Raw genomic sequence first — 144,179 nt, forward strand, 5'->3', positions numbered from 1 at the left:
TGTTACAAGTTGTGTCATAGAAAATCTTTATGGTCATCAATCATATGCATATTTTACTACAACTAGTAAAGTAGTTTTGATTCTTTAACTTCCGTGAAGCGATCTGAACACAAGTAAGATATCGTTTCAGGCTTCCACAACGCTCGCTTCGCACTCACAAACATAACCCATTTAGCACGAACTGCGGGGTCCTGTGGAAATCTGTGCATGGGGACACCATCGCCCGACCCTAGGAGCAATTGACGACAAAGCAACGATTCGGCATGTCGTCGTTGATGTCGAGAAATCATCAAAATGATGAGCGTGCTACACATTTTCTATACAACTAACTGAAAATCGTTCCTCATCTGACGTCACTGCAGTGCTCTGGTGACAGAGTTACGTAACCTGTCTGTGGTTTCGTTGGCGGGCGAGAGGGAAGCAGGCGACTTTTGGCCACTTTTAATCGCTCGGTATTAATTAACCACAAGTTTTTTAAAGAATAAATTTGGTGTTCCGCATAAGACTAACCACAAATCTTTCATATGTAATGGTTAAAAGAGTAACAAAAACAAAGTTTAGTGGTTCTTTAAATTCCTGAAAATCAGTCTTGTCAGAGACCATATACCGGAAAATGGTCTCTGGTCTTGTACGTACTTCCACAAAACATTGATGAACAGGAATAAAGTTAAGACATTGTTGCAGAAGTTTTGTTTCTTTGAGTCAGCCAAATAATGTATATTAATGCTGAAGGTACGAATTTGCAATTTTCGGTGAGTACGAATCGTTGTAGTCCTTACAAACATGTCTTCGTTCCACGCCATCGGGTACTATCAGCATACATGTTCATACAAACTAGTTTAGTTATTAAAATTAACTCAGAGAAACTAATTAAGAAACTCAATATTAGACGATATGTATGTATGTATGTATGTATGTATGTATGTATGTATGTATTCTTCAAACTAACTGAACATTCTGCCACGAACACATTAAGAAGAGACCATTATTTTCTGTGAAATTTTTTTCTCTGATATCGTGCTTCATGTACACGTGCCTACACCTTCCCGGACAAATAAAACAATAAAATCGCAATAAAACATGATTATCGTTCCCCATAAGGGCCTTCAGCAAGGCTACATCTGGCTGTGGGCTGGTTCCCGGCTCCCTTTGCGCGCGCTAACGTATATTGCGATATGCGAGACGGGGCCCAGCTTACATCTGGCTGATGCAAGAAAATGTCAACATGGAGAATGTATTGTACTATCGACATGTGTTAGTAAAAGAAAGTCAAAGTGATTAGAATTTAAAAGATCATATGTTAAAAAAATCTCAATGTATGTAATTATTTGTTTCTACGTTCCAATTTATATATGTCTCGTTTTGAATTCTCGTTCACATTCAAAACAAATTCAATAATCAAACCTCCCTCAAGCCGACAACATAAATGCGCATGCGTAGTGGTCCACGTTGGGAATATTGAGAACGCAAACCGGCAAGGAAGGCACACAGGCGGATTGTTGCGTGAAGTCTTATTTAATTTGTCAACATGGTGTTAGATATTGAGCTCTTCCGTGGCGACAAGGGCGGAGACCCTGCTAAAATCAAGGAGAATCAGGCAAAAAGATTTAAGGATGTTACGTTAGTGGACAAGGTAGTCGACCACGACACAGCTTGGCGGAAACGTAAGTTTGGGAGTTGACATCTGCCTGTTGAGGCCAAGTTTAGACTACTAGTATGTGACAGGTGATGTCGTCATTCATATTGTAATCATGTGCAAGATAATGTGTAGTGTCTGTTACTACTCTTATATCATGCTTAACTAATTCCTAAGACATCGGGGCGGTGGGGTAGCGTAGTGGTTAAAGCGTTCATTCGTCACGCCGAAGACCCGGGTTCGATTCCCCACATGGGTACAATATGTGAAGCCCATTTCGCTGGTGTCCCCCGCCGTGATATAGATGGAATATTCCTAAAATCGGCGTAAAACTAAACTCACTCACTCCTAAGACATCTGACTGCCTCCATGGTGTAGTGGTTAGAGCGTCGGCCCAGAGAGAGCGGAAGGTTGCGGGTTCCACAGGGGCTTTATTGCTGAAAATAATAATACGTCCTGGGTCCTACAAGCGTACACTGATATCCATAGTCATATAAAGAAGGAAAAGGGATGTAACGCACACAAACTTGTCAAACACCCCCTCTCGGGGGCGAAATCTGGGTGGGACATTGTGAAAACACAGCCGGGATTCTTACTGAAATAAAGCCAGATGAATTCCCTTTCGATTAAATCCAAAATTGTCAAAATCGGTGCACTATTGACCGAGTAACTTTGCTTGGAACTCGAGGAAAAGACAACTTTTCATTTTTGAGTTACTGATTTTACCTGCCATACGACTTTATTGGAAATTAGCGGTATCAGTGATCGAGGCCACCATGTTTGTCCTTCACCTTCAATAGACTCAAGACTAATCGACAAGCTACTCTATTTAGGAAATAAAGTTCGGCTTCTACCCCCAATGTGTCTTGTAATAAAGTATAGTTTTGCCCTTAACTATTATAATTCAAAGCACGAGGATCTAACTTTATTTCCTAAATATCACATTTACCTGAAATAAAAATAATAGTGGTATTTTATTTTTAACCAATCAGAGAGTAGCTCGTCGCTGGTGCTGAAGTCTATTGAAGGTGAAGGACAAACATGGTGGCCTCGGACACCGACACCGCTTAATTTTCCAATAAAGTCGCGGTATGGCAGGTAAAATCAGTAACTCATTTCATTTGAGATGTTGTAATGCTTTATAAAGCTGAATATCTAGCAATTACGAAAAGGTTATGTCTTCTTTCATCGTATCATGTTGTTTTCCATTGAAATAGGTTCGATCCCCAACCGCGTCATACCAAAAGACGTTAAAATATGGTACTTGTTGGTCCCGGTCTGGCGCTCGGCATTAATGGGTACAACAAGGACTGGTCGGCTTGGAGTGAGTATAATGTGTCTGGAGTGGGGTATTAAAATATGAGTGCGGCATGGTATCAAGGACTGGTGGGCTAGCACTATAAAACTGAGTGGGGTATTCATGCTTCACTCGCGGCAGTCTCCAGTGGGCTAGCACTATAAAACCAGCGCCAGTCTGGGCTAGGAAGCAGCCGCACATACACACGCATGCACGCCGCATATGAGCCAAAATATTCTCAGCACGATGTTAAACTCACCTCACCTCACCTCACCTCACCTAAGACATCTTGCCCCTCCTTAGGTTTGAATGAATATGGTGTGTTCGTACACTGAGGCGAAGTTTGTAATTTGTCCTATGGTTTTTATTACTATTTTAGGATCCTGATATATAATGGTATACAGCTGATCATTCTTTTTTTTATGTATTCTGCAATTACGAATGTTTTATTATATGTTCATTATAATGAATAAATCTTAACTCATCAGTTTACTGTTGCATTTCTGAGTGAGTGAGTGAATTTTACACCGCTTTTAGCAATATTCCAGCAATATCACGGTGGGGAACACACAAAAAATGGGCTTCATCCATCAATACATGTGGGGAATCGAAACCTGGTTCTTCGATGTGGTGAGCAAACACTTTAACCAGTGCCTGTTGCACTTCTGAGAAACATAATACCTGTGAAGATCCAGGTTAGAATTGGTCTTCAGCAGCCCATGTTTGTCATAAAAGGTGACTAACACGATCGGGTGGTCAGGCTCACTGACTTGGTTGACACATACTTGTATCCTAATTGTGTAGATCTATGCTCATGCTTTTGATCACTGGATTGTTTGGTCCAGAATTGATTATTTACAGACCGTGGACGTATAGCTGGAATATTGCTGAGTGCGACGTTAAACAACAAACTGAAAAACATATTGAATGAAAATAAGATCAAACATAAGATTACTTTTGGATTTGCTGTCTGCAATAGTCTAAATCTTATTATTGATTGTATACTTCTTTTCTTTAAGTGAGGTTTCGAGCAGATTTGCTGAACAAGCTCAAGAACATGTGTAGCAAAGTTATTGGAGAAAAAATGAAGGTTGGTATATTGTATGTATGTTATCATGGGTATGTGACAGAATAAGTTAGCAGGTATAGTTAGTGGGCAAACTGCTATAAATATCCAACAGCTGTTTCATCATTCCTAACAACTTTGATATTTATTCATGCTGCCAACCAATGCTTGTTTATTGACACATGATGATAATCATAATATATAGGGATAACTAATTAACTAACAACTAACTCACAGTCCATGATCAGCCTATCATGGCTTACATCATGTTTGAATGACAAGCAAAGGAGGCTTGATTCAGGAGTCAGAGTGGGTTACATCACTTACTTGTGTGCTGGCGATTATGTGGCACATTCTTGAGTGTGTGGTTTGAATCCCAGATGGGACTATACCCCAAAATGTATCAGAATGTGCACTTTCCTGCAGAAGAGTAATTCCATGCATAAAATAGTTTCATGTCTATGTCTCTGGTGTGATTTCCATAGTACTCTTCAAGTCTACTACCCATCACGTTGATATATGTCCTTTTGTGAGTAATGTCTGACATTATCTAAACCATATGATCTTGATAATTATTAGACGTCATGGATATCTGCATTTCTGCATGTCTATACTTTTTTCATTTATTCAGATGATTAGTACTTAGCATTCTTATAGCTTTACCTTTTCAATATGGCAATATGACAAGATATCCAGGAAACACAATGATTACACTGGTGATGTATGTCAATCTTACTTCACAGAAAAAGGAAGCAGTGGGTGATGATTCAGCAGTTCCTTCAGAAGTCCTGGACAACATGGATAGTATTACACAAGATCAGCTAGCAGTAGGCATCCCTCTGCATTCTTTGTCGCAAAGAACTGTCTCAGCAGTCTATGCTGAAAACATTTGATTCTACAACAAGTGCTAACCCAAACTTGTCTAAACCATTTTGAGTAGATTTAAATCATTTGTTTTCTACCTTAATTATTTTAAGTGTGATTAGCTTGACTTTCTACCCATTTAACAGACTCATCATCAGCCTGTCTTCAGGACTCCAAATTGCTTGTGTTGTGCTGAAACCAGAACTAAGTACTTTCCTATGAATAAACAGGATAACTACCTGGTAAAGACCAGGTTCACTGAAAACACTTGGGAATACTGTAATTTTACATTGATCACAGGGTTTGACAGTGAACCAGATCAAGAAAGTACGAGTCGAGATCGATGAAGCCATGAAGAAGAATGATTCTGATCTGGCTACAGAGGAAACCTTGCGGAATGAATGTCTCAAGGATATTGGCAATTTGATTCACGAAAGCTGCATTGTCAGCAATGATGAGGTCAGTTTTTTACGTCATCTTTATTCTGATTATTTCCTTTGTGTTTCAAACTTGATAGTTCTTTTTCATAGAGATCGTCCTTGGGGTACATATTATGCATTTTCCGGGCTGAAAATGTCCTGTGACAGTTGTATCAATGTTTTTTTTAAAAAATATTGTACAATAAATAAAAATCTTTTTATTTATTATACGGCCCCAACCTCGTGGAGTTAACTCCCGTTGAGCATGCGTACCAACTGGGTAAGCACCTAGGCCCGTATCATCATTCCTTCTGCTGTCACTGCCGTGTACGGATGTGTCGTGCAGAGCTGAACTCTTTTGAAGTTAAGAGAATGATGTCTGGGACGCCACCACCTGTATGTATGGTCTTTATTTTGTCCTTGAAAGGAACAGTAAAGCTTTGCGGTCGGTTGTCTCATAATTGTGACTTTGTATTCATTATTTTACGCTAACTTTCCCGTGGTTTACGCACGTGTTGCTATTCCATGGCGGGAAGTTTAGCATGCCACGTGGTTGTCATATTGCGTTTTAACCAACTATTATAGCTACATGCTTGCGTGTTTGCTTCAGGCGTTTTCCGGTTGTACTGTCTGCGGGCAAAGTATTCCCCGTGCAGACCGTCATGATAAGTGTCTAGTGTGCCTTGAAAAAGGCGGCCATAACCCTGACACGTGCGAGATATGTATGGGCTTCTCCCCCCGCACCCAGAAGAGGCGGGCTGCAGACTTTCTCTTCTATCGGGAAATGCGAGAGGCGGGAGGGGAACTGACCCAGGTCCCCCTGTCTAAAGCTAAAAAGCCAAAAAGTAAAGGCAAAAAGGCTAAATCGCGCAGTCAGTCGCCTTCAACTGCTCCTAGCGGTTTCGACATGTCTCTAATCACGCAATTATTCCAGCACCACATGGACTCGGTGAAGTCCCTTGTTCACGAGTCGGTTGGAGGTCTCCGACAGGAGTTCCTCGCCCACTCGGAGCAGGGGACGGAGAGTCTGGGGGTGGGATCGCCGAGCCTGGCTCGATCCCTCGGCCTGGAGGCATCTGTTGATCCGTTGCCTCTGGCTTCGGGTCCGACGCCTCGGCTGCCCCGGAGGGGGAGGCTTCGCTCCCAGTCCCCCTCTCGGAGTTGGCGCAGGGTCCGTTGAGGATTCCTTGGGTTCCGGTCCCTGCGCCGTCCCGCCCCATGAGAGCGGAGGAGCCAGTTTTGCCTGGTCTTCTTCCTGCGTCTCGGGACCGGAGTTCGGGCGTGGTGTCGGGCACTAAAGCAGGGCTGCTCCGGTTCTTCCCTTCCCTCTGTGTCTGGTGCTAGGCCGCCCACCGGGTCGGGTTCGGGTCCTCTTCGTGAGGAGATCCAGCCTCGGGCTCGGGCTGGGGCGACGAGTCCATGGACATTGGGGAGGTCGAGGAGCCGGAGGGTGCCTTCAGTTTCTCGATGGCTCTGAGGGAAGTCCGCAACGCGCATTGCGAGCATTCCCCAGGCCGCTGTGCCCCAGCCGCCGGATTTGACTGAGTTGCTTACCAGGCGAGAGCGTTTGCCCCTAGGGATTCGCTGCTCCACATTCTGCCGCTGGTGCAGGGCCAGTGGATCCCTCTTGGCTGGGTCACGCCCGGCTTTGACTTGCCAGAGCTTGTCAGGAGGTACCAGCTTGGGGAAGATTCCTGTTCATTCGTGCCGTCCAGAATGTGTGTTGCTTGCCCAGGCTTCCTCGGAGCAGCTCCGGCTGCCAGGCAAGGGCGTTTGGCGCCACCTTTGCCCTGGTAGGCCCTCACGCAGCATGCTTGAGGAGGTTTACGGGAACGCTATGCAGCAGGTGCGGGTGGTGGTCCACGAGGCCTACCTCTCCTCGATTCAGAGGTCGGCCCTGGAGGCGGAGGAGCCCGCTGGAGACGTTTCTCAGCATGTTGTTCTCCTCCGTCAACTTTCCAAAGTGCAGGCCCACCTCGCGAGCGACTCCTTGCGGTCGGCCGCGTCGACGGTGATGTGCGCAGTCATGGGGATGCGCAAGCTGTGGCTGTCTATGTCAGCTACACAGCAGACCTTGCTGGCCCTCCCCTACCGTCTGGGAGCGACGTTGTTTCCTGGGGCCCAGCAGGTCATCCGGGAGGTTGCCGCTGCAGCTACCTCCTTCAAGGACTCCAAGGCCTTGTTGGAGCAACCGCGGTCTTCTCACCCCCGCGCTCCCGTTCCGGCTTCCTCCTCTGGGGTGCAGCCTACACCCGAGTCTGCTGGCTGGCTTCGGCCGCTCGGCAGGGGTAGGCGGAGGAGCCATCACGCCAAGGGTAAGGGCAAGGAGCAGTCCTCTTCGACTGGCTCCCAGCCTTTTCGCGGGCGCGGGAGGTCTGCCCCGACCTCCCGTTAACCCATCAGGCTGTAGACGTGTGTCAATCCCAGTCAGCTCCGCTACTCGGGACCACTCACGCACTCTTACCCAACGTCCCAGTGGGAGGCCGCCTCTCTCTATTCCTGCCGGAGTGGGAGAAGGCTACAAGCAACACTTTGGTGCTGTCCACCGTCAGTGTCGGCCATCTACCACTGTGGAAGCGAGGTCCGCCAGACTTCACCGGCATACGCCGCACTCCGGTGCCGTCATGTCAGGTACGGGCGGACATACTGCGCAACCAAGTCCAGGCTTTGCTGGACAAGTCCGCTATAGAGCGCATACCACCGGGCGAGGAACAGGCGGGATTTTACTCCACGTACTTCCTCGTTCCGAAGAAAGACGGCGGGTTCCGTCCCATTCTCAACCTCAAGGGGTTGAATCGCATGCTAGAAGTTCCATCCTTCAAGATGGAGACACTGCGCTCGGTGATCTCCTCTGTTCAGCCCGGCGATTGGCTCACGTCAATCGACCTCAAGGACCTCTGCATGTGCCCATACATCCATCGTTCAAGCAGTACCTTCGGTTCTCTTACGACGGGATGCATTACCAATTCACGGTGCTCCCCTTCGGCATATCCACTGCCCCCCGGGTGTTCACCAAGCTCATGTTAGTGCCGGCTACCCTCGCTCGTTCGCAAGGAAGGCGTTTTTACCCTTACCTCGACGACTGGTTGCTCGGTGCACTAACACAGCCAAGCGAGCCTAGATCCTACTCACAAGGTGATAGACATTCTAGTTCGACTGGGGTGGATCATCAACCTCAAGAAATCTGACCTGGTACCCACCCAGGACTTGGTTTTTCTCGGGGCGTGGTTCCAAACTCACAAGGATCTTGTTTCCTTGTCGCCCGACCGGGTCACAAGAGTACGGGAGATGGTGTCTTCGTTCCTCTCCCAGCCCCAGGCACCAGCACGGACTTGGCTCCGTCTACTGGGCCATATGGCGGCGACTATCTCTGTAGTGTGGCGGGCGCGGTTGAGGATGCGCCCTATACAGCAAGCTTTGGCGAGTCTGTGGGCTCACTCGGAGGACCTGGAGCGGAGTCTCACAGTCCCCGGGTGGTTGTCTCCTCACCTTCAGTGGTGGACCAATGTCGGGAATCTCTCCAAGGGGGTTCCCTTGGAAATCCCGACGCCAGCTCTTACAGTTCAGACCGATGCGTCCCTCACGGGCTGGGGGGGTGTTCTGGGCAGTCTGTCCGGACTCTGGTCCGAAGCCGAAGCCCACCTTCACATCAACGTGTTGGAACTGAGGGCTGTGCGGTTGGTTTTCGGCTTCGAGCATGTCCAGGGCCAGGTGGTTCGTCTTCAGTTGGACAACCAGACGGCCATGTCGTACATCCTGAAGCAAGGCGGCACGGTGTGAGAGCTCCTCCGGGAGACATGGGACTTTCTCCTCTGGTGCGACCAGTGCGATTGTCAGGTACTTCCTGTTTATCTCCCGGGGCTGGAGAACGTGCGAGCAGGCGCTCTCTCGCCGGATCCTGGCCCCGCACGAGTGGATGCTCGACCGGCAGATATTCGGAGTTATCTCCCAGTTGTACGGTCGTTCCAGGTGGATCTGTTTGCATCCAGTGGGATGAATCAGACACCCGTGTTCTGCTCTCGAATACCGGACCCGGCCTTCCTGCTGGATTGGACGGGCAAAGTGCTCTGGGCGTTCCCCGTACCCTCTCCCAGCTGTCCACCCAGCCAGCTCAGCTGCTTGTGCTACTGGCACCGCTTTGGCCGTCACAGAGCTGGTTTCGGTAATTCTCAGGGTTCTGGCTCAGCCTCCTGTTCTATTACCTTTGCGACCGGACATTCTCACTCAGAACGGCGCGCCACACCCCAATCCAAGGATTCAGTGGGTGGCTTGGCCTCTGTCAGGTCTAGCCTCGAAGCACGCGTAATTCCTGCAGCAGTTGCAGACACAATTCTGGGCTTGAGGCGGGTTTTGACAAAGCGTTCGAGTACGAGGATAGGTGGTCCCGCTATGCGCGCTGGTGTTCAGATAGGGGGATTGCAGATCCCTTTTCTGCGGATTTAGTCCGATTATTGGAGTTTTTGCAAGCTCGTTTGGAAGAAGGCCTGGCGGCTTCGACCATTCGTGGCTACTCCACCGCTATTTCCACTTTTCACACCCCTGTCGATGGTGCTCTTCTGGGGCAGCACCCTCGTCATAGCGCTTTTAGCTGGCGGATCGGGTTCGACCTGCTGTCAGGTGAACCAGCCCACCTTGGGATTTGTCAATTGTGCTCGATTGGCTGTCCGGTCCTACGTTCTCACGTCTATCGGCTATTTCCATTCAGTTGTTAACCTGGAAGGCTGTTTTTCTGGTGGCGGTAACATCTGGGCGTAGGGTTGGCGACTTACATGCTATGTCGTCCGACCCGGCGCTGACTGTGTTCCACACTGATCGTGTCAGTATTGGCCTCCCGGATACTTACCGCCCGAAGGTCGATCACGCTTTCCATGTGACACCTCCTATCGAACTTCCTACTCTTACCCAGCCTTCCACATCGGGGACCTCTCCTACGAGCACTCACCCGTTGGATGTCCGTAAGACTCTCAAGGTCTATATCAAACGAACACGAGGGATCCGTACGGGTACCCATCTGTTCTGCTGTTACGGTGGCGGGAAGGCTGGGGTGCCGGCGAGCAAACAGACCCTGTCTCGCTGGCTTGTCTCGGTCATTTGTGCTGCTTATCAGGCTAAGGGCAAGCCTCCCCCTGAGGGGTTGAAGGCTCACTCGGTCAGGGCAGTAGCCACGTCAAAAGCTTTTGCATCGGCACTGCCCATTGAAGAGATATGCTCTGCCGCTATTTGGAGCCGGCCTAGCACTTTTATCCGGCACTATCAGCTCGATACACATTCACGTAATCATGCGAGCTTTGGCCGTTCTGTTCTCTCCAGTGGACAGTGTCCTGCCACCCTGACCGAGTGAGTCTTGGTTCATTGGTTTTGTTGACGCTGCTGTTCAATATTGTGTTTTATTGACATGTCCGCTGTTGGGTGTATAACCTCCTTTCGATCCTCTACGGAGACTATGGTCGGTCGTGAGCGGTTTTTCCCCCCTACGGTGCTCTCTAATTGACACAAGGTGGGTGGGGTTTGTTTACATTCGCACCATGTGCGAATTCTTATGCTAACCTGCGAGGTTGTCTATGAGTACATTTCCTCCCTGTCGGTTACCCTCCCATAATGCCTCTCGCGGAAGCGCAAACCGGGACATGTGACAGGTGAGTGATTATGGCGTCTGTTACATTAATCTTAACGATCGCTATTTGTGTGTGCTTTGACAGAATTCCCTCCTCCCTGGCCTCCGGTCTTTGGGAGTCTGTGTTTATGCATAATATGTACCCCAAGGACGATCTCTATGAAAAAGAATTAACCAAACCTGAAGAGGTTTTCAATTCTTTGAAGAGAGTAGATCCATGGGTAGGGCCTCCGCCTCCCGCAATTCTGTTCACTGATTTATTCAGCAGAAGGAATGATGATCACGGGCCTAGGTGCTTACCCAGTTGGTGCGCATGCGAAACAGGAGGTAACTCCACGAGGTGGGGGCCGTATAATAAATAAAAAGATTTTATTTATTGTACAATATTTTTTTTAAAAGACATTGATACAACTGTCACAGGACATTTTCAGCCGGAAAATGCATAATATGTACCCCAAGGACGACTCTCTTCAAAGAATTGAAAACCTCTTCAGGTTTGGTTAAATTTTTAGAACGATATACATTGTGTTTGACACTTCTACAAAAATGCTTCATGGATTGGAGGGAAAGTTTGCAATGACAGAACGAGATTACTTGATTTGAGTATCGGAAGAATATATACACATTAAGTGGGTACAATTGTGCAAGATCTGTTTTCCTTGACTGAGTTACACAAACGGCCAACGTTACAACTGTTCTTTCAGTTCTTTTACAAAATATTACCTTAATTATGTGCACAGGCTGAGAACGGAATTGAGCGTACATTTGGTGAAACAGAAGTGACGAAGAAGTATTCCCACATTGATCTGGTGGTGATGGTGGACGGTGTCGATACTGAGAGAGGGACTGTCACAGCTGGTGGGCGAGGATACTACCTCAAGGTGAAGGAATCATTTCTAATAAAGATTTTGTATAAACATCACCACGATCATCGTAACACTAGCTTGGGGAAAATACAAATTCCTGTGGACTTGGTGAAATTTCCCAGTGTCACCATTGTTTTAGCATTACAAGAGAATTTTACTTTTACCTTAGTTAGTAAACTTTTGAGTTTAGTTCTAACCCTTTACAATGAAACCAGCCCTGTAAACATAAAGGCATTCTCTTCCCACAGAGGTTATTGTCATATCTTCCTACGAACCTCTGTTCCAATATGGCCATATTTCCCGGTTCTCGTAAAATCCCCTAGCGGCAAAAGATCGCAACGCGAATTATCTCCCTTCTTTCTATCCAATCAGAACACGTGTTACATCGACTTAGATTCAACTTGACTAACACAAGCAAATGTGGGGCCACAAATATCCCCATCTGCCGGGGACTTGTGTTGATGTTACACACAAGACGTTTAATGGCTAGCTTGTCCGTTGTCAACGAGGGCAATGGAGACGCCACTGATCCGCCATAACATGACTGAGTTCTGTCTAGAAGAAACGTTTGCGCATCGCGAAGGGGAAGAAGTTTAGTTTTCTCGAAGCATACGGAAATTACCGAGGCCTTGCGAATGATCACTTTTGAAACAACGTCACTGATTGCACAACTAAATCTGATTGCCTCCAATCACGAGCCTTGAACGCTCACACCATGAAAGGGCCGTATTAGAACAGAGGTTACGTAGGAAGATATGACAGGAGTAACCTCTGTGGGAAGAGAATGACATAAAGGAGGAATCAAGAAATATGAAACCATATCACTTCATGACATCCTGGCATCAAATAACAATACAGCTTTTCTGTTCCGTCATGAGTCAAATTAGATAATATGTAACAGATTAGAGATTATATTACACAATATTTTACTATTATGAACTATGTATTACATATTACATATACATGCAATGTGTACAAGTAGTTGTAGTGATGAATTGTCCATGTTCCAGGGCCCCCTAGTCTTTCTTGAGCAGGCCCTGATCAACCATGCCATGCAGATGTTGCAACTTCAGGGCTACACTCCACTGTACACACCCTTCTTCATGAGGAAGGAGGTGATGCAGGAGGTGGCTCAGCTCTCCCAGTTCGATGAGGAGCTCTACAAGGTCAGTGTCTACCTGGTACATGTAGGTAGGATCACTCAAGCTGGTGGGATAGTAGGAGGTAACGCAAGTACAAATAAACAGACTGTGGGAGAAGTTGTGCAATGCTGTGGCAGTACTTATATCTCCTGGCTAAGTCAGTCTGATATTTGTCTGACTCATCCACCTGGTCATTGACGTAACTGGGGTGGTAGGGTAACCTAGTGGTTAAAGCGTCCACTCGTCACGCCGAAGTCCCGGATTCGATTCCCCGCTTGGGTTCAATGTGTGAAGTCCATTTCTAGTGTCCCCCGGACAGGCATGGCTGTAGTCACATGACCAGATGTAGCCAGTACAATCATGGTTACTGTTTCTTGAGTTCCTCATACAGTTGCCAGTGACACTCTTGCGGTTAAAATATAACATAAATATATGTCAATATTTAACAACGGTTTGAAATATGAAATTCTCTTTTGCTTGAATTTAAATTACCGGTACATCATTGGATTGTGCCAGTAAAACCTAGACATTTTCTTGATGTAGGTTATTGGCAAGAGCAGCGAGAAACAAGATGACAGTGATATTGATGAGAAATATCTAATTGCAACCTCGGAGCAACCTATTGCCGCGTTCCATCGTGATGAGTGGATCCCAACTGAGAATCTGCCCCTGAAGTACTGTGGGTACTCCACATGCTTCCGCCAAGAGGTCGGGTCACATGGCCGAGATTCAAGAGGAATCTTCAGGGTGCATCAGTTTGAAAAGGTGGGATTAACATGCTGCATTTAGTTGCCAAATTAAAACTACACATTGTCATCTGTTTTTTGTTAAAGTCTTAGGGGAATTCTTGATCCATGTATTGTGTTCTTAATGATGTGATAAGAGCAATTTGTAGCACTCCTAACATAACAGTCAGACAAATGGACTTGTCTTGTTTTAAAACAATTACGTAACAGTAAGTCTTAAAAGGTTTTTCTCATATTTTCTGACATCTTTTCATTGCAGGTAGAGCAGTTTGTTGTGACTTCACCAAAAGAGAACTATTCTTGGGAGATGTTTGATGAAATGATTAAGAATGCTGAAAATTTCACACAATCGCTTGGCATTCCCTATCGAGTGGTGAACATTGTCTCAGGTAGGATGTACATCAGAACATACAATTTCATGCAGTATTTTGTGCATTGCTGAAATTAGCCATTTTTCTCAAGCTGAAATTCCTAAAGACATTTTTTATGAAGAGAATATATTTCTTATTCTTAGGTGAACTGAACAATGCTGCCTCCAAAAAGCTGGATCTGGAGGCATGGTTTCCAGGATCTGGTGCCTTTAGAGAGTTGGTGTCGTGTTCAAATTGTACAGACTACCAGTCAAGGAGACTCAAGATCAGATTTGGCCAGACCAAGAAGATGAATCAGGAGGTAAGGAACGAAGGTCATTACTGCAAGTGTGTTTCAGTAACAGATGGGGCGGTGGGGTAGCCTAATGGTTAAAGCGTTGGCTCCTCACGCCGAAGACCCGGGTTCGAATCCCCACATGGGCACAATGTGTGAAGCCCATTTCTGGTGTCCCCGCCGGGATGTTGCTGGAATATTGCTAAAAGCGGCGTAAAACCAAACTCAGTCAGTCAGTCAGTAACAGATGCTGGCCAGTCCTTGTCACAAATGTAAAATAATGTTTACTCTGGCTTTTGTTTTCCAACAATGGAAGCTGTCCAGCTCAGTAACACAACACACAGCAAATTGTGCAGAATTTATGTTCCATATGTGGGGTTGTTTTCCTCATGGACCATGGGAAGGTTTAATGAGATCTGAGGAATTATCTGTCCTGCACAAAGGAATGGTATAGGCCATGAACCAGGGCAAGTGACTGACATCATTTACATCCCTGTATGGATTCCTTGTTAGAATTGGTGACTTAATGCATCAAATAGCCAGGTTTGGTGAACTGACTCTCATAAAAGCATGGAATGCTGCTGTTAGGATATAAGATTTATCACTGGATTGTCTGGGTCAGAGGTGATGTTTTTACAGACTTATGTCATGTAGCTGGGACTTGCTTGGTGATAAAAAATAAACAATGTATATTCCCTGGGAGAAGAGGGGATGTGTAGCAGATAATCTGTAATATCGAGTCTGAAGTGGGTTATTCCAGATATTACTCATTATTTTGAGGGGCATGGTTGGCCCTGTTGTCAAGAGTACCACAATTTGCTATACAGAGTTGTGTCCCTTCATATGCCGGGAACCTTTCCTCCCACAATGGACTGACTTGCTGTGATGTCACAGGAAACTGATAAATGCTTTGTTAAACCTCAGGGGTGGAAATAATTTTAAAATTGCTAGTGTACTCCGGTACAGTGGCACATGTAAAATCACTTGCCCTGATAATTTTTCCACTATACTGGCCGATTTTCTTGTTGATTTTGTAAATAAGCAACATAATTAACATTGGAAAGTCAAGTGGATACCGGTACAGCATGATATAAAAATTTGTTTGCCCAGCATATAAAAAACACTGGACTGGGACGTCGGCAATGGGTTATTTCCACCCCTGAACCTGCTCATTATTTTAAGAAAGAAACTTGAAGAAACATGCATGATAAGTCAACCCTACCAGAAACAATAATGTGTGACGTAATATTGTTCTCAGACATGTCAGAAACGAAGCAGTGTTACATCATATTGCCTTAACTTGCAGTTATCCTTTGGGAATCTCTAAAAATGAACATGTCCAATTATCAAAATGTTATTATGCACATTCTTTCTACACTAATGTGAGTAATATTAAGGAGTATTTGCTGGGTTTTCCAGGTGGAGTATGTACACATGTTGAATGCTACCATGTGTGCCACAACTAGAGTCATTTGTGCCATCCTAGAAAACTTTCAGACAGAAGACGGAATTCTTGTCCCCAAAGTCCTGGCTCGATTTATGCCAGAGGGTAAGGTTACATGGAGAAACAGATTTCATGAAATGATTGCATTAGTCTTTTTTCTATTTTTTCTCAGTATGTTACATTCCATGGCAGGTAAATTTTTGACAACTGCCCAAACTGATTGGAAACTGTAGTGTCATTGTGTTTAAGTAACTGCTATGTAGGTTTTAGAAATGACCTGTCATAAGTTGTTATGGTTACTAACTGTAACTGTTGTATTACTTAATGGAAACAATTCATGTATTAGCATCAGTTTGTGTATGTTGGCAGTTGAAAGTCTGGGCCTAGATTTTCGATGCTCTCTTAGCGCTAAGATAGTCGTAAGGTTAATGTTAATGTATGGCACTTACAACTATCTTAGCGCTAAGAGAGCATAAAAAATCTACGCCCTGGACTTATATACGTGAATCATTCAAAAGTTACATAGTAAGTAAATAATTCCCCTTGTTTACCTGTATGATTGACATTGTCACAGATATTACATTTTCAACATTTATTATTATCACTAATAATCAGAATTCAGAATTCTCTTCTCATGTTATGAAACAATCAGTATATGTAGACTTTGTAATTCTTGTTTCTTATTGTACTGCTTTGTATTTCAGTATATGCAGAGAAAATACCATTTGTTAAACCTGCCCCAATTGATGAACAAGAGAATAAGAAACAGAAAAAAAGCAAAGACAAGAAGAAGAATTTAGAGGAAGGTGTACAAAATATGGACATCAAGAAATAGACCTGTGATAAGCATGACACATGCTCAAGACAATGGGACCTTACACAAATGTGCAGGCTGTTTACTGCAATTTATTTATTTCACACCAAGTGCTGACATGTTTTCATCCCTAAAGTGAACATAATGAACAATTATTAGTGTTATTTTGTTTAGTGCTTTCTCATCATTGAAGCCTTTAGAATCTGAATCTCTACAGGTCTTTAAACCTTGGAAGATGTCATTCTATGAAGCTTGTCTTTTATTTTATTTTATTTTACTTTTCACAAATGATATCCTTTAGTACTGAGAATGAGTAACATTTTTTAATACATTTATGTAGAAATACCAATGTATCAGGCACTAGTTAAGAAACTTACATGGTCTTTTCCCTCAAAATGTACATGAATGGCTAAATTTGTAGAGACAATCTATTCTACAATTTGTATAGAAAAGTGAGTTGTTTACTTTTGGAGAAAGTATCGATCATGACATATTTGAAATTTACATTAGAAATCAATGTTTTATCAAGACTCCTACGGTTATGACAAAAGGTTGTTTTGTTCCTACACATCAAAACCTTTTATGAGTTTCAAATATTGCATATTTAATTCATTTCTTTTTTAAGTTGCGTTCTTACACTGGTGGACATGTTGAACATACTTGGGTATGTTACAGATCATAAGGCAGAGTATGCTCAAACACTTTGAATCTAAGCCTGAGTTGAGAAATATTTCACTAGCAGTATGTGCTGAAATCTACTAAAATGGTAAAAGAGTTTGAATTAGTGAACTGACAAGTAGTTGTAACTGATTATGTTGTCACGATGAATAACTCTCACTGTAACTACATTGACCATGCTGGTTTGTGCAATGTAACCTTCATACATCTGTAACATGAAACAGTGCAGAAATGTGAATTGCAGGTGAAATGTCAATTAAAAAGATGAAACTGAACACATCATATTGTTCTCATTTTAATGGTAAGCTGATAGAACAGGCCGTGGGAGAACAGATGACAGAAAGTGAACATGTGCGATGGGCTACTGGCTACTTATTGTTGCTGTCACTGATTTGGCTTGTCAAGATTCAATAACAGGCTGCCCTGATATAGCTGAAACATTGCTGACTGTGCTGCTATACAACATTCACATCCTAATAAATGGTGAACAGTGGGTGTTACATCCCAAGCATACAAGGATCTGCTGATCGTGGAATCAAATTTGACAAGTATTTAATCATGGTCATTTCAGCACTAAACCTTGTACCTTCTTTGTAACTTGGTTTCAGCAATAAAATATCAATTTGAAAAAAGAAAAAACAATCCAGTTGAACAAAAGAAAATGAAACAAACATGATATGTATTATAATTAAAATAGTTTCAGAGGTCCAATCAGAAAATGTCTGACAGTTACGTATCAATAGTTATCCAATCTAAAAAAGTCTAAGTATAAGTAAAATCCTACTGAAAATATATTTGTTTATTTGATCAACACTGTACTGAAAAAGGCTAAAAGGCTTCAGAGATGTATATGTATCGGAAAGTGGCCTATGCTGAAAAACCCAAAGGAATGTGACTGTCCAGATAATGTACAGGGATACACAGAATGTCTGCAATGGTTCATGGTTGGATATCACAATTTGGGCAAATTGCTGAAGGAAAGCTACACCTATACTTGCAGACATTACTAAAAAAACGAGACAAAATTAAGAGACTGTAATTTAAGGCGCACTTTTGTGTTGTCTTAATTTGAAATATGTTGAATCGAAATGCAATGCATATCTGCAAAAGACGAATTCAGTGGTGTCTGAACTGCTTATATTTTATGCAGGTCTTCAAAATAAATTCAGAACTGAGTGAAATTAGCCTGGATTTGAGAGATTCAGTAACTCTGAAACAGAATATACCATGACCGTATTCATGGTGCACAAGCTGTGAGAATTGTTGACAGCCATTGAGATGAACACAACCAAACAGAGGAAGTAAAATCTGTCAAGACGATAGCGGGGCGGTGGGGTAGCCTAATAGTTAAAGCGTTGGCTCATCACGCCGAAGACCCGGGTTCGAATCCCCACATGGCTACAATGTGTGAAGCCCATTTCTGGTGTCCCCCTGCCGTGATGTTGCTGGAATATTGCTAAAAGCGGCGTAAAACCAAACTCACTCAGTCAGTCAGTCAAGACGATAGCGTCACAATATCGTCAACTGGTTATAGCGTCGGAAATCGAATCGCTATTGATGCCAAATTAGAAAGCTAGTCTCCCTGGAGGTCAGTTTGAGACTTCCGCCCGTCTACCCCCTTAAATTTCATTCTAGTCAAATCAAATCCTGTCACCTGAATATATATTAATCATCTGATAAGGATTGGTTTTAACATGTTTCTTTGTATCTGAACATATTGAAAGACATATCCAACTTCTAAAAATGCCACTCAAAGAATTTTTTCCTCATCGTTAAAATTAAGGGGGATACAGGCGGAAGTCTTACCCAGTTCGATGGCTGGTACTTCAAACCAGGGAGAATACTATCCGCTGATGAGAAGACGAACTGATAAACCTTACACCTAACATGCAAACAGTAAAATTTTAAACTTATCCTATCTCACGGCATGCACTTCTCTCTCTTGATTCGACACTGAGTGGAAAGATGTAAACATTTTTCCCTGGACCTCTCTTGTCCATCCGCCCAAGCACTCCATGCTACCCTCATTATATGACAGCTTCCTAGCTCTCATGCAAAGCATGCAGCATGCACCACTAGCTGCCCACATTACTATCTCCAAATCATTCTCTTTCTTGTCGCACACGAGTGTGGACGTATTTTGCTTTGCTCAACGTTTTCAACTTAGTCTACAACTAAGGTAGGTCTACTTCACCGCCGAGACGCCACTATTCGACTTGTTTGCATTCAACTAAGCAACGCCTCCATCTACTTCGTTGAGATCGGTTCTTCTATCGAAGTCACCACCTCGGACTTCGTCTTCTCGTCAGCATGGGACTTCCTCTTCTATGCACTCGAACCGTCAACCTAGATCTCCTACACGATCGACTGCTGCATATCGTTCAAGATCCAGGGATCATCATTCTCGTTATGATACTTCCCCTCCTTGTTCCTGATCTCGTCATCGGGTCTCCATATGTGCGTCTACTTCCGGTTCGTCCCCGTCCAGACATCAATATGGTTCTACAGATAGGAGATCTACTCAACGGGGCTCCGATTATAGACATCAGCGTGCTACGACTTCTGACGGGGCTCCTGCCTCCTCGTGTGTCTCTAGTCTACTCAGATTGTACCAGATTCCTGGACTCCTGCGCAGGAAACTACTCCTCCCCCAGATCTGGCTGCGATGTTGAGTGCTATTTACTACTGTTTGGAAACAGCAACAGTCTGCTCCGTCGATAGGGACCGAATGCGCATTCAACGAACTAGCATTCGTCAACGAACCATGGCTGCATCTACTTAATTGGCATTCACAGAACCGAAATTCGCCAGACCGGCTGTCCTCGAACCGGAGATCGTTGAACCAGCATTTATCGATTCAGCAGTCACTGAATCGACGTTTTTCGACTTAACTAACCGTCCCATGGTTCATCGAACTCATCCAAGTATCATCGTCGAACCGATTTGGCAGGCCGGTTCGCCGTGACATCGTCGAACTAATTCTTCTGCACAGAATGGCTCATCTCGAAGAACCACATCGCCTAACTGATTCACTACAACATCCCCCTACTAGTTAACCAGATCGATCTGCTCATCAACGAACTAGTTCGTCGGGCCAAACTGAGTCGCCGCACCAGAACCGGATCATAGTACCGTTTCAGATCTTACCTTGCCGAGCCAGATCACTTAACCGATCCTGGTCATCGAACCGTGCCAGATCGCAGATCCAACAGCGTTCGCCGAACCATCAGTATTCACCGAACTGCCAGCATTGCCGAACCATGCCGCCTTTAAGGTACAGCAATAATGTTGGTTCAGTCGACACACATGGTCACTTGGTTACAGCTACAGCTATCAGGCGTAAGATCATACTCACTCACTCATCTACAACTATCTTGAGCAAGATACCAGATGCTCTACTTACTACATTCAGCTTGACGGATTAGAACTTGTCAACACTGTGTTTTTACATGCTTATCTAGGATCATGACCTTGCATCTAGATACGGTCAATTATACCAGCTGTTAATTAAACTCTACCTGCTTTCAACACGATGTTAATATTCAGGGCATTTGTGATACACTGTATTCCTCACCACGGAGTGGCATGCTCTTAGCATGACCATTCGACTTGGCTCTCCGGATTACCCTACGGCATGTGAGGCGCTAGAAGATTTTAGTCACATGATTTATCCCATTTGGTACCCCCTTTCTGCTGATTGAACAGATGAAGTAGCTCTGTCAGTAGCGCAGACATCTAGATTACGCACTTGACGCTCTGACGATCCCCGATCTACTTTCTCAACTCTCAAAAAAGCCCTGAGATTTTAGACAGCAACTTGACCTGGTCAGGACATGTCAGAGATCACTGGCCATTAATGAGTAAATATTTAAAACATTCAGATCCAAAACATTGCGAAACACTTGAACAAAATTTAAGAACACAACTTCAAACCGAACTTAACAATCCAGTTAAATGTAAAACCTTTGAAGGGCATGTAGAAGTGGAATGCATAAGAAAAGCAAGATTTATGGATGTCGACTTCATTCGCAATATAGAAGTTGACATCCATAAATCTTGCTTTTCTCAGTTAAATGTAATTTTCACCACGATCATTCCCACCACCATTACCACAATTGAACCAACCATCAAGATTTCCGAGTGTTACGAAGCTTTCCGAATGCTTGTCAAAATACCGGTTTCCATCAGCGTATCGCAATACGTATCGTTTTCATGTCTGAACCGGTTAAAACCGGTAAACCGGTTATATTGCGCAGCCCTAATCAAGACACTGACTGAATACTTTAACATGAAGACGTCTCATTGCAAGTTATTTCGTCAAAGCATGGAGAATATAATACGATAGTCTATATCATTCGTAAGCGAAATCACCAACTGAATAAAGAAATTATTAAGATAATTTTCTCAGACAGATATCTGAGGCTAATATTGGCTTTGTCGGGATACACCCTTCTTTTCGCGAACACCTTGTGTCATCTCTGTTTGATAGTGATTCCTGAACACCTGGTGTCATCACTGTTGATAGTGATTCCTGAACACCTGGATCACACAAAGCAGTATGGCCCAACTGTATTTGTGGGTATTTAACGTTGGCTGAAACGGCCATTCAAGCATATTCTTTGAACATGGCACGGAGACGATTGTCAATCGACACTAGGAATCAGATTATTAGTATGCATACCGCAGGAATGTCCTTTAAGGCGATTGGACGAAATCTGGGCTACCATTACACCGTCGTTAGCCGTTTAGTCCGGAAACATGCGCAGACCGGAAGTGCAATGGACCGTCCAAGGTGTGAAAGCAAGGCCTCCTGTCACTACACCGCGTGAAGACAGAAGACAACTGATACGACATGCACGCCGAGAACCCTTCAGTACAAGTCCTCAGCTGAAAAGACTGTGGTTACCCAATCGGCCCATCAGCACCAGAACAGTCAGAAATCGTCTCAAAGCGGCAGGATTAAAGGCAAGAAGAGTCATTAAACGTCCCTTGTTGAGAGACCACCATAAACGTGCACGTTTGGCATGGTGCTTGGCCAGACGACACTGGAATCTGAGGACCTGGAGGAAAATCCATTGGTCGGACGAAAGCCGCTTCTTACTTCATGTTACTGATGGATGTGCACACGTGTTTGCGGGCATAAGAACACAGCTTATACCCCCAGGAACATTCTACCAACTGTTGCCTATAGAGGAGGATCTGTCATGGTGTAGGGATGCCTCTCTCACGATTGCCTCTCTCAGCTGCATTTGGTCACCATCAGGGGCCACTTAACGGGAGCTCAATACATCCGGGACGTCCTACAGCCAGTCGTTGTCCCTCATTTCGATAACCATCCACTTGCTACACGACCTCAGTACATGGACGATAACGCCAGGCCTCATCGATCACGTGCCGTAATGGATTACATGAGGACCAATGTAGTGACAACTCTACCCTGGCCAGCGTTAAGCCCAGATCTGAACCCTCTGGAGCATGTATGGGACATTATAGGGCGGTGAATCCAGGCACGGAACCCTCCAGTACAAAATATACATCAGTTGGAGGCAGCTCTGCATGCTGAGTGGTTGTTATTGACCCGAGAACAGATCCGACGTCTGACTGGAGGCATGAGACGTAGGGTGGAATGTGTCATCCGGGTACGTGGCGGGTCCACCCGGTACTGATTAGTCTCACTGAACACGTACACTAGTGTCCTCAAGGAACATTTTCATGTGACAATATCAATGTCAACACCCTTTCATTGACTTGCAGCTCAATACTTTCGGGTTTTTTGTTTCGGGGTAAAAACAGTACCTGTGATAACATGACGTAATCGCCATTACATTCTAACCACAGCTCACCGATGTTGTGCTTCTGTCTTGCCAGATGGTTGTTCTATCAGATGGCATTTGAATGTCCGAGCATTTAGGGCCATTGCGGACCTGACATGTTTTTTGCCATTTGGCATTGTGAAAATTTCAGGGGGTGCTTAACTTTTTCTTCGTGTATAGTGGAGAAACAGTTCTTTGTCCATTGTCACATCATTCGTAGAAAGAAGACGCTGAGGACAAACATGAAATATGGTTTGAAAAATACCTTTTCCTTCCCAAACCCATATCCCAAAGCTCTTCTTCAACAGCGGGATGATGTATATTCCAAGTTATTTCTATGAATGGTCTAGTCTGTTTAAACTTAAACGTCTATTTTCAATAAAGAAAACAAAATATTTGAAAATCCTCACTAAATTTTTAAATGCTATATCACAGTAAAATGTTGAGCCATTCCGTACGGAATTATGAGAGACACTTGTGCCACAATATACAGAGTATAATATATGAATATTTAAAAAAAATGCAATAATAAGGGTACAAGTTACATTAAGAAGATGTATACAAATTTGCAGTACGTTCTTTTAAGAATATTAAGGCAGATTTGGCAGATAAAAACGATACACCTGGACAAGCTAGAAGAAACATTTTTCGACATACCCAGATTTTCAAGAAAAACATCTAAAGACGTGTACATTTAGATAAAAGTTGCAATCGCTCGTCAGCATACAAAGGGCAACGCAATAAAACATGACACTCATCTTCAATAAAATCTTTACAGTTTCGATTCTAAGCGGCGCTACCGCACATCTAAACAAAGCTATTGCTTTTCTCATAGAGCGAGACATTACAATGAACATAAAAATCACTGCAAAAATCCACTTTTAAAGTACAGTACGTATGTAACTTATTACCTCCCCTACCAGTTAAACTACAAATTGTAAAAGGACCTGTTTCCATTTATAAACGAAATCGCTAAAAACAACGTCTGTAACTTTTGAAACTACAAAAGGAATATTGATTAAATTATTAGTCATAACAAGAAGATGCACTAGTGTGATGCTGCGATAAGACATTGGGTCTCTCAGGTTGTCAGCTCCAGACTTAGCGGTAGGGATAATGATCCCTGAATCTTTCAGGGATTACGTGAAATCCCTGGTTTCGCACATTCCCTGTAACATAACTATATTCTCGATGTCCAATGTTTGAAAAGCTTCCATTTTATTTTGAAGGAATCGTTAGCAAAGCCATATGCAAAATTTCACATGTGTGGGTAATGTGGTTAACCAGATATTTGTCATCACAACACATTGGGGTATAATATTTCTAACAAAATTGCAGAAAATGAAAAACGATTTGTCTTTTTGATTCTAATGGGGACATATAAAATATTCAGTATGGAACTTCCTCATGAAACACACATTTGGATTGCCTGAATATTTTCGGGGATATTTTGCATATTTTGTTTCCTGTTTAAGGTATTTTGAGCTGCATTTATTGTATTTAGTTTTTGCATGTATTTTTGAGCTATGGTACCAAGATCCAAAAAAGGTCAGACAAAATGGGGATCGTGAGACTGGAACATAGCATAATTTATTTATTTTTGCTGCATTTATTGTAGATTTTGCGTTTTGAGGGTACCAAGATTGACAGACACATATGTGAGACAAAAATGTAAAACATAAAAATAACTGCATTTGTATCGTTTTCTTGGTGATTCTACATACTTTTTGATCGCCCCTCGTATGTACCTGTCATATTACGAAACGTTGTACATCAGTGCATGGGAATTCAACCAGGCCTTCAGGGTGGCTAGCGAATACGTTTACCACTGTGGGGCATCCCTCACAGAACTTACCTCTAGTCAATGGTTACTACACCCGTTGTTTAAGATCATATCACATTGCAATAAACCAGCAAGCTCGAACAAAGGTGCACAGTACATTTTCACACGTTTTCACGAGAGTTTCAGCGGTCATTTAATAAACTTTCAGGACACAAAGGGCATGTGTGTGTTTGAAAATAACAGGGTACTGCAGACTGTGCAGTACAGTTCAATTTCATACCACTATGATGTCTTGGATGTCAATTCAACACTATACAATGCCGTCCGGTAATTCCGCGCACCTAAGTACATCGATCGCAACACGGCAACTAACGTCTCTTATTTTTGTGGTTTACGTGACTAAACACGCTGGTATGTATCCTATTTACCTACCACTATAAGATTCTAACGTTGCATTATGCCATACAGTTGACCTTTCCGGCGTTCGGACGACATATTTGCTGTCCGGTAATTCTGCGCAGCAACTGATGCGCATAACATCCAGCTGGAGATCCGAAGTATGGAAGCGTATTAGGGCCAGATTATGTTCAAAAATCACTTCATCAATGTAAGGAAGATTGTTTCATATTAAATCCAATTATGAATAATGAAGAACAAGGTTTAAAAGTCTGAAGAAAACGAATTTTCATAACTGTCAATTTATCTGTCAATTACTGTTATTTACATACTTTTAGGGATTAAAAGCCAGTCCTTTGTAGAAATGTCCCGATTTCAAGTGTAAATGTGGTAGCAGACGATGTTTACCTTCGATACGGAAGTACGCTATTGCAACTGCGCAGAAATACCGGACCCGCCGAATTACCGGACTCGCTTGAAGCGAAGTTATACCCGAGTATATTTCTCACAACAAACAATAAATAGACACTGGGAAATGGTGAATATGTTGTCCACATGTTGTGACCCACAAACAACTGGTTTCAAAATGTATTTCTGCATCTACTTACCTTAATGTCATTTTCAACTTGGAAATTCATCGCAGAGAAGCCTTCAAAATATCATTTTTCAAATATGTTTTCTCAACATTAATTGCTGCGCGTAAACAGTAGAGACACCGAGCAACTGTGCTTATGCTCATTGTTTTTCGGCCCCATGTAAAGTCTGACAACCTTGTTTGAAATAAAGGTGGTCGACCCGGTGCAGTTGGTGACTATATTATACGTCTGCTTCCTTTCATGGCGTCTGGAATTAACGCGCACCAACAACTCGTGCAACGGATGTGAGCACTGATTGGCTAACACGTAATCACGACACCACGTGATGATATTGGCGAACACCATTCGTGACCAACTCGTGCTATTCCGAGAAAAGCCGAATACCTTGGAGGTTACGGAAAGGGGCGACTGGTGACATGCGTGAAATGTACAAGGCCTGAAATATAAATTGACATTGGTTATTGTAAATAATCCACAGCTTTAAAGAGGTTTCGATGTTGCAACTGGACACTGAAGGAACCAATATGCGTATAAATAAGCTTAATATTGAACTGTTAGCCGTACATTTCATATGACCCAGCAAAACTATTACGAACTAAATGATGAACAATCTTCTTATGAACTATAACCTACTGTTTATAGTTTAGAACGGAAGTTGATAAATGCCACACCATATACGCTATTCTTTGGGGTTATGTTATAAGCAACCAAATGGTGTCATCGTTTTCATTTTGGCTCGTGCAAGATACAACAATGTTTATATACTGTAAGCCATTAAAAGTGGAACTCAATCACTTTGAGAAAATGCCACACTTGACACAAGACGAAAGGAATCAGCTTATCGGTATAGTCAGCCAAGGTGCTTCAGATGTGATGATTGCCAGGCACTTTAATGTGCATCCATCCACTGTAAGTCGACTCGGACAACGTTTTCGGGCTACCGGAAGTGTTGCTGATCGTCCGCGACCTGGTGCGCCACCTGTGATAACAGCTCGACAAAATCGCAATATCCGAGTTTCACACTTGCGAAATCGGTTCCAAACAGCTGATGATGAGGCAAGGAGGACAATTGGGACAAGTCAACGTCATTTCAGCGCCCAAAAGGTGCAAGGACGCCTTGCTGCCTTCAACATCCGGTGTCGTCACCCGTACCGTGGTCCAACCTTATTGCATCGCCACAGACTTGCCAGACAGCGATGGGCAGCAAATGGGGCCAATCTTGGCAACAGGACATGGCCAGATGTCATTTTTTCAGATGAACCCAGGTTTAACTTATCCTTTGACATTTTTATATCTTGCAATAAAATAAAAATATTTTGTTTTCATGTCAAATGACAGTCCGGCCGTCCCAGTGGGTACGGGACGGAGTTGACTCCCTTTGGCTTATCAGATCCTGTGTTTGGTCTCCCGATAATAATCATTGCTCTGCTCGACGGTACAAGTACTTTTAAAACATAAAGGGAATTTCTCCTACATTCCAAGATTCATTTCTTTGGACAGAAACCACATGTTCTCTCAGATGTGCATTTGGAAATCTTTTTGTCAATGGATTTGTCTAATTTCCACACATGAACTATCTATCTAACATTTATTATTGTGAAACAACAAAATATTATTGGCACTATGTGTGTTCAATAGTGTAAGTTCAATAGTGTTTACATTTCAAACGGCCATTAGGGCTATTTTCTTTGGCCCGTTTGTCTTTGCCGTTCGAGGTAATTCTGACATGAGACCGCCAACTTGCTCAACATCATGCATGCATATCCATTTAAAAAATTCGTCTTTTTGAACTACGCGCCATCTAAACTGTTAACTCGACTTCCAGGAAAACTGGGTTTCTAATTGGGCGCAAATTATAGATTCGATTTCCTACGAGATAACCAGTCCATGTTGACATCACGCGATACTATGACGCTCTCGTGTGACTTGTGACGTCGTCTTGACTACAAAACTTACTCCCGATGCAAATCGCAGCCATTGTTGTTTCATCTGTTCATCTCGTATATTTGCGCTGATCTGCTTCAATATTATCGATTCTCACGTCTGGTGCACCATGAATCGTTACGTTCAAGGTATGTTCTGTATTTCAGAGTAACTGAATCTTTCCAGATCTTTAATTCAGGTATATTTACTTCAATACTGACAAGCTGAATCAAATAGACCAAATTTTCAAAGCTCTTCTCATACAATTGCATTTCGATTAAACAAAGAACATATTTTACAAGCAGCATAAAGGGCGGATGGGCCACTCAAATGCCTATTACATAGTACCATGAAATCAGTCATGTTTATATTTTTTCGTTTAAAGGAGAATACTAACGAAATTTCTTTTTTTGATATATGGAAGAAAGCACCCTAAAAGTCACTTTCACCCAGCAAATTATTACAATTCACTCGTATTCTCCTTTAACTATTCTTAAAAAACAAAGAGTCGCCAATATTTCGCTATTGGAAATCAGTTGGTATATTTAACCATTTCTCATGTCCTTTGTTACAGATTTGGACCTTGTGGTTCGGTTTCCTCTGAATTTTGCCATCTGGGCTCCAGCTGCTTCACGCAAAGTAGGTGGCAGTGAAGTGAGGTGTCATTCTTGCATATTGGTAGCTTATAACTGTCACCATCGGGCCCGTTAATGTCCTCCCTTTATAATGACATCTTCACGGTCTACGTGAATCTTGAGTCTTCGTCTTTCCAATTTCTTTCACGAATCTTTCCTTCCATTATTTCTTCCTAATATTCCTTACTACCTTAGCAACCCACCCCTTTTCTATCCCCTATCACTGTCTACTTATCTATACCTTCCTATCAGCGTCCTTGTGTCCAGACCCAACCCTGCCCCATCTCAGACCTGCCCACCCCCAACACACCCATTTCCTCTCCTGACCCTGCCTCTTGGTCTGTCTCTGTCCCCATCAACAACATCATCTACTTGGATGACAGTCACTTTGTGGAAATCCCTCTGGGTGATGACAAAGAGCCCCAGTCCCGAGTGAGAGAGTTGTTATCCCGTGTGACCAAGTTTCTGAGAAGAGTGTTCAGTGCTGGCAAGATGGACTGTCATCTGGTACTCCTGTACATAATCTGGACAGTCACATTCGTTGGGAGTTTTTACTGAGACATTTTCAGATACACATACACATTTAGGGACCTTTTGGACTTTTTCAGTATCATGTTGATCAAATAAATAATGTTTACTTTCAGTTGGATTTTACTTCTTTTTATAGGCCCTTTTAGTTTGGAATACCTATGTTATTTCACAACTGGATATTTTCAAATACAGAGATACATTTAGAACATTTTGGACAATCTACAATTTGACAGTCAATAAACAGTAATATTTTCACTTGGGTTTGACTTTTGTTTTAAGCCCCTTTCGGTTGGATAAGCTTTGATGCCTCTACTGACTTTAAAGGGATAGAGCTTAAGGGGGAACTCTGCTGCTTTTATTAATAGTTTGTGAAACATTTAGAGTTTATTATTGTCTGAACAGCAATTGCATATAAGGCAAACAGGAAAGGTTTGTCCTCTTCTGGCCTTCTTGATACCACTGGGCAAAATTGTTAGGGGTATTTTCCCCTGTACTTAAAGCTTAGATGTTCCATTTGTCCGAACCACAACATACGGGAACAGAACACTTAGCAGAGCGGGTGCTGTACTCTGGAATGGATTACCTGAAAATGTCCGAAAATCAAAAAAATCAACCGTTTCCGATCTTGTCTCAAATCGATCCTCTTCAAATGAGCATTCCACTAAAGGCACATGAGCAGGACTCTGGATATCTAGCGCTATACAATTGTCTAATTTGATTTGATTTGATATGTGAGTGAGTTTAGGTTTTTATTGTTTTTTATGCCAATTTTGTTGGAGAAGACAGGACACATGGGCCAAGATGACAGAAGTCATTGGACATTCACATATGTGGACATTGTAGAACAGTGTTGTATTTGTACTAGGTTGTTTCTGTTAGATTCAGTAGAGCACAGTAAGTGTGCTGGTTACTGTATTTAGACTGGGAGGCACAACAGTATTGGTGTTGAAATTTCTAGGCCTTATTAATCATTCCAAAGTAATTTAATGTGGAGAGTTAGGAAACCATTGTTTATATATACTAGGCACATAAAGAAACTGTGCATACAAAAATGTAAAATCTAAATTTATCAAACCTGTGTAGACATAAGGATTCAAACTCAGAGATTAGTGACATGTATCCAACATGCATGCACGTGCCACGTTCCGTGACGTCAGTGGGTTCGTCCTTGAGACGTGCAATACGTTGTTGCACGTGCATTCCGGGAAAGAGAAACAGAGCAAATGAATGCCACACAATACTGTCACTTTGGAAAGCTCAACCCCTGCCCTTGCGATCGTTCAAAAAAAATTAAACGGCTATTGAAACGCATAGCATGCCAAGGCTCACGTCTGCACAACGTCATGAGGCCATTGGGATGGTCCGTGGGGGAATGTCTCAACGACAAGTGGCTGCACATTTCCACTGCCACCGGAAGACCATTTCTGCATAGCACTGGTGAGACGCTACCAGAACACAAATGACGTCTTCGATCGGCCACGTTCTGGACGTCCACGTGTAACAAAGCCAAGACAGGACAGATGGATAAGGGTGACCCATCTTCGCCACAGGTTTCCGACTGCAGTGATGACTGCCCGAACCATCCCAGGACTTCGCCGTATCCACCCCAACACAGTTCGACAACGTTTACGTCATCACGAGATCAGACCACGACGTCCGGCCATACGGCCTATCCTGACACAACGTCATCGACAAGCTCGCCGAATGTGATGCCGAAATCATGTCCGCAGACCCTTGTTTTGGTGTAGATATGTTATTTTACAGATGAGTCCAGGTTTAACATTTCCCATAGTGATGGACGTCAACGTGCCTATAGACGCGTGGGAGAATGTTATGCACAGGCCTGTGTCTTGGAGAGGAATCGCTTTGGTGGTGGTGGTTCCGTGATGATTTTGGGTGGAATAACAGCACGCCAAAGAACTCCTTTGGTGATTATTCTGGGCAACTTAACTGGTGTGGGCTACAGGGACCAGATTCTTCGACCTGTGGCAATTCCTTTTTTGCAACGTCATGGCCCGGGGTTAACATTCCAACAGGACAATGCCCGCCCTCATACGGCAAGGGTTGCTATGGATTTCTTGCAACACCACAACGTTGACTTACTGCCTTGGCCTGCAAATTCACCGGATCTCTCCCCGATAGAGCATGTTTGGGACGAGATGGATCGACGTCTACGCCGTCTTCCTCATCCGCCAGATAACGTCCTTGACCTTGCAACAGAACTTGAGAGAATCTGGCGTGACATCCCACAAGCCTTCCTTGCACGTTTGATAGGCTCTATGCGTCGTCGATGCACTGCTGTTTTCAATGCCGATGGTGGACATACCCGTTATTGAGCTTGTGACATGGTCGTTTGACCCCAGTCCCGCTTGTGGACTCGTGACGTCATTGTGATTGACTTTTTTCAATTGAAATTCTCCCGACTTGTTATGGTCTCATGATCCCTCCATTAAAGTGTATACGTACCTTTGACATTGTTATCGTACTTATCAACTGGGATAATATTTTGACAATGCAGTTTCTTTATGTGGCTAGTATATAATGGTATTGCATCGAGCATCTCACATTACAATATGACAAAGGCGGTAGGGTAGCCTAGTGGTTAAAGCAATCGTCATACCAAAGGGCGGGTTCGATTCCCCACATAGGTACAATGTGTGAAGCCCATTTCTGGTGTTCCCCCGCCATGACATTGCTGGAATATTGCTAAAAGCGGCGTAAAACCCAACTCACTCACTCAGTACAGTAAGACCAGCAGTTGTGTGAACATCACTTCTCATGCTGGATACTCTGCCTAGGCCTATTTGAATTTGTACTGCCATTGTATTCCTCTGTAGTTTGTTTGTACTGATTTAAGTGTTGGGAATCGGAAACCAAATCCACTATCGATTATTGGAGGATTGCGGTGAACGGTTATCGATTATAATCGAAATATATACATTTTTAATGTAATCACCAATTTTAAGTTTTTTCCCCCAGTTTTTTTCTAATTAATGTTGTTTTTTATAACTAATGCTGTCATGCAATGAAATGCATGCATGCAAGAAAGACACTGGAATTGTAATTAAACAATAAAAGTGGTTAAAATTTTACAATGTGCGTAGCTTTAGGCTGTTGAGCGCTTGTTTCTTCGTGAATATTCGTCAGATTTGATGGTTAGTTTACTTCATTCAAGGGTGTTATACAAAAACAACAAAATTCTGATTAATCGAAAATGTTTTTTACAATAGATAATCAATTTTAATCCTTCTTTCGATCGATTTTCGATCATCGGAACATCACTTAATTGATTTGTAAACTAAAATTTTAGAATACATTTGTAAATTATATCACATTTCTTTGTTGTTTGTTTCACATTATATTCTTTTACTGATTTCCAGTTAACATTTTGTTTCAACTTGGGAATCAACATGTAACAAAATATACACACACTTTTATAAAACATATTCAAATATTTGTCACAATTGTCAAAAACACGCTAAAGAGCCCAAAATAAATCCATTAGATTGTACTATGTATATTAGAAATGATGCTTGAGTTGACCAGAAATGGGTACATTTGCCCATGTGGGAATCGAACCTCGGTTATGTGAGAGCCAATGTATACTAGGCTACCTCACCGCCCTATTCTAAAGGAATAGTTGACAAGTACTTGTGTATGAATTTATGTGAGAGAATGTATACTGGTAGAATTCTAAGGAATATTAAAGAAAAAAATGAAAAATCTGTTTCCATTTACACAATTATATCTGATCTACACTAAAACAATAATTGTGTTGACAAACCTTATGCATTGTATATCAATCACATTTTATCAATCCAGCCAAAGGAACTTTTTAAATTAGGTCCAGAATACAGATTCAAACAATAAGAAGTCTCAGTGAAGTTCTGTATTGACAGAATTGAAAAAAACCACTTCATTTTATATATCAGTGTCATTTATTTTTAGATTTACAAAATCTCAATATTTGTACAAATTATACATGCATGTAGAAATGTGAGATTACTTGCAGCTGAAAGGACGGATTATGCACACAAACAAAGGCAAGCATTAAATTATTTATATAAATGCATGGACACATGAGGTATTTGTACACTAAGAGTTAGAATCACATATCACTGATTAATTAGTTTCTGGCAATGATTCACTTGTTTCTTGATATCAAATCATTATTCCTTTGGTTCATTTTATCCACTTCAAATAACTTCATAAATATTTTGGGGGCATTTAATAATAATAATGTCCATTTGTATGGTGCCGTATCCACACACTAGTGTATGCTCATGGCGCCAAGTGTGTACAGCTAAAAACTGCAGCAGTTGTACAAGTCTCTTGTAATATTTCCTGAAGAGATGGGTCTTCAATGAAGATTTGAATAAGTCAAGAGAGGTTGCTGTTTTTATGGTTATGGGAAGACTGTTCCACAGTGAAGAGAAGCAAAGCTGAATGATCTGTGACCATAGTTCTTGAGATGGACAGGGGGTGTTGTTAGGAGGAACTGTTGGTGTGATCTCAGCTGTTGTGGTCAGAGAGGAACTGAGGTGCTAGGTCATGTTGACATTGGAACACAATGGTCAGGGTCTTGAATTCAATTCTGGCTTGGATGGGCAACCAGTGAAGAGACTTTAGGACATATTTAGAATACTGAAAGACCTGATAAACCAATCTATAACACCAAAACTGAAAATATCCACAGGGTTTCCTAGTAAAATGTCTATGCTAATATTATACTTGTAAATGCTCCTGTCAGTGCTATACCAGTTTACCACAGGGACCAACCATTAAATATCCTTTGTTTATCATGAAAGAAGAACAGGACAATCTCTTTGCCATTTCACATGTCCCCAAAACAATCTTTTGTATTCTTTTTCACAACTGATTTTTTCCAGTTATGTTTCAAAAACAGCTCTGGACCCCTTCTATTGGAATACCAAATGGTTAGTCCCTTTATAATATACTGTATATCACCATCAAACTTTGAAACTAACTTGAATAATGTTACAAGAACTTACTGAGGTGTAAATGAGAAAACCATCCATCCCAGCACTAGTGGTTATGTTGTACATGTGTTGCTTCAACTTTTAAACCTTGATCATGGTGTGATATTTAAGAACTATTTATGGACCAGGGCCTAGATTTTCGAAGCTCTCTTAGTGTTATGATGGTCGTAAGTACCATACATTAACATTAACTTACGACTATCTTAGCTCTAAGAGAGCCTCGAAAATCTAGGCAGAGTTAATAGTAATTCAGGTCATGATAGATCATGTCACTTTATCATAGATTCCACAATGAATTGTTACTTATGACATAAAGTGGGATATGTCACTTGTGACCAGTTTTGTATAGCATATGACACTAACTGAAAAAGCTGTCATAGACACTACTTCATCATTAACCAAGCACTATACTGCATGACAAACACAAAACATAGCATTTGATCTGGAAGGCTCTGGAAATGCTGTCATGGCAACGGTGCCAAGACTCTTACAGTACACCACAGTGATGGAGATGGTCTAGCTCTTGTCGTAGTGGTTGTTGAAGTTAAATCTCAGCAGCAGCTCCTGGAGATGAGGCTGGTAGCCCCGGAGAGCCAGTTTCTTCACAACTGCAATGAAAGTAAAAGTGGAACCATGATGTTTACAGTGACAGAAAACAAAAAATAAATCAGTGAAGAACCCTCAAAATGAGGTCATTCCTATATTTCAAAATACAGAAAAATCTCAGTATTTCATGCCAAACATTTTTCTACATTCCATATCAGCCCGTAAAATCTCTCATGGTTGTTTTAGTCTACACAAATAGTTGCTATGAACAGATTATGTATAGCAGATTCTGCAGTTCATTGCAGGTTTCAGCTGTAATGTTTCCTGTATTTCTTGGTTTGGAGAATGTTTGTAAGTGCTGATCAGGTTTTTGTTGAGCTTGTTCTGTTCGTAGACTAATCTATTGTTTGCACAATTATATAATATAAAAACATCAGTGCTTCAGAAGAATTTTCCTGTTCCCACCTTATTTTGCTGTCGGCAGAATCCATAAACATTTAAGTTTCCATATTTCATTATATATTCTTACATTTTAATGTGGTATGAAGGTCCAATATGCCTTCACATTCAAACTAGTTTGATTTAAAGTTACAGATCATATAATCGATGTAGTGATACTAGTTATCTAACTTACCTTTGAAAAGGAAGAGAGTATATGCTTTAAATGCATCATAAGATGCCACCATGTTGTTGAAGTTAGGGTGAGTCATCTCCCCTGTGTTGTCATCTCTTATCCAGGGGGCGCTGACAAGCTGAGAGCGGAACTTCAGGATGAGACAGAAAGTGTCCTGAATGATTTTCATCACAAAAGCAGCTTTCTTGTTCTGTAGAGATCTGGAGAAAAAAATTCTCAGATTAAAATGAAGAAACTTGAAACAAAATATACTTGAAAACTGGAGATGGTGAAAACAAGTGAGGATTTTGTAACATGCAACAAACCTGAAGATGGCATTCTCAAGGTACCGGGCATGTATGTGGTGCAGGTCATCCAGATCATGGACATCAGTCTGGACAGCGTCCATGAACTCTGACCAGGTCAGCAGTAGAATCTGGTTAGCGATGTACTCCTGTATGACCTTCACAAAGTGCATCATCTCCCACCTGCAATATCATCAACATCTTCACACTGTCTTCGGTACATTTCCATCTTTATTAAAACTCCAATAATATTTCGGATACTGACTTCATGTCAATACAGAATTTGAAGATGTACCAGTGTCCCTCCGACCTTAAGCTCATTAATCAATATCATGACACTGCAATCTTTGAGTCTTTAATAATGGGATTTGTTTTGGGGGCCAACAAAAAATCTCAGTAAACAGGGGTCCCAGGCTGTCACCTTGTGTCATGTTTCACTTTTCCACAACATTACTACGATGTTTCTAATATCAAATCATTGCATATGCTGAGAAGCTACAGAACTACCATTACTTTGGACTTCAAAGTTCCATTAGGGAAATTCAACCACAGACACCCTGAAATTTGTATTTCTTACCAGGACCCAGTTGTACAGAGTGATCTTAGAGCTACAACTATCGAAAGTCTATGTTAGAGAATGGGAGTTATGATTGTCGTAGCAAGAATATGTGCAAGTGGAAACAGAGATAAGTAATAGACAAGGAAACTACCAACCTGTGCAACTGAAGACGTCTAAACTGTGGAGAGTTCCCTGCCTTGTTGATAATTGCTGCAATAGAGAGCAGTCAAACGTGAACTGTTTTAAACATGTATGAGACAAGGACATTCCCCTTCTTATACTAAACACAACTAGTTAATATCCTTGAGATACTCCTGAGATTGAATAAGTCCCGAGTATCCAATGACAGAAGAGACAACTAAATAGACGAAGAGGTCAAACTTTGTTGATTTCATATCACTAATAATACATTGATCAACTCAAGCGTGAACATCTCAAGATCGTATGTCTTTTAACGAATCTGAAAAAAACCCACAATATCACTGTTACAAGTAAGGCTACATATCTCCCAAGAGTGAGTGAGTGATTTTAGTTTTAGACAGCTTTTAGCAAAATTCCAGCAATATCACAAATTGTGCACATGTGGGGAATCAAACCCGGGTCTTCAGCGTAATGAGCGAACACCTTAACCACTAGGCTACCAAGCCGCCCCTATTGCGAAAGAATTTATGACCAAGCGGGTGAAACCAATATCACTTACAGGAGTGCATGATGCAGCTGGAACATAACAGCGTAAAATAACATTCATTCACTAACTCTCCCTCAGAAACAGAGCAACTCACAATCTCTCTTGAGCCTGTGTAAGATGTCCTTGAGTGCCCACACCAGCCGTTTCAGCTGCAGCATGAACGAGAAGATGCGGCCATACTTGGTCATGCAGCTGTCTGTCAGCACAATGTTCAGTGGCCAGTCAACCTGGAATTACCAAACAAAACTGATGCAGAAGACTGTTTGGTTGAAAAGTATGTCTGAAAATGGATTTACTGCAATACAGATACGATTTGATGCTGTGTACTTGATGCCTGGCATTATAACATCTCATACAATTGGTGCTGCATAATGTGCACTGAGTGTTGTCAGGGGTATTACTGCAGACAAAACAGCCTGCATCGGCGGATCCAGGAATTTTTGAAAGGGGTTGGGGTTCAGTGAGTTTGAACCCCCTGAAGCCCCCCTTGTCTCCACCAACACCCAAAAAAAATCTTCAATGTGGTCTTAAGTCATTTTCAAAAGGGGGGATGGGGTGGGGTGGGGTTGGGTCCCGAACCCCCTGGATCCGCCCATGGCCTGTATGTGAAGACTTCTCATTCAGTAATTGTTTGATCGGCATTCTAGAAGTTGGTGAGTCAGCAAATGAATTCTCATTCAGTGCTGTTAAACCTGACACCATGGATTTGGATGTGCGCACGCACACATGCACACATAAGCACACACGCACCCACCCACACACACTACCTATCCTTTTCCTTACCTTGTATCTCAGCTCCAAACAGTCCAGTGTGTCGTGAGCTGAGGAAAGAATGGAATCAAGAATTACAATGTAATCTATATAACTATTATACAAATATATTGATTACATTCTCCTGTCACCACAGTATTGGCAGTACATTATGTTGAACACAGTATTGTATGCGTCACTCGGTGAATGTGATTCTTACACAATTTTGAGCTTAGCACAGAAATTAGCGTGACCTCCCGACCTCACTTCCATGACAAACTACATAGTTTGAGGTTAGCTCTGATGATTTTAAGGGGGGTCACCCATTTTGTTCTGGGGAGGTAGGGGGTGTCATCAATTACTGGTGGGGTTGGGGTGGGGGTTTCCAGGAATTTTGTACAAAAAAACATTAAATAATTATGCTAATTCAGTTCATTCTCTACTCACCAAATTCTGGCAATTACTTTCATGTTTCAGCACAGGAATCACCTCATGACATAAGGCAATTCTTTACGAGTGCATTATCGTGTATAATTTTTCAAGCTTCATGTAAGTGTGGCATATATATATATATATATATATATATATGTACATAGTTTTCAATTAAAGTTAGGAAGATTATATTGAGAAGTAAGGTGGATTTTATATGGTAGAATGATAGAATCTTAGTTATGGTTTATACTTTATTTTATTCTTATTCCTTAGCTCTGCACAGTAAGCCTTGTAACTCTCAGTCAAACCTCCACTAATGGTCACACTGCATGCTTACAACACTCCTTGCCCCAGCTCTTAGTCAGTTCTATTGTTTCACTGATAGGCCAAGCTGGCCACAGCATAGCTACAATGTACAGACTTTAAACTCACATGCTGTCTTGTACTTCGGAAGGAAGGTTGTATTTAAAACCAGGGGATTTTTATGACGATTTAAGGTAGGTTCACATTGTATTAAATGTTGTACATATGGATAGTTTCTTGTTTATTATAATTAGAAATATGACTCACCGTAGCATGTAAGACTTGATTTACTTGAAACATAATATATCCAATAGATAGTTATAGTAGAAGATGAACTATCAGATCAATGTGTTATTGTGAGTATATGTAATGTTTAAGTATTGAATGAGTGAGTGAGTTTAGTTTAAGCTGGTTTTAGCAATATTCCAGCAATATCACGGCAGGGGACACCAGGAATGAGCTTCACACATTGTACCCATGTGGGGAATCAAACCCAGGTCTTCAGCGGGACAAGCGAACGCTATAACCACTGGGCTACCCCATCGCCCCTGTTTAAGTATTGAATGTGAGCCTAAACATATATCAACAAAATATCTGACAACTAATAAATAATGTCTAGTCAGTTTAAATGCATGCCTGCATGTTTGGTATGTGTGATGGATTGCCACATATATATAATATTATATGTCATTTTGATTTGTGTGGCTAATGCAATTGTACTTTTAAACCTTATTTTATATCATGTCGTGTGTGTGTGTGTGTGTGTGTGTGTGTGTGTACACATACATACATATATACATGTACATACATATATATACATACATACATACATGAAAAATATATATATATATTTTCTCTTTGCATACATACTTCTTTGATGGGCATTTTAGAAGTTGAGTTGATGAAGAATGATGACAGTTTTTATGGATATACAACTTCTTTTATACTTGCTTGACAAGGACATTAGAATCTATGTCGAAACGTCACCCTTCACAGAATAAAAGAAATTGTATATCCATAAAAATTGTCATTCTTCTTCTGCATACATACTTAATTGTTATGCAGATCTGTGATTGTTCGGGCGAGGTACAACCAACCTTGTATGTAACACCTTACCAGATTTATGTACACTATAAATGTATTTACTATAACATTTTTTTGCTCATTCTATAATTGTATTCACATTGTGTAACACAATAACATGTGATATAGTTCAGAGGTATTTTATAGACTTAATGAGTAATTTAAACATGTAATTTTCTGAATAAAATTTATATTTTATACTTATCCTGACTCATGCTTATTGCTTGTCTCCCTTTCCTTCTGAATGCTAGTGGAACACTTGAATCCCCTTTTGAAGCTCCCTTCAAAAAAGCGGACGTAAAATCACTTATCAGGAGTCATCTCCCTTCTCAGGTTTTGGCGGGAAACGGCACCACCTGTCTCCCATGCTCCTCACTCTCTCCGTATTTTACAGCCCGACACACTGATTTACTGGGAAATCCAGAGTGCCTTGAGGGGAGGTTGGGAGGGCTTGCCTCATGAGTCAGGATAAGTATAAAATATCAATTTTATTCAGAAAATTACATATTTTTCCTTATCCTGACTCATGCTTATTGCTTGTAGAATCCGACGGGATAGGTGGTGGGTCAAGCCACTTCTGGATTCCTTAGTGATGAATTTACGTCCTATTTACCCCCCATGGGAACATTTAATGGCACTGCTGCTGCTGTTGATCCATATGTCGAATTTTATCTGGTAATTTGGGGGGACCACAATATATCAAACTCTTCTGTAACCGTATATGTGGATTTCAATAACTCCAACTCTTGATGTTCGTATCAAGTGGAGCAGTGACCCTATCCGTGTACAAGTAATTCCTTACAAGTACAGGGTCCAATATTCATGCTAGTCTGTTCTAGACGTGTACATGGACTATAAGCTCTATTCCTTGGAGTACGAGCTTTGCATGACATGCGGTAAAAGGGCGAGATACATCTCAGCACCTTTGCGGGACCGTCAGCTGTTGAGCTACAACCAGAGGCCCAAACTGGTGGATACCGGTAGCGATGTCTCTGAGGTAGTGGTTAGCAAACACTGTCTCCGAATTCCAAAAACACCCTTCCATGATCGTGGATATTGAGCAGTTTCCATGTAGAGCGAGTGTAGATGCCAATGCTCTAACTTCGTGCGGATTGGAGGCTCGTGGAGGCTAAAGTCCTGCTGCCTTGTAGGCTCGTAGTATGATTGCTCTCATCCAAACTGATATCGTAGTACGTGAGATCTCTGTGGGTGTCTCCGACGATATGGGGATGAGAAGGCGTTTGAATTTTCGTCTCCTGGTTTTAGACTTTTGTAGATATATTTTCAGTGCTCTGACTGGACATAAGGATAAGTCTTGTATATCCTGTAGACCAAGGATTGCAGATAATGCTGGGATGTGGAATTGCCTGTCCGATTGACCTGGCAGTTGATTCTTAGCTATGAAATCCCATCTCAATCCTAGATGAACTATGTTGTGATGTGTGTCAAAACGTATTCGTTTGAAGTCCAGGGCATGTATTTCTGACATCCGCGCCGCTGTTGCCAAGGCGATCAGAAATAGCGTTTTCTGTGTAAGAAATTCGTAAGAAGTTCTTTCTAGTGGTTCGTACGCATCACTGGTGAGATGTCATAACACCACGTTGAGATCCCAAGCTGGCGCTTTAAATTTCCTTTGTTGGTCTTCCAGTTTAAAAGAGAGTAGCAAGGCCAGTAACTCTGGCACTTTCGTCAGTTTCACGCCTGTCTTCATAGTGATAACTGAGCTGAGAGCCGCTAGGTATGTAGATAATGTCGAACCTTTTAATCCCTTTATGAATTAGGAGGTTCGACCAAACTGGAAGTTGTATTGTTGGTTTTCCGAGTTCTTGTAAGAGAACGGGAAGCCACGTTCTTGCCGGCCAGTAAGGTGCGACCAAAATCAGTTGTAGATTGTGGTATTAACGCTGGCGGAGGGAACGCATACGCGTTTAGTCCTTCCCATGGGATGCTTAGAGCGTCTGTCGCCCATGCTTGCGGATCAGGAATTGGAGAGACGAATGTTGCCAGTTGATTGTTGAATCTTGTGGCGAATAGGTCTACAAGTGGAGATCCTATAGTCTGTATGATGCATCTAAATGCTTGTGGATGTAACATCCATTCTGTTGGGGATGGTTGATGTGGTCGAGATAGAGCATCTGCTATTACATTCCTGGCTCCCGGAATGTGACATGCTTTCACATAAATGTTCAGATTGTCTATTATGTTGAATAGTTGAAAGCTGAGGTCTAGAAGATTCCAAGATCTTGTTGATCCTTGTTTGCTTATGTGGAACGCCACTGTTGAGTTGTCCGTATGGATCATCAATTTTGCGTTTCTTAGTATGTTGGACCAATGTAGTAGGGCATTTATTACTGCTTTCATCTCAGACATGTTGATATGCAGATTCATTTCTTGTTTCGACCATTTCCCGGCAGCCACTTCGTTGTTGTGGTGTGCTCCCCAACCTTGCAGTGATGAATCTACGTAGAGGTTGACGTTGCCCTCTGGCTCTATTAAGTACTTTCTGCCGCAAACATTCGACTTCTGAGTCCACCATAGTAGGTATGGTTTTAGTCTGTCTGGTATTTCGAAGGGATCCAGACTGTGTAAGTGGGCGTTCGCAAATCTCTCTAGTGGACGCAGTTGTAGTCTCCCTCTGTGCGTCATGTCTTGAGCTGACGTGAGGAGACCTAATAGGCTCTGCCATTCTCGTAGTAGTAACGGAGAGAGTAGAACTTGAGAGATCATTTGTTGAATCTTGATCCAACGATCCTCTGGAACGAGAATGCGATTCTTCGTTGTTATAAGCCGTATTCCTAGGAATTGTAATTCCTGAGTAGGCTCTAGTTCGACTTCGAGGAGATTTACTAGCCATCCTAGTTGAGTGAGAAGTCTGATGGTGAAGTTCAATTGCAGTCTGAGTTGACTGGGATCTTGCTGAGCTTGAATCCGCCCGTCTAGGTAGAGCGCACTCGCGTGAGACCTCGGCGATGTAGATATATATTGATGGGCTTTGTCACTCGAGTAAACAACCAGGGGGCCGACGATATTCCAAATGGCAGGACCTTCCATTGGAAATGACGTCCGTTGAACAGGAATCGCAGATATTTCCTTGACTCCGGATGGATCGGGATGTGTAAGTATGCATCCTGTAAATCTATGCTGGCGAGATAGTCTAGCGGACGTATGAGATGTCGTAGTTGTGGTAGATGTATCATCTTGAACTTTGCGGATGTTAGGAGGTAATCTTTGTTGAATTTCCTCATGTTGTAAATGAGTCGGAACTTTTCTTTTGAGTTTTTCTTTGGTACCAGAAAAATTGGAGAGTAAAACCTGGTGTGACGCAGTCTTGTTTTATCTCTTCTATTGCCTCTTTCTCTAGTAGAGATGTGATGGCTTCTAGTAGATTTCCCTTCTGGTCTGCAGCGTAGTTGTGAACCAGTGGGTTGATTGTTACTGGTGGTACTGCTTGTAGCTGTATCCTGTAACCTATGCGTAGAATCTGAGATACGAAGTCGTCTTGAAGAATTCCCCAATTCTTCCAGTAGAGTTGCAGACGTCCACCCACTTGTGAGGGTTGTACTGGAACGGCTGGGGGTGGAAGACTCCAGGTGTTCCGAACCTGTATTTCATCGTCTGGAACTTCTGGCGCCGAAAGGGCCGACCTCTTCGTGAAGTTACCTCTTGGAGCTGCGGATGGGCTTACCTAAAAGAATCCTTATTCCCTTTAGCGTTGCCTAATTTCTTATCCCTTGCTCTCAGGATGCCTGCAAACTTTGATTTGCCGGAATAACGTTGGGAGGTCTGACGTATCACACTGGCCAGTGTATCGATAGACTTGATCATCATCACTTCTCGGGAATGTTTAGCGACTTCTTTGGCGACTTCATCAATTTCTTCTGCAAAAATGGATGGTGCTGACCAAGGGGCTCTGTAGAGTGTCTTGGTAAATTTCTCGCTCCAAGTACAGGAAGATAACAGTCCTTGCCTTCTTGATAATGTTAAGCCTGCAGAAATGGATGATAGGTGTTCAGACATGAACTGATGATCCTTTTTCTGTGTAAGTAGAACTGAATAAAGCATTCGATCTTCCTCTGAAGTTGAATTCTTAAACTTCGAGATGAGGGTCTCGTTGCTAGCTCTTGACCTGGCTAGGCCGAAGAAGGTTCGTCTGGTTACTGTGTCTAACTGTGCCAGCTTTTTATCTTCTATCTTGTAAGATTTCGTCCGAGTGTCGTTGATGACCTTATAATTCTCATCTATCTCTGGAGTCTTCATGAAGGGTTCCATGTGGTGTAGAGAGAACTTCTTAGCGTTGAACGACGGAATACTGGTATTTAGTTGCCTTCTTGAAGGCTGTGTTGAGGTTGTCTGGAACGTCTAAGACAGGGTCGATAGGTGGCATCGTGAGTGTGTCTATATCATCATTCACCATCAAGGACGATAGTGCTTCATTGGTCTCCTTAGAGGGTGATGCGAGTTCCAAACCGTTGGCCATCCATGACTTGATTTCCAAGTCGGAAAATATAATTCCGCCGTCATCTTCCTGCTCTGAGGATGGATGTCTGCTATTGTCGTCTGAACGAGGAGATCTGTAAGGTGATCTGTAAGACGATCTGTGTGGTGACCTGTGTGGCGATTTGTAAGGCGACCTGCGTGGTGACCTTCGTGGGGAACCATACGTTCGTGACTTGTGACGAATCTCTATGCCTTCGTACGGGTGTTGATTCTCTTCTCCTTGGTAACGAACCGTTACGTGCAGGTTCGTGACGAACGTCCGTATCTGACGTCGATGATGATCTACGTGGGTTCGGCGAATGTCTAGTCCTTCCGCTGAACGTAGTTGGTGCAGGTTCCACGTTGGTATGGCTGCCAGGTATTCGTGCGGACGCTGTAGTCGAGCTGGAATCTTCCTGTATGCTCTGCAGGACGTTGGTTCCCAACGGACGTGGTGTGCAGCTCAGTTGACCTTCACTCGGGTTCGTCGCAGGCGTCGTCTTCGTTGCAGCTCTCGGCGTCGCGAACCGTTTGTTCCATCAGATCCGACATCTGTTGGGTAAATTGCTGCATAAAGCCGGGTTGAAGGTCTGCGTTGTCTGTTGTACTGACGACGCATCTGAGACGGATGAGGCTTCTTCCGAAGGGCGTTGACCCTTTCTGCCAAACGTCTGCGTTGAAAGGTTGTCCTGCGTGGTCACTGTAGAAGACGTCTTCGTCTTCTTCTTAGATGTGATCTCAGGGATGAGGATGGGCGGCTCATCGTAGACATCTATTTCTTCCAGAGGGACGATCTCAGCTGAAAAAGACCTCGTTTTCTGCGTTGCCCCATGTGGAGACTTCGACGAAGTCTTAGTTGTAGCTGACTTCTTTCCTCTGGGAAGATGATGCCCTAGTCTTCTTAGACTGCGAAGAGGAATTATCTGATGTAGATGACCTCTTCCTCGAGCCAGCGTTGTCTATGGCGGCAACCTCCTCCGTAGACGACCCCGGTAGACCACTGGAATGGTGAATCTGCGCAGACACCAACTGCCGGTCCTCTGCAAGCTTAGCCGGTTTAGACATGTCGTGTAAATCTCGTCTGGACCTGTCCTTTGCACGTCTAGACAGATAAGTCCCGTGAAGATGCCGGGGTAGAATAGGTCTTCAGCAACCCATGTGCTTGCCATAAAAGGTGATTATGCTTGTCGTAAGAGGCGACTAACGGGATCGGGTGGTCAGGCTCGCTGACTTGGTTGACACATGTCATCGGTTCCCAATTGCACAGATCGATGCTCATGCTGTTGATCACTGGATTGTCTGGTCCAGACTCGATTATTTACAGACCGCTGCCATATAGCTGGAATATTGCTGAGTGTGGCGTTAAACTAAACTCACTCACTCACTCTAGACAGATAATATGAATATTTGTAAAATGAAATATCAGACAGGTGAAAACACAACTGACAACGAGTGTCAGATAAACATACGGGCTTGCAATTAGGACATAGGTTATGTGGATCAACAGCAGACAATCGATACCTACAACCAGAACAAGATTTCATCAATTGTAAACAATGTGAATAGTCACGTAAAAACGTGATAAAACAGAGAAATTTGAGAATAAATTCCGTAGAATATTGTAGGTAAACGTTAACTAAAGCCTTAAACAGCTAATTTAGAAGAAAGGCCTAAATAATAAAAGGATATACTGCCGTATAGGGGACCAGGTGCTCTCACAACCGCCCACTCGGGCGAATCAGGAGAGAGAGAGGAGCATGGGAGACAGGTGGCGCCGTTTCCCGCCAAAACCTGAGAAGGGAGATGACTCCTGGTAAGTGATTTTACGTCCGCTTTTTTGAAGGGAGCTTCAAAAGGGGATTCAAGTGTTCCACTAGCATTCAGAAGGAAAGGGAGACAAGCAATAAGCATGAGTCAGGATAAGGAAAAATATGTACATATTCATTTGATTCCATTTTATATATTTCCTTATGTTCTTTCAGGCTGTAATTAAACGTAAACACAAAATAAATGCTTCGGTCTCACAACCCACAGCCGTTTGTATTCTTTCAGTGTATACAAACAAAGCGCTGTTATATAAGTTCACTAAAAGGCAGCTGTTACTGTATAGAATCAAAACATCAAGGAATGCATGCGAATACATTATTAGAAATATCCTGTAGAAGTGTAATGATATGGTGAGGCTGCGATATGATACGAGTATGTATCCCAATAACATGGGGGCAATACAGTTTGTAATTCAATGCAGCACTTTCATTTCTTAACTTCATATTCTCTCCCTTTCTGCAGGTGAATCATAACCCTACAATATTTGTTTCAAACTTTTAGACAGCGAATATGTGATATTGTAGGCGAGAATTATATAACCTTGGAGACACTGTGCAGATTCTGGTATTTATAGCCAACCAGGAAATACTACAGAATCTGCATCAGTTGGTTCTAGAAGTTTATGTTAAAATTCACATATTTTAACATCAATAATGTATGAATTGTATGTATTGTGACACAGGAGTTGTAAATTGATAAGCTGTATCGTGAACCGCATACTGAGACACAATAATGTATCATTACACCATTATTTCACTTGTATTCTCTATCTCTAGGTGTCAACCTGCAATGTATTGATAACCTGGTGACTCAAGAGTCTCTACCCTACAGGATCACTGACACTCACATGCACTCCTGGTCATTGTTTGAGCCTTTGTACAGTGAGTGTGTATATGTATGTAGTGTTACAGACACTCATGCTTCTATTCCCTTGTGTTAATGACTGCTGAACCCATGCTTGGCGACTAACGGGATCAGGTGGTCAGACTCGCTGTCTTGTTTGAAACATGTTATCTGTTCCCAGTTGCGTAGAGGAGTGCTCATGCTGTTCATCACTGGATTGTCTGGTCCAGATTCAATTATACACAGTCTGACACCATATATTCTGAATATTGCTGAGTGTGGCGTTAAACATCAAACAATCAACTATAAAGACTCCTGAAAGGTTACTGCATAAGCCATGGACCACATTCAGGTTTGGTCCACCGACACTTACCATTAGGTTGGAAGACTGCAGGAGTGTACTTGACAGCGAAGCTGAGATTGTCAGCAAACTTGTCTGCCGAGTGCATGGACAACTGCAGTGATTTCGTCAGGGCTCCATTCAGGAAGAAAGGGTTGAGCATCTCCTGAGGCAGTGGGTTCTGGGCAAGCTGGAGTCATAACACAACATGTCACAAAACATGCGACAGAACAAACAATTTGCCCCCGAAATAGAGGGAACAGAAATTCTCACAAGTTCCAAGTACCACAATTTGAACGAAAAGCCCAATGGCTTTCATGACGTTAAATTATTTCAAATATTTTATGACTGACTAATATCTCACCTTGTCTAGTAGGACATCACTCAGAATCTGAGCGAAGTCTCCATCTCCCATGAACAGGAAGCTTCTGAGGGCCTCAAAATGACTTTGTATCTTCAGTTCAGAGAAGAAGTAGTCGATGATGCACTTGTTCACAAGGCTGATTCTACAAAGGTGGAAAATCAGAACACACACATTACAACCATGGTTTTGTTTCTTATTTTATACTGCAGAAAGCAGAATTCCGGCTACAGTAGCCTGTAAATAATCAAGTCTGGACCAGCGGTTGATGGTATGAGCAAGCTGTGTAATTTTTATAAGTATATATGTAATTGAAAAAGGATGACAGGGTAGTTGCATGTGAGCAATACATCAGCAGCCTGTACAGTGTGGCTACAATAGTAGCAGGGAGACAGTGGGCAGTGACACATCCACACTTCATGTGTTGCTGCTTTGTGTTGATAACATTTGTCAACTGAACAGTTTGTTTCAAAATAGAATAGAACAAAAAATAACATGACCCTGAAATTGAAAGAATACAGTTGTACAGAATGGGCGAATCAGGCATGATCTGTGTTTAAGTTAGAACTTACTGGGCTTTGAGTGAGGCCGTGATTGTCCTGTGTAGTAAGGCTGGCAGAGGCATGTATCGGAAAGCCTCGACCTCTCCCTCTAAGCTGATGCCATAGTCCCCCCAGCTACCATATGCCATGGGGGTCGAAGCCATCAGGTCAGTGACTGGAGGCTCATCTGCAGTAACACAGGCAATGTGAGGATCAACATGCTAACATTCCCAACATATGCGGCTATTATCCAGACCACCTCTGTGAATCTGAAAACCTGACCACTTCTGTTCTCAATAATGTTTTCAAACATTTATTTCACAGGAATGATATGAATGTATTAATCCACATTTGCCTCCAAAACATATTTTCTCCACTGTTACATTTCTTTATGAATAAGGGGAATAGTTTTATGGAATTACAACTACTTCATTACAATATATGCTATATATTTTGGGGTAGATGCTAATCAAAAAAATGTTATCAAAACATTGCATATATTGTAATTAGGATGTTGTATATCCATAGAACTATGCCCCTTGTTCATCACAACAACTTCTAAATTCCACTCAAAGAAGTTACATCTCTATTTGTTTGCTAGAGCAATATGGTCATACATTAGAAACATTAACTCATGACACTAAGTTGATTCAACAGAATCTCTAGCTGAAGTGTAAGCTGAACTCACTGAGGCAGTCGAAGTTGTCCTGGTACTGCTCTATCTCGTTATCCATCCACATGGAGTCAGACGCTGCAGCAGCCATGATGTCTGTGCTGGTGTCTAACAGAAAATCAGCATCATTATTACCAAGCAAACACACACAAACTTAACCAAACCTGCAGAGGTTTTCAATTCTTTGAAGAGAGTCGTCCTTGGGGTACATATTATGCATTTTCCGGCTGAAAAATGTCCTGTGACAGTTGTATCAATGTTTTTTGAATAAAAAGATTGTACAATAAATAAACTCTTTTATTTATTATACGGACCCTACCTCACGGAGTTACCTCCCTTAGAGCATGCGCACCAACTGGGTAGGCTCCTAGACCCGTATCATCATTCCTTCTGCTGAATTCTTATCAGTGAACAGAATTGCGGGGAGGTGGGAGGCCCTACCCAAGGGCGACTCTCTTCAAAGAATTGAAAACCTCTGCAGGTTTGGTTAATTCTTTTCAGAGATCGTCCTTGGGGTACATATTATGCATAAACACAGACTCCCAAAGACCGGAGGCCAGGGAGAGGGAATTCTGTCCAAGCACACTCAAAATATAGCGATCGTATCATGGAAAAAAATTGAACAGGCGCCATAACACTCACCTGTCACTCGACCCAGTTTAAGCTTCGCTGAGAGGCATTATGGGAGGGAACTGACAGGGAGGATTTGTGCTCAAAGGCGACCTCTAGCATAATGAGACATTGCACGTAGTGCGAATATCAACGAATCCGACCCACTAAGTGGCTTCTGTCATGAGAGCACCGAGGGGGAAAACAAAATACCACTCACTAACGATACAGTAACTCCGTGAGAATCGAAGGGGTACAGGTTCTCTGAGTGAGCTCACATTAGCAGACATGTCAATAATGGAATCTTATTGTACAGTAGCGTCAAAACAAACCAATAAACCAAGACTCACTTTCGGTCAGGGTGGCAGGACACTGTCCACTGGAGAGAACAGTACTGACCAAAGTTTTTGCGATTGCGGAATGTGTATCGAGCTGATAATGGCGTGCTCGCGTGCTTGGCGGCTCCAAATAGCGGCAGAGCAGATCTCTTCAATGGGGAGTGCCGATGCAAAAGCTTTTGATCGCGGCTACTGCCCTGACCGAGTGAGCCTTCAACCCTCAGGGGAGGCTTGCCCTTAGCCTGATAAGCGGCACAAATACACGATACTAGCCAGCGAGACAAAGTCTGCTTGCTTTCGCTGGCAGACCAGCCTTCCGCCACCGTAACAACAGAACAGCTGGGTACCCGTCACGGATCCCCTGCGTTCGTTTGAGATAGACTTTGGCGTCTTCACGGACATCCAGCGGGTGAGTGCTCGTAGGAGTGGTCCCCGATGTGGAAGGCTGGGTAAGAGTAGGAAGTTCGATAGGAGCTGTCACATGAAAGCGTGATCGACCTTCGGTCGGTAAGTATCTGGGAGGCGAATACTGACACGATCCGTGTGAAACACAGTCAGCGCCGGGTCGGACGACATAGCATGTAAGTCGCCGACTCTTCGACCAGATGTTACCGCCACCAGAAAAACAGCTTTCCAGGTCAACAACTGAATGGAAATAGCCGATAGGTGTGAGAAAGTGGGACGGACAGCCAATCGAAAACACGATCGACAAATCCCAAAGGTGGACTGGTTAAGCCTGAGAGCAGGTCGAATCCGTTCAGCGCCAGCGAAAGCGCTATGCGAGAGGGTGCTGCCCCAGAAGAGCACCATCGACAGGGGTGTGAAAAGTGGAAATAGCGGTGGAGTAGCCGCGAATGGTCGAAGCCGCCAGGCCTTCTTCCAAACGAGCTTGCAAAAACTCCAAAACTCGGACTAAATCCGCAGAAAAGGGATCCCCTGATCTGAACACCAGCGCGCATAGCGGGACCACCTATCCTCGTACTGAACGTTTGTCGAATCCCGCCTCGAAGCCAGAATTGTGTCTGCAACTGCTGCAGGAATTCCAGCGTGCCTCGAGGTTAGACCTGACAGAGGCCAAGCCACCCACTGAATCCGTGGATTTGGGTGGAAGCTCCGTTCTGAGTGAGAATGTCGATTCGCCAAAGGTAATAGAACAGGAGGCTGAGCCAGAAACCTGAGAATTACCGGAAACCAGCTCTGTGACGGCCAAAGCGGTGCCAGTAGCACAAGTAGCCGAGCTGGCTGGGTGGACAGCTGTGAAAGGACACGGGGAATGAGTGGTAACGGCGGGAACGCCCAGAGCACTTTGCCCGTCCAATCCAGCAGGAAGGCGTCGGCAGCCAACGCCCTCTGGTCCGGTATTCGAGAGCAGAACACGGGTGTCTGATGCGTCCCCGCCGGCATAAACAGATCCACCTCGAGCGACCGGTACAACTGGGAGATTACTGTGAATATCTGCCTGTCGAGCATCCACTTTCGTCGCGGGGCCAGGATCCGGCGAGAGGCGCATCTGCTCGCCGCCGTTCTCCAGCCCCGGAGATAAACAGGGAGTACCTGACAATGCGTACTGGTGGCTCCAGAGGAGAAAGTCCCACGCTTCCCCGAGGCGCTGGGGACACCGTGCCTCCCTGCTTCAGGATATGCGACATGGCCGTCTGGTTGTCTAACTGAAGACGGACTACCTGGCCACGGACATGCTCTCTGAAGCTTCGAATACCAACCGCACAGCTCTCAGCTCCAACACGTTGATGTGAAGGTGAGCCGACTTCGGACCAGAGTCCGGAAGCCGACAGACTGCTCCAGAACGCCCCCAGCCCGTGAGGGACGCATCTGTCTGAACTGTGAGAGCTGGCGTCGGGATTTCAAAGGGAACCCCTGGTGAGATTCCGACATTTGTCCACCACTGAAGGTGAGGTGTCAACCACTTTCGGGGACTGTGAGACTGCGCTCCAGATCCTCCGTGTGAGTCCACAGCCGAGCCAAAGCTTGCTGTATGGGGCGCATCCTCAACAGCGCCGCCACACTACAGAGATCGCCGCCGCCATATGGCCCAGTAGGCGGAGCCAAGTCCGTGCTGGTGCCTGGGGCTGGGAGAGGAATGAAGATACCATCTCCCGATCTCTGGTGACCCGGTCGGGCGACAAGGAAGCGAGATCCTTGTTTCGTTTGGAATCGCGCTCAAGAAAAACCAAGTCCTGGGTGGGTACCAGGTCGGATTTCTTGAGGTTGATGATCCACCCCAGTCGAGTTAGAATGTCTATCACTGTGTGAGTAGCATCTTGACTTCGCTGGCTGTGTTAGTGCTCCGAGCAACCAGTCGTCTAGGTAAGGGTAACAAGCGCCTTCCTTTGCGGCGAGCTAGGGTAGCTGGGACTAACATGAGCTTGGTGAACACCCTTGGGGCAGTCGATATGCCGAAGGAGCACCCTGAATTGGTAATACATCCCGTCGCCGTAAGAGAACCGGAGGTACTGCTTGAGCGAGGGATGTATGGGTACATCTGAATCGCATCCTTTAGGTCGATTGGCGTGAGCCAATCGCCGGGCTGAACAGATGAGATCACCCGGCGCAGTGTCTCCATCTTGAAGGATGGTACTTGAAAGCATCGCGATTCAACCCCTTGAGGTTGAGAATCGGACGGAACCCGCCGTCTTTCTTCGGACGAGGGAGTGCGTGGAGTAAAATCCCGCCTGTTCCTCTCCCGGTGGAATCGCTTCGATTGCGGACTTGTCCAGCAGAGCCTGAACTTCGTCGCGCAATATGTCCGCCCTGGCAGGCATGGCGGCACCGAGTCGCGCGTATGCCGGTGAAGTCGGCGGACCTCGCTTCCACAGTGGGAGATGGCCTATGCTGACCGTGGCCAGCACCCAAAGCGTTGTTGGTAGCCTTCTCCCATTCCGGCAGGAATAGAGAGAGCTGACCTCCCCACTGGGATATGGGGTAGGAAGCGTGCGTGGACCCTAGTAGCGGAGCTGACTGGGTGTGACACACGGCTTGAGCGGCAGCCTGTTGGGTTAACGGGAGGTCGGGGCAGACCTCCCGAGCCCGCGAAAAGGCTGGGAGCTAGTCGAGGACTGCTCCTTGCCCCTACCCTTGGCGGACCTGTTCCTCCGCCTACCCCTACCAAGCGGCGAAGCCAGCCCGGCAGACTTCGGTGTAGGCTGCACCCGGGCGGAGGAAGGTGGCGCGGGGCTTGAGGCGAGACACCAGCGGGTGCTCCAACAAGGCTTTAGAGTCCTTGAAGGAGGTAGCTGCAGCGGCAGCCTCCCGTATGACCTGCTGGGCCCCTGGAAAGAGGGTCGCTCCCAGACGGAAAGGGAGGGCCAGCAAGGTCTGCTGTGTTGCTGCCGAGTACCTAGGCGTCGACAGCCACAGCCGGCGCATCCCCATGACTGCGCACATCACCGTCGGCGCAGCAGACCGCCAAAGAGTCGTGGCGAGGTGAGCCTGCACTTCGAAAGCTGGCGGAGCAGCCACGACATGCGGCGACACGTCGCCGCCAGCATGCCCCTCCGCCTCCAGGGCCGACCTCTGAACCGAGGTGAGGTAGGCCTCATGGACCACCACCGCACCTGCTGCATCGGCGTTCCGGTAGACCTCCTCGTAGGTCCGGTATGCGTGCGCGTGCCGCCAGAGGCGCCAGCGAGGCAAAAGGTGGAGTTAGAAGCCCTTGCCGAGCAGCGGAGCTGCTCGGAGGAAGCCGAGCCTCCCCAGAGGCGGCGGAAGTGAAAACACATTCGTCAACAATCGGTACAGCGAACAGGGAATCCTCCCCAAGCTGGTAGCGCCCGCCGACGAGTTCAGGTAAGTCAAACCTTACTCGGGCACCAGACAAGAGGGATCGACCACGTCCGAGACCAGCGATGGCAGAATGCGGAGCTGCGTCTGTGAGGGTTGCCTAGGGGCAAGCGCCTGCGCCAGGCAAAGCGGAACTCAGTCGAGTCCACGCTACCAGCAGGCACCAGCGGCCTGGGGTAGGCCCTCGGCAATTCTCTGCGGACCTCCCGCAAGGCGAAGCAAAGCGGAAGCCGCCGTCATGCTCCTCGACCTCCCCAAGCTCCATTGCCTCGGCGTCCCGAGCCCGAGTCAGAGGCTGGGTCTCCTCCGTAAGAGGACCCTAACCCGACCGGTGGACTGCCTAGCGCTAGGAACCACAGGAAGGGAAGAACAGACAGACTGCTCCCCGTCAGCGCCAGCCCGGCGTGCGTGGACCCCGGTCCAGGCGCTGGAGGCAGGCCAGGCAGAACTGGTGCCTCGGCTCTCATGGGGCGGGGTGTCGCGCAGAGACGGAATACCAGGAATACTCAGCGGCCCCGCGCGAGCTCCGAGAGAGGGACTGGGAGCCCCTCCCTCTCGGAGCAGCCGAGGCGTCCGGATCGAAGCCAGAGGCAGCGGATCTACAGGCGCCTCAAGGCCGAGGGATCGAGCGAGCCCGGCGATCCCACCCGGACTCTCCGCCCCGTCCGGAGTGGGTGAGGAACTCCTGCGGAGACCTCCAACCGACTCCGCGAGCGAAGGACTTCATCGAGTCCATCTGCTGCTGAAACATAGACTCCATCAGTGACATGTCAAAACCACTTTCGAAGTGGCAGGAGAGGGGAAGGGCCACGGGATTTTTTCCCCTTTTTGACCACGTTTGGACTTAGGCGGGGAACCTGCGTCAGGTCCCCTCCCGCCTCCCGCATTCAGCGATAGAACAAGGTGTCGGCAGCCCGCCTCTTCTGGGCCGGGGAAAAGGCCAGACAAATAGGACAGGAGTCAGCCTCATGGCCTGTCTTCTCCAGACAGGCCACGCATAGCTCGTCGTATGACTGTCGGCCCGGGGATACTCTCCCTCACAGACCGAACAGCATGAAAAGGCCTGAAACAAACCGCAAAGCGTGTTAGTGAGCAGCGGCCAGCAGCATATAAACGCGTAGAAAACATTGAAAAACTTCGTGAAGGTTACCCGCGGAAAGTAATAGTTGGTTTTAATCACGCAATATTACGACCACATGGCGCGCACGCTAAACTTCCCGCCATGGCAGAGCAACGCGTGCGTAACCGCGGGGAAAGTTAAGCGTATTTAGTATTAATACAAAGTCACAATTATGAAACAACCAACTGTAAAGCTTTACTGTTCTTGTTTTAGACAAATAAAGACCATACATACAGGTGGTGTCTCAGACATATCTTTTTAACAGCGCCGTCCGGCTCATGAATGGGTTATCAAACACGTCTGTTCACGGCCGTGACAGCAGAAGGAATGATGATACGGGTCTAGGAGCCTACCCAGTTGGTGCGCATGCGCTAAGGGAGGTAACTCCGTGAGGTAGGGTCCGTATAATAAATAAAAGAGTTTATTTATTGTACAATCTTTTTATTCAAAAAACATTGATACAACTGTCACAGGACATTTTTCAGCCGGAAAATGCATAATATGTACCCCAAGGACGATCTCTCTGAAAAAGAATACAAGACCCAAAACTTCACCAATGGTCCAACAGTTACCTATCACTTCTGGTACAAAGTATACAGTGAACATTACTACATTCTGCTCTCACCTGTTGCATGTTCCAACGCCTTCCCCCCTCGTTCACTGCTAGGACTGCCATACTTTTCTCCATACAACAATTTCTGCACTGTTGAGTCAGACGAATGGCCGTGGATGTTTCTGATCCTAAACTTCTTCAACCTCTGTTCATCCAGATCCACAAACTCAGACTCCTTGAGGATGTGCCCGGTGTTTGTCCACTCGGATCATTGGTGTAACTTCTGCCGGCTCACTCTCCATATTCACCATCATGGCTTTGTTAATCTTTATGCTCGGACGGATGGAAAAGTCTTTTGTGTCAGACTGCAAATTGGCATAGATCTCAGCATGTTTTTTCAACTTGGGAGCTGTGATATCATATTCCAAACCAGAAAGTTTCGAAACATGCCCAAAGAAACTCTGCTTTTTCACTTTCCATTCTTTTGAGGATGTTTCAACATTTGCATGCTGTTCGTTTTGTCTCTTCAGCTTGGGTGCAGATAACTCCTGGCTTGACGTAGACTCCATGTTTGCATGGACATCAGGGACGACCTTGATGTGTGGCTTCTGTTCTGAACTCTCGGTTTCCTTCGTAGCATGCATTTCCTCGGATACCTTCACATTGGGTTTGTATTCTTCATCTGGAACAGTCTCAGTTGTTGCATGTCGGTCCTGCATCAGCTTTACCTGCGGCTTGGCAGCATCTGCTACATCTGATTCCGTTGTACAATGCATCTCTTCAAACACACGAACGGTCTTCTTCTCTGGGCTTTCTTCCGACTCCTTGGAAGCATTAAAGGATTCATTCATTCGGAGCCCAGTTTTCTTCCTTGGGGACACAAACACCCCATCATGGAGTCCGTCTCCATCACCCCCCTCCACTACAATAGGCTCTTCCTCAACACTGTATGTCTCAAGCCCTTTCTTAGCCCACCCAGGCAGTTTCTGTTTAGCCGATGTATCGAGACCATACACAGCAGCTGGGGGTGCAGTCAGTCCGCGCTCTGCCCAGCTTGGTAGAGCTGCAACATCAGGCTCTGTGTTGTCTGCTATCACAGGTTTCCCATCTGGGCTGTCACTGACATTCTCTGCCCACACAGGCAAGCTGGAGTCTTGGTCACGTTCCAGGACAGCCTTAGAGAGAGACAAAATACCAAAAAGGTAATACAGTATTCAGTCACGATTAACTGTGTCAGAAAACATGAGTTGTCAGTTTTCTTTGGTGCAGTATTATCATCAATTACTGGTGATAATTGGTTTGTTCAGGTGACAACCTAAATAATACCATTTGAATAAAATAGAGCCAAATACTTGTAGCTATCCTTGATATGTCAACAATAACAAATGCAACAAAGATAGATATCATAACGTTTTCTACATAAATACTGAGGATTTTATATCAACACATTCTTAATGATTTCAACAAAACATGACATCCAGTTATGAATACACATATTCCAAATTGCATCACATTGGCTGCCATTGCCATATGAGAACAAATGTGACTTAGTTCAAAATTGGTACCTTAAAATAGTTTTCCACACAAGGTATTTATTATATTATAAGTCTGCAATCATTACAATAACCTAAACTTACCATCAAGACCTATTTGTCTATACTGGTCCTATCAGTGAAATGAAAAGTCACCTTCACAAAGATTGGTCATAACTATATAAACATGAACTTGAAAGTTCTTAATTCCATGCTGCAGACTGGAGGATCCATATTGACCAGATAGCTCCCTCCCTGGCAGGGTTACATATAAACACCATTGCTGTCAGCATCTGTAAAAAGATTTGAATCTGAGAAGTGTCCCTACCTTGGCTTCAGTAGCTTCCTCCATCTCTCTTCTCCACTTCTCCTGGTCGGCTGAGAGGAAGTCCATCCTGGCCAGCTCTAGTCGTGCGCGCCGCACCTTCCACAGGGCCTTCTGTTCTCTCTGGGCTGCCTCCTCACTGAGGTCGGCGTAGTACTTGATTAGCTCCTCCCTGTAGCAGTCATTCAGCCTCACTATAACTTCCACATGACACTTACATGAACACAATACAGGTCTTTTAATGATGGTAATATCATCCTTGACACTGACCAAAATGTCTACCACGTTAGAAACATGTAATCTCACAAAACCCTTCCTCAAATCTGGCGTGTCAATTTTCCAGCTGACTTCTACCATAGCTGCTCAGTTTGCACCTGGCCTCTTCCCTAGCTAGCTACTCAGCTCGCACCTGGCCTCTTCCCTAGCTAGCTGCTCAGCTCGCACCTGGCCTCTTCCCTAGCTAGCTGCTCAGCTCGCACCTGGCCTCTTCCCTAGCTAGCTGCTCAGCTCGCACCTGGCCTCTTCCTAGCTCGCACCTTGCCTCTTCCCTAGCTAGCTACTCAGCTCGCACCTGGTCTCTTCCCTAGCTAGCTGCTCAGCTCGCACCTGGCCTCTTCCCTAGCTGGCTGCTCAGCTCGCATCTGGCCTCTTCCCTAGCTAGCTGCTCAGCTCGCACCTGGCCTCTTCCCTAGCTAGCTACTCAGCTCGCACCTGGCCTCTTCCCTAGCTAGCTGCTCAGCTCGCACCTGGCCTCTTCCCTAGCTAGCTACTCAGCTCGCCTCTTCCCTAGCTAGCTACTCAGCTCGCCTCTTCCCTAGCTAGCTACTCAGCTCGCACCTGGCCTCTTCCCTAGCTAGCCCCTCCCAAATACCAAAAGCTCTAGGTGCCCCGCCTGACCTGGCCTTCTCCTCTGGTCCTACCTGACCTCCTGATTACCCTTTCTCCCCAGGTCCTACCTGGCTATCCCCTTCTTCCCAGGTCTCCTGGCTAACCCTTCCCCCCAGGTCCTACCTGGCCTCCTGATAACCCTTTCTCCCCAGGTCCTACCTGGCCTCCTGATTACCCTTTCTCCCCAGGTCCTACCTGGCTATCCCCTTCTTCCCAGGTCTCCTGGCTAACCCTTCCCCCCAGGTCCTACCTGGCCTCCTGATTACCCTTCCCCCCAGGTCCTACCTGGCCTCCTGATTACCCTTTCTCCCCAGGTCCTACCTGGCTATCCCCTTCTTCCCAGGTCTCCTGGCTAACCCTTCCCCCCAGGTCCTACCTGGCCTCCTGATTACCCTTCCCCCCAGGTCCTACCTGGCCTCCTGATTACCCTTTCTCCCCAGGTCCTACCTGGCTATCCCCTTCTTCCCAGGTCTCCTGGCTAACCCCTTCCCCAGGTCCTACCTGGCCTCCCCTGATTACCCCTTCCCCCAGGTCCTACCTGGCCTCCTGATTACCCTTTCTCCCCAGGTCCTACCCTGGGTCCCTTCTTCCCTGGCCTCCTGGTCCTACCCCCCTTTCTCCCCAGGTCCTACCTGGCTATCCCCCTTCCAGGTCTCCTGGCTAACCCCTTTCCCCAGGTCCCCAGGTCCTACCTGGTCCTACCTGGCCTCCTGATTACCCTTTCTCCCCAGGTCCTACCTGGCTATCCCCTTCTTCCCTGGTCTCCTGGCTGGCCCCTTACCCCCCCAGGTCCTACCTGGCCTCCTGATTACCCTTTCTCCCCAGGTCCTACCTGGCTATCCCCTTCTTCCCAGGTCTCCTGGCTAACCCTTCCCCCCAGGTCCTACCTGGCCTCCTGATTACCCTTCCCCCCAGGTCCTACCTGGCCTCCTGATTACCCTTTCTCCCCAGGTCCTACCTGGCTAACCCTTCTCCCCTACCTGGCCTCCCCTTTTCCCCAGGTCCTGCCTGGCTATCCCCTTCTTCCCAGGTCCTCCTGGCCTCCTGGCTAACCCTTCCCCCCAGGTCCTACCTGGCCTCCTGATTACCCTTTCTCCCCAGGTCCTACCTGGCTATCCCCTTCTTCCCAGGTCTCCTGGCTAACCCTTCCCCCCAGGTCCTACCTGGCCTCCTGTTCCAGCTTCAACTCCTGAGCCTCCATAGCAGCCTCCGACCGGGTCAGTCGGGCCATGTGCTCCTTGTCCTCCTCCGCGCTCTGCTCCTTCTCCCCTGCACGCCTCTACAACACAAGATGGACCAGCGTCACAACACATCTGTAACTAGCTCCTGGAACTTCACACTGGTTCCTTGTTCAGGTAGGCTCTCTTCCATCTGTGTAAAGACTCTCTCCACCCACCTGCAGGTCTGTGACCATCTGACTCTTCAGCCGCTGGAACTCCTGCCTCTTCTTAATGTCAGCAGCCTTCTTCCTCTCGTCGATTTTAGCTGTCAACATGGACATCATGAACTATCATGAATGTTTATATGCACACAAAAAGGGCACGGTATAGGAAAGAGTTAAAGTACTTCATTCAGTTTGTCACAGCATGATGACATAAATCGGCTGGCCCGGCCCCATTGTGGCCTCCTAATCCCCACTTCAGTCACACCCCAAAACCAACATTGAGAAAGGGATACGTTAGGTGTGGGTCTACCAAGAACATGGTCATCACCAACACAGAATTACATATATTCCATAGTCCTAACTGCTATACATGCACAAGTAACAAATTCTTTAATAAGATATTTAAGTTATACAGTATATCCTATTCAGTCTTCATCTCCAAGTGACCTAACTTCACTATTTACTCAAAACACATGTGATGCATCATGCCAGTTGCCATCAGAGGTTGAAACAAAATTGTCCTAGGACACTTCTTTTCACAGAATAAGCTAACCTTGTAGTCTAGCAATCTCCTGTGCAGCTACTGTGTGAGCCTTCTCCATCAAGTCCCGCTTCGCCTGCTCTGCCTGCTCCATCATCTGCTCCCTGAAGTCATTAACATGCTTCAGTAATCAACATTGATCCTGGTATCATAGTCTGGAGCAGGGTGGCTTGACTCCAGCTACACACAAATAACCAGGGCCCCATTTCACAAAGCTCTCGTAAGCCTAAGATCTCGTAATTTTCGTACCTCCTATACTGTAACATAGGAGGTACGAATGCTACCAGAAAAGTTACAAGATCTTAGGCTTACATGAGCTTTGTGAAACGGGGCCCAGGATTTCTGATGTGTGGGCGGACTATTGACAATGTGTGTTGTTAGACTGAATATTGTATGTTAATCATCCAAATATGACTGGAAACCTCCACAGCATGTATATATCTGGATATGACTGGCAACCCATAGATTGGTTACTTAGCTGCATATGACTGGCATGCATGGATCTTTTACTTACCTGGATATGACTGGCAACGCATAGATTGGTTACTTACCTGGATATGACTGGCATGCATGGATCTATTACTTAGCTGGATATGACTGGCATGCATGGATCTATTACTTAGCTGGATATGACTGGCATGCATGGATCTATTACTTACCTGGATATGACTGGCATGCATGGATCTATTACTTACCTGGATATGACTGGCATGCATGGATCTATTACTTACCTGGATATGACTGGCATGCATGGATCTATTACTTACCTGGATATGACTGGCATGCATCATATGGATACTTAGCTGGATATGACTGGCATGCATGGATCTATTACTTACCTGGATATGACTGGCATGCATGGATCTATTACTTACCTGGATATGACTGGCATGCATGGATCTATTACTTACCTGGATATGACTGGCATGCATGGATCTATTACTTAGCTGGATATGACTGGAATGCATGGATCTATTACTTACCTGGATATGACTGGCATGCATGGATCTATTACTTACCTGGATATGACTGGCATGCATGGATCTATTACTTACCTGGATATGACTGGCATGCATGGATCTTTTACTTACCTGGATATGACTGGCATGCATGGATCTATTACTTAGCTGGATATGACTGGCATGCATGGATCTATTACTTACCTGGATATGACTGGCATGCATGGATCTATTACTTAGCTGGATATGACTGGCATGCATGGATCTATTACTTAGCTGGATATGACTGGCATGCATGGATCTATTACTTAGCTGGATATGACTGGCATGCATGCATGGATCTATTACTTAGCTGGATATGACTGGCATGCATGGATCTATTACTTAGCTGGATATGACTGGCATGCATGGATCTATTACTTAGCTGGATATGACTGGCATGCATGGATCTATTACTTAGCTGGATATGACTGGCATGCATGGATCTATTACTTAGCTGGATATGACTGGCATGCATGGCAGCTGGATATGACTGGCATGCATGGATCTATTACTTAGCTGGATATGACTGGCATGCATGGACTGGATATTATGGATCTATTACTTACCTGGATATGACTGGAATGCATGGATCTATTACTTACCTGGATATGACTGGCATGCATGGATCTATTACTTACCTGGATATGACTGGCATGCATGGATCTATTACTTAGCTGGATATGACTGGCATGCATGGATCTATTACTTAGCTGGATATGACTGGTATGCATGGATCTTTTACTTAGCTGGATATGACTGGCATGCATGGATCTATTACTTAGCTGGATATGACTGGCATGCATGGATCTATTACTTACCTGGATATGACCGGCAACCCATAGACTGGCTCTTTACATGGATATGACTGGCAACCCATAGATTTGGTTATTTACCTGGATATGGTGAGGTTCCTGGCAATCTGCTGCATCTTGCTGACATATATCTGACAACGTGTGTCAAGCGTTGACAGCTGCCGCTCGGAAAACGTCACTGTCATGTGTGGGATGTCATTGTCATCAACCTGACACACAAAGTGCTGAAAAAAACATATTGTATCAGCACACATATTAATAAGGACAAGGTCACTTATCAGAGATAGAATATCCAGAGACCTGTAAAGCCATGCTGTGAGACCTACCTCTGGACAGCAGATTTTGAGAAGGTTGATGGTCTTCCCGCAGATGAAGATATCATTGGCCATGTCACGAAGAAAGAGAGGAGCACTGTCCTCTATCTGTTCTGCAGCTAGGGTATAGCCATTGGTCCAGTAGTGCTTATCTGCAGGAAAAACATTCTATCTCATCACAGAGTTTTGGAAAATACCTTAGTCAGCAATATCCTAGAAATGATCCATGCCTTCAGGTAAAAGAAATGTACCATCAGTCAATGGTAATTGTCTGTTATAAGCACACATTTCCTACAGAACCAAGTTCTACATCTCATTTACACTAAACTGAACACAAAAAGCAGTGATCATAAGGACGGCAATGCTGACTCTCCATTGAGACCAGTTAGTGAGAATTCTCCCTGACCACTTCTAATATACAGTGTCAAGGCTATACAGGGTATTTAGGCATCCTAACTTGAGTGAATCTTTGTACGTGTTTGCAAAGACCTGTGAGACAGCGTTACTCTGGTTGTACATCAGGTAACTAACCCCGGTACTCCAAAGATGGGCACCTGACCTCATCACAGTGTGACTCAGTGTGTAGTCTGTCAACTCACCTCGGTACTCCAGATAATGGTGGTTGACCTGGATGGTGAACTCTTCATACACATCTCTGTAGGAGCCATGGAACACCCACTCCTGTACGAACCTGTACCGACAATGACAGTGTTAGATCAAACATACCGCAGCTAGGTGATGTACACGAATATGTACATCTGCTCATGTAGACAGTTCATACTTAAGTAACAGCCATGTGGTCCTATGTTGGTGCAGTGATATAAAGTGGCACTAAAGTACTGTCGGAAATGCTAGAAAAATGCTTTTTGACTTATATTTAAAATTCAGAGGTATTACAGTTACTTAAATAACAAATATCACTTCAAGAAACATCTACCTAATGTAGACCGAGGGAATAAATTTTGAGACATGCTCTAAAATGTGTTTTTACTGATGAAAATACCAAAAACTTAGAAAAATAAGGGGTAGTGGGACGTTATTTGAAACAAACATTAACTGCCTGTGTTACGTCATCAGCATGCACGCTATCGACAGGTGAAATTGACACGTGAGCACACGCTCCGGTGAGGGGTCATCTCAATAGATGTTTTCTGCAAAATGTTGAATATGTGTATGCATTATAGTATCACATTATCAGTTATGTAAGGGATCATTTGTGCATGTGTGTTTGTTTTGAAATAAACATCACGAATTACTGTACATTGGAAAGAATCCTATCACTTGTGTTATCTTATCGATTGATTGTAGAAATGTGCAGCGTTTTAATAAATGTTTTGCATGTCAACAGTTTATTTCAATGAAAAATATGGATGTAATTCGGTCAGTTTACTCTAGTTGTGAACATTGGCCAAAGATTTAACGAAGTCACTGGTGTAGCTTCTTTAGAATATATATATTTTTCTTCTCATAAAGTTTGTAGACCTCCCGTCTAAGCACTCCCTTGTCAAAGTTGTCAAGGATGGTTTTACGTCCCGGTTTTGCATTTGAGACGGTCCCTGTCTTGTCTGATTTGTTTACAATATTGTAAACTTGTTGGTAAGACATGCCAACAGCTCTACACGTTCTGTAATTAACCCTTTCTAAACTAATGAAAGGTTTACCTCTGTCGTTTTTAAGCAGAAAAAAACTATAAACCTTTGCAACAATCGACTGCAAATCGTTGGCCATAGTGGACGCTGTGATAAAGATGTGCATGCATGACGGGAAACTTATTTATCAAGCCTTAACATTTATATTAATATTTCTTCAATAAAGAAAACGATAATTAAGTAAAGTAACACAAACATTCAACATTTATTTGTTTAGGAAAAACGTTATTTCATATTTTTACACCACCTGTATTATTAGCATAAATGTAAAGACTATTTCAGATTTCTGTTGTTGTTGCTGTTTTGGTACCAAATTCTCTCCTGTAAACTGCCCTTTAAATGCATCGGAATGTTAAATCGATTGAAATAAAAATGAGGTAGACAATAGGCGACTTGATATATTGACAACATAGTATATTTATCACCTTTATAAAGATATTAAGGCTAAAAAGCATTTTTCTAGCATTTCCGACAGTACTTTAGTCCTGTGGTCCTTGCCAAAGTGATAAATATATAAAGCATCATGAGGACTATTTTAGAACGGATTTGCTATATTGTAGAAAAATGAACATGCCATTTCCATTATTGATTTACAAGAAAGACAAAACAATGGTATCTACATTTGTGGAATGGACTGCCAGCTTTTAGTATTCTTCTTTTCCCTTCTTTCCAATATGTTGCAACTTGAAACCAGCAAATGGAACATAGATTCCTATCAGATATTGTGTGAAAATGTCAGAGGCCACTCTTACACTGTGTAGGGTCCACATGCTGTCTGTAGGATGGATAGCATCATGGGGTAGTTGTCTGTGTTCACTGCCTCCAGGGTCTCCTGGTACAGGTATGTCAGCAGCTGGATACCCTGACAACATACCACAGATGTCATCATGATCACTGACATACCCTGACAACATACCACAGATGGCATCATGATCACTGACATACTGTAAACGTAGTATATTTCGCGCAGGTTTTATTTTCGGCGGCTTTTTAGTAGCCAAACATTTTAAGCGAAAATTTATACCCATGAATAAACCTGTCATTCATTCAGTCTAGCCACTTTCGCCCTGAGTTGTTACCATAACACATCAAGTTTGAAGACAGAAATCTCACGGAATCTTAAAATGGCGACTGATAGTAGCATAAAGAATCAAACTTAACTGTCGCTGTAATGGATTTCCCAAAACATAATTAAATAATGAGCCAAATCCCATCGGCCGAATTAGCGAAAACAGCAATGTGTGTTGTGGCCGCCATGGAAATTGGTCACATGACAGATGGTTTGATACAAAACAGATTACCGCGAAGCGACTTCGGAAAGAAATAATACAGCAGTATTTTATTTATTCATTTAGATACAAGCGTATCATCATGAAGCGAATAGTCACTAACACTCAATCATCTCATTCACAACAACCCGGCTTGTTTGAAATCACAAAGAGCTTCATATACAGCATAAGTTAATTAGTCAGATCGTCAGAATTGAACATAATACTGATGTGTTTTTCATCTCTTCCGGGAGTAAACGGGTTACTGTGTACTAGTATATCGCACAGATACGGATTTCCTGTGAGTAAGTAATAAATGCCGCCTGACAGGTTCGGCCACTCTGTTTGTTTTCACTGCTATTAGTGGCGGCCAAAGAGACGGCTGGCAGTTCCGGCAATTACTGATTGCGCGAATAATTGACCGCGCGATGTAGTCTAAACTGTCAATTCCGCGAAAATTGCACCACGCGAAAATAAGTACGTTTACAGTACCCTGACAACATACAACAGATGTCGTCATGATCACTGACATACCCTGACAACATACCACAGATGGCATCATGATCACTGACATACCCTGACAACATACCACAGACATCATCATGATCACTGACATACCCTGACAACATACCACAGATGTCGTCATGATCACTGACATACCCTGACAACATACCACAGAAATCATCATGATCACTGGACATACCCTGACAACATACCACAGATGGCATCATGATCACTGACATACCCTGACAACATACCACAGATGGCATCATGATCACTGGACATACCCTGACAACATACCACAGATGTCATCATGATCACTGACATACCCTGACAACATACCACAGATGGCATCATGATCACTGACATACCCTGACAAGATACCACAGATGTCATCATGATCACTGACATACCCTGACAACATACCACAGATGGCATCATGATCACTGACATACCCTGACAACATACCACAGATGGCATCATGATCACTGACATACCCTGACAACATACCACAGATGGCATCATGATCACTGACATACCCTGACAACATACCACAGATGGCATCATGATCACTGACATACCCTGACAACATACCACAGATGGCATCATGATCACTGACATACCCTGACAACATACCACAGACATCATCATGATCACTGACATACCCTGACAACATACCACAGATGTCATCATGATCACTGACATACCCTGACAACATACCACAGACATCATCATGATCACTGACATACCCTGACAACATACCACAGATGGCATCATGATCACTGACATACCCTGACAACAAACAACAGATGTCGTCATGATCACTGACATACCCTGACAACATACCACAGATGGCATCATGATCACTGACATACCCTGACAACATACCACAGACATCATCATGATCACTGACATACCCTGACAACATACCACAGATGTCGTCATGATCACTGACATACCCTGACAGCATACCACAGAAATCATCATGATCACTGGACATACCCTGACAACATACCACAGATGGCATCATGATCACTGACATACCCTGACAACCCTGACAACATACCACTGACATCATCATGATCACTGACATACCCTGACAACATACCACAGATGGCGTCATGATCACTGACATACCCTGACAGCATACCACAGAAATCATCATGATCACTGGACATACCCTGACAACATACCACAGATGGCATCATGATCACTGACATACCCTGACAACATACCACAGATGTCATCATGATCACTGACATACCCTGACAACATACCACAGATGTCATCATGATCACTGACATACCCTGACAACATACCACAGATGGCATCATGATCACTGACATACCCTGAGAACATACCACAGATGTCATCATGGATCACTGACATACTCTGACAACATACCACAGGTGTCATCATGGATCACTAAACATTATCTGACAACATCCCACAGATGTCACCATGGATCACTGGATATACCCTGACAACATACCACAGATGTCATCATCATCACTGACATACTCTGACAACATAAAACAGATGTCATCATGATCACTGGACATACCATGACAACATACCATACATGCTATAACAAAATGCTTGAGTCATGTCTACAAACAGCTTTTCCAACATAGCCATCCCTGCCAGATTACACAAACATACATAGTTCAAAGATGAAAACACCAGACAAATGACCAGGCCATAAACAAGCAGGCCATGACATTAGCTAGCTTCACTTTCATTGAGGTGAGCTAAGAGTTCATGTGATATTTTCAAGTTCACACCCCTCTGAAGCTGGAGATGGGAAACAGACACAATAAGGACGACTCACTGTGGGGAAGTTGCTGCTGTCTCGTCCACACCAACACAGCTGTGACAGGAATCTGCACACGGAACACAGGGTCAGTTTCCAGACAATCCATATTCACATTACACAATCCCCCAATTTAACAAGTATGATACATATTGTCTTTGTAAGCTACAACATGGGTTGCTGAAGACCAATTGTTCCTTCAGTAGCTTGCATATCTTTAAATCACAGGAACAAAAATCGTCCGACTTGTGGAAAATTTTGCAAAGCTGAGTACTGCTTCAGAAAATACACACTAAAAATGCATTCAACTGCCTTCTTATTTTTGGACTCTTATTGGCCAATATTACATATGATCAACCATGTGAGTTTACCTAATTTGCTGGAATGTTCTTTCACATGCAAACTTGAGCTGCAGGAGTGTAGTTCTGTGCGGGACAGAGAGTATGACGGCTCGGTAGTGTTGAAGGACTTTACGCACGGCCCCAGTGTAGGCCTGGAACACCATCCCCTTCTCATAGAAGGAGTCGACCACAGGAGCCTTGGAGCACAGGTTGAGGCGGTAGTAGTTGGAGCCACAAGCAATAAAATCCCTCAGACAGCTGCTAAGGGCATCGGGAGTTATCCCTGTGACATACACTCCTTCAGCTGTCTTGAAACTCTGAGTCTCCTGGAAATAAGGAACAGTGATTAAATAGGTCAGGCCCCAGTTGAGCAGATTGCAGCCATGTCAAGGACAAAAAAGATCCATTTGAATCAAGCTGACGCCGACACAGACAATAACCCTCTCTGTCAGCCAGAGCATGGATCTAAACATTGGCAACATAGACAAAAGAAACTACCCCCCTAAACCACAACAAAAGTTTACCTCATCCAATTTGAAGGTATGTGACTCTACACCAATCAGAAGGTAGATGACATCTTTGATAAGCTGTGATTGGCTGATTCCTCTACTAGGTGGCAGCACTGCTTCAGGAGCCATGACCTTCAGCTGCAGCAGCATCTGTGTGTACCACTTGTCCACAGCTAGCGGACCTGCCTCAGAGAAGTAGGGTCGCTCAATGGACCCTTCACTGGAATAGGATAGGACAATATGTCATCTATTGAACACAAAACATACTTCTGTCAAACTCAAAAAAGGAGTCTTTTTAGCCTTGAGTAAACTTCTATTTATGTTGCTGTACAAAAGCAAACATAGAAACCCATGAAATCAGAGAGACAATTGAGTACCTTTTCACCATATTTCATACGACCTTCTCCATTTCACAATAAGTCGCTGACCCAGGAATGTGTAAGGGATTTAACTTATAGCTTAACTGAAGTCCAAGAATTCCAGTATAGAGCTGGGTAAAAAGTAATGACTGAACATGTTTGGAGGCCTACATTCCTCTCCTCTCCCATGTGTAGTATCTGCCACGCTTGCACTTCAGAGCTAGATCCCAGATGTTCTCCTCAATGGCCGAGTCATTGAAAGTCGTCATCGATGTCGACATGAAGGTGTCAGTTGTGTCTTGTGACAGCTGAAAATATCAAACACTTGTCAGCAGAATATATTTCTTCCTAGACTTGCTGAAAAATCTGACTTAGAAAGAAGGAAGATAGACCACTCAATATCTAGCTACACTTAAATTTTTAGTTTCATCTGATAAACGACCAAATGTGTGGACATTTCAGAATGCAGAAGGAAGTGGTTTCCACATACCTGACTGATAGACATGACCTTTGGAATTCTGATTTCAGGACATCTGAAATATGTAACAGGGCCTTAATGAACATGTAAACATGGTACAAACCACTCATGGTTTATCTTGTTAAATAATGTTAACATTTAATCATGTTGTAATCATGGTAACATGCACTAACCACAAATGTTGAATCTTTGTAAATCATGGTGACAGGTTTAACCACAAATGTTTAATCCTGGTAAAATAATGGTGACAAGGTTTAACCATAAGCATTCAGATTCCTTGTAAATCATGATAACATGGTTTAACCACAAGTGTATAATCCAGGAAATCATGGTAGCATGATGTACCACACATGTTTATGTTGGTAAATCATGGTAGCATGTTTTAACCAAAACAAAGTCTCCTTGTAAGTCATTTTTCTTGTCATGCTTGTGACAATCTTGGGGCAATACCCTGGAATCCCTTAATCAGGATTAAACTGTATGTCCACTTTACAACACAGGCAATAGTTTTAATACTTATTTCTAATGATGTGAAAATTCAATTCATAACAAGAAATAGAGATTACTTCATATCAGATTCATCTGGCAGTTCTGGGAGGTCAAGTTTTGCATCAAGGGAGGTAATTCTTCCTTGAACAAGACCTCCAAACATGGTCATTCTTGCCTCCTTTTCGTGGGCATCATTCAGGAGAGGCTGAAATGGGACAATGATAATAATGATGTGTGTGCTAGCTTCCATAGACAAGGTATATGTCCAAAGCACTATCATCATTACCCAGCTCAAGGATCAATGTGCATTAGATATTTATTCTCAGCTACCTTGGGAGTATACAACCCAAGATGTCTGTGAAGTACTAGAAGGTTAATAGTCACATTACCATCTCATCCCACCAGGTACCCAGTCACTGCTGTGTGAACAGAGCCAAATTACAAACAAAGTCACTAGCCTTAGCGAACACCACATGTGTTACCCATGCTTCATTATAGCACTTGTCTCCATCACCTGATGGGTAGAAATCAAATAAAGAGCAACTGATTATTTGAACTACCTGGAACACTGTTAACTCTTGTGGAATAATTCCTCACAAAAACATTCACATGAACTGATACAGTTTTATAATTCCTAGCACCAAAGCCAAATCATGAAAGCAGGTAACTCACAAGAATTACAACATCTACACAAAACACTGTAATGTTTTACCCTGTAATTGAACCATCCATTTCCTGACAGCTCTGTTCCAGGGGTCAGCTCAAAAAGCTGAAAGAGGTAGTAGAAATTATTAGATTCTCTGTCAGTGGTGATGTATGACTTAAATTTTAGGTTAAAAGCAGAGTTCATATGCATTATTTTTAGAAACGTGTGAGCGAATGAACCGAGTTTCACACTTCATTCAGCAATACTCACTGATTGGCTCAATGACAAAAACTTGGAGCAAAAGCTGATCTGCTACACTACTCTCTAATTTCAAAAATACACAAGAATATTTCTGAATGTGTTTACATGCTTCTGCACTTGATTGTCCCCTTTAGACCATATGATTATCACACTACAGTGGAAGCTGTCTATACCGGCACTTGTCGGGACTAAAGAAAAAATCCCGGATTGTAGAGCCGACAAGGTCACCTACAAGTAGAACTGGACCAGCTTTGTCACTCTCATATACATTGTTGTATCACATAATAAATGTTCAAATCACTAATTACATGTACAGGTATACCCATACTGAACTAAGATTAAATTATCTTTGTCGGCAACCATGCAGTTTTAATGCAGGACAATACACACTCCTCGCCACGCGCCGGATTAGACAGTGCTGATTACTGTATAAACACATATTCGGGCGGCTCATTTCATGCTGAGATCCGGAATTGACAGCTGCCGGACTGCAGAGCTTTTAAATGATGCACTATAGTCCGTTTGGCTCAAAAGCGGACCGATGAATTGCAATCTAACTCGAAAACTAAAAAACTCAAAATACTCAATGAAGCACTGATCATAATCAAAACGTCAGACCAACTCTGTGAGGTTTTTGCAGAATTTATGTCCTAAAAATTAAAAAGTTGTTTAACAAACTATTATTAAAATATTGACACTGTTCACTATTTGTTACGAGAGAGGAGTGCAGAGAAAGGGACATATAAGTACATATAAGCATTAAAATGTCCATTTTAAATCCTACGACAGTTGTAACTATATTTTTAATAAAATATTTACAAAACAAAAATCTCGTTTTGTCTTGTGAGACCACCCCTACAGGGCCCCACCGGACCAACACAGCCAAGAGCAGGTAACTCTCGCCGTCTACCTCGTACCTCACTTTTCATGCTGAACGTGTCAGACAGAATGAGGGGAGGCGGGTGGCTGTACCCCAAGGAGGACTTTCTTCAAAGAATTCATAACCTCTACAGGTTTGTATAATTCTTTTCAGAAGAAGTCCTCCTTGGGGTACATATAAGCATATGACAGACTCCCAAAGATATTTGAGACGGAGTGGCATTCTGTCTGGCAACAACTAAACCCGTGGTGGAGTGAAATCTACAACCCGATACGAAATAGAAAACACCGAGCCACCTGACCGCTGATGTCAATCAGGACGGGCGGAACTAGAGAGCCCAAGCTTATATGTCAATTGGCTCAATATCAATGACATAAAACCCCGCCCCCAACCATTACAATGGAAGGAATGTATGGGGACATGCCGAAACAACTCCCAACCCTAATATAGCCCCAGCCAGACAATCGTGGCGAGAGGTATAAGGGTAGGGAAAGCGTAAAAAATTTAAACGCTACAAAGCCAATAACCCAGGAGTCGAGCTAATAAGTACTGCAAACTAATGCTCGAATGCAGCCCCTGTTTGGAAGAGGGCTTGCCGGGACCTCGATAAAACCCAGAGAAATTATTAGCCTCGCTAAAACTTTCTGAGGAATCGAACGAGTACAAACGCCATGCATTGTATGAAAGTGAAAACACCCCACCAAACACTCTCGGCGTGAGGAGGGTAAGTGTAGGCCACCATCCCACAAAGCTGATTAACACAGACTCCCAAATACCGAAGGCTCGGGAAGAGGGAAAAACTGTAAGCGTACAAAAATCCCCTGAATAGCGAAAAGCGTAGCCGAACATATGTTGGCTCACCATTACACTAACCTGGTCACGTGACATGCGGCTCGAAGAGAGGCATACCAAACAGTGCCCCGTGGGGGGTTCGCACCCAATTCCGTCGCAAGACGGGTTAATAGCATATGACTGGTTAAAGCGTTCAAAACGGACCCCGCCCTCTTGACGTAAGGGACATAAGGGACGTATGTACACCCAAACCCGACCCAACCCGAAAGGATGGTAAGGCTAATACGATGTAGTGATATGAAATATATCGACATTGAACACAGAACCGATACCAATGACCAGTTACTAACTTGGTCAGGGTGGCAGGTCACTCTCCACTGGAGAGAACCGAAAGACCGAACCGAGCACGATCCTTAGAATGCGTGTCAAGTTGGTAATGCCGAATGAAGGCGCTCTGCTGGCTCCAAAGAGCGACAGAACCGATCTCTTCATTGAGCAGTGCCGCTGTGTATTGTCAACAAAGCGGCATCTGCCCTACCCAGTCTGCCTTCAACCCTCGGGGAGGTAAACCGTATCATTGTAACCATACAATTACGGAAACAAGCCAACGAGATAAAGTGCGCTTGCTAGCAGACTCCCCAGTCTTCCCGCCACCAAACAGCACACATGGGTACCCGTCACGGATCCCTTTTGTTCGTTCGTTGCGTGACAGGCACGGGTGAGCAATCGAAGATTGGTCCCCGGCGCGGAAGGCTGGGTGGAAGGTGGAAGTCGCGATATGAGCAGTCACGGAAAGCAATATCGCGACTGAGAGTGGTAGGTATCCGAGTCGAATCACGGACATGATCAGTATAAAATACTGTCAGTGTCGGGTCAGTGGGAATCGCATGGATGTACCCGACCCTTCTACCAGAGTTCACCACAACAAGTAAAGTCGTCTTCCACGTCAACAAGTGAAGTGAGAGGCGATATATTTGAAAAAAATTAAGGCCAGACAGCCAATTGTGAATAAGTGGCAATTTTAAGGTGGGCTGGGTCGCCGACGAAGGCGGTCAACCCTGTTCATGCCAGCTACGTACGCCGATGTACGAGAGGATGCTGCCTAGGCAGAGCACCATCGAGCGAGGTGTGAAACGTGGAAATAGCCATGGAGTACCCGGCAATGGTGGAGGTCATAAGGCTCTCAACCAAAACGAGGTTATAGTAACTCCAATATCCGAACTAAGTCCGCAGAATAGGGATTATGAAATCCCCTATCTGCACACCAGCGCCCCACCTATCAACACACTGAACGGGTGTCGAATCCCAGGCAGAATTGTGTCTGCAACGGTTGCAGGAATTCCGTGTGTTATACCCGACAGAGGCCAAGCCACCCAGTGAATCCGAGGATTCGGGTGTGGCGCGCATGCAAGTGAGAATGTCTGGTCGAAGAGGTAATTCGAATCCGGCGATGCGGGATCGAACACCAACCTGACTGCTGTCAATTCCAGCACATTGATGTGCAGGTTGTGACTTCGTCTCAAGAGGCTGCAGGTAACCCAGAACATCGCCCTAACCGGTAGGGATGTATCTGGCTGGACTGAGAGCGACGGTGTCTCCAGGGGTGGGGACCCTCGGAGAGACGCCTGACGTCTGTCCATCTGACTGCGTGAGGTTGACAATTCCGCCCAGTTTCGTAACTGATCGTGAGGTCCCGAGACTCAACAGTTATCTGAAACCACGATGAGTCAGTCGCCTATGTACGGGTGACAACACCGGCACTGCGATCTGGCTATCTGAGCTGTAATAAACCTCAATTTGGTGAACACCCTTGGCACCGTAATGTAGCCTAAGGAGAGAGCACACGAAACTGGTAGCACGTCCCGTCAAACAAGAAACCGAAGGTAAATCTTGAAATCAGGGTGCAAGGGAACAAGGAGGTACGCGACCTCGAGGTCGATTGACGTGCGCCAATCCCCTGTCTCGGCAGATGAGATCACCGAGCGCGGTGTCTCCATCTTGAAGGACAGTACCTCTATAAACTTGTTCAGCTCTCAGATGAGAATGGGTCTGAACATTCCGTTCGTAATGGCAACTATGAAATAAGTGGAGTCAAACCCCACATATTCCTGACCATTGGAAACCACCACACTGGTTGCCTAGCCCAGCAAAGACTGGATCTGGGCACGGAGTATTGTCGCCGTCTCCCGGGAAGCCGACACAGGAGTGTGTCGCTCCGCCGGTGTTTGCGGCAGAATATAGTAACCCCAGCAGTCGGCAACTTAACGTTTGCCGATGCCTGGGCACCTGAGGAAGTAACGAAGCTCAACAGACTTCCGTGATTCCTCAAAACTGTCCCGGTATATGCCCATAACCGCCCTCATCATTTGACTGGCACAGCTACAATGCAGTCCCTAGCCAGATGAGAGTTGCCCCGCCAGATGCCGCCCAGAGTCGCCGGACGAAAAAGAAAATTCCACCGGCGCTCTCCCCTTTCCACCAGCTCCCTCAGCAGCTGAGAGATGCGCGAAGTGGAGCATACAGCGTTGAGCTGTGAAGGGGAAAGAACGGCAGACTTAAGGGAGAGTGTGAGGCCTTGTCCGGATGCCGTGCTGGAAGCAGGCTTCCCTCCGAGGCGAACTCCAGCGGTTCGGTAGTCGACATGGACAACACCTGAGGCAACACAGCCAGCGATTCTATCTCGCGACTTGCCCTCAGGGACGAACCTACTTAGTGGTAAGTTCAAAGTAGCGAAATGAGCCGAAGCTCAAATCGACTTGTCCACTGTAATGAGCCTGAACCCGATTCCGAGGCACATGTGAGAAGCCTGACAATCAAGGTTTCACAAGCACTCAGACAGACCTCGGAGCGGGCGAGGTGACAGTCACCCCCGCACACTCGATGGCATCTAGGTCAATACGCCGATAGACATCAGGCCGAGACCTGAACTATCGCGCCTAGACCTGAACTACCGAGTCAGGAATCTGCGCCCTACCAGTGCCGAAGCCTGGGTCGGCGCTACCCACGGGTTCAGAGAATCCGCGAGAGCCGAAGCTCAGCTGTTCTAGACCGAACCCGATCCCGGTGACACGAGGGAGTAGCCTGATAAATCAGGTTTCCCATCGAAGTACTCTCAAAAGCGCACTGAGCATATAGTCAAACATAGCCTATAGCTATATAAATACCCATACATACACATGTATGTATACGTAAGTGCTCGGATGGTTACAGGAGTATTCCTTAGAAACCTTTTATCAAATATAATCCCCGCCTGAAGCAGATTAGTGAAAAACATAAAATCTGGCGTGTCGGAAAAGAATGCGGCGCGGAGGCGCAGAATCCAGACAAAACCACAACCTCGCCTATGAGCCACGCGTTGTTGTGTAAACGCATGAAATATGTATCATAATACAACATAATGTAACAGGAATATTGACGCAAGGGCGTTTATTATGAGCATCCTTGATCGTCGCGTGAGCGCCCTCGGCTAAACACCGGAGGCACACTTTATAACCATCCTGTGGCGGTAGTGTGCATGGCACAACGCGACAGGGCTTAAACTGCAACAAACAGAACCACGCCAGTGTTACTAGCAGGAACTGTGAAGCAGCAAACACATAAACACAAGTAATAGCAAGAATAATCCGCGACGGGATATATATAAATGCTACAAGCTACAGCCATTTAAATACTAAACATGCAATGCAAAGCAGAAAAAGGCTAGCCACCTCTGCGTGTACTAGTGATAGAGTAAAGTTGAGTGATCTGTAAACTAACACTATCAAAATTAATCAACAACGACTTACCACAAATTCGCTGAAAAGAAAGAGAATTTAGGCAAGCCTACCATATAATATGCAAACATAATATATGAACTCCTACTACAAGCTACCAATAACATATAGCAAGGAAGCCATTTTGCCTGCCACATGGCTGGAAAACAGAGAACCCACGGCAAAGTTACAACAAAAGATGAATGAAAATATCCACATATGACGTCCATCTAGCGCCCGTCGCGAGAGAAAGGAACCATACATACAGATTGAGACTCTTTTACACTCATCGTATCGGTAGGAGAGCAAACTCGAAACGAACACCACGCACGTCTATTCAACAGAACGACAGCATGAAAAGTGAGGTACGAGGTAGACGGCGAGAGTTACCTGCTCTTGGCTGTGTTGGTCCGGTGGGGCCCTGTAGGGGTGGTCTCACAAGACAAAACGAGTTTTTTGTTTTGTAAATATTTTATTAAAAATATAGTTACAACTGTCGTAGGATTTAAAATGGACATTTTAATGCTTATATGTATCCCAAGGAGGACTTCTTCTGAAAAAGAATTGCCGGATTGGACAGCTGCCAGTTTTGACAGCCTCCACTGTATACACTAGGTATGTCATTACACTCTCAACATGCTCACTCACGTTTGGACGTTTGACATCCATCTTTGTCCTGATGTCAGTTTGCTGATACGTTGCCTCAAACAGCTCCCTGAAAAATACAAACCAACTGTTAGAGTGATTAGCATGTGAAAGGGTGATCGGGAAACAAGTCATTGAAACCCAACACATACAGTGTGCAGACACAGCAGTAGTTGATAGCATGAGAAACACACTCAGCAACCATTGTGATCTCACAATTCCCACTTCCTTCTCCTCTTACAACATGCCTTGGATATTAGTTATTCATTTGTGTGGGATGATTGTACAAAGATGGTTGTGACCTGATGATGAGAGTGAGCTAACTCACCGAGGGTAATGCATGTAGAAGGAGTCTGGACAGAACACCTGGCTATCCCCATACACAGGCGGTCCTTCAGGTAACACCACATGCTGGGTCTGGACAACATGGAACAAACACACAACAAAATGGAGTCAGGTGTACTTATGTTTAAACAAAAATGTAATGACTCTCATGCTCATATACTCAAAATACTAATACACACATTCATAATCAGCCAATTGACATCATAAAGCATGTTTACCGAGGGTTTCAATTTCTTTCTTAGGTAAATCAATCTCATAAAAAAGAGTTCAGTCAGAAGTTGACTACAAATGACAGGTAATATTCCAATCAGAGGTTTTCTGAAGCATTGTACATGGTGTTTAACTATTCATGAAAGCCCTTTTGTTTATACTGATATTGACTGCTGTCACTGAAATACAAGTCACTTCACAAAGCCATAACATTAGATATACATAGAGCAACATGAATTATCTTGTTCCAGTTTATCAATATTTACTAACATTTGCCGACTCAGGGTTGAAGATCAGCCTCTAATAAGGTCCACATAAATCCCTGCACACTATCTGGCAGTTAACAAACTGTTATCATTTGATCTTTGTAAAATTTAGCTCTTGTGACAAGAATCCTGCCACTTATCCATCAATTCTGACCTGTAATCCACAAAGGAGGAGGTCAACATGAAACAACAATATGTATCTGTTTCCCGGACATCCTCCAATGATTATCACCATGAGGGGAATATTGACAGCAGGTCCTTACCCTTTTAGATGGCACCAGAGGCAGCTTTTGTGATGCATGGCCAATGATTTCTTTACTAGTCGGATTCCTCCTCTCTGATAGTAACACCAGTAACAGCAACACTGACATCACATCACTCTTATCACCTGCAATCAAAAACACTTCTCTGGAACCACTGGAAAAATCACTGACTACTCAAGAAAAGGGCATCTCGAAATGTCCTTTGATTTACCAGTACTGTTACAATTAGACAAGGTAAAATGTTATACGATCTACAAACATATGCTTTATGGTCCTTAAAGATTAAAATCAGTGGGTAGTGCCCATTCAATATCCTTTTAAGTCACTACCTCTTCAATTTCAATAATGATGTAATATGTATAAACTAAGGTTGGTAGACAGGCACATGGTTCTGAGTGCCATGATTACCACTAATATAATTTCATCTCATAGTGAGTGAGTGAGTGAGTAATGGGCTTCACACATTGTACCCATGTGGGGAATCGAACCCGGGTCTTCGGCGTGACTAGCGAACGCTTTAACCACTAGGCCCCATTTTATCTCTTAACTCTTTGAAGTATGCATATATGGTGTTTGTTGTTCAACACCGCACTCAGCAATTTTCCATCTATGTGACAGCGGTCTGTAAATAATCTCAAGTCTGGACCACACAATCCAGTGATTGATGCTATGAGCATCGATCTGTCCAATTGGGGTGACATGCATCAACCAAGTCACCAACCCTAACCACCCAATACCATCAGTCGCCTCTTACAATAAGCATCAGTTGCTGAAGACCAATTTTAACCCAGATCTTGAGCATGTTCAAAGGTGGCGTCAAAGTGGATGTGCTGACTGCAGTACCTGACATCATGACTGACACAAGTTGCTCGATTTCAATAAATAGAACTCTAAGCCTCGACAACAATCATGCTGATACACATACCATCTTTTGATAACAAAGTATCCAGGAGAGCTTCCAGACGATTGGCCTCATCAAAAAATCGATTGCATCGTAAGTGGTAGGCATAGACCAAAATGCCATCTATTTCTTTCTTCACGGGGTCAGATGGGGATAAGCAAGAATATCTGGAAAATACAGAAGGCTGCTATGATTGTTAGTTTGTTGTTTAATGCTTCACTCAGCAATTTTCCAGCTATATGACGGCAGTCTAAAAATAATCGAGTCTGTACCAGACAGTCCAGTGATCAACAGCATGAGCACCAATCTCCGCAATTACAACAAGCATGGGTTGCTGAAGACCAATTCTAACCCAGATCTTCACGGGTAAGTTATGCTTATTGTACTTACAATAATAGATAAAAAACTACACATGGTACCAGGTTTAGAGTGATTTACTTGATCTATTCTTACCTTGCCACCATCTGATCATGCTTAATACATGCGCTGATTAAGTTTGCTTGTTGATAAATGCACTCAACAATATTCCAGCACTATGTTGGCAGTTTGTAAATAATCAAGTCAGGACCACACAATTCAGTGATTGAGTGAGTTTGGTTTTACAACGCTTTTAGCAATATTCCAGCAATGTCACGGCAGAGGACACCAAAAATGGGCTTCACACATTGTACCAATGTGGGGTATCGAACCCGGGTCTTCAGTGTGACAAGCAAACGCTTTAACCACTAGGCTACCCCATCGCCCCTGTTCAGTGATTGACATAACATCATGAACATCTAAGGAATCAGGATACGATGACAACCAAATCAGTGAACCTGACCATCCAATCACATTCGTAGCCTCTTACTACAACTACAAGCATGGAAATAAAAAAAAATGTAATCCATAAAAATATCTTGGACATCGTCAAAAGTGTTTTTGTCTCTGAGTTCCTGATGCTGATGTGGTCACAGACTCACAAACACTTCTGACGATGTCCACGATATTTCTATGGATTAAACTTCTTTTTTATTTCCCTCACAACGTTTCGGGACCATTCCAGGTCCCTTCATCAGGTGAACTCAGGACCTGGAATTGTCCCGAAACTTTGTGAGGGAAATAAAAAGAAGTTCAATCCATAAAAATATCTTGGACAAACAAACAGTTACATACCTTCCTCGTCCTTTGAGAAATTCAAATAATGTATTGTAGGCCTTTCTTTTGAGTCGTTTACACTGTTCATCCCGTGATGTTCGAGGCTGAACAATGTAGGCTCGCTTCTGAGTGTCCTGGAGGTGATGTTTGCAGAGCTGTGTCAGCAGCACATCAACACTGTCACAGAACACACCTCCTTCCATGCTGGCAGGTTCTAGAATGAAATACTGAGGTGTGAGTGAGTATGGTTTTTCACTAAGGCTGTAACGATTCACTCGCATATTCGGTGAATCGAACCATAGCCCTTCATGAATTCAATTCGTTATTCGTGGTCACCAGAACCGAATATTAATGAATATTTACGATTTTTTTAAGGGAGCATGTTTTACTTGAACCCTTGTGTACTTTTGGAAAGTGAGATATGCAAGGATTGAATATGTACTAGCCTTGCAGTAGCGCAAGTCATGTTAGTTTGCCAAGGCCGCACATGGTACTGTCGACTATAACTATTACATACCAAATTTGGGTGTCATGAGATCACTGGCTATTGCTGTGACAAATCAAAACTGTCAACATGGGTGTACCATATTGTACATCAATCACTTAACTACAATACTGTATTCGTGAATAACTATTCGTATATGTTACCCAATATTTATGATATGCATCATATTCGCCACATAGTGTATTCGTTGCAGCCCTATTTTACACCCCTTTTAGCATTATTCCAGCAATACCACAGCAGGGGACACCGAAAAAGGGCTGATGAGCCCATGTAACTAATAATCAAACCCAGGTCTTCGGCATGATAGGCAAGTGCTTTAACCACTAGGCTGCCCCTTACCTAAAATACTAAAGTACAACAGTTACAATAGTGTCCATGTTGAAGAAATACAGAGACTGTCATAAACAGGAGGAGTACATGAGGAGTCTCAGTGTGCATGATGTGTGACCTATTTGCTTTTGAAGGTTGTTGCTCATGCTCATATTATAATCACAGTATGAATAAGACCTGTGTATCCACTATAGGCCTCACGAGTTGCATACAAAATATCCAGATTCGCATTGTTTACTATGTTTACCAGGAAAGATTTCCACCCATAACCCCAAGGGTTTTTTTTATCCTTCTATGCCCTAAGAAAAGATGTGTTTTATATAAAAAAAATTAACCCTAACCCTAAACCCTCAAAATAATCCTAATAAATAGAATACATTTAAAACTGGGATTACAGGCGGAACTCTTACCGTTTACCAGAGTTCTTACAGAAACTAATCATGAAAAAAACAAATAACATGATCATGCATTCACTGAACATGCTGATGTTGACTCAAGCTCTATCTTTATTCAAACATAAATGTCGGAGACAATACACACAAAATATGAAAGATATTGAAGGATAGATTTTGGCAGATTTGTGACTTGTAGTGTAACCACTGAATTACAGTGGATGTTTGTCACTAAACAGTATATATATCATATAACTAGTCACATGTCTAATTCAGTACAGACCGGTGAAGGTCCGGGTTAGAATGAACCTTCAGTAACCCATGCTTGTCGTAAGAGGCGACTAACGGGATCAGGTGGTCAGGCTTGCTGGCTTGGTTGACACATGTCATCGGTTCCCAATTGCGCAGATCGATGCTCATGATGTTGATCACTGGATTGTCAGGTCCGACTCGATTATTTACAGACCACCACCATATAGCTGGAATATTGCTGAGTGCGGCGTAAAACTAAACTCACTCACTCACTAATTCAGTTCCCGACCTGGGCTCCAGCCCTACTGTCTAGATCATTGTTTCAATCATCTTTAACATTGTTAATCGCAAATCAATCACCCACATTTCAACTGTCCAGTTTGCTGAAATAACAATGGGAGCTAAAAAACCTACATCACTTTTAAATTATGCAGGGATTCAGCTTTGTGTAAATACTTACGATCAAAGACTGTCTTAACATGTCTTATCAGTTGTAAACATGATGACAAAATTGTGATCCTAACCGTAACTTCTCTAGTCTTGCGTTTCTTTGAGCCTATAACTGTAAATTACTTTGATTGTTTATCATTATTATTTGCGTCACAAACGCTTCTCTAGGAAAACGACAACATGACACTCATAATCCCACAGGTAATTTACTTACTCAGCTCACGCGTGTTTCTGCTTTACTTTGGCGAGGCGTGTCATATTCAATTTATGCTTACGAACTGTCAACACATTTCCAAACATTCATGTTTTCCGCCATACAAGTTTCGGAGTAACTATAAAGAACGCTAAATTTACAAATGATCAAACATAATTATATTTGATTATAACTACATATTTATTGTTTGCCCAACTGACAATGATGTTACACATAAATTGTTATTTTTCAATTACATTTGCATTTCATAAAAATATATAAATTACCCACACCAATGATCCCAAATTTTAACTGCTGAGCTATGATTTCAAAATGTCGCTCTCTTGAGACGAAAATCCGCCCTTGACGTTTAGTAATCGTGATAATTAAGTATTTACTCTGAGTGTTCATCGGTTTGCTAAATAGCTACAAATGTATCGAGCTTTGTACGATTACAAGAGCCAGTTGCCACAATATTTGTCATTTTTGGGCGGCGACAAGTTTACAGTTCTCGATGGATCCAGAAGCGACTGGTTGTACGCTCAGAATGGAATCGGACAGATTGGCTACATCCCCAATAATTATGTTATCAAAATTGATGTAAGTAAATAGTCAACATTTTTATTATCATCATTGCGCGTGATTGCCAGTGTAATGTCATTTAGATGCTGCTGTTTTTTTGTAATGGTTTATAAATTCATTAATGGCTTTGACATATTGGATGAGCGTACTGATGATGCATGATGAAAAATCAGATTCCTTTCAACTGTGCAAAGATGCTTGGGTCCGTTTAACTTTTTAAGCCATAGAAGTGCCGCGAGTAGTCCACTTTACCGGATGCACTTTTTGGATTTCAATTTGCACATTGTTGATGATTGAACTCATGTTTCCAGCTTCAAGCAAAGCTAACCTTAATGAGTTAATATAATTAACGGGCCCTAATTAACCACTTTACCATGTTTACCACAGGAGTTATGACAAATAGAGAGTGTTTCTTTATAAGTGTAATGCATAAGTAATGTAATTTATTCCCATCACATCATTACTGACGAAAATGATGACATATATTTCCTGACTACATGTGTATTTCCTTTGCTATATAACATATGACAAGATAAGGTAAGACTTAATTATCCCAATGAATATTCCTATTTGTTTATTAAACATGAAAGAGTAAAATAAGCATGATCAAAAAGTTAATAATGATATTAGTTTCTATAATGTTCATCCTGTTGATGTATTTACCATTCACCTCATGTTAGTCACCCTGTCAGACAGCATAGGATACTGACCATGGATCCCTATGATGTTCACTCATGCTGGTAAAGGCTCACTGATTACATATTTCAGAAATATTACTGTTACAAATCTAAACATTTAACATGTTCCTAGTGGTGTTCCGATGATCGATTATAATCGAAAATTGATTGGTTACCCTTTTCCGACGCGACAATCGATTGCAAAATTTCATAATCGATTGTCGCTAATAATTTTTACGAAAACAGTAATGAATACCCAACTCAGACCACAAGACAACTGGCAGTTACAGATGATTATAACTCCGGTCCGCATTATTCACAAAATTCACAATCATATTGCGTCTACTTACGCCTTGAAATGAAGTGAAGTTGACTGAAAATGGATACACAGTGTATATATTTTGTTTCGCTTAATGTCATATTTATTGTAGCTGTCGATCACAACAAAGTGGCATGCACACTCCGGCGCAGCGATGACTTGCATGTTTACCTCATTCCATGAGCGTACAACTGCTGCTTACCTTGTTCATGACAGACGTATCTAAATACATAATAACCCAGCTGCAGAATATAAAAAATAAACAAAAGGAACAAAAAGTCTAAATAAATAATGATCTGCCAGTAATGTGTTAAGATAAATAAGCGAAGTTTTGGTGAAATCATAATTGTTGTTAGCTTTCGCGCCAAACAAAATGGCAGCTGCCGACCGGGTTGATGTCGATGAAATATTCAACTACCCTTGCGGGAAAGGCAGATCCAACGTTTGGAAGTGTTTCGGATTTTGGAAGAGATGTCAGGGGTCCCCAACGAAGGAAAAACTTGACATGTCAAAGGCGATTTGTCGTATTTGTCGAAAGGAATACGCAAACAAAGGTATCTACTCATAATTTCGTAATACTATCAAGTGAATGGTCTAATAGAGAATTATTTGAAAATAAAAGGTAAAGATGACTTTAAGATGTTATGAATGTGTTGTTTACTGTATCATCATGTTATACGTGCATGATATGAATCCGTCCATACTCATAAGTCTATTACTATCAGTACAAAATTTGCAACTACAGAATACATACAAACAAATTGCAACGTTATTGAAAACGAATGACATGTAGGCCTTGTGACATAAATTATCGTAAATCAGGTTAAAACTTGAGTACCCTTTTACTTTGCTATGTCAGAGTCACTTTTGGATATATATCTACTTGCAAACATAAAATATATGAAATAAATCCTGAAAGTTGATTTCATAAATGATAAGAGATTATTTATTTGTCGAAATCAAGTACATAATTGATATTTGTCTTGTACTTAGTCGACGAAAATATATGTTTGTGTCTATATATTTCGAATTTGAATGAATTTTCTTCCAATTTCGTAGAATTTCTAGTGAAATGTATTGGCGTAGTTTAGGCTAAAATTTGTAGCCACTAGTATGATAAAATTGTTGAGGTTGGCATCTCTGGCATTGATGGTAAATAAATAATAAACCATAAAAAGAACAAATTCTTTTTCTTTTCTTTTGTTCAAATTCAACCATCTGTCTCTGAGCTGAACTTACTTACCTTTAGGGGCCTGAGACAATACCAAACACATGGTCTTGTGTAAAATATGTTTTATTCAGAGGTTATTCTTGTCATTTCATTTAACCGATTATTAACCGATGATTGATCGGTTGAGCCAATCCGATTGTAACCGATGATCGATTATGAAATTACAACCGATTCCCAACACTAGGGCTAGCACTATAAAACCAGCTTAAGTCTGGGCTAGTACAAGCAGCCGCACATGCACATACACACGCATGCACGTCGTCATATGAACGAAATATTCTCAAGCACGACGTTAAACCCAATTTCACCTCACCTCACCTTTTTCAAATAGTATTTGTTAGACTACATTATATTGGTATTTGAAACCAGCTCATTTTTCTTGGTTCAGTGCACGTTTTCAAGGTAAAGAACTTAAATATTTTGAATTTGAAAGTAAGACATTTCATCAGGAAATATGGTTCAGTTCATTCAAGAGAGTTGTTTTTTTAGCACTGGCAAGTTCACATTCTCTGAAGAGTGTCAGTACTTGCACTAACCAAGAATTCTTTTATAATTTGCAGGCACCATATTCTCAAGTTATGAAATTCATCGATGGATCAATTGAAGCAATTCATCTTCAAGCTGCAAGTAATGGGGGAAATTACTCTCACAAGGAAAGGGAAATTCTCAGGTTAACTGATTTTCTTATAAGAAAATTTGTGAAGGACAAGCCAATGATATTGAGATGTGTTTTAAAGTTTTATTTTTTGCAGATTTGAATCCCTTTGGCATGCAGGAATTTATGGATTCAAATCATATTCACCTTGATTGTGAATCTTGGTTTGTCAGCATGCTTGTTGACTCGGTCAATGTGGTGCATATCTAAGATACCTTTGGGTTTTCCTCCCACTTTATGCAGACATGACAATAAGGTTCAAAGCGACAACCGTGAAGGTCCGGGGTTAGAATGAACCTTCCGTAACCCATGCTTGTCATAAGAGGCGATTAACGGGATCGGGCGGTCAGGCTCACTGGCTTGGTTGACCCATGTCATAGGTTCCCACTTGTGCAGATCGATGCTCATGCTGTTGATCACTGAATTGTCTGGTCCAGACAAAATTATTTACAGACTGCCATCATATAGCTGGAATATTGCTGAGTGCGGCATAAAACTAAACTCACTCACACAAAGCGACGTGTTAAAACCAAATCACTATTTCACATAAACATGCAAACTGGTCTGCATGTATTTAACCATTTGAATTTAGTCTTGTTTAATATTCATTTTGGCATTTGATATTTGACATATGTACACTTAAAATATAAATAGTCATGATAGCAGTATTGAAAATTGTAGAATTTATCACTGGAAAGTATTTCCATTAAAATTTAAATAAGCAGTATCCTATGAAGTAAGGACATGCTAACATTTGATAATCCATAAGACTTAATGTTGTTGAAGTACAAGTCTAGGTTAGTGTATTCAAGCTTTTGTTGGAGACTGTCAAAGCTACATGTACAGACAAACAGGGGTGGAAATAACCTTAAAACTGCTAGTGTACTCCAGAACAGTGGCACATGTAAAATCACTTGCCCTGATAATTTTTCCACTATACCAGACGTTTTCTTGTTGATTTTTTAAAATAAACAACATAATTAACATTGCAAAGTCAACTGGACACCGGTACAGTGTGATATACAAATTTGCTTGCCCGACAGAAAAAAACACTGGACTCGGATGTCGGGCAATGAGGTATTTCCACCCCTGACAAAGAACATTCTGTACTGTTTTGTTGTGATACTCTACTCAAGTATCTGATGCTATTTCCTTTGTTGCCAGGAAGCTGATACATCATCGGAGCGTGGTGTCTGATGGCAACAGGCTGTCAAGAGTGAAGAAGTCTTCCTCTACCCCTGATGCCCGGGCTTCCTCGGCTAGACGGAAGGCTCCACCCCCCACCACAGGAATATAGTGTTGATGTTGCAGGAAGTAAGTTTCTAGAGTGACATGTGAAAAGCTTTCATTGTAATCAATGACATTCAATATATTCAACTTCAGGCCAGAATAGTCACGATAAATTAATTATCAGATTTTTATTTAAACACTGGCATCATATGCATGTCCGTTAGCAACTTGAATCTGCTCATACATCAAAAGGGTTGCTGCGTTAAACATACCATATTTGTGTTACTTGTTAAGATAGTTTGACCCGTGAAGATCGGGTAGAATAGGTCTTCAGCAACCCAGGCTTGCCACAAAAGGTGACTATGCTTGTCATAAGAGGCGACTAACGGGATCAGGTGGTCAGGCTCGCTGACTTGGTTGACACATGTCATCGGTTCCCAATTGCGCAGATCGATGCTCATGCTGTTGATCACTGGATTGTCTGGTCCAGACTCGATTATTTACAGACCGCCACCATATAGCTGGAATATTGCTGAGTACGGCGTAAAACTCAACTCTCTCACTCACTTACTGTTAACATAGTGTCAATATACAGTCAAACTCAGACTCTGTCTGATTGCTGTATAAACAAGACTGAACTTACGGTCCCGACATAATCCCTCTTTGTTGTCATAATGAAAAAGCTCTGTATCTCGGACTCTCATTATTTCGGATTTCGGACCATAGTGTCAGCCCGAAAAGGTAGTTACACGTAAAAACATTTCTTTATAATCCGGACTGAGCAGGTAGTCCGCTTGGCCAATAAATTTTGAATAAACAATCCGTTTATTGGTTTGTGTATTTTGTCTTATTTACTGAGCAGGAAGTCCGCTTGGCCAAGACTGCTTGGTCTAGCGGTGAACGCTTATTTACCTTTGATGCGATTAACACTAATTTGTAAACTATAATTGAGATGATCATGTAAACTCAGTGTCAATGTCACTATGCATTTAAGAGGCCTTCACACACAGTGTGATATCAAATCAGGTCAAAATGTCTGAGCGACCACGAAAACGCCCGCGTAGTGAATTGTGACTTGTAACCAAGATAAATCTAATCAATGATTCTGAAGCTATTCCAAAGATTTTACAGAAAGACTTGGCCGACAAATACCAGATACTTAGGACATCAAGTGTTTCGTCTTTATACGCATTCATGTAATATGTGTTTCATGCACAATCATATGCTCATCGAAGGGAGATAACTCCAATAAAATCTGTGTACCTCAGACTGCTGACTTTTTAGTCAGTCCCAAGCCGGTCCGAATTAAACAGTGCACTGTAGTATTACAACATGTGCAATGTAACATGTATAAAGTTGCACTTTCTTATACATGTTTTGGAATAGTTTCTGCCACAGCCCAAGAAAAGAATGACAAGCCAGCATCCAGCAAGCAAAACCATGCACCAGCTCCCCCTAGAGAAAACTCGGTTTTGTTGGTGAGTAACACTTAAAACAGCCTAATCTGTCACTGATATGATTTATATGTACAATATGGCATATACAGTACAATAGATTCTGGTTTTCTCAAAGTCAATACCTTGTCTCCAGTATCTACTTGATGGTCGTGACCATTCGACTGAGCAAAATGAAGCTAACAGATGTGATCCCACAGTCGCCCAGTTCACTTGAGATTATCACATATTAATCAGTTCTTGGGAAATATATGTTTAATATGAAATATATGGAATTATCCAACCCATGTGGGACACTCAAACTTACTTCTGTTGACTGACTCTGTGAAGGTCAGGGTAAGAATTGGTCTTCAGCAACCCATGCTTTGTTCATTAATATAACTACTCTATATGAACCGTACGAGCTTGTATGCTACTGTATGAACATGCAACCATTTACAATATTTTGCTTTATATACTACTGTTGTTCGTCGACTAAATCAAGAGTTGTGATTGTTAATGTTCTGATAATCACGCAGAACTTTTCTCCCGCATTTTAACAGACTTGAATCTCAATTCAAGGACCATGGGAGATCTGTAACAGAATAGGTTGCCTGTATGTGTAAATGTTGTTAGTGATAGTGGGGAATTAGGTGGCTACAATACTTCCTGAGTATGAATAACAAGGGTAGATACAGCTTTTCGGAAAGAGAGAGGGTGTATTTAAAACACAGAAATTTAGCACATTTGGGAAACCAAATGTGTTTGGTAGCCAACAATTTGTGAATTAATTGTTCTATTTGTTTACATGTCACCATTGGCAAGCATATTGAAAAAGCTATTATGGCCATTACTTGAGCATTATTTTTACAAAAATACAATAAAACTTGGTATAGTTTTGGTTTCTTGTGGGAGTCAAAACATCTGTTTGAATTGTTTTAATAGCAATATTGACAGCAACATTTCATAACTTGATATTTGACGCCTCTTGACCTCAGACTGTTGCCAACATATTTAGGAGAGTTACACTGATGTGTGACTATCTCTTTAGTCTGTTCCAAAGATGTGTGGTAACTGTCAGCAGCAGGTGTGCATCATTATGTCAGCTGGATGGTCATGTGTGTAGATGTTCAGCTGATGTATGTCACCCATCTACAGGCAGATCAGGTTCAGGAGGTGGGCAGTAGGGATGCATCATTATGTCAGTTAGATGGTCATGTGTGTAGATGTTCAGCTGATGTATGTCACCCATCTACAGGCAGATCAGGTTCAGGAGGTGGGCAGTAGGGATGCATCATTATGTCAGTTAGATGGTCATGTGTGTAGATGTTCAGCTGATGTATGTCTACAGGCAGATCAGGTTCAGGAGGTGGGCAGTAGGGATGCATCATTATGTCAGTTAGATGGTCATGTGTGTAGATGTTCAGCTGATGTATGTCAGTTAGATGGTCATGTGTCTACAGGCAGATCAGGTTCAGGTTCAGCTGGTGTCACCCATCTACAGGCAGCAGGTCAGGAGGTGGGCAGTAGGGATGCATCATTATGTCAGTTAGATGGTCATGTGTGTAGATGTTCAGCTGATGTATGTCACCCATCTACAGGCAGATCAGGTTCAGGAGGTGTGTAGGCAGTAGGGATGCATCATTATGTCAGTTAGATGGTCATGTGTGTAGATGTTCAGCTGATGTATATGTCTACAGGCAGATCAGGTTCAGGAGGTGGGCAGTAGGGATGCATGTCAGGGATGCATCATTAGATGTTCAGCTGATGTAGATGGTCAGGTTCAGGAGGTGTGTAGATGTTCAGCTGATGGTCATGTGTAGATGTTCAGATCAGGTCTACAGGGATCAGGTTCAGGAGGTGGGCAGTAGGGATGCATCATTATGTCAGCTGGATGGTCATGTGTGTAGATGTTCAGCTGATGATGTCTACATGTCTACAGGCAGATCAGGTTCAGGAGGTGGATCAGGGCAGTAGGGATGCATCATTATGTCAGCTAGATGGTCATGTGTGTAGATGTTCAGCTGATGTATGTCTACAGGCAGATCAGGTTCAGGAGGTGGGCAGTAGGGATGCCTCATTATGTAGCTGCTAGATGGTCATGTGTGTAGATGTTCAGCTGATGTATGTCACCCATCTACAGATGGTTCAGGTGTGCAGGGGAGATGTTCAGTCGCGTGTGGATCAGCATGTCACCCATCTACAGGCAAGATCAGGTCTTTCAGGATGGGCAGTAGGATGCATCATTATGTCAGCAGTAGATGCATCATTAGTCAGGTGGTCATGTGTGTAGATGTTCGCAGTAGGGATGCATCATTATGTCAGTTAGATGGTCATGTGTGTAGATGTTCAGCTGATGTATGTCACCCATCTACAGGCAGATCAGGTTCAGGAGGTGTGCAGTAGGGATGCATCATTATGTCAGTTAGATGGTCATGTGTGTAGATGTTCAGCTGATGTATGTCTACAGGCAGATCAGGTTCAGGAGGTGGGCAGTAGGGATGCATCATTATGTCAGTTAGATGGTCATGTGTGTAGATGTTCAGCTGATGTATGTCTACAGGCAGATCAGGTTCAGGAGGTGTGCAGTAGGGATGCATCATTATGTCAGTTAGATGGTCATGTGTGTAGATGTTCAGCTGATGTATGTCTACAGGCAGATCAGGTTCAGGAGGTGGGCAGTAGGGATGCATCATTATGTCAGCTGGATGGTCATGTGTGTAGATGTTCAGCTGATGTATGTCACCCATCTACAGGCAGATCAGGTTCAGGAGGTGGGCAGTAGGGATGCATCATTATGTCAGTTAGATGGTCATGTGTGTAGATGTTCAGCTGATGTATGTCTACAGGCAGATCAGGTTCAGGAGGTGGGCAGTAGGGATGCATCATTATGTCAGTTAGATGGTCATGTGTGTAGATGTTCAGCTGATGTATGTCTACAGGCAGATCAGGTTCAGGAGGTGGGCAGTAGGGATGCATCAAGACTGGAGGTGATATTCTCAGAACTCACATCATGTAAGGACGACTCTCAACAACGAAGCTGGGCTCTCCACGAGGATGAGTCAATCATCAAGGAGTACCTCCAGGAACTACTTTCCATATTGGTAAGATCCAAATATCTCTACTGGCTTCTGTAGGCATGCTCAATATACACCATGCACAATCGTCCAGGACTGGGAATAATGAGACAAAACCTTTACTGTGGAGAACTTTCCAGTTATGATCATAGTCCTGGAACAGTGACTAAAACAGTCAAACTATAGTGGACATCAACTAGCAGAGTTAACAAAGTCCGTCACACAATTTATTAATATCATATTTGATGATGTTTTTTACTTTTTGCTGAAATTTTGTTCCTGAGATCTTAGTAAGTGGGGAGATTTTTCAGCATTGTAGTTGAATACAGATTAGGACTGACATATCTTGAGGCTGTTTTTCTCACATAGAACTATTTGTTTTCTGCAGGAAAATGCCAAGCCTTCAATATGCAGGAAAGCTATTGCTCAAGATAACTATGAATATGTACATAACCTGGTGCAATATTACCAAATGGTAAGTTATATATAGTTTCCATAAATTAAACATGCTGTATGTAAATTTATGTATGAATTTTAATTCCAGTTTTGTTTTCAAATTACAACATTAGGTCATGAAGAATTTCATCAGGTCAATATTGTTTCAATTCAGTTTCACTTACAGTATTTTGTTTTCAAAAATTACAGTCAAAGGGTACATAGATTAAGATACTATAGGAGAACACTCTTTATGGGGAACACTGGTATGCTGTTGTTGAAAAATGAGGTATTGTTTTGAGGTTCATTTAGAAGCAGCCATCATGTCAAGCCTGTTCTTGTTGCCAGGAGACCCGACTGAGTATTCGGTTGCTGCTGCTGAAGGTGTTTGGGGCTATGAGCGGCCTGGACAAGGTGGCGATCACCATGCTTCTGTTCTCGGTCCTGCCTCTCGAGCTGGGGGAGGACATTCAGAGCAAGTCCGATGGTAAGCTTCACAACATTATGATGTTTTCATGATCAACACTGTTGTTATCAGACCAATTCATAAGTTTGTTCTGCTATGTTTTCATATAAGCCAGCCATATAAGGAAATAAATTAAACATGATGTGTTTTATTGAAAATATTTAAAATGACTTTTTGTGTTATATTTGTTGGGAAATTAACCTTATGAAACAAATTTATGCTTTATGATAACATTACACATTATACATAAGTGTTTCCTGATTTGTGTTTGAAGGTCCCACAAGAAGCCTCACTATTGCTTTATGATAACATTACACATTATACATAAGTGTTTCCTGATTTGTGTTTGAAGGTCCCACAAGAAGCCTCACTATTGCTTTATGATAACATTACACATTATACATAAGTGTTTCCTGATTTGTGTTTGAAGGTCCCACAAGAAGCCTCACTATTGCTTTATGATAACATTACACATTATACATAAGTGTTTCCTGATTTGTGTTTGAAGGTCCCACAAGAAGCCTCACTATTGCTTTATGATAACATTACACATTATACATAAGTGTTTCCTGATTTGTGTTTGAAGGTCCCACAAGAAGCCTCACTATTGCTTTATGATAACATTACACATTATACATAAGTGTTTCCTGATTTGTGTTTGAAGGTCCCACAAGAAGCCTCACTATTGCTTTATGATAACATTACACATTATACATAAGTGTTTCCTGATTTGTGTTTGAAGGTCCCACAAGAAGCCTCACTATTGCTTTATGATAACATTACACATTATACATAAGTGTTTCCTGATTTGTGTTTGAAGGTCCCACAAGAAGCCTCACTATTGCTTTATGATAACATTACACATTATACATAAGTGTTTCCTGATTTGTGTTTGAAGGTCCCACAAGAAGCCTCACTATTGCTTTATGATAACATTACACATTATACATAAGTGTTTCCTGATTTGTGTTTGAAGGTCCCACAAGAAGCCTCACTATTGCTTTATGATAACATTACACATTATACATAAGTGTTTCCTGATTTGTGTTTGAAGGTCCCACAAGAAGCCTCACTATTGCTTTATGATAACATTACACATTATACATAAGTGTTTCCTGATTTGTGTTTGAAGGTCCCACAAGAAGCCTCACTATTGCTTTTATGATAACATTACACATTATACATAAGTGTTTCCTGATTTGTGTTTGAAGGTCCCACAAGAAGCCTCACTATTGCTTTATGATAACATTACACATTATACATAAGTGTTTCCTGATTTGTGTTTGAAGGTCCCACAAGAAGCCTCACTATTGCTTTATGATAACATTACACATTATACATAAGTGTTTCCTGATTTGTGTTGGAAGGTCCCACAAGAAGCCTCACTATTGCTTTATGATAACATTACACATTATACATAAGTGTTTCCTGATTTGTGTTGGAAGGTCCCACAAGAAGCCTCACTATTGCTTTATGATAACATTACACATTATACATAAGTGTTTCCCTGATTTGTGTTGGAAGGTCCCACAAGAAGCCTCACTATTGCTTTATGATAACATTACACATTATACATAAGTGTTTCCTGATTTGTGTTGGAAGGTCCCACAAGAAGCCTCACTATTGCTTTATGATAACATTACACATTATACATAAGTGTTTCCTGATTTGTGTTGGAAGGTCCCACAAGAAGCCTCACTATTGCTTTTATGATAACATTACACATTATACATAAGTGTTTCCCTGATTTGTGTTGGAAGGTCCCACAAGAAGCCTCACTATTGCTTTTATGATAACATTACACATTATACATAAGTGTTTCCTGATTTGTGTTGGAAGGTCCCACAAGAAGCCTCACTATTGCTTTTATGATAACATTACACATTATACATAAGTGTTTCCTGATTTGTGTTGGAAGGTCCCACAAGAAGCCTCACTATTGCTTTTTATGATAACATTACACATTATACATAAGTGTTTCCTGATTTGTGTTGGAAGGTCCCACAAGAAGCCTCACTATTGCTTTTATGATAACATTACACATTATACATAAGTGTTTCCTGATTTGTGTTGGAAGGTCCCACAAGAAGCCTCACTATTGCTTTATGATAACATTACACATTATACATAAGTGTTTCCTGATTTGTGTTGGAAGGTCCCACAAGAAGCCTCACTATTGCTTTATGATAACATTACACATTATACATAAGTGTTTCCTGATTTGTGTTGGAAGGTCCCACAAGAAGCCTCACTATTGCTTTATGATAACATTACACATTATACATAAGTGTTTCCTGATTTGTGTTGGAAGGTCCCACAAGAAGCCTCACTATTGCTTTATGATAACATTACACATTATACATAAGTGTTTCCTGATTTGTGTTGGAAGGTCCCACAAGAAGCCTCACTATTGCTTTATGATAACATTACATTATTATACATAAGTGTTTCCTTGTGTTGGAAGGTCCCACAAGAAGCCTCACTATTGCTTTATGATAACATTACACATTATACATAAGTGTTTCCTTGTGTTGGAAGGTCCCACAAGAAGCCTCACTATTGCTTTATGATAACATTACACATTATACATAAGTGTTTCCTGATTTGTGTTGGAAGGTCCCACAAGAAGCCTCACTATTGCTTTATGATAACATTACACATTATACATAAGTGTTTCCTGATTTGTGTTGGAAGGTCCCACAAGAAGCCTCACTATTGCTTTTATGATAACATTACACATTATACATAAGTGTTTCCTGATTTGTGTTGGAAGGTCCCACAAGAAGCCTCACTATTGCTTTATGATAACATTACACATTATACATAAGTGTTTCCTGATTTGTGTTGGAAGGTCCCACAAGAAGCCTCACTATTGCTTTATGATAACATTACACATTATACATAAGTGTTTCCTGATTTGTGTTGGAAGGTCCCACAAGAAGCCTCACTATTGCTTTATGATAACATTACACATTATACATAAGTGTTTCCCTGATTTGTGTTGGAAGGTCCCACAAGAAGCCTCACTATTGCTTTTATGATAACATTACACATTATACATAAGTGTTTCCTGATTTGTGTTGGAAGGTCCCACAAGAAGCCTCACTATTGCTTTATGATAACATTACACATTATACATAAGTGTTTCCTTGTGTTGGAAGGTCCCACAAGAAGCCTCACTATTGCTTTATGATAACATTACACATTATACATAAGTGTTTCCTGATTTGTGTTGGAAGGTCCCACAAGAAGCCTCACTATTGCTTTATGATAACATTACACATTATACATAAGTGTTTCCTTGTGTTGGAAGGTCCCACAAGAAGCCTCACTATTGCTTTATGATAACATTACACATTATACATAAGTGTTTCCTGATTTGTGTTGGAAGGTCCCACAAGAAGCCTCACTATTGCTTTATGATAACATTACACATTATACATAAGTGTTTCCTGATTTGTGTTGGAAGGTCCCACAAGAAGCCTCACTATTGCTTTATGATAACATTACACATTATACATAAGTGTTTCCTGATTTGTGTTGGAAGGTCCCACAAGAAGCCTCACTATTGCTTTATGATAACATTACACATTATACATAAGTGTTTCCTTGTGTTGGAAGGTCCCACAAGAAGCCTCACTATTGCTTTATGATAACATTACACATTATATATAAGTGTTTCCTTGTGTTGGAAGGTCCCACAAGAAGCCTCACTATTGCTTTATGATAACATTACACATTATACATGTGTTTCCTTGTGTTGGAAGGTCCCACAAGAAGCCTCACTATTGCTTTATGATAACATTACACATTATACATAAGTGTTTCCTTGTGTTGGAAGGTCCCACAAGAAGCGTCACTATTGCTTTATGATAACATTACACATTATACATAAGTGTTTCCTTTGTGTTGGAAGGTCCCACAAGAAGCCTCACTATTGCTTTATGATAACATTACACATTATACATAAGTGTTTCCTTTGTGTTGGAAGGTCCCACAAGAAGCCTCACTATTGCTTTATGATAACATTACACATTATACATAAGTGTTTCCTTGTCTTGGAAGGTCCCACAAGAAGCCTCACTATTGCTTTTATGATAACATTACACATTATACATAAGTGTTTCCTTCTCTTGGAAGGTCCCACAAGAAAACCTCACTATTGCTTTTATGATAACATTACACATTATACATAAGTGTTTCCTGATTTGTGTTGGAAGGTCCCACAAGAAGCCTCACTATTGCTTTATATGATAACATTACACATTATACATAAGTGTTTCCTTGTGTTGGAAGGTCCCACAAGAAGCCTCACTATTGCTTTATGATAACATTACACATTATACATAAGTGTTTCCTTGTGTTGGAAGGTCCCACAAGAAGCCTCACTATTGCTTTATGATAACATTACACATTATACATAAGTGTTTCCTTGTCTTGGAAGGTCCCACAAGAAGCCTCACTATTGCTTTATGATAACATTACACATTATACATAAGTGTTTCCTTGTGTTGGAAGGTCCCACAAGAAGCCTCACTATTGCTTTATGATAACATTACACATTATACATAAGTGTTTCCTTGTGTTGGAAGGTCCCACAAGAAGCCTCACTATTGCTTTATGATAACATTACACATTATACATAAGTGTTTCCTGATTTGTGTTGGAAGGTCCCACAAGAAGCCTCACTATTGCTTTATGATAACATTACACATTATACATAAGTGTTTCCTTGTGTTGGAAGGTCCCACAAGAAGCCTCACTATTGTTTTTATGATAACATTACACATTATACATAAGTGTTTCCTTGTGTTGGAAGGTCCCACAAGAAGCCTCACTATTGTTTTATGATAACATTACACATTATACATAAGTGTTTCCTGATTTGTGTTGGAAGGTCCCACAAGAAGCCTCACTATTGCTTTATGATAACATTACACATTATACATAAGTGTTTCCTGATTTGTGTTGGAAGGTCCACAAGAAGCCTCACTATTGCTTTATGATAACATTACACATTATACATAAGTGTTTCCTGATGTGTGTTGGAAGGTCCCACAAGAAGCCTCACTATTGCTTTATGATAACATTACACATTATACATAAGTGTTTCCTGATTTGTGTTGGAAGGTCCCACAAGAAGCCTCACTATTGCTTTATGATAACATTACACATTATACATAAGTGTTTCCTGATTTGTGTTGGAAGGTCCCACAAGAAGCCTCACTATTGCTTTATGATAACATTACACATTATATATATAAGTGTTTCCTGATTTGTGTTGGAAGGTCCCACAAGAAGCCTCACTATTGCTTTATGATAACATTACACATTATACATAAGTGTTTCCTGATTTGTGTTGGAAGGTCCCACAAGAAGCCTCACTATTGCTTTTATGATAACATTACACATTATACATAAGTGTTTCCTGATTTGTGTTGGAAGGTCCCACAAGAAGCCTCACTATTGCTTTTATGATAACATTACACATTATACATAAGTGTTTCCTGATTTGTGTTGGAAGGTCCCACAAGAAGCCTCACTATTGCTTTATGATAACATTACACATTATACATAAGTGTTTCCTGATTTGTGTTGGAAGGTCCCACAAGAAGCCTCACTATTGCTTTATGATAACATTACACATTATACATAAGTGTTTCCTGATTTGTGTTGGAAGGTCCCACAAGAAGCCTCACTATTGCTTTATGATAACATTACACATTATACATAAGTGTTTCCTGATTTGTGTTGGAAGGTCCCACAAGAAGCCTCTACTATTGCTTTATGATAACATTACACATTATACATAAGTGTTTCCTGATTTGTGTTGGAAGGTCCCACAAGAAGCCTCACTATTGCTTTATGATAACATTACACATTACACATAAGTGTTTCCTGATTTGTGTTGGAAGGTCCCACAAGAAGCCTCACTATTGCTTTATGATAACATTACACATTATACATAAGTGTTTCCCTGATTTGTGTTGGAAGGTCCCACAAGAAGCCTCACTATTGCTTTTATGATAACATTACACATTATACATAAGTGTTTCCTGATTTGTGTTGGAAGGTCCCACAAGAAGCCTCACTATTGCTTTTATGATAACATTACACATTATACATAAGTGTTTCCTTTGTGTTGGAAGGTCCCACAAGAAGCCTCACTATTGCTTTATGATAACATTACACATTATACATAAGTGTTTCCTGATTTGTGTTGGAAGGTCCCACAAGAAGCCTCACTATTGCTTTATGATAACATTACACATTATACATAAGTGTTTCCTGATTTGTGTTGGAAGGTCCCACAAGAAGCCTCACTATTGCTTTATGATAACATTACACATTATACATAAGTGTTTCCCTGATTTGTGTTGGAAGGTCCCACAAGAAGCCTCACTATTGCTTTATGATAACATTACACATTATACATAAGTGTTTCCTTGTGTTGGAAGGTCCCACAAGAAGCCTCACTATTGCTTTATGATAACATTACACATTATACATAAGTGTTTCCTGATTTGTGTTGGAAGGTCCCACAAGAAGCCTCACTATTGCTTTATGATAACATTACACATTATACATAAGTGTTTCCTTGTGTTGGAAGGTCCCACAAGAAGCCTCACTATTGCTTTATGATAACATTACACATTATACATAAGTGTTTCCTTGTGTTGGAAGGTCCCACAAGAAGCCTCACTATTGCTTTATGATAACATTACACATTATACATAAGTGTTTCCTTGTCTTGGAAGGTCCCACAAGAAACCTCACTATTAAGAAGCCTCACTATTGCTTTTATGATAACATTACACATTATACTTAAGTGTTTCCTGATTTGTGTTGGAAGGTCCCACAAGAAGCCTCACTATTGCTTTATGATAACATTACACATTATACATAAGTGTTTCCTTGTGTTGGAAGGTCCCACAAGAAGCCTCACTATTGCTTTATGATAACATTACACATTATACATAAGTGTTTCCTTTGTGTTGAAGGTCCCACAAGAAGCCTCACTATTGCTTTATGATAACATTACACATTATACATAAGTGTTTCCTTGTGTTGGAAGGTCCCACAAGAAGCCTCACTATTGCTTTATGATAACATTACACATTATACATAAGTGTTTCCTTGTGTTGGAAGGTCCCACAAGAAGCCTCACTATTGCTTTATGATAACATTACACATTATACATAAGTGTTTCCTGATTTGTGTTGGAAGGTCCCACAAGAAGCCTCACTATTGCTTTATGATAACATTGCACATTATACATAAGTGTTTCCTTGTGTTGGAAGGTCCCACAAGAAGCCTCACTATTGCTTTATGATAACATTACACATTATACATAAGTGTTTCCTGATTTGTGTTGGAAGGTCCCACAAGAAGCCTCACTATTGCTTTATGATAACATTACACATTATACATAAGTGTTTCCTGATTTGTGTTGGAAGGTCCCACAAGAAGCCTCACTATTGCTTTATGATAACATTACATTTATACATAAGTGTTTCCTGATTTGTGTTGGAAGGTCCCACAAGAAGCCTCACCATTGCTTTTATGATAACATTACACATTATACATAAGTGTTTCCTTGTGTTGGAAGGTCCCACAAGAAGCCTCACTATTGCTTTTATGATAACATTACACATTATACTTAAGTGTTTCCTGATTTGTGTTGGAAGGTCCCACAAGAAGCCTCACTATTGCTTTTTATGATAACATTACACATTATACATAAGTGTTTCCCTTGTGTTGGAAGGTCCCACAAGAAGCCTCACTATTGCTTTTATGATAACATTACACATTATACATAAGTGTTTCCTGATTTGTGTTGGAAGGTCCCACAAGAAGCCTCACTATTGTTTTATGATAACATTACACATTATACATAAAGTGTTTCCTGATTGATTTGTGTGGGTCCCACAAGAAGCCTCACTATTGCTTTTATGATAACATTACACATTATACATAAGTGTTTCCTTGTGTTGGAAGGTCCCACAAGAAGCCTCACTATTGCTTTTTATGATAACATTACACATTATACATAAGTGTTTCCTGATTTGTGTTGGAAGGTCCCACAAGAAGCCTCACTATTGCTTTATGATAACATTACACATTATACATAAGTGTTTCCCTTGTGTTGGAAGGTCCCACAAGAAGCCTCACTATTGCTTTATGATAACATTACACATTATACATAAGTGTTTCCTGATTTGTGTTGGAAGGTCCCACAAGAAGCCTCACTATTGCTTTATGATAACATTACACATTATACATAAGTGTTTCCTGATTTGTGTTGGAAGGTCCCACAAGAAGCCTCACTATTGCTTTATGATAACATTACACATTATACATAAGTGTTTCCTGATTTGTGTTGGAAGGTCCCACAAGAAGCCCTCACTATTGCTTTTATGATAACATTACACATTATACATAAGTGTTTCCTGATTTGTGTTGGAAGGTCCCACAAGAAGCCTCACTATTGCTTTATGATAACATTACACATTATACATAAGTGTTTCCTGATTTGTGTTGGAAGGTCCCACAAGAAGCCTCACTATTGCTTTATGATAACATTACACATTATACATAAGTGTTTCCTGATTTGTGTGTTGAAGGTCCCACAAGAAGCCTCACTATTGCTTTATGATAACATTACACATTATACATAAGTGTTTCCTGATTTGTGTTTGGAAGGTCCCACAAGAAGCCTCACTATTGCTTTATGATAACATTACACATTATACATAAGTGTTTCCTGATTTGTGTTGGAAGGTCCCACAAGAAGCCTCACTATTGCTTTTATGATAACATTACACATTATACATAAGTGTTTCCTGATTTGTGTTGGAAGGTCCCACAAGAAGCCTCACTATTGCTTTATGATAACATTACACATTATACATAAGTGTTTCCCTGATTTGTGTTGGAAGGTCCCACAAGAAGCCTCACTATTGCTTTATGATAACATTACACATTATACATAAGTGTTTCCTGATTTGTGTTGGAAGGTCCCACAAGAAGCCTCACTATTGCTTTTATGATAACATTACACATTATACATAAGTGTTTCCTGATTTGTGTTGGAAGGTCCCACAAGAAGCCTCACTATTGCTTTATGATAACATTACACATTATACATAAGTGTTTCCTGATTTGTGTTGGAAGGTCCCACAAGAAGCCTCACTATTGCTTTATGATAACATTACACATTATACATAAGTGTTTCCTGATTTGTGTTGGAAGGTCCCACAAGAAGCCTCACTATTGCTTTATGATAACATTACACATTATACATAAGTGTTTCCTGATTTGTGTTTGAAGGTCCCACAAGAAGCCTCACTATTGCTTTATGATAACATTACACATTATACATAAGTGTTTCCTGATTTGTGTTTGAAGGTCCCACAAGAAGCCTCACTATTGCTTTATGATAACATTACACATTATACATAAGTGTTTCCTGATTTGTGTTTGGAAGGTCCCACAAGAAGCCTCACTATTGCTTTATGATAACATTACACATTATACATAAGTGTTTCCTGATTTGTGTTTGAAGGTCCCACAAGAAGCCTCACTATTGCTTTATGATAACATTACACATTATACATAAGTGTTTCCTGATTTGTGTTGGAAGGTCCCACAAGAAGCCTCACTATTGCTTTATGATAACATTACACATTATACATAAGTGTTTCCTGATTTGTGTTTGAAGGTCCCACAAGAAGCCTCACTATTGCTTTATGATAACATTACACATTATACATAAGTGTTTCCTGATTTGTGTTTGAAGGTCCCACAAGAAGCCTCACTATTGCTTTATGATAACATTACACATTATACATAAGTGTTTCCTGATTTGTGTTTGAAGGTCCCACAAGAAGCCTCACTATTGCTTTATGATAACATTACACATTATACATAAGTGTTTCCTGATTTGTGTTTGAAGGTCCCACAAGAAGCCTCACTATTGCTTTAGGATGTTGATTCATCTCCATTCTGTCTTTCAGATGTCACAAGATTGTGCTATGTGTCTCTAGTCATGGCAATGTTGTTTTCTACAGGGGAGCATGTACCTGCTAATATTCATGGTAAGTATTTTGTCATCACTTATTTTATGTGTTGGTCACTTGTACCAGATCATTACTTTTCCCTGAGCATCACTTGTACCTGAGCATCACTTGTACCAGATCATTACTTTTACCTGAACATCACTTGTACCTGACCATCACTTGTACCTGAACATCACTTGTACCAGATCATTACTTTACCTGATCATCACTTGTACCTGATCATCACTTGTACCTGATCATCACTTGTACCTGATCATCACTTGTACCTGATCATCACTTGTACCTGATCATCACTTGTACCAGATCATTACTTTTACCTGAACATCACTTGTACCTGAACATCACTTGTACCAGATCATTACTTTACCTGAGCATCACTTGTACCTGATCATCACTTGTACCTGATCACTTGTACCTGATCATCACTTGTACCTGATCATCACTTGTACCTGAACATCATTTGTACCAGATCATTACTTTTACCTGATCATCACTTGTACCTGAACATCACTTGCACCTGATCATCACTCGTACCTTAACATCACTTGTACCTAAACATCAGTTGTACCTGGTCATCACATAGAACTGAACATTCATTATGCACTTTTTATTGCTTACCTGTGAATCTAATATTCAACTTCCCTCTATCTCAGATCACCTGAACCAGTCTTTCATTTCTCACGTCCTTGACCTGATCGAGACCCCTCCATCCGTGGAGCATGATGAACAGGCCACGGACATGCTCATCACCTTGATCCTTGCATTTAATCTGCACTTCGAGGATGTCAGCCACAACATCGTCATTCAGTCCCTGTGTGAACAGCAGAACGCCAAGACACTCACTGAGAAGCTGATGCTGCTCTTTAACAGAGGAGGTAGGTGATGGCAGGAAATACAGGTAGTACAGGTACAAATGAATGGAGGGTTGGATACGTGGTTGACTACAGGATCAACTGATCAGTAACATTTCTTCTACCAAGACCCAGGAAAATTCTTGACCCTGTTCTGTCAGATGTTTCACATTGCGATAACCTGCCCCTGATTTAAACTCCACTGAAGGACATGTTTATGATTGGTTTTAGATACTGGTACTGCTATCGTTTTGGATTACAAATTTAGGACAATCAAAGTATGGATGGAGATTATTTTGGCCCAGACACATTGAGAAACAACTGAGACGACTATTTCAGGAACACCCCAAAATGGATGTTGTGGTTGATTATTGCAGATGACCCTGTCCGCATGTTTGAGCACCTGCCTGAACCTCCCCACTCTGTGATAAAGTTTATGCAAGACCTGTATAGTTGCCCTGGCACCGCCAACCTGCTCTACACCAACGACGCGATGGTCCTCATCGACATCATCATCAGACAGCTAGCCAACCTGTCTGCAGGAGATCTGGTAAACTTTACATGCTGTCTTTCGCACTGGATGATAGGACTGATGTATTCATCAGTGGAGATGTGCTGGTGCAATAGCCTAGTGGTGAAAACAGTTGACTTCTTGTTTTGATGGCCTTGGTTTGATTCCAAACAGTGACAATGGTAGCCTACATCTGAATATGGTGTAGGCTTGACATTTGTGGTCTAGATTTGCGACAGTGGAGGCTTGTGACATTTGTAGTGGAGGCTTGTGACATTTGTAGTGGAGGCTTGTGACATTTGAAGTCAAGGCTTGTGACATTTGTAGTCAAGGCTTGTGACATTTGTAGTGTAAGGTTTGTGACATTTTAGTGTAAGTTTGTGACTCATTAATGTCCTTGTGTAGGGATATGACAGTTATGGTGTACATTTGGGGCAGTCCTGAACTGAGAATGTGATATTGCAACAACAGAAATACCTACCCATGTTTTATGAAAATACTGAAATACTAAAAAATACATGAATAAATTTGGATCTAGATTTAGTGACTTAATTATGGAACTTAAAATAACAAATATAAACAGTATTTCCTTATGATATAACACCTAAATGTATGATTTGCCAATGGTTGTCAATGAGACGTTGTTTAATACGCAGCTGTTGGGGAGGGGAGGGTAAAATCCTAAATATAACCTAGAATAAAAATACAATAAAACAATGGCTACAGAAGTGTTGTAAAGAATGCTTGGCAGGGAAATACGTGCATTAAATAATATTTCAAGAGAGTAGTTATTAAATACGATTCACAGTATATTAATTATTTAACCCTATTAGTTGATTAATATTTTTCTTAAAGTGAAATTCTTTTGAAACAGAAAATTTTAATACCCCATCATGTGTATATCCCTATTTGATGACTACTTGTATATATTTAAATTGCATAATCAAATTTAGATTTATGGATGAGAAAGAAACTTGATTTTGCACGCTAACTTGTATCTAATTGTAGATTACTTTAATGATAAACTAAGACAAAATCACTCCATGACCCGAAAAGAGATATCAGTATGTTGAGCTCTGCAATTGGGCATGAGAGACTGTACGGCAACGGCATATGCCAAGGAAACCACTCCCATCTTGCGTATAAAGTTAAATTATCTGCTCTTGAGTTAATGAAAAGGTCAGGGCCATTGTTAATCGCACGCTGACACCATTCGCTATTATCCTTTCCTTGATTATCAAAAGGTATGTTGTTTCACACTTATTCCAACATTGAATCGGTGGAATAGTACTATGTGATATCGACTCGATAGTTATGTGTTTCACTACAGTAAATAAAAATGTATCCGGACGTTTTAATCAGTTGTGCATTCTCCGTGTTGTTGAAATGTCGAGGTGAACCACACAGTTTCATGCAATATAAATGCAATCTCCAAACGTAAAGCTCCTGGTGTAAGTTCATGACAGTCAGAATGTGGACATGGGACAATACTAGTGGTGTTCCGATTAATTGAAATAATCAAAGATTGGTCACAGTGACCAAACGACCAAGCAATCAATCACATTTTCTCATAATCGAACATAAACGATTTTGGAACTACTGTTTTAGTCTTTGAAAAACTTGGCAATGGAACATATCTTAGAAGTTGTCAGGGCCTGAAAACGTGTTTAATTCTTAGAAAACTCACTTCACTAACTGAAAAGCCATGGCTGAATATTTCTCTAAGACTCAAGGAAGTTTATGTTCATGATATATTAGTCATCACTTTAAAGTAGCAAGTTGCATCATGTTATACATATCTGCAATAACAACCTGGATAGGAAAATCTGAAAAATGACGCTAACCAATTTTTTTGGATGATTGTTCGTTGGTAATGAAGCAATCATCAATTGTGAGATTTCAACCAATTCCCAACACTAGACAATACTGGAGTGGACATGGGACAATACTGGGGAGAACATAGGACAATACTGGGGAGGACATGGGACAATATTGGGGAGGACATGGGACAGTACTGGGGTGGACATGGGAAAGTACTGGGTCGGACATGGGACAGTACTGGGTCGGACATGGAACAGTACTGGGGTGGACATGAGACAATACTGGGGTGGACATGGGACAATACTGGGGTGGACATGGGACAGTACTGGGGAGGACATGGGACAATACTGGGGAGGACATGGGACAGTACTGGGGTGGACATGAGACAATACTGGGGTGGACATGGGACAGTACTGGGTCAACATGGGACAGTACCGGGTCGGACATGGGACAATACTGGGGAGGACATGGGACAGTACTGGGTCGGACATGAGACAATACTGGGGAGGACATGGGACAATACTGGGGAGGACATGGGACAATACTGGGGAGGACATGGGACAATACTGGGGAGGACATGGGACAATACTGGGAGGACATGGGACAATACTGGGTCGGACATGGGACAGTAGACACATACTGGGGAGGACATGGGACAGTACTTGGATGGACATGGGACAGTACTGGGGTGGACATGGGAATACTGGGGGGATGGGACATGGGACAATACTGGGAGGACATGGGACAGACATGGGACAATACTGGGGAGGACATGGGGTACTGGGTTGGACATGGGACTGGGGAGGTGGGACAGTCCTGGGACAGACTGGGGTGGACATGGGACAGTACTGACATGGTTGGGAGGACATGGGACAGTACTGGGTTGGACGTGGGACAGTACAATACTGGGGAGGACATGGGACAGTACTGGACAGTACTGGGGTGGACATGGGACACTACTGGGGAGGATATTGGACAATACTGCGGAGGACATGGGACAATACTTTGTGGACATGGGACAGTACTGGGGAGGACATGGGACAGTCCTGGGATGGATGTGGGACAGTACTGGGGAGGACATGGGACAGTACTTGGATGGACATGGGACAGTACTGGGGAGGACATGGAACAATACTGGGGAGGACATGGGACAATACTGGGGTGGACATGGGACAATACTGGGGTGGACATGGGACAATACTGGGGTGGACATGGGACAGTACTAATGTAGGCTTGTAACAGTAGTGGTGGTGGCTTTTACTGACCTTGTCTATTTTTCTGTATATTTGTACACTCATGACACTCCTAATATACAACTGTGACAGTCCTAGTGTAGGCTTCTGACTGTCTTCATACATCCACATGATCAGACAGGATCGCTGGGTACATTCTCACACCTCTACCTTACTTCACAGACCCGAACATCCTACCTGGTCCTGACCAAGCTAGTGCTGAAGAATTCCAACTACAAGGAGTTCTACCACCGCCAGGAGGAACTCTTCTACATCCTAAGGTCCATCGCTGACGAGGAGGCGGATGTCCCCGAGGACAAGGAGCTGTGTACCCTGATCCTGCTGGAGAACGACCAGACTCTCAACCCTACCTGAGTCCCCATCAGGCCCTCGGGGTGGAGGAGAGCTGGCTGCGGGGGTGGGACTTGGCCACTCAGGGACGAGGTCTGAGCAATAGTGATGACAGTGACGGATGGCCATTCTCACCTGTATTTGCTGTCAAGACTTCAAACCTTCATCTGACATTAGCCTGCTGGATGATCCAATATGGATGTTATCTCTCACAATTTGTAACATTTTGTTCAGCAAGCTCAGCTCTGTTACTGCCTTATTCTGCTGTGAGGCTGGGAAGTATTTTTTCCTAAGATAGTTTGCTCAATGCTTGCACTGTGGATACAGGGGTTGCAAGATACAAACTATATTTGAAGTCAATGTGTTGGCAAAAACTACCAGCTTCATATACTCATGGAAACGAATAAGGGAACACATGAAAGTACAAGTGTTCCTTTATTCTTTTCCAGGTTCCTTCACAAGGTATGCATTGCACTGTGAGTGAAATTCTGGAAATAAATAAAGGAACTCTTGTACTTTCATGTGTTCCTTTACTTGTTTCTATGAGTATATTAACAAAATGTGAAATCCTGAATCTTATTGCATAAAAATGGAATATGGAGGCAAAAACAATACAGAGTACATCCACTAGGAGAGAATACAGCTGTTTCATAAATTAGTACCATGATTTTCAGTATCATGTAATATATGCTATTGACTTATTGATAAAATATGAAAACTAGCAAAGAACAATGCTGTGCCACAGGTCACTCGGTGACAGAAGCATGTTCTTTGAACAGACAATATAAATATTCCTTATTCTAAACAGGCCAGGTATTGTCCCTGCTGGCTGGTTAGTGTTGCGGCGACCGGATCATCTGTACACGGTCAACTAGGGCTGGGTATCTGCTAATGACTGTTAGGTCATGGTGAACAGGGATGGAATTATGGAAATGTCAGGGAACTTTCCAGGTTCCATACGAGCCTTGTTGATGTTTATATATGCTCTACCTGCCATATTGTCATAATGTGCAATCTTAGTGTATAGAATGTCTTCGTTCTGATGTGTGTCTACAGTCTGCTCATCAGGCTTCTCAGACTTGAATGTTATATGGGCTTTCACCTTCTTTTTCTCAGGAGGATCTTTGTTTACCCCTATCTCGTAAGGTCAGATCTTTTACTTTGATGGGATACCTCTCCTTGCGAAGATATAAGGTCATGTTATAAATAGGACAACAAGGATTCCTGATTCTCAGTATGAGCGAGTGAAACACTAAGACTTACCTTTCTTGTTTCTGTATTTTGTAAACAAACTTAATGACCTTTCGAAAATGTTTATAATGAAGATTGTGCAAGTATATTTTGTAGATAATACTACTTGTTATTTCTGAGCTCTGTGGCTTGTACACCCGGAACTAAGCACCGTTGAAGGAATGTTTGTCATCAGTTTCCACATTGAGGTGATAAAGAAATTAAGCCAAAACTGACATCTGATTTGCTCGAGAATCCATGCATGCTTCATTTTGATAGAAGGTCAAGGTTCAGCTGACCTGACCTTCTGTTGAGGTGTTCTGAGAACTTTACACTGAGAGGTGTCGTATCTGAGTGGAGAGTCTGAGTTTAGCAAAGTTGTTTCTTGACCCAACAGACTGTGTGAGACTTGTATGACCAATGATGACCACATTCTCCCACAGTGTGTATTGATAAGATGAAGTATGAATTTGTGTAGGGCATAGATACATGGAAACAGACGCTGAAACACTATTGATACTATTGTGTGCCAGTATCAGAAGAAACTATTTTTGGACACAACATTTTCTGACATATCATAAAATTTCTATTTATGATCATGGTAAATCATCTTTCTGAATAAATGGATTTTGATCCAGAAATTTGGAGAACATGTAAGAAATTTCATTAATCACTGACCTATTCAATAAGGATCATGTAACATGGCTGTATGTTTGAATGCTAATAAATCTTTAAATATGTGCAATAGCATACTAAAAAGCATTTATGTGTTTAAATTTATACATATCTAAATCCACAAATTGTTTCTCTGCCTGACTCAGGCTTAATCTACCAGTATCTTCATCAGGAACCCAAGCTGTATGTGGCTTTGTTTTCAATGTTTTGATATCAAGCACATAGCACAAGAATGACAATTAAGAAAGATTCACAAAACAAAAAAACCCCAGAAGGATGTATTTCTATTTTTACTTTGTTCAACCACCAATCCAAAAGTTATGAGAAACATAAAAGAAAGTCATCTTGAACTATTTTGCTGATGGGAGTTTTTGTTACTGTTGAAGCCGAAGTTGATTGTAAGGTTTGTTTGGCTTGTATTATTTGTCTTTCCACATTGCTACTTACAATGCATAAGTAATGTCCAGAGTTAATATTCAGGAGACATATGAATCTCATACAATCATAGTGATGGATTTTGGCCATTGTGAAAAACATCGCCTGTCAACAAGAGTTTAGAAATTCTATGACAAACATGTGAATGGTTGTGCTTGGAGTGAAATCCATGAAATACTGACCATTTTCAACATTGTTGTTTTATTATCTAAGTCAGTAAGACAACTTCTTGCTGTTGCGATGTTTTTACTATTCTGATTATTTCGTTCTGACTTGCCTATGTCATAATTGCTTTGGTACTGTCGTTACAATTATCATGTATGTGTGTGTTGCGAACCTCTGGGGCCTGGCCAAGGTAGGCATTTCTGCTAGACCCATTCCATGATGCCATCTTACAGACAACCAGTTGGTGTGAAGGTATTGTTATGGTATAACTGATGGGGCCCCTCTCCTATATATCTTGGGAGGCAGTGGGGTAGGATAGTGGTTAAAGTGTTCGCTCGTCATGCTGAAGACCCGGGGTCGATTCCCCACATGGGTTACATTGTGTGAAGCCCATTTCTGGTGTACCCTGCTGTGATATGGCTGGAATATTGCTAAAAGCAGCGTGAAACTCACTCACTCACTCACTCACTCACTATTAATCTTGGGAAATACTGGGACATAGCTTATGTGATTTCTGTGCCCTGGACTCAAATAATGCTTGGTGCCTTAGATTTATTATATTGAGGCAATCAAGGAAACGATAAGTACATTTTGTGGCTACCTGTTTGCAAACCGTTTCAACTCCAAGGGCCTGATAGACCCTCTTGAATCTGATAGATCACTCCACCGGGGAACTGTATGGTGAAAACCAAAGCAGCAAAATTACAGTGACAGTGAGCTCCAGGGTAGGTCGATGTGGTCATGTGAAGTGGTGTACTCGGGGAATCACCTGTGTCTTGGCCAGACCCCTGTAGGGAGTTTCCGTTATCAATTTCAGGGATGATTTGAAGCAATATTTATTCTTAATGACAGACAGGATGCTTGACAAGATGTGTATTTATTTGAAGTGACAAGCATTGTACGATGGCAGTGCTGTTGTTTGGTGTGTTTATGTGTTGTGTTGACAGTATGATTTAAGGAGTATTGTTTAACATTGCATGTTTTATATGTTGTTTGTGTCGTGGTATGCATCTTACCCTCTGTCACTACAGTCAACATGGTGCACTTGTGATGACACACAAAGTATTATGTTTTAATTGAATAATGATTAGAATAGATAAAAAAGTTACTTTACTCTTTTTATCCCCCGCAACTCGTTTTACGGGGGGTATTAAAATGGACTCCATCCGTGCATCCGTGCGTCCGTGCACATTTGTCTTTTCCGGAGCACAACTCTAAAACCGTTCACTATTTCTTCACCAAACTTGGCACATAGATAGATCTGGTGGTCTACTGGTGCCTTTTGGTAGTTTGGGATTTCTGAATAAAATATTTTTGGCATTTCCATGGCAACAAGTTTGACTTAGACTGAAATGGTGGTAGTACTCTTTTCCGGAGCAGAACTCTAAAAAACCGTTCAATGTTTCTTCATCAAACTTGGCATATAGATAGATCTGGTGGTCTACTGGTGCCTTTTGGTAGTTTAGGATTTCTGAATAAAATATTTTTATCCCCCCGGCATCCGTCCGTCTGTCCGTCTGTCCGTAATCATTTTGTTTCCAGAGCATAGCTCAAAAAACGTTCAATTTTTTTCAACAAAAATTGGTAGATATATCAAACAGAACCTTAAGTGGTGCCTTTTGCTATTTTCAGATTTTGGGCATTTTTATTTTTCCTGGTTTTTATGGAAACAATTTGGACTTATAGCCAAAAAGGGAGGGATGGGCTTCGTTTCCGGAGCATAACTCAAGAACCGTTCAATATTTTCAACAACACATGGTTGATATATCAAACAGAACCTTAAGTGGTGCCTTTTGCTATTGCAGATTTTTGGCATTTTTATTTTTTCCCGGTTTCCATGGAAACGATTCATACTTAGTCCCAAAAGGGACGGGTGGGCTTCGTTTCCGGAGCACAACTTGAAAACTTCTTAATATCTTTCATCAAAACTTGGCAGATATGTGAGGCAGATCCCAAAGTGGTGCCTTTTGCTATTTTGGCATATTTATTTTTCCCGGTTTCCATAGAAATGATTTGGACTTAGTCCCAAAAGGGAGGGGTGGGCTTCATTTCAGCCTTACAACAGAGCTTGGCAGATATATTAGGCAAATTTGAAATGGTGCCTTTTTATCCCCCGCAAAGAGTTTTGTGGGGGGTATTAAAATGGACTCCGTCCGTGCGTCCGTCAGTCCGTCCGTCCGTCTGTGCACATTTGTCTTTTCCGGAGCATAACTCTAGAACCCTTCAATGTTTCTTCACCAAACTTTGCACATAGATAGATCTGGTGGTGTACTGGTGCCTTTTGATAGTTTTGGAATTCTGATTAAAATATTTTTGGCGTTTCCATGGCAACAAGTTCGACTTAGACTGAAATTGTGGTAGTGCTCTTTTCCGGAGCTGAACTCTAAAACTGTTCTCTATTTCTTCACCAAAATTGGCACATACATAGATCTGGTAGTGTACTGGTGCCCTTTGGTAGTTTTGGAATTCTAAATAAAATATTTTTGGCATATCCATGGCAACAAGTTTGACTTAGACTGAAATTGGTGATAGTGCTCTTTTCTGGAGCAGAACTCTAAAACCGTTCACTATTTCTTCACCAAACTTGGCACATAGATAGATCTGGTGGTGTACTGGTGCCTTTTGGTAGTTTTGGAATTCTGAATAAAATATTTTTGGCTTTTCCATGGCAACAAGTTTGACTAAGACTGAAATTGTGGTAGTGCTCTTTTCTGGAGCTGAACTCTAAAACTGTTCACTATTTCTTCACCAAACTTGGCACATAGATAGACCTGGTAGTGTACTGGTGCCTTTTGGTAGTTTTGGAATTCTGAATAAAATATTTTTGGCGTTTCCATGGCAACAAGTTTGACTTAGACTGAAATTGGTGGTAGTGCTCTTTTCCGGAGCAGAACTCTAAAACCGTTCACTATTTCTTCACCAAACTTGGCACATAGATAGATTTTTGGCCTGGCAAACAAGTGTACTGGTGCCTTTTGGTAGTTTTGGAATTCTGAATAAAATATTTTTGGCATTTCCATGGAAACAAGTTTGACTTAGACTGAAATTGTGGTAGTGCTCTTTTCTGGAGCTGAACTCTAAAACTGTTCACTATTTCTTCACCAAACATGGCACATAGATAGATCTGTTAGTGTACTTGTGCCTTTTGGTAGATTTTGGAATTCTTAATAAAATATTTTTGGTGTTTCCATGGCAACAAGTTTGACTGAGACTGAAATTGATGATAGTGCTCCTTTCAATGCTCTCCTTCCACTTTTCTATGTACACACCTAAATATTTGACATAATCATAACTCATAGACATAATCATGAAGAGTATTTTGCCATTGAGGGGGATATTGATGACTTTGTCTTCTTGTTCTATTTACAAATTTTTGGCATTTATATTTCTCATGATTTCCATGGAAACGATTTGGACTTTTTTTTGTCAGATGATTTGTTCTTTCAAATATGTTGGGGCCGGGGGGGGATATGACCCTTGTTTGCATTTCCATGGCAACAAGTTTGACTTAGACTGAAATTGGCGGTAGTACTCTTTTCCGGAGCAGAACTCTAAACCGTTCAATGTTTCTTCACCAAACTTGGCACATAGATAGATCTGGTGGTCTACTGGTGCCTTTTGGTAGTTTAGGATTTCTGAATAAAATAAAAAAATTTACATTTCCATGGCAACAAGTTTGACTTAGACTGAAATTGGTGTTAGTACTCTTTTCCGGAGCAGAACTCTAAACCGTTCAATGTTTCTTCACCAAACTTGGCACATAGATAGATCTGGTGGTCTACTGGTGCCTTTTGGTAGTTTAGGATTTCTGAATAAAATATTGTTTGCATCCATGGCAACAAGTTTGACTTAGACTGAAATTGGTGGTAGTGCTCGTTTCCGAGCAGAACTTAAAAAGTTTCATCACTGTTTCATCACCAAAATTCATACATAGGTAGGTCTAGTGGTGAACTAGTGCCTTTTGGTAGTTTAGGATTTCTGAATAAAATATTAAAAATTGCGTTTCCATGGCAACAATTTTGGCTTCGACTGAATTTGGTGGTAGTGCTCCCTTCTGGAGCAGAACTTTGAAACCTTTCAGTACTCTCCTTCCACTTAGTTATAGACATGCCAACACATTTGACATAGTAACTCGTAGACATATTCATGAAGAGTCTTTTGCCATTGCGGGGGTATTGATGACTTTGTCTTCTTGTTTTACTGTAATGATGAATAATTATGATCTTTAAAAAAATTGATTTTTTGCACAAATAAGTTGTCCTCAAAGCTGATTGGACAGTGAAAACAATATGATGTCATACTGCTGTGTTGTTCAGAACAAAACATGATGTCATATTGCTGTGTTGTTCAGAACAAAATAACATGTCATACTGCTGTATTGTTTAGAACAAAACAACATGATGTCATACTGCTGTATTGTTTAGAACAAAACAACATGATGTCATATTGCTGTATTGTTTAGAACAAAACAACATGATGTCATACTGCTGTATTGTTCAGAACAAAACAACATGATGTCATATTGCTGTATTGTTCAGAACAAAACAACATGTCATACTGCTGTATTGTTTAGAACAAAACAACATGATGTCATATTGCTGTGCTGTATTGTAGAACAAAAGAACAAAACAACATGATGTCATACTGCTGTATTGTTTAGAACAAAACAACATGATGTCATACTGCTGTATTGTTTAGAACAAAACAACATGATGTCATATTGCTGTATTGTTCAGAACAAAACAACATGATGTCATACTGCTGTATTGTTTAGAACAAAACAACATGATGTCATCAGTATCACAGGTGACTTTACCATGTTTAGTGAAGATGTTTGTAGGCTGAATATGTATGCTTTCTTTATCGATATCTTCAGTGAGAATGAGTATTGAGTGGACTTGAAACCAGAAATTACTGATGATCTGTTTAGCAGTGGTTTTATTATATTCCACTTGGGGTTTGATAATCCATAATTCCTGGCTATTCCTGATTCTACTTTAAACATTTCTAATTTTAAAGTTTTCAATAAATATTCTAGTCTTTAAATGCAATATTCATCTTGTGCAAAAAGCTTTGAATCAAATTATGCTGTTTATTTGGCATATGAGGGTTATCTAGTATAAACTGTTGTTCATTTCTTTGTAAGTGAAATTTACATGACATGTCTCAGCCGTTGTGAGTGCTGCTGCTGTCACAGGTTGCTATGGACATGATTATGTTGCTAGAGTGTATGATCTCTGTTCTGCCCTGTAGTCTTTCAGTCCTCACATTCCCAGTGTTTACAGGCAGTGGGCTGGTTCAGTAGTAGGAAATAACATGAGACTAATACCTGTTGATTCATGTCAGATTCTGCAGAGTGCTGACGTATAAGCTGCTTGTGTGCATCTCCTACTGAGTTTACAAACCGAGTCTACACAATAATCAAACAAAATTGTTTCATTTTTCATATCTTAACATAGAGTGGTAGTATCTGTCAGTTTCAACTTATGTCATCATAAAGCAGTGCTTTGAATTAGGGTTAAGACAGCTTTTAAAATTCCCACCTGTCGGACCGCCTGGAACGGTCTTTTTTCATCTCGACAGTCAAATTTCAAAAGTAGCCTGTCCGGTGGTCTGGTAGATATTTTTACCCCTAACAGTAAATATATCATAATATCAGACAGGTTCGATTCTCGTCAGTTTGGTGTGTTTAAGGTATTTATGATAATTGTGTTAAACTAATTACGATTGGACAGTTTGTTTTACAATAACCATACAAAACACATGTACTTTCAATTTACCTAAACTCGGTGCATTGCCTGTTAGTGCTATGTAGTTCATTGCGGTGCCTACACACAGTAAAGTATTCAGAAACCTGATTTTATTTTATTTATTTTTTAAATTTTCCATTGTTGAAAACCGGACAGGCAAGTTTGAATCGAAGCTGGTAATTCTTTAAAGTTACCAGTCCGGCTGTTTAATTAAAAACCGGTTTAGACTTGTTTAGGGTTAGGGATCAGACACGGGCCCTTTGATTTTCATGCTATATTTTGAACAATGATAAGGATATGTATGACATGGAAAACCTTGTTTTGCCCTTGGATCCACCTACTTTGACTGTGTATAAGAGTATGTCTAAGTTTGGGAATTAACGTAGTTGTTGCTCAGCAATGTTTAACAAAGCAATAGTAGCTCCATGTTGTTTAACTCCCTTAGATCAACATCAGCTTGTGACAGTCTTGGTGCCAAAATTACTGGTAGCCCAAGTCCAGGATATAAAGTGACAGTTTCTCAAGGACAACAAAGATTTGATATGCTTATTCATGAGAGTTAAAATGTTTAATTATCTTATTACCAAATGATTAAATCCTTCAACTCTTAAGTACCTTTAATAAACTGTTATATATTTGCTGTAGTGGTATTATAATCAACCAACCAACCTTATTAGGAATGTGAGGCAGTGGGGTAGCCTAGTGGTTAAAACCTTCAGAAAGAAAAGTACTTTGTACTTTAGGAAAATCATAATGCTCAGATAAACTTTCCAATTAAACCATTGCCAATTCCATGCATAATAAATGTAAGAGTTCTGTCCTTTGTCCTTAATCTTTATAATTTGCCTGAATTGCCTGTACATTATTGTAGTTTTCTGTGAAAAGCAACACAAACACACTTAATTTGTTTGTTTAAAGTCGTAGTTTCTTGATCAAGCAGTCATGTAGATTGAGACTTGGCATATTTTGACCCCATATCTGCTGTCTTTCTTCTCCTTCTCCTCTTCTCTCTCCCCTCCCACATGATATTGCTGGAATATTGCTTAAAGTGGTTGTACTTTGACAGAACATATTGGTGATACAAGAATTTGATAATGGCTTCAGTTGGTGTATGTTGATAACTTCATATGTGAGTCAAACTTTGTTGATTTTGACCCTTTTTTATCGCTGCTGATATTCTACCTTAAAAGAGACAAAATAATTCACCACTTTTCACAGACATAGTTTGTTAATTAATATGCACGAACATCAAAGATACATTTTTTGTCAGTGTAACATGACATCTGTGGGTTTGTACAGCTTGCTCTTCCAAGGTATTATTTGTGGTTATTCAGCATGGTTGATATATGCTTTGGAATGAACTTCAGTTCATATTTTGACCTATCTGAGATGAATGTTTCCAGCTTATATACATGTGTTTTGTCGTTCTTCATTAAGTGTGAGGATAGAGATAATGTTTTATACGAGTCTGTATGCTGTGGATATTATTCCTAAGAATTTTGCTATTTCTTGGTATAAAATAGTCAATACCTAAATTTTATATTGCATGTTTTTTTGTTTATGTAGGGTTTTTTTCTGATTAATTCAGTTTTGTGTTATTTTGGTTTTTTTTTTTGTCAATATCAACATCATCATTAACCCAGATCTCCTGCTGATGCAGCACTTTTTGAGGATTTAATGTATGTTGTAACATTTAAGATAATTTCTATTTTATCATGTATCTCCAGGTCAGACCTTGCTAATGTGATTTTTGTTTCTTTGATATTTAGGTCTTGCAACCTTTGTGAGCAGACATTTATAGTGTTAACAAACTGAAAGTTAAATTGTTCCAGTAGACATGTGAAGTGAACACTGCTTTGATGACCATGAGAGATCACAGATGTACCATGTTAGCCCTGATATGGCAATATTCAACCCATAAACGAGGCTTGACATGCAGTGGTTTAACAAGAAGTCCTTACACAATAACAAATATGCTGCTACGGCGGAAATTAAATCAAACTCACTCACTCATAACAGTAATATAAAACATGAGATATAACATACTTTATTTGATGAAATATTATGGCTGCTAGGGCAAGTGGCTTTCAGTAAGTGTGTATTGCTAAAGGCTGCATCAGCAATTTTGCAACTATTCGTGGTGAGGAAGTGACTTTGATATTAAGCATCTATATGATACCAGAAGACCTGTCACCAGGTTTTAAAACTATATTCTCCTCATGTATAAAAATATATATACCTGGGTATTTAACTATATTGTCCTAGTGGATAACTATTTTATATTGCTATATATACTCTTTGTAACTGATAAAATATGTGACATTTAATGGCAATGCCCTAAACTTACAACCTTCATTTACTGACATATTGCTTACTACAGTTACATCTAACAGGTCACTCCTCATTCATGGAAAGCATGCACAGTACAGGCTACAGTTGCACTGACAAGTGCTTCAGTTTAAGCCTTTGTTGGGTTTTGTAGGTAATGATCTTCTGTAGACCTTCACGTGCAAATTAATAGGCAGAAGATCAACTCACCATTTTACGGGTGTGGAAGGACATGCTATTATGTGTTGGGGGTAGATGTATGTAAAATGTCATGTTTGGTGTAATTTGGCAAGTTTTGGTTCTTTCTCAAGTTGGTAATATGGTAAGCAGTCTGTGTAAGGAGCACTTTGAGTCTACAAGCTTTAATATCATTTAAGGTTATATGATGATTTCATAAACTGATATAAATTTTACTAGACTACATTAAGTCGTCGACAAGTAAGAATATTATCTTGGGGATTAAAATGTTCATGTCATCCTTGAATATTATGGAAAGTGGTTAGTATATTTTCATTGTCAGGTTCCTGTTTAGAAGAAAACTTGCTGTTAGGGTTAGATACATTTACTAAGGAGTGCATTCTATTCAATGTATGGTTGAAGAAACAGTGCTGGATGAGATTTGCAATTTGCCACCAAAGCATCTGTCATTAACTTCCAGGAAATATTTAAATTGTATTTAAATGAGCTCATCACATTGTGCAGGTCTTCCAAAAAACCCTTCAACAGTTATATCATTACATAAATGATTATTGATTTAATGCATGAATTATTATTATTATTGAATATTGTGTTAATTATGGGATATATTTTGTTCCTGCAAGTCCTAACATGTTTGTGTTTGTCAAAAGGTACACATGCACTAAACATATTTTGAAGTTTTCATTCTTTATTATATTCCAGATATTGGTAATATTTCATATTCAGCGCATGTTTATTATATGTGTTCATGTCAGTCATGCTGCTCTCTCACCTTAGCAAGATGCCCATTTTTGGAGAGATCGGATATAATGATCACACATATTTGAGTACAGGCTTGGGATTAGCTGTATGGACAACTGCAGCATACCCGGTACCTTTCTTCAGTTTGTTACGAAGTAGGTGTTTATGGAAATGAGCAAGAAAGTGTACTCATTGAAAACTAAGAATAACAAGAATTGTCAAGAGATGATGCATTCCGCCCATCTTGTGTAATTTGCAATGAGAGGTTGGTTACATTTATCCCAAGAAATAATAATGCTTTCAGTATTGTTGAATTGCCAGAATCATCAAAAGGTGCAAGTACACCACTAACTTGATCTATGTAGTGAGTTTCAACAAGATATATTCAATGGTTTAGGAGTTGTGTTTTATGAGAAAACAGACTGTAGACAGACATGCTGATCACTATATGTCTTGTCTTTCAACCAAGGGAATAATTTTCCAGATGACTTAACCTTTCTGTATCAATAGTATCTGCTTGTCGGTGAGAGCAGACTGACTGACGTGGATACAGTCCGAGTTGGTTGCTGCTTGATCTTGTTACAGTGTTTTCACTGATGTATGTTTGTTAACAATTACAATAAATAACAAATCACAACATCACAACTTGTCTCTGTCTTATCACAGGTTCTCTGCTGAGTTTGGATATTTTACAAGGCTACATTAATAATGAATTGTGTGCTGATGTAGATGGGTTTGAAACTGTCAGTGGGGCGGTGAGGTAGTCTAGTGGTTAATGCGTTCGGTGTCACGCCAAAGACTTGGGTTCGATTCCCCACATCTGTACATTGTGTACAGCCCTTTGACGGTGACCCCACCGCTTTCTTGAAACTCATGAGTGGAAATGGTGCTCGTATACCAAGAAGCACAAACAATGCGGTTCTGAGATTCAAGTCTACAATCTGGGTTCTGGCATGCTTTAATGGAGGCACCTTTGTAAAGTGACTGGCAACATGTCAGCCATGCTTTACCTTATAATGCATATTATGTTGTGAAGAAAACTTTGAAATCCAGAAAACAAGATCAGGTAACTTTAAGGTAGAGGAGACTGTGGACATCCTGGTGGAGACTGTGGACATCCTGGTGGAGCCTGGAGGAAACTCAATATCTTGGGTTTGGTGTTCTCAAATAAAACTTAATAATTGGTCAAATCTGGGATTCAAACCCATGATCACAGGATCCTGCCACAACTGAGGGGCACAACTCAGCAAATAAGAGTGTCTTAGATGCTAACAGATAACACAGAGACAAAATGATATTATGCATTCTTTATTAGGAAATCAAATCCATTTCGATGCACTTGGGTTTTAAGTATCATCATGCGTAACAAGATGTCAACAATCTCAATGACAAACTTTGATTAGATCTTAATGGTGTTACACCATCTCTCTTTTCTCACAAATCTGTGTGAAGTTAAAGTATAAGTTCAACAACATGCTTAAAAAATTACCAATGGCTGATGCTCAGTTCTGTTACATTAAATCAAATAACAAGCTTGGAAAATAATCTGAGCAAAAGTCTGAGATTCCATCTCATGATTGGCCAGTGTCCCTGCCTGAGTATGAATGTGTTTTCAGTCTATAATTAAGATGAACTGGAGACGATTCAATAGTTGGTGGTTTCAGTATTCTTGTCATACATATAGAAATATATTATGGAAGCCATAAATACAAAATCAAATTCAAGACTTCACTTTATTCTAGACTTACTGAATAAACTTGGAAATTCAGCATTTAAGTTGTCCACTAATATACCTGAGTTATCTCAGTGCTACTCAGATTGTTGGGTATTGTAGAGTACTGGCATTGTTTCAATTCAATCTGTTTTTGATATGTGAAAATGTTGGACCAAAACATATTATCAAGTAACAGCTCTTATATTCTGCAAAAAATAATTAATATCTATTTTACAACAATTTGAAAGAGTTGTGTCACATGCTCTTGAGCTATGACATCATACCTTTATTACATCACCAGTGACATCATAAAATGGTGATGTCATCAGTGGAATGTCGCTGGATGTTGGATACTAAGGTAAGTAGGTAGGTCGGTAGGTGGGTAGATAGGTATGATAAACATTTACACCAGAGTGTGGAACACAATTTAAATGGATAACTGCTATGTTAGACATAACTGCACAGTTAAGGTCTCAATAATAAAAATAGGATTTGGGGATGGTAGTTAACATGTGTATATCATAGTTGAAGACAAAGGAACACCTTTTGTTTTCACCTGGACATTTACATTAATTTATTTACATTTGTGAAGTATCAATTTTAGAAAAGTTGAAATACTCTTAAACATGCCAGCAGACATTCTTAATGAATAACATCCCCATCAATCTAATAAAAAAATCAGGTCACAGATGTACCATGGATGGTTTATATTTAACTGCTAAACAAAACGCGTCTCGCCTTCCTGGGTCAGTAGCAATTTGAGATAACAAAGACATATAAGCTGACATCCAATAATCTTTTACACTGGCAGTGCAGAATTAAACAGGTAATTAGAATGCTGTATAGCCATAAAGTTATGTCTAGTATTGTTGGCAAAACATATAATTCACGAACACTTAACATGATGGAATTGTACAGTGATACTGATTATGGGAAATTGTCTCCCTGACAGAATCAGTATTTTCCTGCAGCAAATAACAAGTTCAATATTTATCTTCATAATAACATCACACATGTCTTTCTTTTCCCCACACGAGTGCTAATATACAGTTTCCTTTTTGACAGGGATATTTTTATGTTTCAATGATATACAAAACTGATTCTCATAGCCCAGGTGCATATCTAAATAGAGTGATATTATCCTTATTGAAAGTTGAGCAGTCTAGGCAATAGCATTTGGTTCGCGGCTGTTCTTGAAAGCTGGGGCAGTGAGATAAAATTTAACACTATACTTTTTTTCAGCCTTCATGTTACAGTCAGCGAGATTACATCAAATCCCACTGACCGTAACATTCTCCGATTCAGATTACTGTTGTACATGCACTCGGGCCATCATATGTAAGGCAATAATCACACCTTTATGTGCTAGAAGTAAGCCCCAAGTGTGCATTCAAACACAGATTTTGTAATATATTTACATAATTTTTTGTCAGTTATGATGGTTCATCTGTATATCGATTCCGCTCAAAATATGTCTGTGATTCAATATCTTTATATGATTTATGATCCACTTCATAAATAATCTTTGTAAACATGATCACAACATTATTACACTGTAACTGGAAAACCAATAACTTTGATGTATTTATTTATTTAACCAAACTTTAAACAGTGTTTAGCATGGTTGTCCAATTTGAAGATTTTCAAGCCAATAACTATGATGTATTTATTTATTTTACCAAACTTTAAACAGGGTTTAGCATGGTTGTCCAATTTGAAGATTTTCAAGCCAATAACTATGATGTATTTATTTATTTTACCAAACTTTAAACAGGGTTTAGCATGGTTGTCCAATCTGAAGACTTTTCAAGACTTTTTTTATAATTTTATCTTTTCAAGGCCCTTGAAAGTCTTGAGAGCCTTGATCAAAACAATAAATGTTTGCCAGATTATACTACAGTGTCTCAAAGTCACTGACAGCACAGAGTGTTGTGAACATATTGATTCAAACTTGGATAGTTAAGTGCCCTAAGCCTAGTACTCGATTAATATGACACGTCGGTGGAACAAACACACACAGAGTCCACAATTCATGGCAAATCTAACAAATTATATCTCGTTCTTATTCTGAACATGCTGACTAAACCAATTTATCACAGTAATTTGATAACTATTTTTTGTAATTATGACTTTTGTTTAACATAACCATACATTGTACTGAAAGACATTGTCCTATATATTTACATAAGTACTTAATAGATATAAACCATACAAGAAAGCAATGTCCTACAAAAACATTAACCTATATTTCCTCATTACAAGTATACTAGTAACTGAACTTACAGAAAATATTTTTCATGCATTTAAAATCTAGTATTGGAACATAGGAAGCAAACTGAGATACTGCGAGGACTCAAAAATATTTAATACAAACATGATTTAAATAAATTTACTCATATCTAAATGCAACATAATTAACTACTTGAATATGTAAATAAATTAAAATCTAATAATGTTATTCATTGATACTAGACTAGCTCCAAAATCACTCAAACTTTCCAAAAAGCTGAGTTTGTATATAATTATCAATTATAGATAATATCTTGACTGAAGGAAACAAATGTTGAATATTAATTAATAATGTTGATGTTCAGCAAAGCAGACCAAGTAGAAATTGTTCCGATGCAGCTACTATGAACAAATAGTGTTAAAGCCTTGATTCATGACTGTTATATGTGCTACAAGAGTAGAGTAAGCCTCTCTCATGCACAAGATGCTTTTCTGATGATGCAGAGGGTGTCTGCCAGACACGGATGAGGATGGAGAATGGTGTAACACCCTAGTTCCACTGTTAAGGGGTTGTACAGTAGTTTCTGCTCAATAGTAATTATATTATGCTAGGGACAAAAACAGACATTGTTATTTCAATCAATTCAACAGCAGGAAGTTCACCATCTACTGCACCACAAGATATAAAAACACTGATCTATGGAAGTTGTGTTGGACTTAGCTATATACTGGCAGAAAGATGGAGTACCAGTGAGTCGTGCTGTGTCACAATGTCATAGTCACAGACTGGCCAGATAGTCAGAGGGTGACAGTCACGGATTGTTCAGTGTGTCAAAGACGGTGATAGAGTCACAGATTGGCCAGAGTCAACAGACACGGAGTCAGAAGAGTGACACAGAGTCATTGATTGTCCAGTGTTTCAAAGAAGGTGACAGAGTCACAGATTGTCCAGTGTGTCACAGAGCGTCAGAAGAGCGTCATAGTGTAACAGATTGGTCAGTGTGTCACAGAGTGTCAGAAGAGCGTCATAGTGTAACAGATTGGCCAGTGTGTCACAGAGCGTCAGAAGAGCGTCATAGTGTAACAGATTGGCCAGCGTGTCACAGAGTGTCAGAAGAGCATCATAGTGTAACAGATTGGCAAGTGTGTCACAGAGTGTCAGAAGAGCGTCATAGTGTAACAGATTGGCCAGTGTGTCACAGAGTGTCAGAAGAGCGTCATAGTGTAACAGATTGGCCAGTGTGTCACAGAGTGTCAGAAGAGCGTCACAGTGTCACAGATTGGTCAGTGTGTCACAGAGATAGCTACAGTGTGTTGTTCATAAGCACCAAGTATTCACAGTGTTGGTAGTTCTGAGTCCTGTTCCACAAAGCAATTTAAATGCCAGAACTGTCGTAAGCCTGTGCTAGAGTATGGCAGTTACAGTCACCATTGTACTGATATCACCTTGAGGAACGGGGCCCTGGTTTGTCAAGCACCATAGTAAGGTTGCCATGCTCATCATAGTTCCAGTTTCCCTTCATCCAAACATGATGCTACCATCTAGCAAATAACAGCCATCTAGAATCTCAAGGGACAAAGAGTGAACTATGTTCCACTAAGCTTGCCCTAGGTGTCATGAAGGCCTTATGTACAAAATTACACCTGGGCAGACAAAACATCAGCTGTGAAATTAAATATGAATAATCATGATTGTATGGAATTAATGGCACATTTAATCAGTTATTTGATCATTCTATGATGTCTGTTACCTGATTTTTAACATTAACCATCCAATCCCCATTTTAACCATCCAATCCCCTAATCATACATATCATCCTTCATTCCTTAATCATTATACAGATGTTCAGTTCTTAAGCAAAATAAGTAGACCACACAGTGTCTTGAGTTATCTCAAATGGTCTCTCTATTGTTCCCTTTTCTGTTGTAATCCATAATAAGTAGCCATTTTGGACACCCAATCCACTTTTTAGCCCTTTATCAATGACCTATGTTTACCAATCTCCCACAAGGTCTCCTTCATCATGGGTCTGCTTGGAATCATGCATGGCAAGAGAGCATGTGATGGACTGAGGTATTCTGGGAAGGCTGGATGATGGACAAGATGAGAGGCAGCTCTTGGAATAGGGCAATCTTACATACAGAAATATCTCTAAAACACGAAACACTGTCAGCAAAACATTTTATAAAAGATGTTAAGGTGCTAAGACACTGGTTAAATACTACGACACTTCACACGAGTCTCTGAGCCACTATGGTGTACAGAATGGACTGGTTGTTGTATGTGCTGTATGGTTGTCTGATCCATCAAAACTCCCATATATATATACCGGTGCCAATATTATGTCCAAAACATTTAAACTAACTGTATTCTCTGTTATATGATAGCTTAAAATTACCCAGGTTTTTGGAATATTTACATAACCGTGCCTGAAAGCATAACAGTTATATATATATATATATATATACACATATATTAGAAATAACTTTAAACACAGCATTAAAACGAAAATAACATGTTTTCATATTGATAACTTTTGCTTCAAAAACATACTCTGATATGAAATACTAAATGCAGTTCACTTTTCCATTTGACAATATATAGGCATAATTTTATTGTATGCACAGACCCCAGTCAGTGATGATAAGTAAGGAGGCCATTGCACAGTGGTACCACCCAATATATGACCATGTTAAAGACAAATCTTCACTCACAACAATGTTTGTTTGTTTGGGAGATACTAGCCACACATTTTACTGGATAATTTTGAAGTAACAACATAGAGTTCTCTTAGCTTGTACATCTAAAAAAACATTACTTACATCCATGAATACAATGAGTTAATGCATCTGGCTCTGATTTCTAGCAAACAGTTTATTATGTACAATAAGGAATGACATCAGTCACGCACTTGAACGGTAACTAATCAGGACTCATGCTAGGACACAAATGATCATTTCTGAACACAAACATGTGAAGAAAAATTAAATATTTCTAAAATTAAACAAATTCTACAAAACTAAAATCTTGTGTAAAAAGTATAAAAGAGTGTAGAGATAGCAAACTGTGCACACACAAAAGCTCAACAATAAATGCAGGTTAAACAACTAGCAGGGCAGTATTACAAAAGCTCAACAGAGTGACGTGAAATCATGTTTTCTAAGTCATACCACTGAGTATTGTTTTGCAGTGAGCATCCACCGTTATTAATGTGTTTCAACTGAAAGCAAGACTCTTCCGTGTCCCAAATATCTACAATGTGTTTTATTACGGACGATAATTGATGATATTGAAAAGACTGGTAGTTTATGCCTAAAAAATAACTATGACGCTGATAGAAAAAATAATCAAATATATATGCAAAAAGTATTCTCATAAGGTGGTAATTTTCTTTGGCCTCCAATTGACTTTTAACATGTCACATATAATATGCATCATGCATGAATATCCTTGTACTAATACATACATGATTAACATTGAACATATGCATGATGTGTGTGTGTCTATATATATACATAATAAATATAATAATGCATTATTATTATCATTGAATATGCATTATCCTCATGACCAAACCTACATATGTAATGAATGATCCTAAAACAGACTGAACACACATATCTAATGCATGATCTTAATGACTGAACATATGTAATGCATGATTCTAAAAATGACTGGACATGCATATATAATGCATGATCTTAATAACGCCTGAAAACACATACACGATGCATGATCATAATTCATACTGTAATAATGACTGAAGATATCTATACAATGAACAATGACTGAGAATGCATTTACAAAAGATGCATGATCCATATGATGACTGGACAAACTTACATAGCTGATGCATTATGATGCCAATGAATGCACATGTTATGCATGATAACCACTGAACCCATGCATTAATAACATCGGTTCAACAAAATGTACTCTTAACATTCATATTCCAACTTAAGTTTGGAGGTAATGTTCATTTCCTAATAACAATTATCTAAAATTGTCATAATATCGCTAAGTACACCTTTCATAGACAAATCAGAAAAAATAATCATTTTCTACATACTGTCATGTAACAAAACTTCCATGACATAACATCATTACAAGCTTGCAGGATAGGGATGTAAAATATTCATGATGCGTCACATGTATATCAGTCGAAGTAAACTTAGGCTCAGTATTATTCGTTACACTGCTATACTGAGTCTAACAAACCCTAGTAGAAGGTCACGTCAGCTAACCTTTTGGACCGACCAATCAGAACACAGCTTACCAAATTGCAAAAGTTAACATTCGCACATACCGCTTCCGAGTGATACACATGGAGGAAGCAATGAGTAAACAGTCGCTGAAAACAGCATTATTGTCAATATTCAAGGATGTCGTCTCGTGGAAATAGTAACCAGGTCAAATATCTGTGTTTATTGCGGATTTTCGTTTGTTGATAGATCAGTGTCAGCGACCAGGGAAGAGAAAATCCAAAAAAACGTTTTGTAAGTCCTGTCGAACCCTAACAAGTAGTCGTTGTCTGATTGGTTAAACCGTTCAAGATCATGTTTTTTAATGGCTGTTTTCATGAATGTATTGTATGGTTTATGAATGTAATAAAGGTATGAGAGAAATCTTTTGTTGAAATGATTCTTGATACACAAGAGTTACTTCCCTTGCCAGGGATGTGCGGACACTCGCAGTGTGCCATCACTTTGATTATATTGTCTCAGTGCAGGAAGCTGATTGGATGGCTGGATGATTGCTGCTGTTGTTATAGGAAGCTGATTGGATGGCTGGATGATTGCTGCTGTTAGCGGTTTGAACACATGACATGGACAAGAAGTGGACATGATACAAGTAAACATTGACAATAAACTTGAATGAATCATAACATTGGACAAGGTTAACACTAAAAATATCCTTTTTTATCTCATCCACATATTCTGTAACATCAATAGTGATTTCAGCAGAAAGTAATTTTGTTTGAATTTCCAAATGCAGTAAAGATAATAATGCAGGAGTACTAGTGGTGTGTTCATGGGGTCCTGTGATCCACAAAGTCTCATTGTTACAGGTCTCCTTGAACATGCAGCAGGTCCCTATGTGAATGAGTGAGTTCAGTTTTACGCTGCACTCAGCAATATGCCAGCTATATGGCGGCGGTCTGTAAATTATCGAGTCTGGACCAGTGATCAACAGCATGAGCATCTATCTGCGCAATTGGCAACCGATGACATGTGTCAAACCAGTCAGCGAGCCTGACCACCTGATCCCGTTAGTCGTCTCTTACAACAAGCATGGATTACTGAAGATCAATTCTAACCCGGACCTTCACGGGTAGGTCCCTATGTACAAAGAAGGGGTCATTTAGGACTTTCTTTATATTTAGCTAAACAAGCAGATGCAATTTTGTGAGCACTGAACTGAATGTGCAGGATAGTTTTTCACAAGGAGTGAAGTCTCTGTCCATGTTTGATTATACATGATTCACTGAGATATACCTCATAGATCTTTTATACTGACAACTTGTTTGTGTGACCGTATACATATCGAATAATGCACTATATGGGCTAAAACGGGTTGCTTTAGCTTGATCTGTTCGCCCAGATCCTGATAATTCTACCATAATCACAGACTCGCTTATTTTACATATCAAACATTGTGCCAGCAGTTGTTGTAATGCTCGTAAGTAAGTTATGCTTAAATAATTTATGCACGTTTGATCTTTCAAAAGTTTACCTTTTCTTCTAGGGGAAATTGAACTGATGTATGTATTTCATTGACTGAAATAGATAATGCTGATACTGCAATATTATAATCATATTTATATTATAAAATATTGTATACACCAAGTTGGCCAACCAACAGCTTCATTGTAATGTCAACTGGGAGGTTCAAATGGAAGTAGACTGTTTGGAAAAACAAGGTTTTTTGTAGTCTCAGGTAATAGATTAAATGAATCCAAAGACACATTTATGCTGAAGATCTAAGAGCCTTTACTTTCTGCCATCTTTGGTAACTAATTCATGTGTATCTGGATTCAATCCTTCCAAAAACATCACGTGTGTCAAGAGCTTGTTAACTATGATAACATATATTTCCATGCTTATCAACAATATGTACTCTTGGCAAAATCACTGTTGACCTCCACTGCAATATGACATGATCTTGCTGCAGTCACCTGCACCATGGTTTGACCTTGCTGCAATGACCTCCACTGTGGTTTCAGCTTTACCGCAGTGATCTCCACTGTGGTTTGACCTTGCAGCAGTGACCTCCACTGTTGTTCACCTTACTGCAATGACCTCCTGTGTGGTTTGACCTTGCAGCAGTGACCTCCACTGTCATTCACCTTACTGCAATGACCTCCACTGTGGTTTGATCTTGCAGCAGTGACCTCCACTGAGGTTTGACCTTGCAGCAGTGACCTCCACTGTTGTTCACCTTACTGCAATGACCTCCTCTGTGGTTTGACCTTGCAGCAGTGACCTCCACTGAGGTTTGACCTTGCAGCAGTGACCTCAACTGTTGTTGACCTTACTGCAATGACCTCCACTGTGGTTTGACCTTGCAGCAGTGACCTTTACGAAGGCATGACCTTTCTGCAGTGACATCTGTGTAGTATGTTTTAGCTGCTACTACTTAATGTCTTTGAGTCTGTTGTGTCATGTACTGACCTTCCTGTAGTATGTATTTACATCACTGACCACAATGGAGGTCACTCCTTCACTGGGTCCATGTATCCAGTGTGACCTGACATCTGCTGTGGTATGACCAAGTGTGTAGAGAGAGCACCAGTTGATTGATGTATGATGTCAACAGACAGAAACCCCTGATATGTTTGACTTCAGTGACCAAACTTGCAGATCTCCTCATATACACACCCTGGAAAACAATAAATACCAAGATACAAAACTAAAATCTGAAAGAAACTGAAACACATATGTTAGACAGAGTAACCATGTCATACCAAGCATGGACATAAATCAATGGACTTTGGGTGGACATCATATAAACTTTAATGTTGGAGATTAAGAACACTCAAATAAAGCTATTTACTTCTAGTTTAATTTACCTAAAGGCAGAAAGAAACTGTTTAATCTCAATTACTGGTCACAAATAAGCCAACACTGAACAGAAACATTCCTGATCAGCTGCAGAATCCTTGTACTTCTAAGAAAAGCAAGATTTATGGATGTTAACTTCTTCATTGTGAATTCAGTGTTATTCACAATAAAGAAGTTGACATCCATAAATCTTGCTTTTCTTATGCATTTCACTTCTAAATGCCCTTCAAACATTTCATTTACTTCTAGTTTAATTTACTTAAAGGCAGAAGAAACGGTTTAATCTCCATTACTGGTCACAAACAAGCCAACGCTGAACAGTGCAGGATCATCCCCAGAAACATTCCTGATCAGAATCCTTGTGGTTCCACAGACGTTAACATTTGGCACGATGAAATGCACTCACATGAAGCCTTGGATAAGGTGAGTTAAAATATACTCTCTTTAGAAACAATTATGTCACATTCCAAAGTTTTCAAAGATATTATAGACAACAATTTACCCTCTATCTCTATTCAAAGTTCTGCTGTGCTGAAGCATGGAAGGAAAAAATCCACTTACTTCTCCATCCTTCACAGTCATGTTTCAGATCTTCAAATGAACTGTCAAAGTGAGGGGAGGATGGTTCATCCTCAGGGTCGTAAAACTGACGGAGGTAGGGGTGTGCGAGCGCCTGCTCTATGGTTATACGGGAATCTGGGTCAAGGTCAAGCATCTTTTCAAGAAGGGCAACAGCTGAAAAACATTCGGAGACAAATTGACTATCAGTTGATGAGTTTACACAGTTTTATGAAGTAGTGTATCTTCAATGCAATAACTGTGAGCAACATTGTATGAACTGAAGCAACGTATTTACCTTGAGGATCAGCTTTGTGGAAATATTCTGAAAAATTCTTCCTCTTTGACTTTGGTTGTGACCGTATGAATCTTCTTGCCTTGAGAAAGAAAAAGATAAATATTGTCATAAGAAAGGAAAACAAGGCAACTAAATGGTTTGGGTCGGCGGGGTCATTGAGTGCGATGATAGCATGTCACTGTACACCAACATGAAACATTGCCCATCATAGTGAGTGAGTGAGTTTAGTTTTACGCCACACTCAGCAATATTCCAGCTATATGGTGGCGGTCTGTAAATAATCGAGTCTGGACCAGACAATCCAGTGATCAACAGCATGAGCATTGATCTGCGCAGTTGGAAACCGATGACATGTGTCAACCAAGCCAGCGAGCCTGACCACCCGATCCCTTTAGTCGCTTCTTACGACAAGCATAGTTGCCTTTTGTGGCAAGCATGGGTTGTTGAAGACCTATTCTACCCCGGATCTTCATCATATCAGTAACGGGATTGTCTGTTCCAGACTTGATTATTTACATGCTGCCATCATGTAGCTGGAATACAGCAGAGTGCAGCATTAGCAACACACAAACAAAAGATAAAATCATATGAAATGTTTGTTCCATGGTTAATAATCCCAGCACTAAAACAGCAGAAAGGCTTTTCACTTATCAGAGACAAGTTCAAGGTCGTATTTTTATGTATTTTCTCGACTGTGTTCATTTGTTGTTGCTTTCTTGAACATACCTCTGATGTATCAATGAAAGATGATTGTCATCCTCGTTATATCAAATAAAAGCATTTAAAATACCAACTGGAAGTGAATCATGGATGCAAGAAGAAAAGGATTTCGGTTTTTGATGCAATGCAACAATCTCTTCTCTAGTCTTTCTCAACCACTTTAACCAACACCTGCTCTTTCAACATGCATGGCAGACTAAGCAGGGGACTTCCTAGACGTCATGATTACTTACATCCCCACTGACCATCTTCTCAATGAACTCTTCACTGGGTGTCCCGGTCAGCTGCAGTATCCTGTTCAACTGGTCAATATCTGATGTAACAGTCAAGGAGATAACAATACGTCTGTACAATCAGTGATGGAAACTGAATTGCAATTCTCTTGTGTGCGATTGTAATACTGGTGACTTCATTCACACAATGCTTGTCTGATTGTGACTTTTTAATAATTCATTAATAATGGGTTTGTCTGCTTGTGGCCTCAAGAATAGTTCATTAATAGTGACTCTGACTGCTTCTGACCATATGAATAGTTCCCCTAGTGTGCCTGTCAGCTTGGAACTTCACATGTAAACATAAAGCATGTGTGTATCTTTTGCCTTTCTGCTTGTGACCTGAGGAGTACATATATCTTGTGCCCTTCTGCTTGTCACCAGGGTAGAGCATATATAGCTACTTGTCTGCTTGTGACCTGCCCAGTGTACTTATAGTGTACCTGTTTAATTGCTTGTGACCTGTTTAACCTGCTTGTCTGCTTGTGACCTATTTAACCTGCCCGTCTGCTTGTGACCTATTTAGCATGCCCATCTGCTTGTGAACTTTTCAGATCTGTTTGTATGGCTGTAAGTTGCAAACTAACCCTATTAATGCACTGCCCTGGTCACAAGGACATACCACAGATACAAGGATACGGTCTGAGCCCTTAAACAGGGGTTTTCCTGTGATCATTTCAGCCAGGATGCACCCAACAGACCAGATGTCCACTGTCAACAGAAGAAGCAAAACCATTGTAGTGGCCACAGGCACTTACATAATGCTGAGCAATGTCAGAAAAAATACTTCTTAAAGAAAACGCATAAAGAAGAGGTTAGTATGTGTAGCAGGCTAAATAATTAGTCATATCACTTCAGTGAATTCAGATGTATTGTCACTGTTGATCATAACAGCACTCAGCAATATTCCAGCTAAATGACGGCAGCTTGTAAATATTTATATATGGCCTCATAATAAGTCTGGACCACTGACAATACATGATCAACCAAATCATTGGGTCTGACCACCATTTTTTGGCCACTTAAAATATGCATGGGTTACTGTGAACCTATTCTAACCTCAAATCAACACAAGGTGATCTTAGATATTGAGAAAGAAATATTCATAAATATCTTCCATAGATAAAGTCTGCTTACACTAAGACAAATATATATTGCAATAAATGCCAACATACAAGTTCGGAGTGGGGACAACTCGAGGGTTTAGTATTATTATTTAGTATTTCTACACAAGGTCTAGCTGCTAACAAATATAACAAGAAGACAAAGTCATCAATATCCCCCGCAATGGCAAAATACTCTTCATGATTATGTCTAGAGTTATGATTATGTCAAATATTTAGGTGTGTACATAGAAAAGTGGAAGGAGAGCATTGAAAGGAGCACTATCACCAATTTCAGTCTCAGTCAAACTTGTTGCCATGGAAACGCCAAAAATATTTTATTAAGAATTCCAAAACTACCAAAAGGCACCAGTACACCACCAGACCAATCTATGTGCCAAGTTTGGTGAAGAAATAGTGAACGGTTTTAGAGTTCTGCTCCGGAAGAGAACACAACCACCAATTTCAGTCTAAGTCAAACTTGTTGCCATGGAAACGCCAAAAATATTTTATTCAGAATTCCAAAACTACCAAAAGGCACCAGTACACCACCAGATCAATGTATGTGCCAAGTTTGGTGAAGAAATATTGAATGCTTTTAGAGTTCTGCTCCGGAAAAGAGCACTACCACCAATTTCAGTCTAAGTCAAACTTGTTGCCATGGAAACGCCAAAAATATTTTATTCAGAATTCCAAAACTACCAAAAGGCACCAGTACACCACCAGATCTATGTATGTGCCAAATTTGGTGAAGAAATATTGAATGCTTTTAGAGTTCTGCTCCGGAAAAGACAAATGTTACTTGACGACGGACGGACGGACCCGGATGGAGTCCATTCTAAAAACCCGCTACGGGGGATACAAATACTGAAATAACTGTCTAATGTTGTCATTCTTCCTGTAATGCAGAACAAGTTTTACTTTATAGCAATGGCAAAATATCTTTTTGCTTGTCTGTCAATATCTGCCATACTCATGTCTACGTATTCCGGTAAATACCTTTCTGATTATAGTGCATCCAGTTGAGCATAATCTCGGGGGCTCGGTACCAGCGGCACACAACATACCCAGTCATCTCCTCAGCACTCGACCGAGCTAACCCAAAATCTAAAATCTACAGAACACAAAAATTAACCATTGATTTGAAAACAATATAACAAAAATATTTTGTTAAAATTAATAATTAAAAGCTCACTGAAATATTTATCTACCATAGTTAAGGCCAAAGCAAATTTTATTTCTTGTTTTATGGACTTCTTGTAAGTTTACATTTTTGGCTAATAAAAACATATGGATTTTATTTTTTGAGCGGGGAAAATTAATTTATATATTTTTTCTGATTCTTGAAAAAATACAGCCGGCGAATCCATAAAACAAGAAATAAAATTGGTCTGGCCTAATGGTATGTCAAATATTATATTGAATGTCTTTACATGACCATGACATTCATGGCATAACTGTCACATTCATACCTCACCTTAATGTCTGAGTTTTGATTTACACCTATGTTGTTGGGCTTAAGATCCTGAAAGAAAAAGTGACTATTACAATTTCTTGCTGCAATATCAACATGTAAATTGCGTACAAAAAAGTAACATTGAACAAGGGGACACAACTACTGTACAAGAATGTTACATTCTAATTAAATCACTGATATAAAACAAGATATTTTGTAAACAGCATAGGTGTGATTTAGTCTATCATGGCCGCCTGAGGTAGTAATAGCCTTGTAACATATGTTATATTTGGGATAACACTTTCTTAGTAAAGTAATAGCCTTGTTCTAAATTGTACTGAATACTAAGCACATGGATTTATAATCATTCTATCCTTTAAAGAGCCAATAGCAAACACTTTAACCACTAAGCTACCCCACCGCCTCTATTTTAAACAAATGTGTCATTTCAAGTATTGTGACTACATGCTTTTCAGAAGAGGTTGTGAGAAGGTAGAAAGTTCTCCATCATCAGCAAACTGGACACTTACTCTGTGAATGATGCCAGCCGAGTGAATGTACTGCAAATATAAACAAAGTCCAAAATGTTACCCCAAAAATAAACATACTGATGAAAACAAACAGAATAGTTGGGGAAAGATACATGTCATTACTTCATGAATTATCCTCGATTACATAATATGTAATATATATATATATATAGATATATATATATATATATATATAGATATAGATATATATAGATATATATATATATATATATATATATATATATATATATATATATATATTACAATATATACCTGACCACTCTTATTACCTTGTTTGTTATGACTGAACGACAATACCAATAGTCCTCAACTGATATACACCTGGAAATGTCTACCATAAATATTTTCCCCTTCTTCTATTCTTACTACACAGGAAAACGTTTTACTTGCCAATACAATCTTTAATTAGCTAATCTAGAAATGTATCAATTGCTCATTTCAAATTTTTAAAATAACACAAATTTGAAAGTTGACTGATTAGTTTCAGAAGTCACGTGTTGTTGATTTCAAGCAGATAAAGGAGAGAAATTCTGTGCTTAGTTGGTGAATATAAACCTCAAGGGTGCTTCTCACTATATAATCAGCATCTCTTCTTTTCCTGGAATAACCGCATTTGAGGTTTTTGTTTGCTCTCAGGTTTTACTTTTGTAAGTAAGACCTCTTCCCAGGTTTTACTTTTTGTAAGTAAGACCTCTTCCCAGGTTTTACTTTTTGTAAGTAAGACCTCTTCCCAGGTTTTACTTTTTGTAAGTAAGACCTCTTCCCAGGTTTTACTTTTAGTAAGTAAGACCTCTTCCCAGGTTTTACTTTTTTAAGTAAGACCTCTTCCCAGGTTTTACTTTTTTAAGTAAGACCTCTTCCCAGGTTTTACTTTTAGTAAGTAAGACCTCTTCCCAGGTTTTACTTTTTTAAGTAAGACCTCTTCCCAGGTTTTACTTTTTTAAGTAAGACCTCTTCCCAGGTTTTACTTTTGTAAGTAAGACCTCTTCCCAGGTTTTACTTTTTTTAAGTAAGACCTCTTCCCAGGTTTTACTTTTTGTAAGTAAGACCTCTTCCCAGGTTTTACTTTTTTAAGTAAGACCTCTTCCCAGGTTTTACTTTTTTAAGTAAGACCTCTTCCCAGGTTTTATTAATCCTAACTCTATATGAACATCAACATTCAAATGATATATGAGTGTTTGAAATCAATTTCAAAAATAGTGTCCAAGATCAATTTCAAAGTGCAAATATTTTCCCAAACAGGATTAGAACTGCATCTATCAGGTTAATAAGCAGATGCTCTACCTCATGGCCACCAAGCCAACAAAGATGTTGGGGTTGAATTATCTATTTATAGTTACTGGCATTAATTGATTTTACTTGCACTTCAGTTATTGTTATGTAGCTTCATTAAATGATCATCTACATTATAATTATCCATCATTGACAGTTTATATGTTAGGGAAAACACTTCCCCGAGGTTTTGGTAGAGAATGTAAAACCTAGGGAGGAGGAACCTCCTCCCTAGGTTTTACATTCTCTCCCTAGGTTTTACATTCTCTACCAAAACCTCGGGGAAGTGTTCATACTACAAGAGATGAAAATAGTAATGTGAGAAGCTATGGTGGTATAGATAATTGGCTATTTCTGTTGCGCTAATTATGGCAATTACCAAGCACATGATGTTTGGGGGGGGGTTGTGACATAGAGAATGTTGGTTCATTATCACTTTGAACAGTACTTCAAACCGATAACATGTCAGCTGGTCGAGGGAGCAGAGCCCAAAGTGACATGTCCAACATCAGTGAAATCCTAAAGCATGGATCATAATCATAAAATTAAAATCTATGATCAGTAGATCCTTACATGACTAAGGGACATAACTGCATCATACTGAGATTACTGAAAGTAGCTCACCTTAAGTCCCCTGAGAATCTGGTACAGCATGAACTGTATGTGGTCGTTAGACAGAGACTGCAGCTTGAGGATCTCGTGCAGGTCCGTGTCCATATAAGGCAACACCAAGTAGCTGCAGACACAACAGTACCCTCCAGTACATTCAACATGGATGTTAATTCGTCATGAAATATTCGTATAAATGTTTGCAACCCCAACTCAGCAATATTCCAGTTAGATAATGACTGCTAATACATGAAGTCTGGACCAGACATTCTGGTGATTGATATTAGGAGCAACAATCAATGTCATCAAGCAGCATACAGTAAACTGGGGCGACGGGGTAGCATAGTGGTTAAAGCGTTCGCTCATCACGCCGAAGACCCGGGTTCGATTCCCCATATGGGTACAATGTGTGAAGCCCATTTCTGGTGTCCCCCGCCGTGATATAGCTGGAATATTGTTAAAAAGCGGCATAAAACTGAACTCACTCACTCACTCACATACAGTAAACTAAGATACTAGGCCTGACCTCCTGACTCGCTATGTCTACACTTAGGACACGAACACTTCCAACTGAGAGGAGACTTCTATTTATTGGTATGACAACTCCCGTTTGGTTTTGACAACATGACTTGTCATGTGAAATGGTCTTCAGAAACCCATGCTTTTCATAAGAGGTGACTAACAGAATCAGCTGGTCAGGCTAAATCATGCTGACTTGGTTGACATGTGTTGTTTGTTGTTAAACACCGCATTCAGCAATATTCCAGCTATATGGCAGCGGCCTGTAAATGACTGAGTCTGGACCAGACAATCCAGTGATCAACAGTATGAGCCTCGATCTACACAATTGGGATACGACACACATGTGTCAACCAAGTCAGCGAGCCTGACCACCCAATCCCGTTAGTCGCCTCTTGCGACAAGCATGGCTTGCTGAAAACCAGTTCTAACCCGGATCTTCATGGCTTGTGGCACTATGAAATATGTATTTGCTATAAAAAAAAATATTCATAAATCTCTGTTGCATTTGTTCTACTTACACATCGCCAAACTTGTCATACGTCTGATCTGGAGTGAACAAATCCACTAGAGATATTATCTGAAACAAGGAGAGAACTCCCTCAGCAGGTGAGAACAACAGCCATCTTGATTCCATGTACAGGGATAGCTTTATTGGTAGTTCACGCAAAGTTCATTTGATTTCATGGAAATTACATGAGCGCCAAGTCCCAACAGGCCAATCAATGGTCTCTTTCCATTAATTTTTAATGCTATAGTTTTGGCTGCTAATTCACATGACCAAAGTTTTTTAATTCCTGGTGCTCCAATTATATGTACTACAAATTGACCATACTGAATAATTCTTTGTGTTATTCCAGATCACTTTCATAATACTGCAAACATTAATTAAATAATTATTTACACTTTTGGCAGAAAGAAAGATGCTTTCACATGCTTGTACCATTGTTCTATAAGGGGTGGGTTTTGGTGACTGGGAAGAGAGTGTTTTTATAAGATGAATGTTTCACAGAATATACAGAAGAATTCATTGCCTCTGGTTCATACCATAATTACCAGTATTATTTGCTGGTCATGCTCTATGTTTATTTCAATCTATTGTGAAAATTTGAAAAAAGTATTTTATACTGCTGGAAACAAGTATGCCTTATGAAATACACAATGCCATTTAGAAAGTGGTCAAATGTAACATATATGTTAATATTTGGGATTACACTTTCTTTGTAAAGTACAGATTGTAGTACTTTTGTTGGGTTGAGTCCCATCCGGGATTCGTGGTACCACAGTGGCTGAGCGGTCTAGGCGTCGACTTTGTGTGCTGGCAATTAGGTGTGTGGGTTCGAATCCCGGATGGGACTCAACCCAACAAAAGTAGTAGAATATGTACTTTACAACTGACTGAGTTTGGTTTTACGCCGCTTTTAGCAATATTCCAGCAACATCACGGCGGGGGACACCAGAAATGGGCTTGACACATTGTACCCATGTGGGGATTCGAACCCGGGTCTCCGGCGTGACGAGCCAACGCTTTAACCACTAGGCTACCCCACCACCCCTGTACTTTACAAAGAAAGTGTAATCCCAAATATAACATATGTTATATAAGTATGCCTTAGATAAAATTGTAAATTTATGTCTTGAATATTTTTATATTATATTTTCCCCAGTCGCCCCAGAATTATAAATGTCCCTGTAAAGCTATCATCCATCAGTCAGGTTGATAAGAATTTGTTCTCCTCTACACTTCCATGGTCAATTTACAAGGGCGCAGGTCACAAACATGTGAAGGCTGAAATCCCGATAAAACTCTTGACATAAAATCCTATAAAAAAATCCAATGCAAAAAAATGATGGAAAACACACCTGAACCTTTTCACAAATACAAGGTTAACGTGATTTATGGCAAAAACAACCTGGAAATGTTATTCTGGTCTAAGTGATCATGACATGAAAGAAAGGCTTATTGTTACACTTACATTTTCATGATGAAAGTGCCTGAGCATCCGTATTTCCCTGTAGGCACGTTTAGCATGAGTCTCCGTTTGGAATGGACGAGCTAATTTCTTGATGGCCACCTGCTTGATGGTTGTGGTAACAGAAGCAGAACTGAAATAATCAACAAACAAGGGTTTATCACTTAAACAGTCACAAAAATATTCTTGTAACATTATTCCAATTTAATCACCATAGTCTTGTACAGATGACATGCTAAACAGCTGCGAACAAAACCCTTGAAGACTTTTTGAACATTGTATTGACTAAATACTGTAGCTGGGCGGTGGGGTAGCCTAATGTCACCCCAAAGACCTGGGTTCCATTCTCCATATGGGTACAATGCGTCCAGCCTGTTTCTGGTGTCCCCCGCCAATAATGGAATATTGCTTAAGTGGTGTTGTTAACCCACCCACTCACTCACTCACTCATTTGCACTGTTTTCTAGCTTTGGCCATGGTGCCATCAACTGACAGACATGATTTGCACTTTGTAAATTTTGAAGAAGCAGTAAAAAGCAACATCTGGTAATCTCAATCCAGCTAATCTCAATCTCTATGTATTTTCTTATCGTGCTTATTGAACCACTACAGTGAAAGTGCAGACGAGATCTCCAGTGAAAGTACAGACAAGACATCAAGTGAAAGTACAGATCTCCAGTGAAAGTTACTGTACAGACGAGATCTCCAGTGAAAGTACAGGCGAGATCTCAGTTGCACTTACGGCACTAATTACAGTAACATATTTGGGATTACACTTTCTTCGTACACTTTCTTAGTAAGAAAGTGTAATCCCAAACATAACATATGTTACATTTGACCACTTTCTAAAATGGCATTGTGCATTTCACCAATTACAGTGTCTAGACAGATGCAGAAATGAGAATAAAACCAGAGAAGATGTCAACATTGCATCTGTGCACATTTTCAGTACACTTTAATGACAGGAGGACAATTACTGATGAACACAGATAACATTTATGACCACTCTGTACTGTGTTAAGGAGTATAATTCATCATGATAAGTGTGTTTATATGTGAAAACTTCAAAATACCAAACAGTTTCCATGTTTTCCACAAAGAATTATCTCTCATCTCAGCAAAAGGGACAAGTTTTCCTCCAACACTGAAATCCTTGTCTATAAGTGTGTAAACACTTGACAGCTTACATCCATGCTAAGGAGGAGATATTAATGGCGGGACAATCAGGGCAACAGCACTGTACCATCCAGGCTGATTTATTTGTGTTTACCTCCAGCAGGAGGTGGTGGGAGAAAGGCTTCGCCACATTCCTGGAATACTCTGCAAATACATGGTGATGTTAATATTGCAGCATTCTGGGTCTGTGGGGTAGCCTATAGTCTGTCATACAGACCCTGAAGCAAACAGACCGCCTCCGTGGTGTAGTAGCTAGAGCGTCCGCCCGGAGAGCGGAAGGTCACGAGTTCGATCCCTGACCGCGTCATACCCAAAAGACGTGGTATGGTACTTGTTGGTCCCTGCCTGGCGCTCGACATTAATGGGTACAACAAGGACTGGTCGGCTTGGAGTCAGTATAATGTGTCTGAGTGGGGTATTCATGCTTCACTGCGGCATGGTATCTCAGTGAGCAAGCCCTATAAAGCTTAAATCTGGGCTAAAGCAGCCGTACATACATATGCATGAACGTCATCATATGAGCGAAATATTCTCAAGCACGACGTTAAACCCAATTCCACCACCTGTGACCATCTGAAGCAAACATATCCAAGAAAGCCCACTCAAATCTAGAAAATGTGGCAAGTCTAGATTTCCACATCTTCAGGCTCCTTTTCATTATATTTATTTTTTTACTACGAACTTGTATTTTCTGTAAAATATGTTCATTCAGAGACTAGTTGTTAGTCTAGGTAGCCTAGTGGTTAAAGTGTGCTGGCGAATAGATGCCTGACTCTGAGGGTGTTGGTTCGAATCCCGGATGGGACTCAACCCAAAAAGGACTGGAATCTGTTCTTTACTAAGAAAGTGTAATCCCAAATATAACATATGTTAGTGGTTAAAGTGTTCGCTCATCACGCCAAAGCCCCTGGGTTCCATTCTCCACACAATGTGTACAATGAGTGACGCCCATTTCTGGTGCCCATTTCTGGTGTCCTCGGTCACTCACGCGCTCAGACATATTCCAGGTATATGGCGGTAGTCTGTAAATAGTTGAGTCTTAACCAGACAATCCAGCAATTAACATCATAAGCAGTTGGGATACCAGAATATGTGTCAACCAAGTCAACTACTTTCACTGCCTGATCCCGTTAGTCGCCTCTTCCGACAAGCATAGGTTGCTGAAGATCAGTTCTAATCTGGATCTTCACTTGTATACAACTTTGCATCACAAATGAAGAGATGGTCTTTAGAAATGGTCTAATGCTTGTCATAAGAGGCGACTAACGGAATCAGCTGGTCAGGTTTGCTGTCTTGCTTGACACATTTTGTTTGTTTTAATAATGCACTCTGCAAGATGTGAGCTATATGGTGGAGGCCTGTAAAAAATGAAGTCTGGGCCAGACAATCCAGTGATTAACATGATGAGCATTGATCTATGGATGACATGTGTCATAGTATCCCAATTGCATCGATCAATTGTCTGGTCCAGACTCGAGTATTTACAGACCCAAATCATTTAGCTTAGGAAAGTATAATCTGTACTCCATTGTAACACCCATGAAGATCTGGGTAATCCTTTGACTATGTTGAGCAGTAATATTTACAGGTAAATACCGCTGGTCATTTTAATGTGGGAGACAGCTCTAAGTGACAAAAGTACTGATGAATCCTATGAGCCTGGGTAAGATACTGACTCGTGACCAATCAAAATCACAAACACTATATCCTAGCACAAGTAAGGGCTACAACTCTCACTGAACTGTGGTATCTCAGAGTTGGTCTTAAGGCTTCTATGAACAGTATCTAACTTAAGTCACATACTGTACAGTTTGATTGATATGATTTGTACTGACAAACAATGAACCATGTGAGTGAAAAACACATTCAAACACAATCATAGGATTGTGTCAAAAAGGTATGCAACACTGCAAAGAAAACTGCTACACCTCCGACAACTTCTCCTCCATGTCCCCTATGACCCGTGAAGATCCGGGGTAGAACAGGTCTTCAGCAACCCATGCTAAATGCTAAATGCCACAAAAGGCGACTATGCTTGTCGTAAGAGGCGACTTACGGGATCGGGTGGTCAGGCTCTCTGACTTGATTGACACATGTCATCGGTTCCCAATTGCACAGATCGATGCTCATGCTGTTGATCACTGGATTGTCTGGTCCAGACTCGATTATTTACAGACTGCCGCCATATAGCTGGAATATTGCTGAGTGCGGTGTAAAACTAAACTCACTCCATGTCCCCTATAATACTTAAAGCTGTTTCATATCTTTCAGAATAAAAAGTACACGAAGAAAGTTATTTTTTTCTGCATTATACTTCGTACATTTTCTGTCATGGCATAAGAAGGAAAAAATAACATGTCCAGATATCCTTGTGTTGTTTGTGAACTTCGGGAACAACTTTAAATAACTGAATCCTATGTTTTTCCTTTCTGAAGTCAATGGTTGTCAACACAAAGGGTGATTCAGTGAAGTAAGAGGATGCACAAACATCCCGTTCCTGTGCAGCCTCCTGTGGAAGAGGACTCTGACATCAGTGAAGGGGGAAGAGTTCAAACTGAGTTCAAAGGAGGATAGAATTATAACCAGAGATGCCAACCCTAATTTAGCCCAGTTAGTATTTTTGTCAAAAACTGATGCAATAATTAGTATTTTTGGGGCCAAAATTAGTATTAACTTTTCCAAAGAATGTTCATATTTAATTTAAAAAATATATAGATATTCTAAAATCTTGTTATCAGTAGTCAGTATCTACATATAGCCTGATACTGAATAAAATGTGGTTGAAATTGATTGTGCCTGGTACGTATGCTACTTGATAATTTAATTTAATGTATTTTTTTAAAAATCCGTATGATTTTACTGCTATCGTAGTTGCGTATTGTTTGTTGTTGTTTCGTAACGAATACGATAAAATCGTATGGGTTGGCATCTCTGTATAACTTACAATGTCAAAGTTCCATATATATTAATTTAAAAGATTCTTCCTGTGAGCATTGTTCAAGGCATTTTACCCTGTCTTTGGCATGTGTTGAAGTCAGTTTCTTTCAAACCTTTGTTGAAGAACATTTTTTGTGCAGGGAATGTTTTATCAAATCAGGTCCCAAGGAAAACATATTAAATAAATATATTTTATAGAGGTTTTTTTTCTTAATGGATAATGTTATCATATGAGCAGTAGAAGTTAACCTCGTCATGCTAATCAAGTTTACAGTACACACAAATTGGTTCACTGTTAACACAGCAAAGTTCATGAAATAAATAAATAATGCTTTCCAGCTATATATTTTACCAGTTTACATTTATTTAGGTCAGAGGAATCTGTAAACCATGTTTTTCCTAATAAGTTTGGTTAGGGACCGTTCATAATTTATGGCCAGGGGGGTGATGATGATTTTTATGGAGAAGCACGTACAATGTGAATGACCCCCCTATAATTTATGTACAAAGAAAGTGACCCCCGTGCATGTCATGTACAAAATCAATGACCCCCTCCCCCTTCCAATATTTTTTAAGCATAATTTTAAAATATTTTTATGTACAAAATTGCTGACCCCACTAGAAACATGTACAAAATTGATGAACCCCCCATACCTCTCCAGAACAAAGTGGGTGACCCCCGTTCAAATCATCATCACCCCCTATAAATTATGAACGGTCCCTTAGGCAGCAACGTGGTCAAAGCATTTTGTTTACGATTTTGTTTTTCTTCATGGTGATGTTGGTCAAAAACAAACTATATTTCATAACAATTATCTCTGGCAAGTGAATTATTATCATGTTCAGTTGACTGCATTTCATACTCATAGACTTCCGGAGATGAAATCCATCTTGTTCGTAACTTGAACCAGTACATCTTGTTAGTTAATGTTCATTGATATTGTAACGCTGATTCACCAGAGTATCGCAACTGCAACCGTGGCTAGTGATAACATAATGTTGTGATAGCTTGGGCAATACAATAGCTTGTAATACAATCTGATATTTCGGAATATCAGACAAAAGGTATGAAATACCCACCCACACACACGAATGACATGGATTTCTTAAGTCAGAGGTGCGCCAACAATTGATGTAAATATCATGTATAGGTATGTAGATCACGCATGACCATTGTGAATATCACCTTTGGATTCTTTATCAGCTAACATCTCTACTATCTCTAGTTCAAACTTGAAATTGAATAACATGTTATCTATGTCTTCTGCCTTGGACTGTGTTGTGGAACAGGTCCACTTTGATCCTACGTTCACAGCTGCCTCCCTTAGCTTAAGCAGGATCTGATGACCATGGGTTTGAATTTGATTCCATTGACATTATTACTTATTGACTGATTTCCCTGTATTTCCCAATACAAAGGACAATGACTGACAGTGACCATAGTTTATTATTAAGGAAGTTTCTATTTCTTATCACATACCTATGAATGAAATAAAGCATACTGCATGTACAACTCAGCAAACATGGAGACAGTTATATCACTGGCTTTGCATTAACCAGACCCATATTACACCAGCTGTCAACTCAGATAAGAATTATCAGTGCAGTTTAAATCTGCAAACAATGTTAGGTGGTAAAAAATTGGGGTTAATTTCCCTTAGTGTGTTGTCTGCTTATCTGCTTTAACAGCATTCCCAAGACAATATCTTCCAAACAAGAGCAAAATGTATTTCTAGAGAGTGAGTGAGTGAGTGAGTGAGGTTTGGTTTTACGCCGCTTTTAGCAATATTCCAGCAATATCACGGCGGGGGACACCAGAAATAGGCTTCACACATTGTACCCATGTGGGGAATCGAACCCGGGTCTTTGGCGTGACGAGCGAACGCTTTAACCACTAGGCTACCTCACCGCTAGGTTGATATGAGGTTACAAAGGACATAAACACCACCATATATAATAACCCCTAAAAAGTCTAATACTTAGTCTCGGAATAACATGCAGTCTAGATTTGGTTCTTTTGGGGTTTTCGAATTGCAGGAAGGGCTGGGTGGAAGGGAAAATAACGTGGTCCTGGGATTGTGTTCAAATTCTTGTGATTCACTACATTACCAGATGACACAAGTTCTGGACAGAACAGTAAATAAATGTACAAGCCATGACTAAACCAGGG

At 41.3% G+C, this 144,179-nt stretch overlaps 5 protein-coding genes and 1 long non-coding RNA gene across 13 annotated transcripts in view; 3 read left to right on the forward strand and 3 right to left on the reverse strand.

The window, feature by feature from the left end:
* Positions 1-1,433: 1,433 nt before the first annotated feature.
* LOC124281987 (serine--tRNA ligase, cytoplasmic-like) lies at positions 1,434-17,506 on the forward strand. The gene is made up of 11 exons (XM_046717998.1): positions 1,434-1,664; positions 3,953-4,023; positions 4,743-4,826; positions 5,164-5,322; positions 11,637-11,777; positions 12,773-12,928; positions 13,448-13,669; positions 13,910-14,039; positions 14,165-14,322; positions 15,715-15,844; positions 16,444-17,506. Exons 1-11 carry the CDS (start codon positions 1,529-1,531, stop codon positions 16,572-16,574), a joined length of 1,518 nt encoding a protein of 505 aa, XP_046573954.1. The 5' UTR covers positions 1,434-1,528; the 3' UTR covers positions 16,575-17,506.
* A 10,283-nt stretch (positions 17,507-27,789) lies between these two features.
* LOC124281953 lies at positions 27,790-29,083 on the forward strand. The gene is made up of 3 exons (XM_046717958.1): positions 27,790-27,891; positions 28,317-28,381; positions 28,630-29,083. Exons 1-3 carry the CDS (start codon positions 27,873-27,875, stop codon positions 28,933-28,935), a joined length of 390 nt encoding a protein of 129 aa, XP_046573914.1. The 5' UTR covers positions 27,790-27,872; the 3' UTR covers positions 28,936-29,083.
* A 3,744-nt stretch (positions 29,084-32,827) lies between these two features.
* LOC124281988 (gamma-tubulin complex component 6-like) lies at positions 32,828-81,216 on the reverse strand. Its single transcript, XM_046717999.1, is given in 33 exon segments — positions 32,828-34,516; positions 35,089-35,288; positions 35,394-35,555; positions 36,087-36,141; positions 36,714-36,846; positions 37,403-37,440; positions 46,707-46,863; positions 47,038-47,179; positions 47,607-47,763; positions 48,265-48,357; positions 54,740-54,914; positions 54,916-55,842; positions 56,528-56,696; positions 58,576-58,691; positions 58,809-58,897; positions 59,350-59,441; positions 61,232-61,374; positions 61,477-61,616; positions 62,064-62,155; positions 63,866-63,975; positions 66,714-66,765; positions 67,067-67,362; positions 67,561-67,765; positions 68,076-68,212; positions 68,395-68,437; positions 68,949-69,076; positions 69,584-69,640; positions 75,851-75,917; positions 76,176-76,264; positions 76,932-77,056; positions 77,857-77,999; positions 78,985-79,180; positions 81,110-81,216. Coding segments are annotated over 32 exon segments (4,809 nt in total). The 5' UTR covers positions 79,170-79,180; positions 81,110-81,216; the 3' UTR covers positions 32,828-34,424.
* LOC124281989 lies at positions 58,107-58,512 on the reverse strand. Its single transcript, XR_006900019.1, has 3 exons — positions 58,485-58,512; positions 58,209-58,370; positions 58,107-58,150 (listed from the first exon to the last, which is right to left on the reverse strand). It is a non-coding gene; the product is annotated as an uncharacterized LOC124281989 (long non-coding RNA).
* Positions 81,217-81,418: 202 nt separating the features above from the next.
* Positions 81,419-107,439, forward strand: LOC124282008 (NCK-interacting protein with SH3 domain-like). The gene is made up of 15 exons (XM_046718012.1): positions 81,419-81,688; positions 84,458-84,567; positions 85,717-85,848; positions 88,322-88,391; positions 88,567-88,734; positions 88,916-89,005; positions 89,158-89,274; positions 89,831-89,980; positions 90,074-90,319; positions 90,681-90,767; positions 91,076-91,214; positions 101,210-101,290; positions 101,926-102,147; positions 102,501-102,673; positions 105,871-107,439. The coding sequence occupies exons 1-15, from the start codon at positions 81,521-81,523 to the stop codon at positions 106,060-106,062; spliced, it is 2,145 nt and encodes a 714-aa protein (XP_046573968.1). The 5' UTR covers positions 81,419-81,520; the 3' UTR covers positions 106,063-107,439.
* Positions 107,440-127,308: 19,869 nt separating this feature from the next.
* The window catches only part of LOC124281990 (mitogen-activated protein kinase 14-like), a 19,591-nt gene continuing 2,720 nt past the window's right edge, over positions 127,309-144,179 (reverse strand). Inside the window, exons 2-13 of one of the 8 annotated variants that reach the window (XR_006900023.1) lie at positions 137,900-138,029; positions 136,445-136,503; positions 135,420-135,531; positions 133,503-133,532; positions 132,994-133,041; positions 132,516-132,630; positions 131,053-131,124; positions 130,375-130,454; positions 129,422-129,500; positions 129,127-129,300; positions 128,080-128,383; positions 127,309-128,018 (exon numbers count right to left, since the gene is read on the reverse strand). Coding sequence is in view for 1 of the 8 variants with exons in the window: in XM_046718000.1 (XP_046573956.1) it covers positions 128,346-128,383; positions 129,127-129,300; positions 129,422-129,500; positions 130,375-130,454; positions 131,053-131,124; positions 132,516-132,630; positions 132,994-133,041; positions 133,503-133,532; positions 135,420-135,531; positions 136,445-136,503; positions 137,900-138,029 (937 nt within the window). In the remaining 7 variants the exon portion in view is untranslated. Of the gene's footprint in view, positions 128,384-129,126; positions 129,301-129,421; positions 129,501-130,374; positions 130,455-131,052; positions 131,125-132,515; positions 132,631-132,993; positions 133,042-133,502; positions 133,533-135,419; positions 135,532-136,444; positions 136,504-137,899; positions 138,030-144,179 lie in introns of all 8 variants that reach the window. The other 7 variants (XR_006900026.1, XR_006900022.1, XR_006900027.1 and 4 more) reach the window with 7 other exon arrangements.

The sequence above is a fragment of the Haliotis rubra genome, unplaced genomic scaffold, assembly GCF_003918875.1.
Source record: "Haliotis rubra isolate DU_JTF1 unplaced genomic scaffold, ASM391887v1 Scf291, whole genome shotgun sequence".
NCBI classification, from domain to species: Eukaryota; Metazoa; Mollusca; class Gastropoda; order Lepetellida; family Haliotidae; genus Haliotis; species Haliotis rubra.

What these genes read in the sequence shown, in the direction of transcription:
- LOC124281953 (XM_046717958.1), top strand. An exon ending in CTCCAGCTGCTTCACGCAAA is followed by an intron (nt 28,382 to 28,629) that starts GTAGGTGGCAGT and finishes CCTTCCTATCAG; the next exon opens with CGTCCTTGTGTCCAGACCCA.
- LOC124282008 (XM_046718012.1), top strand. Translation starts at nt 81,521, where the DNA reads ATGTATCGAGCTTTGTACGATTACAAGAGCCAGTTGCCACAATATTTG. An exon ending in ATTATGTTATCAAAATTGAT is followed by an intron (nt 81,689 to 84,457) that starts GTAAGTAAATAG and finishes TATAATTTGCAG; the next exon opens with GCACCATATTCTCAAGTTAT. An exon ending in TGGTGCAATATTACCAAATG is followed by an intron (nt 90,768 to 91,075) that starts GTAAGTTATATA and finishes TCTTGTTGCCAG; the next exon opens with GAGACCCGACTGAGTATTCG.
- LOC124281987 (XM_046717998.1), top strand. Translation starts at nt 1,529, where the DNA reads ATGGTGTTAGATATTGAGCTCTTCCGTGGCGACAAGGGCGGAGACCCT. An exon ending in TCGATGAGGAGCTCTACAAG is followed by an intron (nt 12,929 to 13,447) that starts GTCAGTGTCTAC and finishes TTCTTGATGTAG; the next exon opens with GTTATTGGCAAGAGCAGCGA. An exon ending in AGTGGTGAACATTGTCTCAG is followed by an intron (nt 14,040 to 14,164) that starts GTAGGATGTACA and finishes TCTTATTCTTAG; the next exon opens with GTGAACTGAACAATGCTGCC.